General features: G+C 37.4%; 2 protein-coding genes and 3 non-coding genes across 10 annotated transcripts in view; 3 read left to right on the top strand and 2 right to left on the bottom strand.

Moving 5' to 3' along the window:
- LOC145981614 (pleckstrin homology domain-containing family G member 5-like) overlaps positions 1-5,871 on the top strand; it is an 838,947-nt gene extending 833,076 nt beyond the window's left edge. For all 5 annotated transcript variants that reach the window (XM_083114983.1, XM_083114985.1, XM_083114986.1 and 2 more), the window contains 2 exons: positions 1,597-1,775; positions 4,803-5,871. In XM_083114983.1, coding sequence (XP_082971109.1) covers positions 1,597-1,775; positions 4,803-4,812 — 189 coding nt within the window. In that variant the 3' untranslated portion in view covers positions 4,813-5,871. The remainder of the gene's footprint in view (positions 1-1,596; positions 1,776-4,802) is intronic.
- A 14,708-nt stretch (positions 5,872-20,579) lies between these two features.
- TRNAT-GGU (transfer RNA threonine (anticodon GGU)) lies at positions 20,580-20,650 on the top strand. The gene has a single exon. It is a non-coding gene; the product is annotated as a tRNA-Thr (tRNA).
- A 21,059-nt stretch (positions 20,651-41,709) lies between these two features.
- LOC145981546 (metabotropic glutamate receptor 3-like) lies at positions 41,710-131,654 on the bottom strand. Of its 2 annotated transcripts, none has more exons than XM_083114855.1 (15): positions 131,391-131,654; positions 105,230-105,405; positions 102,956-103,115; positions 101,325-101,461; positions 94,076-94,224; positions 91,150-91,340; positions 86,751-87,266; positions 77,426-77,548; positions 72,049-72,173; positions 69,670-69,865; positions 55,729-56,011; positions 53,345-53,728; positions 52,173-52,324; positions 46,200-46,310; positions 41,710-44,442 (listed from the first exon to the last, which is right to left on the bottom strand). In XM_083114855.1, exons 2-15 carry the CDS (start codon positions 105,395-105,397, stop codon positions 44,333-44,335), a joined length of 2,805 nt encoding a protein of 934 aa, XP_082970981.1. In that variant the 5' UTR covers positions 105,398-105,405; positions 131,391-131,654; the 3' UTR covers positions 41,710-44,332. The 2 variants fall into 2 exon arrangements, with proteins under 2 accessions (XP_082970981.1, XP_082970982.1); XM_083114856.1 differs by having other exon boundaries at positions 72,049-72,170.
- Positions 76,701-76,771, bottom strand: TRNAT-GGU (transfer RNA threonine (anticodon GGU)). Its single transcript has one exon. It is a non-coding gene; the product is annotated as a tRNA-Thr (tRNA).
- Positions 76,966-77,036, top strand: TRNAT-GGU (transfer RNA threonine (anticodon GGU)). The gene has a single exon. It is a non-coding gene; the product is annotated as a tRNA-Thr (tRNA).
- Positions 131,655-144,179: the final 12,525 nt, after the last annotated feature.

The raw sequence follows: 144,179 nt of genomic DNA, 5'->3' as shown, positions 1-144,179 counted from the left end.
GTAACCAAAAGTGACTGGCCCAACGTTGGGCCAACTGTACTGAAAATGGTTGGCTACGGTTGGCCCAACGTAAAAACATACCGTTTGGCAACGGTAATTTTGGCTGTGGTCCCAATGTTTTCTCAACACGTGATTTTTATGTTGGGCCAATATGGTTTTATGTTGGCCCAACATACTGAAAACTAAACAAATGTAAACAATAGTACAAATTATTTATGGACATAAAAAAATACACATCTGCACACATTGTTTAACTGCCTTCACAATAATACCTGTAAGAATGTTCTTGTTCTACTACAGCTAAAGAGACAAACAATAAGCAATTCCTAACACATCTTTCATCCATGGTGACTGTCAAAGGACTGGTGAGTGACTGGAAGTTAAAAATAACTTCTACTTTCATTAAAAATATATTATATTTCCAGTATATGCTTTGACGGAAATATTCGAAAAGAAACCCTGTTACATGTCACTTAGTTTACACTCTAGATTTATTTACAGCATACTCCTAAAAGTAGTTTTAGCATGAAAAAGTTGTTTTTAAAACTGATTTTGACTCACTTTTCCATGGTTGGGCAAACGTTTGCAACAAAACGTTGGCCCAATGTAAGACCAACGTCAATTTGCCAACCAACATAAAGCTAACCTTTCCCACGTCAAAACTATATTGGCCCAACGGTTGTGGTTACTTGGGATGTCTCTCTAAACAACATTATTGTTCACTATTTTTTTTATTACATGCAAAAAGTTTAGTGTCTCTGTGTTGTGAATGTGATTCGATAAATTTCAAAAGCCCACTGCTTCCATTAACTAAGGGTGCGGTGTCTGCATCCCAGAAACACTAAACTGTGCATATGCATCATGAGGTAACTTCTTTTTCCAACAGAATTGGAAGAAAACAGCCACTATTATGGGCTATATACGTAGTTTTCTGAATTAATTAATTAATCTCTGTTGACAAAACACACAATCTCACAGATTCAAATTCAAATTTTCTTTATTGAAGGGCGAGGTTCAGCCTGTGGTTGTTCTCCCACCTAACCCAATTTATACATTTAACTCATGTACATTGATTGATTGATTGATTTGGTGTTTAAAGTCCACTTTATGCACAGTAAGGCGATGACACCACTACTCCATCGGTGAGGCACTAACTCATGTACATAAACCAAATAAAAAAAGATTAAAATGGTTACAAAGAAAAGAACAAAGACAGTATTCTTGTTGGGAAACCTGATGGTAAGAGACCTGTGGGAAAGCCAAAGTGAAGATGTAGGAATAATGTTGAGATGGACATAAATGAAATATGTTAGGATGGAAAAGATTGGATTGATCTTGCCCAGGATAGGGACAGATGGAAGGCTTGTGTTGCTGCAATCATAAACCTGCAGGTTTAAGAACACTAGAGAGTTAGTTGGTATTTTTCTTGTAGTGACTAATTCTTTTTAATACTCAATATTTTGATGCATTTCACAGGTGTCTTTTTTTTTTCAAGACTTATGCAAAGATTGAAATGTAATGCACATTGCAGAAAATAATCAGTGCCTGTTGAAAAATTGTAAATATGTCTAAGTAATAAACAATTTATTCTTCCAGTTGGTTCAGTCCCAAGGGCACCCTACACAGCCAGCTGATGTTAAAATCGATGTAAGTGAGGTTCAAGATGGAATATCTTCAGCACAAATCACTGTTGCGGAAGGCCTGGGGAAGCCAAGCAAAGCAGATCTGTTAAGAATGAAGGATTTTATCCTTAGTGATGCATCAATGGAAGCTTCGTAAGTTACCAATTAAATTTCTTCTTTTTTATTTGTGGTGTTCATTTGTTTTCTGTCATTTTTCAGAATTTTTCACTATTGTTTTCACAGATTTCCATAGCATTATCGCACTTAAGTATTGAATATTTTTGTAATCATATTATAGGTAAATATAAATGCTGTATACACCAGCAGTTTCCAAACCTTTTTGATTCACAACCCTTTATAGTCTCAAAAAATTGCTACTGACCACCATGCATTTTCAGTATTCTCAATGGTTTACCTAAATGGAGACAAAAATCTTGGAATAACTAATCGAAAACTTGCATGAAAATTCTGGTGCAACCAGAAATGAAACTTGTGTCCGTGTCTCTGACCAACCTCCACAACATACATCCGTAGGCATCGCCAGAAATTTTTGTAGGGGGTGTCAGGCAATTGATTAAACTAGAATAGCAGAAATAATAATAATAATATAATATTCTTATTATATATTATTATTATCATACTTATGATTATTATTATAAAATAATAACTGTTATAAACTAATGAAAATAAATTGTGATCCAATTTTTTTATTGTTATCATATCCTTGGGAAGACTTTGCTACTTTATCCACAAGATAGTGAATATCCAGCATAACTGTTTTTTTATTGATTGATTGATTGATTGATTTGGTGTTTTAAGTCCACTTTATGCACAGTAAGGCTAATCGGGACTGGGCCTACAGTTTAAAGTGGGATCCGAAGCACTATGTGCCTCCACCGGGTATCAAACCCAGGACACCTTGAACTGTTTTTTATTATTATTTTACATTTCTTACAGTTAGTGTCCTGAGATGCATAGTTTTTCTGTTTTGTTATTAACTTTTACACACCTCATTGAAGAAAAACTTTAAAAGTTAACCATAGTGTTCATGATGTGTGACCTCTCATATAAAACTCTAATTCTTGGAATATTAAAAACTGTGAAACAATTTATTCACAGGTTTAAATTCCATTATAATAATAAAAATTACACGCTTTCTGATTTTTCTAACTTGAAATGAACAATCCGAGTTTCTGTGGGGGGATTTACGGACCTGCTGGATCTCCCCCCCCTCCCTCCTGGCACACATGCATAGTATTTCTCTGTGTAAGAATAATCCCATGATATGTGAAACCAAAATGTCAAAATCTCAAATGCATTTGTCAGTCACATTATACATTACTGGCCCAATGATGTACAACTGGCAGTATAATGTTTGTTCGAAACTATGTGATATGTATTTGTACTAATTATTTTTACTGCCATGATGTCAGCAGTGATGTTGCACCTGTAATTTTACATCAGCTGTTTCAGAAAATCCCAATGATCAGGAATACCAGGAAATTTTTGTGATGAGAAATTTTCAGGAAATTTTTAACTCTACACACTATTTCTCTCTGAAGTGATTGTATATATCTTTCTGAAAATAAATCTGCCAATAATAATAATAATAATAATAAAAAGTGGAGATTCCAACGCTTATTGTGCATGAAATCTCAAGAAATAAGGACTTTCAAAATTTTGTGACTGTTCGTGAAAATTTGGAAGTCATTTCTAAAATGGGGACCAGCACTGAGAATTTTTTTTTTCTCAATCCTGATAACAGTTATTCAAGATGTTGCACACTCTTAGCCTGTTAAGATGAACATTATGATGTTAGTGTACATAATTTAATTATAAAATTATTTTTGCTGCACAATTTGAGTGCAAGATTGATGAAAATTTACTACACAAAAGTGTCAGTCAAAATTTTGCATAACTTGCAGGATACCAGAAATGTATTAATTGGTTTTGCCCATACAGCAGACAAATATACAGGAGACGTCTAATGGATGTCCTCTGGATATTGATGCCACCAGGAATGTCTAAAAGACATCTATAGGAAATCCCCTGGATATCCAAATGTCCGTCCAGGGGACATCTATAAGATATCCAGGAATCATATGTTTATGACATTCTGTGGATCAGTTTGAACATGTACAAAACTTTTGGACATGGGTTCACGTGATCGGGACGTTATCTGCATGTTTTATTTCATTGTGGATAAGGATATATTCTGGAATAAAATTGTACCTAATCTGGACATTATGCTGATATTTTTCGCACATGCTTTGGATAAAAAAAAGAACATTCCTGGACTAGATTTACACATATATCTGATAGACATATGCTTAAAACAAGTACTTCACTCTCTCTACCTCTCACTCTCACCCATTCACTCACTCTCTCTCATGTAGATGCACTGACACACACAAATTTACATGCACACACGCGTGCATCTACACACCCGAAAAATTCTTTGTATTCACATGCGCATCAATCATAAGCAGAGTGTGCAGAGCTTGTTCTTCACAACCGTGGCTAAGGAAGGCAACGTCCTCAATGCAACTAATGTGTTCGAGACACACAGAAAGCCTCATGGCAAAGAAAGTTTTGCCTGGCCTGGAGTGCATGCGTGACTTCCTGAAAAGACAATGGACCCACAGACGACAAAATTCCTAAAGTCCTAACATAATTAACTTTACACTAGATACTATGAGTGAATCTTTACACGAATATCAAAACATTTATGTCAAATTTTTAATAACACGTCGACGTAATACAACATATCCCATAAATATCCAGGAAAGGATATCCCCTGGATATTCAAAATTGGAGGTTCTCTGGATATCCACAATATCCATGGATCTGATCTGGACATTGTGAATATTCTTTGGATGTCCCTTGGAGATTTATGCTGTATGGGTGGTAATACTTTCTGTGCTATCAGTATTGGTTTGGCTGTAAATTTTGTCATGTTGCTTATATTCTTTTAACCTGCCAACCTCCGTGGTGGAGAGGTTAGCACAGCATGCTACGACACCAAGGGGTCCTGGGTTCGAATCCCAGCTTAAGTATCAGTGTTCTTTGTGAATGTCTATTCATCAATTTCATTGTTTCATCACTCATCCTCATCATTGTGATTAGCCAAATGTGGCAGAAGAGCGAATCAATCTTTTTATTCGTACCTTGTCATTGCAGGGAAGTGTGAACCAGTTTCGGAATGGTTTTATTTTGGAGCTTTTCACATTGAGAATCCCTCTGCACTTGAGAGGGAACGTTCTTCCTGATAGGATGGTGAATGGTAGGTCATTCAACGTTTAGGCTGTGATGGTTGTTGGCGACTTCAGCGTACGAGGGGAGATAGAAAGATATGAGATCTCCACGCTCAACATATCAGAGCACGAAATTCAGGTAACGACAACACGGACTGGTAATTCTGGATGTTACCGGTCCTGCGGTAATTGGGATGGACTTTGCACTGCGAAATGTGATATTGGTGTTGCAAAATTGTTAAAAGGGTGATACTATGCACATCTGTGTGCAAAAGTATCAAGTGCCTATGATGATGGACATATTGCGACATGTTCTCTTTTTTTTTTTTAACAGTAGGGTGGATCATCTTCAGAGATGATATGGCTGGATAGTTATATGCTTTGTGTATAAATATTACCGTTGTGTACAGATTCCATTATTTTCTCAAACATGTAAAATACGGAATATACACCACTAAGAAAAACAAAAGGGGGAGTACGTCTTATATAAACCTTATTTATTTAAAAGTATTTACACGCACATACGTAAACACATGTGTGTATACGTATATAGGCATGCATGTATCTTTAGAGAGGCATGTTACTTTGTTGGAAGGTAAAAAGACATTTCCAAAGATTGCGCATACTTCTTTCTTCCAAGTGTGTGTGTACATGCGTGAGTATGTTTCTGATTATGTGTTTATGGACAAGAAATCAAAATGTTTCCTATACCGATAGAGAGCAGTACTTAATCCTTCAAATTTCTTCATAGATGCTAGCTTTAGTGAGCAAAGTGAAGAAATCTACTTTCTGTAATTTCTTTTGTAGCGACAGGTAACAATATTATATATGAATGTATCATTCCATTATATATTAATTTATGAAAAATGTTAATGTTACCTGATAAGAAATTTATATATATACACACATATTTTTGTTGTTGTCTTTTGTTTTGATTCTGGTAGTGTTTATTTTTGTTGAATCAGTTTAAGTAATAAAATTTTATTAAAATATTATTATTTCATTTTTCTTTTATTTCCACAGTACTAGTTTTTTTTAATTTTCTTTAACTTTAGTTTTGTAATTATTTTAATTTTCTTTAAAAATATACACATTTCTTTATTGGTATTATGTAAACTAACTAATGCAATATTGTGCTTAATTTCTGATTTGCAAAATGAACATTTGCTTTCATTTCAAATGCAAATTTTAAGTTGCTAACCATGACAGATAAACATCTCAGTTAGCTGACAAACAATATGTATCACAGCAGATACTAATATGTATGATTTGGTTTACAGTAGATTACTAAAATAAAAGTAGTATGCCATATAAGTTTGATTTCTCGTATGCACAATTTTAGTGGATTTTTCGTAATATATATAAATCACAGTAATACAGGCATAATGAAATTGACGGTGTTGGGGAAGTAGATTTTTATTTCCTGTTATTTTGATTACAGATTTCTGTACAGATGTTCACTGCAACTTATCTTGCTCTGTACACAAGTGTACAACTGAAAGTAACTTAATGCTTTTTTTGTCAAACGTATGGGATCACAATCAACATGGTTTTGAACCTAAACCTCAGATTAGCCTCTGATCCAAACATTTTGGGAAGAGGAAAACTTTAATAACTTTGACCAAAAACTAATTTTGCATCTATTAGTATTTTGTATGGTAAAAACTTAGTATTTAAACTTGGTAATGGTAAGTCTGTTTCTAAAATTACCACAAGGATATCAGTGCTATGGCAACCAATGGCTTTACATGAAAATGGGCTTGTACTATTCTCCAGTGGCGTATTCGGAAAATTTGACCTGGTTTATTACAGCCATTCTTATTTAATGTATACATTCATTATTAGGGTGCAGATTTATAGGCACTAAAAACCTCTCAAATAGGCAGACAAATAGGCAACAAAAATGATGAAAATAGGCACTTAAATGTCACCCTAAAGTAGAAAAGACATTAAAATGTACAATTAACATGAATTTATTGAAATTTTCTTCTTGCATTGCAGTTGTATTAGCACTTCAGTTTATACATAAAAGTATGCTAATGCTATTTTGATCGAAATGCATATTTGTAGGAAATCATCCGTAAAGTAATTCTCACAAAAAAATAACTTATGCTGTCCCTGCTGCACAAAAATCTTCGCAAGTGATGAAAAAACAATTTGCAGCATTTTAACCTAAAACAAAATATTTTAAACTATGTTCTAATAATAAAAAAAGGGGTGGGTTGGCATCCAAGTATGAGTCATGAACAGGTTGTCCAGTTTGCTTATCTTGATCAAGCGACAATTGGTAATTCCAAAGATCTGACATCCCTTGTACTTTCAAATCTGGCGAATACCAGATTTCAGTTATTTCTACGTCAACAAAGTCTTACTCTCTTCAGTGTAGGTAGAGCAAAAGTCACTTTAAAAAAATCTGAAGTTAGCAAAAATTGCAGAATAGACACAATGAAGCAAAATAGGCACTAACCTTCGAAATAGGCATGAAATGAACTTTGTTTCACTACAAAGGAATAAAAAAAGGCAAATAGGCAAAAATCTGCACCTTATTTATTATACCCTCTACTCGTAAGTAGTTGATTTACATAAAATAGGAATACAACACAAATGCATGCGTGAATTGAAACGTACATAGGTGTTTGACAACTTCAAATTTTCCATCAATTTTGATATTTTTCATAAAATTTACCTTTTCACTGAAAATTGAATCTGGATTTCCCTGACTCTGCCAAGTGAAACAGAAAAGAACAATGAACAAGCAGATTTCATCTGCCACCATTGTAGCAGGCTGTGTTTTTACCCACCTGCCCACTTTTTCTTCAGTTCCCCTCATCTTTCCTGCGTCAAATCATGGAGGAAATCCAGTCATTAGAAGGGTGCAATGGAGAACGATCAGTGGCGTACTTAAACAATCAAGTTCAAACGTAATTTACTGAAATCTGGATTTGAAAGCTTGTTTTAATTGTTTGCATAATATATAATGAGTAGAGCTCTCGGAAGTTGAGGAAAAATCCTTCTTTTTCCTAGTGTCCGAAGACGAGGCCCAACATAATATATGTTCATTTTGGGTCATTGTAGGCCAGAAAAAGGTGGGTTTTATTTGTCCTTTTTTGGCTTATTGGTCCTTTTTTTAGCTTTTTTTTTAGATCTTAACGGCTTTTTTTTGCAACTTCACCTTCTTTCGACTACATTTTTACTGCCCATTCTCAATTCAAATCATCATCAGTTCGTCACCTCTTAAACATCCTTTCTGTAGTAAAGAAATAAAGAAATAGCTATATTTGAACCATCCCTGAAACGAGATAAAAACATTTTTGGACGACTGAAATAGGATCCGATGTCCTATTTCTGTAACCCTAGTGTGGTTAGGCCAAATGTGATTCTTCAAATATGATTTTTCAAATTATGTTAATCTAAAAAATATATAATGTCTGAAAGAAGATGCATGTCATTCATATAGTTTTCTCGCCCTGTGTGTTCCATACCACCAGAATTTTTTTATGTTTTTATTCATTAAATATGTAATTAAAACTGAAGTTATTAATTAATTTGGATCACATTTATGAGTCCTTTTTCTGTTTTTAGGTCCTTTTTTTGATATTTTTAGGTCTTCAACTTCTGAGCCCTAGTTATGTATATTATTATTAGGGAAGGGATTTTAAGGTGCAGCATCTTTCCAAAAATATATATCTGTTTTCATACCGATCATTTGAGATATGTAGTTTAGGGCATGAAATCAAGTAAAATGAACACACTTTGTTGCACCATTTAGTGAGATTAGCACGTTCACCCCCTCTTTGATGCTTCAACACATTTTCCCTTCCCTTTCTTTCATATTTTATTAAAACATTGGACAGAAAAATTAATGATTTCCACTCTTCTTGAGCAGCTACATAAAATCCTATAGTCTCATTTTGTAGAGCAGAACGAGAGCTATAAAATGGAATAATATAATCATTGCAGCCCCAAAAGTTCCCAAGATAATGTAGCAAAACCCACGACAGAAAACACAACCTAACCTATTTGCCAGAACCACTGTTCTCTATGCGGTCTGTGCACATTATATACAGAAGAAGGTGCAGAAAAAGAGAGCATTGAATAAAGGCACTTTATCAGCACCTTTTTGAAAACATTTTCAAGAACCTTTTTCCCTTTCCAACCATAATTTTGCACCTTAAAATCCTTCCCCTAATTATTATGTAAGCTCCAAAGTAGTAACATGACACTAATTGTCGTGGTTTGATTGAACAGAATAATACAATAATAAACTAATCTCTGTGATGCAACATTAACTCTATTGGGTGATGCATAGCCAGTGCATTATGCCCAATTGCTGTTGTTTGGTTTCCTAATGTGGAATCAATACTATTTTTCTTGTAGTTCCCAAATTGTCCTCACAATGTTGGAGTACCCACTGGAAATCAAACAAATCAGAATTGACTGATTTTAAACTCCAATATTTCAGAGATGAAATGTCAGTATACAAAAGCATTAAAATTTAAGAGATTTGTTAAAGGATGGAAATGCATGAGATATAGACAAAAACCTTTGTCATTAGTCTAAATTTCCTCATTGCAGGACAGTAAAATATTCAGCCATGCTTATAGTTGAAATGTATTTTTGGGAATCCTATAGACAAAATATGCAGATTTTCGATCAAAAATCATACATCTCTTTTCAGCGGAAGAAGTAAATGTGTTAATTTGTATAGAGCTTCCCCAACATTATCAATTTTTTTCAGATATAATTGCTTCTGATATATAAAATAACACTTGAAATCCACCTATGAGTGTATAATATTTACATTATATGCACAGGCTTGCTCACGAAAAAGTAGCCCAGGTCAGCATCTTGTGCCACTGACTCGGGCTACTTTTTCTTGCATCACCCTGTATATATAAGAATTAATGCCATACTAGCAATCAATTGGAAATAATATATTGATTGAGAACCACAACGAAGATGAAATATTAAAATATATATTTGCTCTAATAGCTTATTATTTTTTGATGTACAATAACTTTTGTTTAATGAATGCAGTACATATACACACACACAGCATTTTTCAGCACAGACAGAAAAGAAAATATTTTTTAAGAAAATTTGCCCAGCAATCTTTTCGATGGATGTGGTCAATATGTGTACACATTTTGTTCATACTTAAGAAATGAAGCTTCTGTGCAGTGTTTAAGATTTGTATTTTAAATGACTTGCTTCGTAATAAGCATGCTTGAAAAAAATATACTTGAATCCCTTCAATTATGAGAATGCAAAATGTACTTGCCTCTATGAGTGCGAACTTTTTTATGCTTAAGAGAGTATTTTTTAACAAAAGGTGTTAACTGTATGTCTTTGTTTGTGGCCACATATCCTTGTACTTTATTGCATGTTATTCTATTTTCTCTACCTTTTCCGACCAAAGACTGTTTTGCAATGTCTTATCATCAATGTTATTTTGATACAGTAATATTCATGTGTAAATATTTTCATCTCATCTCCATTTTTTCACTTCACTCAAAAAAGAAATGAATTTGTAAGTATGAAATATCACATTAGGCCATGACACCTATCATAGGGAAATATACCAATTGTCTTAAAATTTTCTGCACAAAATTTTCGTTTTGTATGGTTTGTATACATGTTCAAGGTGCAAAAACTGCTTTGTATAGAATAAACTATAGTGGTCGCATTTCCAGCTGACCTTCATGGCTATTTCTGTCCCCCCAGTCATCTTCGGGGGTGTGTGGCTCGATGAGCATCAACAAACGTAGTTGCAAAGTAAAAGCTGGTAAAAGCAGGGGTAACATCAGGGTGCGAAATCATTTAAGACTGGTGGGGGGGAGAAAGATCTTCATCTACAAACCCCCCCACCCCACAAATATATATATATAAATTAGACATTATACATATTTATAATGTTATTAAAATTAAAAATTAATTACTAAATTAAAAATATATTAGTATTATTATTAATTACACATAAAGAAAATAATTTGTTACTTTGATATATTATAACATAGCAAACTAATTCCCTTACTAACTGTACTAGTGGTTTTATTATGTTCTTATTTAGTTTTTGCTTTATTCCAATATAAATCAATTAGATTTCATAGTTGTTATTGTTTTGCAGTCTTGTCTTACTTTTATTGTGCTTAATGATGTAGATTTGTTAATGATCTCTTGAGAGAGTAATGGCATTGAGCACTCACAACTACACTAATTTGTGTTTTTTCGATATTATTCTTAGTAAATTATACTTGAAATTAAAAGTAATTGCTTATCTTTTGTTTGTTGGAACAAAAACTTCCCCCACCCAGGAAATTTTTGTTGGGGGGATTTTTGAGGACAAGATTGTTGGTTGGTTGGGGGGAATCCCCCATCCGCCCAGGATTTCGCACCCTGGGTAACTCTCCCGAAGCAACGTTGCCAAGCATACATCTGTTTTTGCCAGTTGCATACAGACTGTAGCTGGTCGTTACAGAAAATTAATTGATTCTTCATTGAAACTTCCAGCAATGAAAATCCTGATTAAATAACAGTAAAAAAATTAATTTTAACTCTACTAAACTTCTACTTTAGTCAACTAAGTCCACTGGCCTCATATATATTTCCTAAGCAGTTAATCATGGCTAGCTTGGTGGTCGAACTCGCACTCTTGCTGCTAAAGGTTCAAGTCCCGTGCTAGGCACGTGTATCCTTCGTGTCTGCAGCAATATCATCATTCAACCTCATTACTACAATTCACTTAGACACAACAGAAATAGTAATACAAAACAGTGTACGAATATTGGCTCGGGCGGTGTAATTAAAAAAAAAAAATTGGTATATTTCCTTACAACTTGTGCTTCTACGATAGATTTGAATGAATTTATATTTTTTGCATCTTTGAGACACCACTAGTTTTGCTACAATCTTTACAAACCTGCTTCATGAACTTGTGAGCTCCACTTTGATCACGATGCTTCTAGTTCTTGTTCAACAAATGTGTGATTAGACAATTGATGTTGCTTCACTGGTGGATCACGAAATGAAAAATTATATTTGGAAGGAAACGTAACTGGATATTATGCTGATATCTCCAGTATTTTCTGTCATTACGGAACAAATTATTCTCCAGCGGTTTCTAACGAGGAACCAGGGGAGAAAAAATAAATTTGTACATTGTGCACAAGACAATATACGACTGAAAAAAGGGGTGTGAGATGCATCTACCCAACCTTGATTTGTTGACACTTATTTATTTAACATAATCTTCAAAAAATTGTGAGGTTAGAAACTTGAATTTAGCACAAATTTTGAGTAAATAACGACATTAATCAATCTGAATATTATTAATGTTTTTTAACTGCATTAGATTTAAATGTTTGTGAATGCACATAATTTGCATATTTCACCAACAAACATTATTAGCAGGTAATTAAGTCAAGTTTGCTAAACTTTTAAAGCATCATGCACGTGTAACACATTTTCGTGCATTCAGGTTGTCATCATTAGGGTGTGGATTTATAGGCACTTAAAACCTCTCAAATAGGCAGGCAAAAAGGTACAAAAATGATGAAAATAGGCACTTAAAAAGGTGCTATAAAATAAGAAAAGGTTATACTGTATTAGCACTCCAGTTTATACAGAAAAGTGAGTTAACGAATCACAAACTATTAACACTATTTTGATCGAAATTCACACTTGCGAGGAATCGTCAGTTAAAGTAATTCTCACATAAAGAGCTTGTGCTAACGATTGTGCCAATTAGGACAAATGCCCCAGTTTCATGCCCAATTGTTCACAAGTGATGAAAAAACAATTTTGAATTGAAATTTCTGTGAAGATAAAAACTTGTGCTAATTGCGCACAAATATTTCACAAACAATAAACAATAGTTTGAATGAACTGCTCATTTGCAGGAAGGGTAGGATAACCAATCTGGTTAATTTAAAGCTTTTGAATTTTTTGGACGAGTATGTGAGCTGTTAATCTGTGTATGGCATTAGATTTTAGAATAAATAGCATCATTTGACTTATAGTGTTGTGTACGAGGCACAGGTAAAAAAAAAAAGGGCCGATAATTTTTTATGCAGGGTTGGCAACACTGATGAAGTTGAGCATGCGCAGGAGCATGCCCTAGTATTCTGTGCTTGCAACAGAGATAGAATCGTCAGAGTGGGGTTTGCGTATGTGCGAGTAGCAGTAAGGTGAAATGACTGCCGTAATACAAAATCCCGCCAAATGTTAAGTGAGATCTGTCATACGATTTCTGAACGCCAAAGGACAGAATGCAGCAGACATCCATCGGGAATTGGGTGCCATTTATGGACCGACAGTGATGAGTGATGGGAAGGTCAGGCAATGGTGAAGAGAGTTTCGGGAAGGACGTTCAAATGCCCATGACGATGAGTGTATCGAATGGTCTATTGTTCAGACGGACGATGTGGTGGAACGCGTTAACGAGAAAGTGCGTTCCAATCGCCAGTTCACAATATCTGAACTCGCCAAAGAGTTTCCAGAAGTGTCTGCGAAAACAGTGCATCAAATTGTGACTGACAACCTGGGGTATCACAAACTGTGTGTGAGGTGGGTACCAAAAATGCTGACAGATGCTCACAATGAGCAAAGGACAGCTGTACGTGATTTTTGGTCCACTGGGGGTAGGATAGGGATGACCTCTTTTTGCACATAGTGACGGGGGATGAAACGTGGATATTGTATGCCACTGGGGAGTCGAAGCAGCAGTCAATGCAATGGCGGCACTCTGGTTCTCCTAAAGTGAAGAAATTCAAACAAACACCATCAGTTCACAAAATCATGGCAACCGTGTTTTGGGACCAAAAGGGTGTGACTTTCGTGGAATTCTTGGAACCAGGACGAACAATTACAGCAGAGGTGCATTGCGAAACACTGAATAATCTGAGGCCTGCCATCCAAAATCGGCGGAGAGGAATGCTACACTCTGGAATTTTTCTGATCCATGACAATGCCCGCTCACACACAGCTGCTCGTACTGTTGAGACAATTGAAAGATTTCGATGGGAACTATTCAATCATCACCCTTACAGCCCCGACCTTGCCCCCAGCAATTTCTTTCTTTTTCTCACCTGAAAAAGTGGCTTGCATCAAAGCATTTTAACGACAGTGACGTTCTCAAGACATCAGTTCTGGACTGGCTGCACTCTCAGGTGGCAGATTTTTATGCAGAGGGTATGCGGAAGCTTGTGCCACGCTACTAGAAATGTCTGGAGGTTAATGACTACAGTGAAAAATAGCCAAGGTGTGTACTTGTTTATCAATCACAATAAATTTCGTCTCCTATCATTCTCTTGTTTTTCAAAAAATATCGGCCCTTTTTTTTATATATATACGCCTCATTCTTTATGGAACACTAGGCCACTACACTAAGTTTTTTTACATAACTTAGAATTGTTCTATTCAGAACTGAGTTAATGTAAGATGACGGCTTGTCACAGTGTGCATTGTTCACTATTTGTCCTTGTTTCAAGAGGTAGGAAAACATATTCAAAGGAGCCGAAAATCACGTCAGCAGCTGAGTGTTTTGAACATGGCCATTATATAAAACTATATATGTACAGTCACAGACACTTCTGAGTTGTAACAAATCTACTCGCTTTAAATGAGACTTCTGGGTTGTAATTGTCTCATTTAAAGCCAATGGATTTGTTACAACTCAGAAGTGTCAGTGACTGTACATGTGGGATAAAATATTTATTTGTCAAGTAATTTAAAACAAGCTTGACCGAAAAGTATTTTTCTGTCAGTGAGGCTGACCTCCGTGGCAGAGTGGTTAGCAAGAACAGAATGGCTACGACGTCAGGGGTCCTTGACTCAAATCCTGCCCTATGCATTGATGTTCTTTCTGAGTGTTCCCTCATAAATTCCATTACTCATCCTAATCGTCATGATTAGCTAAAGTGTAAGAAAAGCGATGTTAAATAAAGAAAAGAAAATATCCTGTTGGTGGTAAAACAAGCTTCTGCAGGAATCCATTTTTTAATTAATATGCATCTGGCCATCTTGTGATTTGGCATTTTTAAACACACGAACAGGATATCTACTTCCTTTCAGACACACACAACAAAGCAAATGAATACTGATTGACTCCTACAAGTTTTCAGATGGAAGAAAAAAGAAAGGGTGGGTTGGCGTCATTTTGTCCAAGTATGAGTCACCAATAGGTTATCCACTTTGCTTACCCTGATTAAGAGACATTTGGTATTTCCATAGATTTGGCATCCCTTGAGATCTTCATATCTGGTGAATACCAGATTTCAGTCCCTTCAATGTAAACAATGGCTTACTTTCTTCAATGTAGGGAGAGCCAAAGACTCATAGAAAAGTAAGCAAAAATTGCAGAATAGGTATTTTTAGGCATGATTAAGCAAAATAGGCACTAACCCTCAAAATAGGCATTTATAAGCACTATAAAATTGCATTTTGGACTAGAAACGCCATGAAATGAACTAAAAACAACAAAGCCTATATTTTACTACAAAGGAATAAAAAAGGCAAATAGGCAAAAATCCACACTCAAAATCATACTAAAGTTGTTTTTTTTTCCAATTGTTAGCATACACTTCAAAGTGCTTTATAATTATCTAAATTCATTTCATTATGATTATAATGAGTGTGTGTATGTGCGTACGTACAAGTTGTAAATGAAAATGTAATATTTTTGATATTACCTTCTGTAATTGCAGACTTGTCTCTGTTGAAGGGAAATAAATAAATAAATAAATTTTAATCCAACCGCATGCCGAGAACCTTACATTTTATTTGTGAAATGTTACACATGTAATGCTGGAATGCTCCTGCTGGCTACAAAATAACATATATTGAATGATAAACAATGTCAATCAGATGTTATTCAGGAGGACACGAGAAAGAATAGCCTAAGTCTGTTGTACAGTACAAGTACAGAACAATACCCTGAAAATATAGAATACAAATATGTACAGAATATGAGGTGGGGGTGGCCCAGGCAGTAGAGTATCTGGTTGCAATGTAGGAGACGTGGCTTCAAATACATGAATGGATGACTTTACGTGTTTTTTTTTCCAGCTATGTCGCTGCATGAAGTGGCTCTGGGGTTCACTCAACTTCTAATAAATGAGGTTTCAGGGGAGGGGGTAAAGGTGGCCAGAGCATGATGTTGATCAAATAACCTCCACAAATGGTTGAGATATTGAGGTTAGGTGTGCGTGTTGAGGGAGAGAGAGATAGATTGCTTGATCCCAAACTTGATAGAATATTTTCATGTTGTATATGCATCTGGATATTCTGAATATTGTCATGGTATTCCTCTTAATTCTATACCCTGTTCTAACTGTAGAGCAGGGATGTGCATATTGGCAGAGGTGGAGGAGGAAAATCGAGTGGTGAAAACGCAATGTTGCCAACCATATGGTCCTGACCGTACCCGTACGCTAAATGCACAGCTTGTCAAAATTTGCTCTTGCAGTTTTATCCCTAATATTTCCCTAAGAAATTATTAAACCAATCGTACGGACCTGGAGCCAAAAATATGGTCCGTTTGCCATGTGCGTTCGGTATTATCCTTTTCAAAAGTTTGCAACGCTTACAGATTTCCTCGAGGAAATAGAGTAACTCTCGTCCCCCATTACACAGATCCTATTTCTCTCACTGTCCATTGGTGGAGCCGTCTCGCGTCACTACTTGCGCAGAGACTTGTTCTTGTTCACCTGGTCTACAGTTAGCTGGTACGGAGTTTAGAAAAGGTTGTCGGAAGAATGTTAAATTAACTCGAATAAATATTGGAATGAATAATATTTTTAATCAGATTGGGTTTATTGTTGTTCCAGTAAATAGGGGGGAATCAGTGAATTAGCCCTGCCATAATGGCGAATACTGCTCCTATAGAGGGTAATGGAAATGGGCTACAATGTAGCCAATTATCAAAAAATGTGCAATATGAGGCTAATCGTACAGGTGACTGCAATCATAAACAAACATCGATGACAGCTTATTGTTCAATAAATAAACATGCACTGAATGCCAGTAATTTTGAGACACCCATTCTTAACAGTAAAAAAGTGCACAATGCCAGCGGTTCGAAGTTCAAATCCCAGGCTGGGGATTTGTGTGTCCCTTCATCAATTTCATCATATCATCACTCATCCTCATCTTTGCGATTAGCCAAAAGTGGCAGAAATGCGAAGTAAGATAAACCAAATCCATCAATTAACAGTAAAAAAAAAGCATAAAATAAGTGTATGAATCATGGTGGATGGATGCATTACTTTACCCACAAAACAATCAGGACAATATTATGAAATTGAATTTTTGGAAGCAGTAATTTCTAGCTCTACTCACTCATAGAAAAATAGGACTTAGATGTATCTATTGGTCATAATCAGTGATATAATAGTTTCATTTCAATGTAAATGTTAAATATTTAGCTTGTTTGTAGAATTTAGTACCATCTTAGAGCCCGTTTGTGGTGTAAAACATTAGTCGATTGTAAGGTGAGAGAGTTATTTTCAGTTGGTATATTACAAAATAAATACAGGGTGACTCAAAAAAAATGTACCCATATTAAGTACTCGGTATTTTGGTTACATTTTGTGTACCACCCTGTACAATGAATACATGGATAATTTGCTGAGATTTTTAATAAAAGGGTGTTAATGCAGGTAAAACATGATGAATGAACTTCTCTTCTAAAACAGATTCACTTTAGCTAATTCGCTATATATTTTTTGAAAAATATGTAACTTTCTATAGTTACGGACAGAGAGCAGCAATAATGTAATATGGTTGTTCCGACTAAATGATTATATCCAATGAAAACGTCCAGGTTTTTTAATAATTTTTAATTATATTCAAAATTAAAAGTTAGTGTATTTCTGATCAAACAAGTCTAACATTTAATAATTATATAAAAACACATTAATGTATGTATTTTGAAACTACTTGAATCCCCCGGAAGTTTTCAGACTAATTGGCAAGTGATACCAGGTGACACAAAGCTAAAGCATGCTATTGAGAAAACACTCAGTCAGAGTGATTCACAGGAGATACACACCACATGCAGTTGTGTGTGTGACATCAGTACAAAAGGTTGCATTTATTTCTGTAGATTCATTCCAGTGGTAAGTGTCACTGTTGCTTGCCACTTAGGTAATATTCTCCGAATCAGGTGTGGCCTGGAAGCCTAGTACAATATTATTAGTCTGTGGGTCAAGTGGCCAAAATCAAGAATTTGGTATAATTTGGGGGTACTAATTTTCCTTTACGCCACAGTTATATGGGTGTGTAAGGAATATATTAAGCCATGATTGCCATCTCAAAGTGGTAGTTAATTGTAATGGTGGCCAATCCAAGATGGCGAATGTTGACATTTGCAAAAACTACTATCTCTGAAACCAATGGTTCGATTTCAACAATCTTTTTTTCAAGTAAAAGTAATACATGTTCTATATTTAATGCTAGCTTAGGTTTTTCTATAGAAGCAACCGTTAAGTAGTTATCACGGATTAGTAAAGAAATTTTGTATTTTTTTACTATACATTTTATGTTTGTCATTAATTTATTAATAATTTAGATATCTGAGAAGAAAATGTTCCCAACAAAAATTGTAACGTAAACGCTTAGCTTTAATTTGACATATTACAGTTGTTAGTTTTGGCTTCAGAATTTACATAAAACGAATTAATTATGTGAAGTGTGCAACAAGCGTAATATGTCGAATTAAAGGTTTATGCTACAACTTTTGTTTGTAACATTTTCTTCTCAGATGCCTAGATTATTATTAAATTAATGATAAACATAAAATTAATATTCAGATAAATATGATAAAGTGAGTACTAGTTTCTCTGCATTACCGCGTCTCTCATTTCCCAATTATGAAAAATTATTGAACAAAGAAAAAACAATTTCACGGATAAAGTGAGTACCAGTAATAGTAAAAGATATGAAATTGTTTTACTAATCAGTGATTAATTACTTAATGGTAGTTAATATAACATTAAATATAGAACATGCATTAAGCTGTCATTTGAAAAAGAGATCGTTGAAATCGGACCATTGGTTTCAGAGATAATCGTTTTTGCAAATGTCAACATTCGCCATCTTGGATTGGCCACCATTTCTATTAGCTACCACTCTGAGATGGCAATCATGTTTTTTTGATATCCTTCCACACCCATATAACTGTGGCATACAGGAAAATTAGAACCCCGAAATTATACCGAATTCTCGGCTGGCCCATAGACTACAGGAAAAGATGTTATTGTTTGATATAATGGACATTGTGATGGGGTCTCATGATAAAGTGGTACCCAAAACCCAGTAACACATCTGCAGGGTATTGATACCAGTGCTGCCTTTATAACCAAGAGGATTCTGGGTTTGATTCACAGTTGGGTCACATATTACTAGTTCAGATCCCACATGAAAATGAATACTGTATCTGTGCATTAGTCAGATTGAATATGGAAAGTAAAACACACTAGTAATTATTTGTTATATTCCCTGATTTCTCGATCAGTAGGAACCGCAATCTGATTATTATCATGGTTCTACAGCCTCATTCATCTTTATCATCTCTCACAATAATTCTATTATGGTTTTCAAGTTCTTCTCCAAATCTTGCATCCATCATTATCTATGTTCCATGTAACAATTTTAACCATTAACTCATGTCATAGATTTTGCAGTATGTGGAAGCCATCTTCTGTTTCTTTTTTTCTTTTAATGTTTTTCAGTTTTCATTGCATAACAATACTTCAAGTATTCCATTGATGACAAAAGTGATGGACAATATAGAAGCAGGAAAACTCTTTCCCTGAATGAGAACTAAATTAAAGATGTAGAGTGTGGGAAATTCCCTGACTTCACCCCTCCGCCTCCTTCAATTCAAGCAGTGGTTACCTTCATGCTAAGCCTTGAAGGTATTATTCTTAATCGACCTCATCATCTTCAACCTTTCAATCTTTCCGGAAATAGTGATCAAATCAGGAGTTCTATGTACCTCCAAGATTCATCTGTGCTCATAAGCTTCCTCACTCAGCTGTTGCTTTGGTCAAGATGAAGATAGCAAGGAGAGGTAAGCCATCACATCAGGTGCCAATTCATGGGGAGGGTGATAGGAACGATCCTCCCTTTCCCCCCAACTGCCAGGTATTTCGTTGGTAGGAATGGCCAAATCTCGATTGCAAATATGTGGATATCCAAAATACCTGTATGCATGCATTATCCAGACAGTTTTATCATTTATCCATTTTACTGGCTCTCCGCATATTCTTTCATTTGTCATGTCAGTATTTCCACTGTACGGATTCTCTACAAATCCTTCATCCAATATGTCTGTTTATCTGTTTTTATGGATTCTCCGCATAATTTTATTACCTAGAAGTTTCAGCGAAAAATGCAGGCTCAAACAGGACTCGATCCCGGGTCTCTGTCATGCCGTGCCATTGCTCTAAAACCGAGATGGCCTAGCCTCGCCTGACTTTTCACTATCGCTGTTTTACCTGGGTGGAATAGTCTCTGCCAGTGCTACCGCAACGGGATCTGTTGTCTTTGAAACACTGTAGATGTCGACGTTGCCTCGTTCCTCCCAGCGTAGGGATGGTAGTTCATTAAATTAGGCACACACAAGAGATATACTACGTAGAAGTATCATTGAAAAATGCAGGCTCGAATAGGACTCGAACCCACACCAGCGAAAAATCAGTCCGGCTCGGTAGCTCAGTGGTAGAGCAATGGCACGGTATGCCAGAGACCCGGGTTAGAGTCCTGGTCGAGCCAGCATTTTTTACTGAAACTTCTACGTAGTACATCTCCTGTCTGTGCCTAATTTAATGAAGCATAATTTTATGTTTACCTTTATTGCCTAAAACAGATCTCTGCATTACTAAGTTCAGTATAAATGCATGAAGTTTTCTGCTGTAACGAATAAAAACATAACAGAGATGCAGCTTAGAATATAACATTCTCAGTTTGGTGTCCCAATCCCTTATTTGGTAATTATTTCCTTAATTTCAGTCACCATTCTTACCAGAACTATCTGGATAATCTGCATATATCCAAATTATCAGTTGCATCTAAAATGATATTGGATAATTTGAAATCCGGAAATCCATTTTCCATATTAGTGGTCATCCCTAGTTTTTATATATATTTTTATGGCTTATGTTTTTCGAGACTCAATTGTTTCTCTTTTATTATGAAGTTTAACAGGGTCGAGAACTTTTCTTCAAAGTTTCATTTTCTTAAGCCCACTCATTACTCATGTTAGGCTAATCGGAATTGGGTCCAGAATTTAAATTTGGATTCAAACCACTCCGTAAGGGGATCGAACCTGATGCGACTCCAGCAGAGAATGGGCTTTGTTAATTCATTTTATTCTTTACATCTGATCGTCAGTTTACCATGACACTGGGAGGAATTATGTTAAGAACATTCAATAATAACCATTAAATTCCAGCACTGCACCCCTATTTTAGGAAAAAAACAACAACATACCACCTTGAACTGGCGCCTATATTTGAAAATTGTAATAATTAAAGTTTGTTGTAAATATTGATCAATGTTTGTGTATATATTCTTCTCCAATTATATCTAACCATTTACCAAAACATTCGCTCTAAAATATTCAAGAATTACATCAGGATATTAAAATAGATGTTAGGTAATTAAAAAAATAGTTTTTTGTGCAAAATTTGTTCAAATTAAAAAAAATTGAATTTTGCATAATTTCCAGGATAATTCAACTCCGCGAAAGTGTCGTGCGTCATTTTTGCAGACCCTGTAAAAGAGCAAAATGTTGGGGAAAGTATCGGCTGGTATCGGGAGATGAATTCTAACTGATACTTTCTGATACCGATACATCAGCATTGACTCAGCCAACAGAACTATAAAACACTGGAAGTGTAGGTTAGAATTGATTCTCGGTTAGTTAGGTAGCTCGACTGTAATTTACCCCTGCCAATTGTAATTTCCGGATCTCCCACCATTTCACATGTCTTCTCTGTGGAAAAACCTTGTAAGTGTTGCAAGGTGCAGTGTTTATTTTAGCTTCCAGTAATCGAAATGTAGATGTTACACACTCATGTAGCATCCCACATATAAACAGTTTACATTATTTATTTACTCATGTATTTATTCAGATACAATATTTAACTTTGATACTTCGTGATACTGAATTTATGCAATATATTGTACATATGTTTTTAAACATTATATACAGAAGGATGAAATTTAAATATTGGGACCAAAAGTAATTACAAGTTTAAAACAACCAAACAAAGAACAGTTATTAAACATACCAGTACAAGAAAAAGATATCAGCAAAATATTCCATGTACATTTGATGACAACAACGTGCATTTTTGTGTGTTGAGAGAGAAATTCTTTCACCAGTTACCAGTATATTATGTTTTGTTTTTACTCTCAAGAACCCTTCTGAAAAGAAGGGTCAATAGTTAAACCTCAGGAATGTGTGGTAAAAAATAGAGAACCAAAAGGATAAAAAAAATTGCTATGTTTTCCAGTTGCTATATGTATGGAAACGCAACAATCACCCATACTAGACTAGGAAAATATGTATCAGCTAATTGTAGAGAAACAGTAAAATGTTTTGAAGCACATTCTTGTAGGAGTAATATGTTACGTTTTGTGTTCTGTAGTGAGATAGGGTCTTTCGAAGCCTTGTTTATAGTGTGTAATTAACTGATGTTGAAAACTATAAGATCTAGTTCCAGGAAAAACAAGCTGATAAATTCTATTCTATGTAAGGATTTGTCAGCTGATTAGGCCTAATATTTCACACATTTGTAGCCATTCCTAAGGGGAAAAGCAGCATAAAGCGTTATTCTGAACTATGTAAGTATTTTTTATGTATATTGTTGTGTACATACATTGTATTTATTGTAATGTTTGTTGGTACAGTTGCCCTTTGTAGAATAATAAAGACAGAATATATATATTTAGAGTTCTCAAAATGTGGTGTTTATTTTGCTTTGCACTAAGAACTTTCTTCCCCTTTGAGCATGGCCGTATTTAGAGGGGGGGGTTTCTAGGGTTCAACCCCCCCCCCAAAACTTCCGACATGTTGGATTAATGGAAGTTCAGAAACCAAAATCTATAACAAATTTTCATTTTTTTTTCAAAGCATCACAAAAATACAAGGAGACAATGTTGAAACGATCGGGCTAGAATTGTCATACATTTGGAATTCTGAAAGTTGAGTGAAACAGGATTTATTCTCAGAATCGTAGCCCACCCGCGACCCCTCCATTTTCACTTCTGCTGTTATCTTTCCAGTGTTGTTCCTGCGTCACAAGGAATATAGACTCAAGATTCCCTTATGATTGTCCCAAAATTCCCTTTCCAGCTTTTAAATTTCCTGTCCGATAAAGTCGAAAATCCCCTTTGATAGGAGTTCAAACCTAGGATCTCCAGTTTCGTAGCGTATTACGTTCGCGATTGAGGTTACAATCCATGCACCAGGCTAAGTTTTTAAAAATAATAACTGCTTCCACACTTTTCAAAATACCAAAAATGTAATTTCAAAGTTAAACAACAAAAACTTTATGACTAAAATTTCCATCTAACTTTTAAAGCTTTTTATTGAAGGCATCTAAAGTTTAATGACGAAGTATAATTCAAGGATATAACAACAATATAATAATAATTAATATTAGTATTATTATGGAATAAAATTGTTTTATTATTATGAAAGTTTAATTATTATTGTACAATTATTGTTATTATTTCTATTATTCAAATTTCTGGCGACGCCCATGGGAACAATTATGAATGAACCCCCCCCCCCCCCCCCCCCGAAAATTTTTCCTGCCTACGGCCATGCCTTTGAGTAGTCTAATTTGGTTATTGTATGTTCGTGGGTTAATTGTTAGGCCCAAGTTCCTTTTGTTTTATTGCAATTTCATCATACTACGTATGCATTTTTTACATGGTTCGATTTCGATTTACGACTGTTAACACATAGGCCTACTGCAGAGTTATAGTAATTACTTAGATTTTGTTCAAGATATGCTTTCATAGTTAGGTTACGCAAATCAGGTTTAGTTCCCTTAGCATTAAAATAAGATCCCTGGATGCTTTGTATAATACTACTGAACATGGCCAAATAAATTGAATTTTATTTTATCCATAATTGGACTTTCTTGAAATGAAAACTGTGCTGATTATTCTCAGGAAGGTTTCAAATTACTTTTTTTCCACTATTCTACAATACTTACTATCGCTTCTATCAATGGGGAATGGGGAGCATGGATGCTTGTATAAGGTAATTTTTAAGTTTTTTTCCAACATAAATAACTTTATTCGAAATCTAAACAGTGCTCATTACTTTAAGGAAGGTTCAAATTTCAGGTGACAATGATTGCCAAAATTCTATGATAATTATTAATGATATTAACTATAATTAGTCTTTCAGCTAGGAGAATTTGGAAAAAATCATAAAACAATCAGAATCGTTACCACTTGTGACAAGGAGGAATGATGATTTGAATACATTATGTTAACCACTATGCTGTGAAGTCCAGCAATTTCTAAGGAATTACAATTAATTCTAAGGAGAGAAAATGTACAGAGCATTCCCTGACATTCGCTACGAGACTCGGCATCAGCGCTTGTCTTTCCCGGTGAACGGGGTCCGCAACAGTCGCACGCTACAGTCTGTTTTTTTCCTGTTGACGTTGCAGACTGACGTCAATATAATCCTCCCTTGGAAGTTGTGTTGTGTCGTGTCCGTGTGTTGAAGATTGTGGCTTAATATGGCACCACAAAAGTTTACATTACAACAATGGATTTATCTTGTCGAGTGTTACTTCGGAAAGAGGAATTGTGGAGAAGTGCGACGATGTTATGCAACAAAATTTCCTGGTGTGGCCATTCCACATAGGACCACTATATTAAACCTCATAAAAAAAGTTTAGAGTAACAGGGTCAGTTCTGAATAAAAGCAGAAAGAAAAATGGGGAAATCTAAAAAATAAAGTAAGTATACAAAGACAATTCGCACACCATCCATGAGTTAAAAGAGAGTATTGTATGAGAAATCGGGAGAATTACAGTAGACGAACTTGCACATGTAAATGACAATTTCCTTCGGAGATGCCAGGAATGTGTTGCAGCAGAGGGACATCATTTTCAACACCTTCTGTAGTCAAGGTTAGTACACAATATGAAAACTGTAATTTTAATAGCCGACTCTAGCGACTGTCGCGGACCCATTCACAAGGAAAGACAAGCGCTGATGCCGGGCCACTTCCCCCGAGTCTTGTAGCGAATGTCAGGAAATGCTCTGTATATGTACAATGCAACAATATACACATTGCTTGTTGCTAGCAAATTTTTCGCAGCATATAAATTGCTAATGGTTCTGAATGTTGAATGACTTTTTCAAAATTTAGTGAATATACCAAATATTAATTGGAGATACTTTCTTACCCTAACGTTACCGGAAATGGTTCATGGCAATATAAGTTAACTGTTTTGCCAATGAGCACATATTGTAACAAGATATAAGTTTTGTAGCACTGTGCAAGACGCCATTTTTCTAGAGGAACACTTGAACACCATTGCCAAACCTATCTCTAATCAAAGTCTGCATTCCACATGCTCTTCTACCTCGTCGTTCTCTATTAATGCTCTGCAAGTAACAAAGCAACAGTGTGGTAATGCTGTAGACAGCGCAACGAATGCTGAACATCACTTGTTCAAATCATCAAACATGGTTGTTATGCAGTGGTCGGAAGTAGCGGTGCTACTGTAGCTAGCTGCAAAATTTGTAGCTGTAGCTGTAGCGGCGCAACTTTTTGAGAATTGTAGCTGTAGCGGTGCTACATTTTGAGAATTGTAGCTGTAGCGAAGCTACAAAATTCCTGTAGTTGTAGCGAAATTTTCGCTACAGCTACATTTCTTCTCAGTATTTTGAGATAAATTTTGAATGTAGCAACAGCGTCAAAAAGAATTCGACAATAACGCTTACTTTTGTATGAGGTTCATAAAGACAAAGTCTATTGTGTACATGGAAATACGGATAGATTATAAAAAATCTTGATCATAGATTATAGATACTGGCATAATTTATTTCATTAGTATCTGAATAATTCTAATATCCAGAATACTATCTGATATATATGAATACATTCTGGCTAACAGCTACAATATTTGAGCTACATCACTATTTTGAGGAGAATTTCGCCTCTTTTGTGGCACCACTGGAAAAAAAAATGCCTCGTTTGTGCCACCACTGGGACGAATCCTGTTGATATCCCTAGTGTAAGACGCAGCAAAATGTCATTAATTTCTGTGATAAACACAACTTGCAGTGCAAACAGGAGCGATCCATTTTCCACTAGAATGACAGCAATAGTGCCAGCAATGAACGGCTCAGTATGTTAACAGAATTGACATTTGTCAGGATATAGGATCTCACCAGCAAGAAATTATTGTTACAAGAACGATACACATACACTTTCTGGAATTACAATTACTTTTGTCATAATATTTGTTCACAAATTTTCAAATTACAATATGTTTGGAACACTCGGATTTGCACATCAGTTTCCTCACTATGTTTCTGTTTCGCTTTTTGGTTACTTTCACTAACCATAACAATGAATATGAATGTTTTATTTAGTAATTCTCTTATCTAGAGTCACTTTCTGCCATTTTTGGCTATTTGTGAGAATGAGGAAGGAGGAAGAATGATGAATGACGATGAGCAGCATGGGGAATGGAGGAGCAGGTGTCTTCCCCAGTTTTTATTTTGAGTCCACTTTATGCACAGATATGCTAAGCAAGCCTGGTTCCGAACCACTATGTGACTCAACTCAATATTTATTCTCAAGGAAAATATGTTGATATATAAATGTAAATAAATCTACCAAGCTTTATTTGTGTATAGTTGTAATCATTAATTTTGTGTCATCGTAATTGCAATACTCATATATCAAATTTCAATTGATCTGCCGCTTACATAGGTATGTTATTCTCAAACACTTTATTAAAAATAAGTAACTGAAGTAACACTGCAATCAAAATTACTGAATGATGGGAATGTGGATAATAAATAACAGTTGAGACTGTCCTATTCTCAAACTGTCATGTTCAAAGTTAATATTATTTATGTTACTGATGTTGTTTTTAACTTATGCATGTTTGTTTTATAGATATTGTTATAATCATCTTATCACGCTGTATAAAATACAAGAAATGAAATTGATGTAACCATAGCAATGAGAAATAATAAGTACTAAAAATGGTGATGGAAGTTGTGAGATTTTCTGCGCCTGTATTGTATTTATTTTAAATATAACGGTTATCGTTAATTACGCAATTTTATTTGCATTGATAATCGTTCTGCAAGTTTAAGCGCAGCGATGGTTATCAAGAGTGGCGACCCAGAAGCCAGGATTGTTCAAAAAGTGTGAAATCTTCTGACAGTGGTAAGAATGTCTGTTGTAATGGAACAGAATTTTTGTCATATGCTGAAGTAAGACTTACGTCACAATCTTCAGTGTGCTTGTATAACATAACTTCTTAAGTGAATCGTCATATGTGTGAAGATCACAATGGCTGATAAGTTAAAGCAAAGTAAATCTAAATCATCGCGTAAAGAAACAAACATTCAGGCTAATACAATGACTACTTACTTTGATGCTGGTAATCCCGTAGTCGCTTCCAGTAATGCAAATACTACAGAACATGATGTTTGTTCTACAAAACCCGACAAATTATCTTGTTGTAATGATCCTGACAATGATTTGAGGTATGTTCAGTGTACACAGTGCTCGTCATGGCATCACATATCTTGTCTCAAACTTACAGTCACTCACTGGACAATTTATTCGACTACACTAGAAAATTATTATTGTAAAGGTTGCAAGCCAGATTATGATCCTTTTAGTTTTCCAGCTTATCTAGAAACTCTTAACCCGAATTTTGGCGATTTGGTAAGTACTGTTAAGAGTATTCAATTGCTTATGGTCGCTTCTAACGAAGACCTCAAGACGAAACTAGAACAGTCTAATGCTGAAATGAAATCGCAGTTAGAACAGTCTAATGCTGAAATGAAATCTCAGTTAGAAAATTCTATGAAATCACAGTTAGAACAGTCTAATGCTGAAATGAAATCACAGTTAGAACAGTCTAATGCTGAAATGAAATCTCAGTTAGAAAATTCTATGAAATCACAGTTAGAACAATCTAATGCTGAAATGAAATTCCAGTTAGAACAGTCTAATGAAGAACTAAAAACACGAATGGATCTTGCTAACCAAGATATGAAATTACAGTTACAGCAATCTAATCAAGAATTTGCAGAGTTTAGTGAGAATATTAAGTCTCAGTTTGAACAATTGGAATAGGATATTTATAGTAACCTAACTTCAAAATTTGAATTGGTTCATCAAGAAATTAATACTGTTAATCAAAGATTAGACAACTTGACTTCCGATGTTAAAACACAACTTGATTCAATAGCTTCTGAATGTGTCAAGAAAAATGAACATTTGGGAAGTATTTTAAATAGCAATATTTCTCAAATCCGAACAGAACAAGACGTTCAAGGACAACAAATTTTAATAAATAAAGATTTGATTAGTGAATACGATAAATCTATTACAGTATGTTCATCCAAAATAACTGATATTAATAATAGATTATCATCGTTGGAAGTTGCTGGTAAGGAAAATGTACATTTTGGAACATATCTTATTGATTGTAATAACAGGTTTCAATATATAGAATCTCGTATTGATGTTTTGCAAACTAATTATGCAAATTCTCAACGCAACACAAAAGGAAATTTGAAACCTCCCCTTGCACAAAATAGTTCTCAAACTAAGACATCACATGAAAGGGCTAGAAATGCAGTTGACTCGGGGGTGACTAATTCATCTACTTATTCATCTGATGAATCTTTAACAACCCATGTGAAAACAGCGTTCGATGAACCGCATGTTCGAAATCGTGTTCGCTGGAAGCGAAACAAAAGATTTATTCCAACCTGCAATGAGGAACATTATCGAAATAATATTTCACCTAATAGTGTACAGTTTAGGGATACAAGTAATTATGAGATTAACAATATGCAGACAACTTCTAGATTGAATTCTACCTTTACAAATATTGATAAACATTCCAATGTTCAACAATGTTGTTCTGCTGATGGTGAAAATAGTTACATAAATCAAATGTTTACATACTCGCAAGAACCTAACCTCCCTGTCGTTCATCATAGTAATGTCCCTGGTAAAACATGTGGGTTTCGTCATATTTCTTCCTTGCAGAATGAAGCTTGCAGACCATGGTTTCAAGGTGAAAGGCGTAATTCAAATTTAATGACTGGCACAAGTTGTCCAAATGCTGAAATTGGTGTTAATGAGTCAAATACAAATAACAATTACTGTGATAATCCACAAAGTCAGTTTGATCGTTGTATTTCTCCAACGTCTTTACCTGTAATTACTGTTGGGGATAGAGAAAACAGATATGTAAAGATAAATGAACTGTCTCATTTACCCAAATTTTCTGGGAAAATAGAAGACCAATCGGCTCGAGAATATCTAGAACATCTTAATTCTATGCTTGATCTTATGGGCATTCCAATTAACAAAAGGCTACAGAGTATTGAGCAGTGTTTCACCAACAGAGCTGCGTACTGGTATAGAACTCACAAACGTATGTTTTCTTCATATGATCATTTTCAAAGGGAATTCATGAAACAATTTGCAAGTCCGGAAATAATACAGTCTCAGTTATCAGTATTAAGGAACAGGAAGTATGATCCTACAGTACATGGTGATTTAGAAAGCTTTGCGTTGAAAACATATTCAAATTATTGGAATTTAGTTGAGAACCCAAACGAATTGGATGTTATTCAATTAGTTATTAGCCAGTTACCAAATAATATAGCTAATAACATAACTTGTCATGAGATACATTCTATGGACCAGTTAACAACTATGTTAAGGAAATTAGATGTTGTCCGAACTAGTAGAAGAGGACTTATTTTCCTACAGGAAGAAACCGATAATAGTAGTAAGGTTAAACTCAACAAGAATCCTGACAGTATGAAGTCAAAATTTAGTGTCAAGCAAATTAATGTTAAACACACCAAAAACACTTGCTCATCTTCTACTCAGACTTCGTCGATGGATGCTCAAGTACCTTTTACTAATGAATTTGGCAATGCTAATTCAAGATATGGACAGTTTAGAGGTAGCAATGGTAGTTTTAGAGGATGTAGAAATAATCGTGGCTATTCAGGATTTACATATAATAACAGAAATAATTTTAGATTCCAAAGAAATAATGCATACTCTGGTATTTCCGGTGACACTACAAATAGGAATTATAATCAGGATGCTATAACTTCTCAGTTACCTAACAGTAGTCAGAATGGAAGGATTTTCTACAATAGGCAAGCGCAGTATACAAGTGAGCCTGCTCTCGCTCCTACTTACAGTCAACCTGTTAATGTGACTTCATTACAACCGCAAGATGCATCTACAACTTCTGGAATATCAAATTCTCCTTCTGGAAATGTATCAAGGACCTTTACACGACAATCTGGTATTGGAACATCTTACCAATCAACAACAAATTTAAATTAAAGGAGCGGATGGAAGTGTCTCGTTCACTCTGCTTTCTTTCGGAGAGGCCAAATTTGAACAAACAAAATTCATTTCAAACACAGGAAATTTTGAATGTACGTGATGATAAAGACTTAATATCGGAACCACTACAAGTGAATTTTTTATTGGAATGGTTTGAAGAAGAACCTGAATGGACTGTTAGTGATTATGATATTCCGGATCCATTAACTGAAGTTCCAGTTATTCATGGAATTATTTGTCAAATACCTGTAGTTTGTATTATAGATTCTGGAAGTCAGGCAAATGTTCTAAATTTTGATGTTTGGTGTACACTATCGTCTTTGATTGGCAACATTAAACTGGATAACGTGGAAGATGTAAAACTCACCGGTTTCGCTGGATCCAAGAAGTGTAAAGTTGTTGGCAGTAAAATTATTAATCTGCAGATAAAGAACGAATACTTTTGTATGGATTTTTTTGTTCTTAAAGAGTTGAATGCCGATGTCATTTTAGGAGTTCCATTTTTGAGGAAATATAAAGCTGTAATTGATTTTAAAGAAGGGGATGTAAGTTTGCTAAATGATAAAGGAAAGGAAATTTCCTCTGTTTTAACTCGGCAATGTTCTTCTACAGAAGATTCGAAGTATTGTACAAAGTCTAACTTTTGTTCCAAAGATACATTAAATGATAATGAAAGTTATTCATGTAGATTGTTACGTGATGCGTCAACTTTGAATGATGATGTACAATATATGCCAGCTAAGAAGTCCATTTATGAGTCTGTTTTTAGAAATGATAATTTAGACAATTTGCAGAAAGCTGATTTATTCAAACTTCTGTCGTATTATCACGTACAATTTTCGGATAAACCTAGGAAAGCAATTGTTGAATCTTACAAGATTCAATTAGATACTGTAACACCTATTACAAGCACACCTTATCCCATACCAATATCAAGGAGACTACCTTTAGAAGAAGAGCTTTCCAAGTGGGAGAAATGGGGAATTATTTACCAGGATTCTTCACCATATCTTAACCCTCTACATATAGTGCCAAAGCAAGGAGGTCTTTGGAGACCTGTGATCGATTTTAGGAAACTAAATCAACATGTTATCTCTCCACAAGTGAGAGTAGAAGCAATCAACGAACTGTTACAGAGGTTCCTAGGATGTGTTTATTTTTCTTCAATTGATTTATCATGTGGTTATTGTCAAATACTGTTGACGAAGATTCATATCCTTACACAGCTTTTTCTTATAGAGCCAGACAATATCTTTTCCACTATCTTCCGTTTGGGATTCGATCAGCAGTCTCAGTGTTCCAGGACAGGATGAATAAAATATTCTCCACCGATTGCAGAAATTTTGTTGTTTGTTATTTGGATGATATTCTAATTTTCAGCAAAAATTGGTCTCAACATATGCAACATGTAGAACTAGTTTTACGAAAGATAAAGGGTGTCAATATGTCTATTAAATTTTCCAAATGTAAGTTTACAAAGAAATCTGCTTCCTTGGACACATAGTGTCCGGTGATAAAATTATGGTTGATCCTGCAAAGAATTCAGCAATTATTAATTTTCCAATTCCAACAAACAAACGCTCCTTGAGAAGGTTCTTAGGATTAGCTAATTGGAGGCGAAAGTTTATTGAAGGATTTGCTGAAATGGCACAGCCTTTGTATGATCTGTTGAAAAAGGAATCAAAATGGCAATGGAATGATGTTCATGCTTCAGTTTTTGAAAACCTCCGCAAGTCACTGATATCTCCAAAGGCTTTGTATCAACCAGATTTCACGAAGCCTTTCAATGTCAACACAGGCGGTTCGAAGAAAGGAATAGGAGCTGTTCTATGGCAAGACTCAACTGAAAATTCTGAAGAAGGACCACGTATAATTCAATACGTTAGCAGATCTCTTAAAGGCAATGAGTTATCATACAATACTCACGAGATTGAATGCTTAGCAATATTATTTGCTTTTGAAAAATTCTACATTTACATAGCTGGAACTAAGGTGAAATTGTTTACCGATAACCAATCTTTATCTTGGCTAGAATCTACTAAAACTTTGAATCCACGATTAAATCGTTGGAGTTTGAAATTACAAATGTTTGATTATAATGTATATCACGTGCCGGGAAAATCTAATGAAGCTGCAGATGCTTTAAGCAGATATCCTGATTTAAGTACAGGTTTTCCAACTCTATCGGAACTATATGTAAATAACATAAGTCTTGATTTTCTTGACGAAGATAGTGTAACATTTTGGCAAGAAAGTCAAAATTCGGATTCTTATTGCAGTGCCATTGTACAAAAGTTACAAAATGGGAATTTGTCGAAGAATATAAAAAGGCAATATTCGATTCAAGATAATATATTATTCCTGAAACATTTGAAACAGGACAAGTGGAAACTTGTAGTACCTATTGTTGTTGTACCCAAAATTCTTCATAAATTACATGACTTACAAGGTCATTTTGGATTCTATAAACTATTTAATAAGTGCAGAAGTTTATATTATTGGCCTAAAATGAAAGTTAGTATCAAGCAGTATTTGAACGACTGTCTAACATGCGCAAAAACTAAACAAGCTCACACAAAAATTAGTAAGGATGAATTGCATGTAGAGTGCATCACACATAAATTTGCCGTTGCGTAGATACCAATTTTCGTTTCGTCTCCCTCTCTCTTAGTATCACGTGTTCTACCCTACTCGAAAACCTTCGCTATTGTTGCCATATTGTCATTCCATTCCTGGACACACTCGCGCAAACATCATTGAAAACAATTGAATAGCGCTCCAGCTCGCGGTTCACACCGTTTGGCAGGGACGGTAATGTGGCAATATAGCACGGCGTAGTGGTTGCTTCTTTTATGCAGTGCATGTTCATTGGCTAGCTAGTAACTAGTGTTGCCAACTGTAATAATGAAGCACTATTTCTGTCACAGAAGGGGAAAGGCAGGTAAAATGACGGTGAGTTTTGTTGGATTGGAAGCACCATATTTTTATTTTATACTAAGTATTTTACCGGTTTGACGTTGTGTGCGTGTATTGCATGTGCGTTTGTTAATGAACGTTAAATTCCATAATGCCTCCAGTTCTGTCAAAGTTGAAATCAAAAACCTTGCATAGCCAAGCTCGGGAAATTCTAAGCAACGTGCACGAGTTCATGAAGGAGGAAGCCAGTGAAGGTGTTAGCATCCCAATACAGCATTTTAGCAAGAGAGCAGCGGCTACAACTGGAGTTCCTGAACGAACAATCAGGGCTATCATGAACGAAAGACAATCTCTTGAGATGTCAGAAGGGGAAAGGCAGGTAAAATGACTCCACCCCCGGGAAAGAATGACAGAGACCAGCGACCAAATCGTCAGTGGATGCTTTCGATGAAAACGTTATCCGTAGGCGCATATACGACTACGCTCTGCGTGAAAATGAAGTGCCGACATTGAAAAAATTGCATGTCAAATTACAGGCGGACATACATTTTGCGGGAAGTCAAGAGAGTTTGCGACGTTTGCTGCGAAAGATGGGATTTAGGTGGAGGAAGAGGAGGCTGTCATTTTTGCTGCTTAATGCAATGCATATTGTTTTCTGTGTTAAAATTGCCATGCTTTGATAGGTGACCAAGTTCATAGCAGGGCCGGCGGAAGGAGAGGGCGAAACGTGCCATTGCCCAGAGCGGCAAAATTTGAAGAGAAGAAAAAAATAAGCCTATTGAAAACTGTGATCGAGCGAGATATTCTTTTGCGCTGAATAGTATTGAAATAGCATAAGAAGTCTCTTTATTTATTTTATATTTTGATGTTTTAGTTAGGAATATATTGATTTTCAATTTTCCGTTGCTGCGTAATGACCGGGGGGGGGGGGGGGTCGAAATAGAGCGGCATCTGCCGCCACCTCCCAGGGAGGCAAAATGACTAGTGCCGGTCCTGGTTCATAGCAAAAGAAAAAGCCGCGCAGCTTATCGTCTAGTGGCAGTGTATGTACTTGTTATTGTTATATATAATATATATATATTTTTTATTTTGTTTGAAATCACTCAAATAAGGAATCGTATGAAGAAGTCTTCTTTGCAGCATTTTTGGTAATTTTACTTATGTGTTAGTTCATATTTTGCGAATTTTTAGTCCATATGTATGTAGCTACATACAAAGCCACTTGTTAGTACATATTAATCCTAGTCCTGGTATAATGCATGACGTTTAAAACTCAACGTTAGATAGACCTGAATTCTCTAATTTTATTGTTGTATGTAACAGCTGTGCATCGGCGCACTGCAGCGATTTTTCTATCTGCTCCATTAGCAACACTGCTTCTTTAGTTGTTTCGCGCATCGCACGGCAGAAATATCTGCGCTGGACTCTATATTCTACTACTCCACATGATATGTTATCAATAGATCTTGTTGGACCGTTACCCAAATCACAAGGATATAGTTACATATTAACAATAGTTGACACGATGTCCAAATTTTTAATGGCTTATCCGTTAAGGAAGGCAACGTCACGTGAAATAATTAACAAATTCAAGCTCCAGTATTTTTACCACTATCCAGCATGTAAGGTAATATTATCAGATAACGGTTCCCAATTTAAATCACAAGAGTGGAAGTTATATATGGATGACTGTAACATAAAACATATCGCCACGTCAGTTTATTCGCCTTTCGCAAATCCTGTGGAAAGGTACAACAAAGAGTTAATACGATTGTTACGATTATATACTTCGCAAAATCATCAGGACTGGGTAAAATATTTGAATCATGTAACAGGACTTCTTAATAATTTCGTTTCGGAAATAACAAGTTTCACACCTAGTGAACTTTTCCTTCATCACGAATTAAAGGATTCAATTATCAATCAAATTAACTGGCCAGATGATTTAAAGTTTGTGCCCTGGAAACACAAGTGTTTTATCACCAAAGCACGTATTAAGGAAAGATATAAGTCCAAACCTATTGAGTGTGATGCAAATAAATTGAAGATAGTCCCAGGTGATATTGTTTTAGTCAAAAATCATGAACATAGTAGTGCAATTAACAAGAAAATTCATAAGTTTATGGAATTATGGCTTGGACCCTATATAGTTGATGCTGTGAAAAACAATTATACAATTTTGATGTCTATGGACAGAAAGAAGATAACAACAAGGCAGAACTTGTCAAATATCAAGAAATTTAATTGTTCTGATGAAAAAAAAGAAGAATTGCTTAAACTAATGTAATTGTCATGAAGTGATGCATAAGTAGCTGTAAATTCGAACACTAAGATGACATTTTCAGAACTTTAGTGAAAAGAGTATCGTAAATTTGTGAATTGGATCATTATGTCAAGTGAACTTTCTCATTATCCTGACGAGTGTATATTAAAAGCAGGACTCAAATCTTATATATTATGTAAAAAAAAAAAAAAAAATGTTATGTTCATTTTTTTTTCCAGGAGAAGGGGAGAGATTGAGACTGTCCTATTCTCAAACTGTCATGTTCAAAGTTAATATTATTTATGTTACTGATGTTGTTTTTAACTTATGCATGTTTGTTTTATAGATATTGTTATAATCATCTTATCACGCTGTATAAAATACAAGAAATGAAATTGATGTAACCCAGTAGCGAAGCGTGGTCTTAAGAGGAAGGAAAGCAATGCAGTACTCCGAAAAATGGGGGGGGGGGGGGTATATAAATTATACAGTCCATTGCCCCAGTTTTTCTAGGAAAGAAAGGACATTTTAAATAATAATAATATATCCATGAACTCCTCTCTCAACGGCCATACTGCTAAGTTCAAAATTCTTGTCACGTTATTGATAATAAAATACTTGCTATTACTTACAGCTTCCCGTACGAAATTTGAAATATTCATGTTTGTTTCACAAAAGAGAACACTCACTTCAACCACTCGTTCTTCCCACATAAATGGAAAATATTCCGAAAAACTCAGAAGCTAACAGAAAAGTGATGTCAACCTCGTTGTAAAAATTAATGTTCACGGGGGAGTAATAGAACTGACTTGAAGCTTAAAATTAATTAAGCTTTCGAATAATAGGCCATTACAATAGGAAGAACATGCGCTGTTTCTTCTTTTTAATAATGTACTGTATTAATAAAAATAATATTTCGAGTTGGATAGCATTAATGACTTAACGTTTTTGCTATTTGCAGGTCTCAGAAGAGAGTTTCATTGCTTTTTTTTTTACATACGTTTTATCGAAAAAAAGCATCAGTTCATTGTTTGTATGAAAACTTACGATAAATATAGTGTAAATTATTTGGTAGTTGTCAACACTGGCGTGTGTTGTAATTTGAGACAAGAGAAGTGTGAAGCGGACAACAGCCAGCTGTTCTGCAGATTCCAGCGCTCCCCAGTGCCGGAACACCATGTTTGTCTTAATCCCTGAACGTCGACATTATTGACACGTTTTACAAATCTTGAAACTCAAAGTAATGCTTTAAAGTTTATCTACATGGAATTTGGAACAGTTATAATAATTTATTTCAATAATTCTGTGTTTATAATAAAGCAAATATACATCTTCGAGATCATGTTAACACTTATATGTTTTCTGATAGTAGTGTCTGCTTTCTGCTTGGCTCGGGTGTTTTCGAGAAGCCGAAAAGCTCCGAAAAGCAGAGCTTTTATTAGTGGTTTGAGGACCGTACCTTCACCAGCATCTACCCTTCGCCATATGATACTTGAGAAGCGTTGGTTTCCCGCACAGTGGCTGCAAGCAGAGAGGTTGCTGCTTGCCAACGCGCTGTGGAGAGAATTTGCGGCCGTAAAATTTCGCGAAATCGAGTGCGATAGAAAATAAATAATGCACTCAACGTTAAGTACATTAAATAATATTTTAATTGTGCAAGCAGTGCTTGCATTGCTTGTACTATATCTTCGCCACTGATGTAACCATAGCAACGAGAAATAATAAGTACTAAAAATGGTGATGGAAGTTGTGAGATTTTCTGCGCATGTATTGTATTTATTTTAAATATAACGGTTATCGTTAATTACGCAATTTTATTTGCATTGATAATCGTTCTGCAAGTTTAAGCGCAGCGACGGTTATCACAGTTTCTATTTTCCAGTAAGTACAACTGTCATACTAGGGTCTTCTTTGGAATATCCATGTGGTTGTTTTAATTTTTTATGCAAGAGTAGTGAAGTAGTGAGTAGCGAACAGGAGTAGCATAGCAAGATACTTTTTGGAAAATGTAGCTGTAGCTGTAGCGAAGCTACATTTGAAAGAGCAGCTGTAGCTGTAGCGAAGCTACTTTTAAAATGTAGCATTCTGATCACTGGTATTGTAGGTTACCAAATCGCCGTATGTATTGGAGTGATGCATTAGATATACACAATGAAATGATATCTGGTGCCATGAGACGGGATGTATTTGATCACATAATGTGCCACCTACATTATGCTCATAATATGAAAATGAGCCAATGATTATTACTATTAAGTAAGATGTACTCATCAAGCAGTTTGGAGTACCAAGAAGAGTTACCAGGTCACCATTTTTGAGAAAAGAGATACAGCATGCACTCTAATATGATAACGCAGGACATTGGATTGTGAAGAGGAATATACCTAATTCAAGATGTAAGATATGTTCAGGACGTACATCAAGGCTTGGGATGCATTATGCAGCAGATTTTAACTGCGATGCATAAGAGATTGATTGAAAATTCTGCTTCCTGTTGAACTATGTGCTAGAATATGTAAGTTTTTAGAAATTTATTTAGAGTACATTTTTGGAACTATTGTATGTTTCTGTGTTTGTATATATTCGATATAAATAGGTTATGCTATAGATACCAACGTATTAAACATTGTTGTTAAGTAACTAAATAAAAAACAAAATAATCACAAAGAAAGTTAAAAAGTAGTTGAAATTGTTATCTTAAATGCCTGGTGGCAGGAAAATCTGCCAGTCTGTAATGAAGGCAAATAAAATGAGTTTTAACAAAAAAAAATGTTTTTTTCACCTTATTTGGACCTCAACTATGACATTTCAAAAAAAGATTTTGAAAAAATACTTGAAATGCTGTTTCGGCATTAATGGGTTAAGCACATTTTTAGTTAATATGATTAGTATTAGTATTAGTTCCATTCTGAACTTCACCAGCCCCATGGCAGAGTGGTTAGCACATCACGCTACGATGTCAGGGGTTCTGGGTCCAAATCCCAGCCAGGGCATGGATGTTTGTGAGTGTCCATTCATCAATTTCATCAAATCATCACTCATCCCCTTCTTCGCAAATTACCCAAAAGTGGCACAAAAAGCGAAGTAAAATAAAGCAAATGATTCAAAACCATTCTAAACTTCAGTTTATGAAACAAATTATTTTGTGAATGCAGTGTTGTGCCTATGTTGGAATGAATTATGCTACAGCTACAAACACGTTTTTTTCTCATTTATTTCATATGTAAATAATTCAAAAATACTCTGTAACACAATGTTTTAAATCTGCTTAAATACAGTTTGTTCACAGTTTATCACAGTTGTGTTTACTGTTTTCCAATTTATTATTCTGGTTGTTTGAAGCAAAAATACCTCCTCCATGTATTAACCATGCCAAATAATAAGTTTGCCGTATTTAATTGTCTCGCTGATTTCTTCCAAATGGAATACCTTATACATCTTCCAAAATATCTGGCTGCTATGAGAATGGCAATTCCCATGGTCAAAACATTGGTGACCTCCAATTTGGTCCACAACGATTCACAAACGTGCACTATATTTCAAAACATTTATTGTCAAATTATAGCTTAAGCGAAGCCCTAAAATTCTAGTCTCTTTTCTTAATCTCCAAGAAATGTAGTTTAGGCAGAGATTTGAAAGTGTCATCAGAATTTGGAATCTACCTCAGCGTAAGAAAAATCAAATTTTTTATCTACATTCTTGAAATACTTTGAACAAATGCAAATGAAATACAAAATCATCCCGAGGTGTATCTAGATGTGATTAATTTCAACTAAAAACCTCTAAATTTGCTGCAGTTATTGTGGTCTCAAAATTGGCACCTTACCCCTCCCTAACGTTCCTAAAACACACGCTACATTACAGAGTTTTCACTAAAAACTTAAAACTCAAGTGATGCCGTAACATTGCAGAGACTTGTGTTTCTTAATTTACGAGAATATAACCAAGTCAAATATAAGCATAATTTAAAGTTCTCGCAAGACATGTTAAATAAGTCTGTCGTGTACTGTCTTTAAACTTGACGACCAATATTTCTCAAATACAATATGAGATCAATCCTTCAAGTTATCTTGCAACTCAAAAGCTTTTGCATTTATGGCGGTTATCAGAAATAGAATGTGCGTGATTTTACACTCCTCTCCTAAGCTATGAAATATTATTTTATAAGTTTTTCTGCAAAACTGCGGACCAATTATATCTCTAAAATTAAAAAAAAGGTAAAGTGTTCCCCTGTGCATAGCACCACGCCATGAAGGCATATAGGGGATGTGGGGGTAACGCCCCACACTTTCTTGATCCGGTCGTGAGTGGGGGTGATGTGATCAGCATCACGCCCTTGACCGCCTTTACCCCCCAGGGTTTCCCCCAGGTACCCATGTTATTCGACGCTGGGTAGGCGCCGGGGCCGCTTCCACCGTTAGAAAAGTTCCCGGATTTGAACCGGCCGGGGATCGAACCCGGGACCTTGAGCATGGTAGTCAGACGCGTTACCGACTGAGCCACCGCGGCCACATATATCTCTAAAATTACTCAGTTTAATTCCATATACTCTGAAAATGTATTCTAGACCATTTAAAAAAAAACATTGTAGAGCATAGCATAGTCTTCCTGCAACATGTGGAAAATAAGTTTTTCATACACCATCTTGAAACAAGTTGCTCAATTTTGTTCACATGTTTTTTTAGCGGCAGAAATAAGTTTACCTAAATGATTCTAAATTTACAGCAGTTATTATCATTAAATAGATGACTTATCTCCCTCTGCCCATCCACCCTAACTCATGCTCCTCCTAAATCATGTACTATATTTTGATAATTTTATTGTCAAATTATAGTGCAACTACATAATGCTGCTGTATGCTTTTTGCAGAAAGTTAACATTGTAGTAATTATGAAGATGCATGGCTACAGAGCTCCTAACCAGACATAAAATAACATTTTACTGCATAGGCAAGCAACCCATTAGGATGAGAAATGACAAAAATCATTTAAAGTGTGTTCCAATTTAATCATGTCACAATTAACGACATTTCAATAAAATGTACTCAATTCTCCCTTGTAATGTTTAAACATGCAAACATTTCTTGTATCAATTGATCATCACAGTTGAAACTATGATGTGCCACTATGGATTCCCCACATAAGGAACTGACTGATAACCAAAGTGCTCCCACATCAAAATGATAAGCTTTGTTCAAGTATGCTGCATCAATAAATGCAAACAATTTATCTAAAAATTTCTGATACTTTTTCTTTTTCGTTTCTTGGATATATGATCTTTTTATTTGAGTTTATTTGAGTTAAATGTTAATTTCTAGCATAATTTGAGAAAAACAACCTGATTATGACTTGTCTACATTTTTTAGTATTATAAGCTCTGATAAGCCTTTTCTTTACAAGTTTTCTCAATCTGTTTACTTTGTTAGTGTCCTTTGCAAAACAATCTATCTGGCGGACAGAAGATTATTATTGTAAGATAAGATATCTTGAAGTTGATTAGGTAAATTTGAGTTTGAAATTCTCATACATTTGATTTTTTTGGTAGATTTGTATATTCTGTAACATTTGTGACTTGTGTTTGTAGACGTTTTTCAAGTCGGAGTTTGTGAAATAGCAAAAGTAAACTCCAAACCTTAAATTTAATATTTTATATAGTACGTGATACACTGTTTAATTGAATTAAATTAGAATTTTTGGGTGCATTGGAATCACACAGACCCTTTATATTGTTAATATATTTGTGTGTGGCTGGTGAGAGGCGGTAATACGTGAGGTTGAAGTAGAGAAAACATCTACTGGTATCCTTGAATTTCTGGAAAGTTTGCCTTGAAAAGTGAGAATTATACTTGAACTTTATGATGTTCTTAGAGCAGCCACCCTGTTCTCAGATGTTAGAAAAACCCTTTCTGTCCTACATGAGAGTCACGTGCCCCACCTACTACACCATCATGGCTCTTAAAATATAATAACAGCAGTAATATAAAATAGTGAAAAAAAAGAACATGCATTTATGACTAGATTTATTTTTACTGCCATCATTTTGTATATACATATACATTACAAAGATATTCACAAAACATAATATTGACACCGTTTATGAACACAAACTTCAAAATATACATACATGTCTTTTAAATAATCCATATTTATGTTCAACAATAAAAAGTTTCCAAACTGGAACATATTTCCTGTTGGTTGTATACATAGGTACAACATTTATCACATAATTGTAACATTTCATACTCGCACAGACACACAACAACTTGCCACCTATGTTTTATCACATTTTTTTCTCAATATTGATATAGTTATGATCTGATGAGCATTTCTCAAGCCTTGTGAATAAAGAATTACAAGATCATGTCTAGAAAAACTGTGCAGATGTCCCTAGTTGAATCGTTTGGTTCACCAACCTTGTTACATGTCTGCAGGATGTCGTTTATTCAGGTCTGTAGTCAGTGCCTAGCATGAGGAGTGTTACTGTGAAATGTGAGTAGCAATGATCTGAAAACTGATCTGCATCACAATGGATTCTTCAGGAGAAAAACAGAATGTATTCTTCTTTTCTGCATCTCTAGACCAATCATAACAGGGAGATAACTGTTGGTGGCAAGATCATGTATTATCACTTAATGCTCTCGGCTACACTGCGCAACAATGTATGACCCAATATGGGCACTGAAACTGTGTAGACACTATGAAAAGTCATTCTGACAATGTTGTACACCCTCCCTACAGCTCGGACATCCTTTCAGTTTTTTTTTTTTTTTGTGGCAAGTTAACAGAACTGAAAATTGAAAGGGTCAGTAGTCATCTGTAGGTGTCATAGTGGATAATTCCAGAAATTTCAGCAATTTTTAGAATACAAAAATAACATTCTAGTTCATTTTTTTATAATAAGACATTAAACTTTCTTATAGTAATGATAGCATGTTAAATTACTCTTAACAAATATTTAATATTCTCGGTTTACCACATTACTTGGTCCCTTAGCAAATAATTATTAGGATGAGCAGATAGGTATATGGGCTTAATCTCTAAACCATATCAGTATAAGACCTGTAGTAAGCATAATTCTAAAATGTGGACAGATTTTTTTTCTGGTGCTCTTTCGTGTTTGTTGTCAAATCTAGTCCATGCCCAAAACTCAAACCAGATATATTTCAACATACTAGAAAATTGTTCTGGCTATTACAATTCATTTTATGGGTCTTTTATTTCTTCCTTTATTAGCTTGAAAATGTTATTTTATTATTTGTTGATCCAATATTGTTGCTATAAGATATTATTGGTTCAAATTTAATAACTAAGGCAAGCATTGTTTAGTTCAAGTACATTTTATTATTTGTTCTCGTCCTTACCTTTCCTTTGTAGTGGTCTGCTCCACACACCTTTCCCATTGAATCAGTATTTCTTTACTTGCAAGTGCTCAAGAATCTGTCCCAAATAGCAATACAATCTTGGGATTGCTTTATACACACTTAGTTTCATGTTTCTTGGCCTCATGAGCATCTGAAATGCATCTAATTTGTTTCCAGGCTCCCAGATAGTGGTTAAAGTTGTTGCTTTGTCATCAAAGGGTTCATTTCCTGGCGGAGACAGAAGTTGAAATGACCCAGTCCCAATTAACCTATCAGAATAAACTGGACTTTATTTCCAACTGCTATCCTCTATTAGACACCCCTTTAAAAATCATGAACTATCTAATCTTTGCAAGTAAATTGTATTTTAATATGTTAGTATCAAATTCACAATTCATTAATTATATTCTAAGATTCAGGATATAATTTTTAGTTTAGCAAAGTATCCAGGTAGTGGCAGAATATTGGATGGATCTTCATATATAATAATTCAAACAGATGTTAATACATTAACAAATAACCAATGAGGACAGTCATGTTTTGTTGTGTTTGAAATAGTTTCTGTACTATTCAATAAAACATGTGCACAACTAATTGTTAGCTGCTTTTGCAAGACTTTCTAAAGCTGTTAATGTACATAGGAAAGTGCATAATGTATACACCAAACCTTAGAATGTATATATATTTTTTTTAAGGAAACTAAATCATCTTCATTTTACTCATGGAATTTTTACAGACAACTACCAATTGAGGTGGCTCAGATGTTGAAAGTAACTGAAATATAATATGAGATTCAGATCTGGTAGACAAATATGAGAATATCACATTAATTGATTCTAAAAATAGGAATTTGGTTCCTATTTCCTAGATTCACTGATGCTGATTAAGTATGCAATACCTGTGGTTTGACTTTCTTCAGTCATCAATTGTTGATATGAGCTGTTTTTTGTACATGATTTCTTATGTACCTGTCACTGCACTATGTGAAGTTGTGTAAGGGTACACAAGTACAACGATACTGCACTTCCACTCTGATGAAAATATCATGATACACTTATGTAAATCTGAAGTTTCTACACTGAGAACTAGTCTTCGTTCTTACTTAAGTTTCATATCTCACTTGAGACCAGTTTGAATATACATCACTTGCACAAAAGCTACGATTTGGACGATGCAGCTTGACCTGAGGTAGTTTAAATGCATGGCATGTTCTTCTCCTACTAAATAGATTTTCCAGGATTTTACTATGGAACGTTAGGCATTGTTTCTTCACTCATTCCTCATATCTTTCACAGCTCACATTGTCCGTGCTTCAGGTTTTAATGTTGAACTGTCTTTGAGCACATCTTCTGAAGAAGCTTGCTTTTCAAGAATCTCTTTGACTTTTAGGCCATGTCCGGTCCTCCCTGCAAGAATAAAATAGAATGGTCTTAAAATGGTCTTTATTTAAGCAGGCATGTTTTGGCCTCGTGGGCCGTTCTTACAACCAACCCTTGTCAAAGATACAATAAATGAATAAAAACATAGAAAGAAAAACACATTGATCATGATAATACAATAAAGATAACATAAGGATTATACAATAATAAAATGATACATTGAATTGATAAGTATAAAAGATAATAAGTCTTCAGTAGTTCATTGTGTGTGTGGGGGGGGGGTGTTAGGTATGCATTGTGTGATGTGTAAGTGCAGGTGCAATTGTTTACATATGAAGGTTAATGTAGTTGTTGGGACAACATTTTAAGGTGTTAGCATCAAAGAGATTTAATCGTAGAGTATTTATTGGAAATTGTAGGAAAAATGCAGCAAAAAAAAAAAATTGGAACTAATTGTAAAAAAATAGGTTTCTTTAGTTGTGACTCAAACCAGGGGAGGTTGGGAATGGGTGAGCCATCCAATAGATACAAGAAAAATTGTTTTCCTTATGATTTAGCACACACAGGAGATGTACTACATAGAAATTTCAGCATAAAATGCAGGTTCAACAAGGAACCGAACCCGAGTCTCTGGTGTACCATGCCATAGCTCCACAGATTGAGCTACCGAGCCGGCCCTGGCTTCGTCTGATTTTTCGCTGTTGCTGTTTTGCCTGTGTGGGATTGTCTGTCAGTGTTACAACAACAGGATCTGTTGCCTTTGAAACACTGAAGATGTTGACAATGTATTACGAGGCTTCAAAGGCAACATATTCTATTGTGGGAGCACTGACAGAGACAGTTCCACACATGTAAAACAGTGGAAGCAAAAATCAGGCAAAATCAGGGCTGATTCAGTATGTGAGTTGTTAGAGCAATGACACTGAAGTTCACCAACCTATCTTCGTTTGAGTTTTGATCGAGCCTGCGTTTTCCCCTTAATTTTTTATGCAAACTTGGATTTGTTTACATTTAGTTTTGCATTACAACCATGGTGGCTGATCTAAGGTCGAAATTTTTCCATCCTTGTCCCCACATAAAGTGACTCTGGGGCTCACCCAGCCTCAAATCAGTGGGTACGTGAGGGGTAAAGGTGGCCAGAGCATGGTGCTGATCTTCAAAATGGTTGACATCGAGAATGTGTGGAGCCTTTACCCCACATCCCCTAAATGTGCCTTTATGGCACGGTGCTATACACATGGGGAACCTTGACCTTGGTTTTGCTTTCCTGTCCAATTTGACTAATTTTAACAATGAGGGATGGATGAAGTGACAATCGCAGACACACCGAGGATACAGAGATCAAAAACCCACAGGATTGTATTAGCTGTAGATACAAACACCAAAGCCTCATTGGTTTGCATAAATACAGTTGCAGAGAGAGGAAGGTCGACTTTTGTGTAACTTCCAATAGGTTTTCCCGAGGAAAATTTTGTCCCACTCTATTATTTTTACTTAGATTTTTCAGAATAAATGTGATAGTTGCTTCCCCCCCCCCAAAATAATCTCACCCTGCATGCATTTAATTTGATAAAGATGTGATAACTTGTTGCATTGATAAATAACAAAACAAATAGAACACCTAAAAATGTTTCTATGATTTTAAATTTATTTTATCTGTGCAATCTTTGGCCATATATTTACATATGTGATATGATTTATATAAAAATACAAATCGTCTACAATTTTTTTTCTTCAAAAATATTGTTAACTTTTAAGTACCAAGGCAACATAAAACTACTTACATGTCTTTGGCGATGGGTCATCCATCCCAGAGTTTTCATGGAACTTGGTGAAGTCCTGTGAGGAACCGTGTATCATACGCATGTTTTTCATGTACACGGAATCAGCACCTCCTGAAATAGAAATTTAAATCATATTGTGTCCGTAAAATGAAATAACCATAAGAGATGAGTTTGCTAAAATTATGTTTTCCACATCCATTTGCATTTTATCGGCTCAGGAGTAAACTTGATAACCCATACTCTGCTCAAAATTGAGTTAACCTTGAATTCAGTTGCTGCACAGTGTAAAGTTGCTGTTGGATAAGGAAAGCCCTAGTTGCTGCTGGACTGGCTACCTGGCTGGAAGTGATGGCTGCTAGACTGATTCTGATGACTAGACTGTGTTCTAATTTCAACTGGCTTTCTCTGCTAGATTCTGTGGAACAACCAATCAGAACGAAAGTTTTGTCATGTAAAGATAATCAGTGTTTGGCAAGGGAAAGTTTCTTGTCTCTGGTTTCCGAGTGTTGGTTGTTGTATTTGCTGCTCAATGAAAGAAGAAGTAAACAGAGATGATGGGCATTTGTGTTCATTAATGGAGCTGCAGACCTGGTACACAGACCTTCTACTGAGAGTGAAGAAAAAGTTGAAGGAAAACTGGAAGGAATGGTGCAAAGGTGAATTTCAAAATGCAGGCAGCTTTTATCAGAGGATAGCTAATTTCAATAGAATGAGACCTTGGTTTACAAAAGTTCAAGGTTCACGGAATGTGATAGTATTACTAAATCGTATTAGATCAGGACATACAACTACTAAAAGTCATTTACAAAAGATCCGGATTGTACAAAACCCAAAATTGTAAATGTGGCAGCAAGGAAGATATACACCATATCATATTTGAGTGTAATAGATACACACAAGAAAGAGAGACATTCTATAAAACTCTTTTAAACTGAGAAATTCCTTTTCCTCAGTGTTTGGAATCTTTGATTTGTGAACCTAACCTTCCAGTTGGATATATATTGTTATCTTTATTTATAAAATGTGGCTTAACTATTTAGTAGAAAAAAAAATATTGATAGTGTCTTTTAATAATAATGTACTAAAAAATGTAAGTTTATGTACAGTACATATATAGATATGGGCAAAACTGCTTAGCAGTAATCCCAAGTAAAATGTAAATAAGTAAATAAATGTGTTCATTAATATTTAGATTGATTGCTTTGTTTAGGAATTTATCCAAAGTGATGAGATTTGTACATGACAAATGTGATTCGTCAATGATGAAAATCCTTATTACTCCCTCTGTCCCATAATTATTGTCCGGTACACCTTTGGTTGTTGTCTCATAATAATTGCCCAATATTCAAACTGTGACATTGGTGTATACAGAAGAAGAACATAAAACAAGGGAATGAGTCATACAACTTTACTACTCAAGGATCAGTACAAATTGGGCTTTCCATCTGCCTTTTAGTCTGTCATTCCTGTACTACCATTTTGGCATACTGGACTATAATTATGGGACAGAAGGAGTATTACCATTTTGACCCATATTGAACAAAATATTTTTATGAATGAGTTCTGCCTATCTCATGTATTAATATACATACCTGAGTTTATTAGAAGCTTGTTGAGTACACCCAGTGTGGTATTTTAGAAATTTCCAGTGGGGGAAATTGTACTGACTGTCTAGAGACAGTATGAGATAATGGTTTGTTTATATATATATATATATATATATATATATATATATATATATATATATATATATATACGTATATATATATATATATATACGTATATATATTTTAAATGGTAAATGGGGTCACTCCACACTTCGTTTTATGTCACTCAACTTTACAAAAAAGCATTGAACAAAACATATTTTTAATAATTACTGAAAAATTTGCTGATTTAAATTTTTATCTTGACAGGAAAAAAAAAGCTAAAAACACAGCTAATCGGGACTGGACCTACAGTTTTAAAGTAAGATTTTGACACCCACTCCCAGAAATATAGTCTGGGACCTGACTTTTGAGGATCTAAATCGAACTTGGGTGTAACTTGATGGGGGGCAGAATCAAAAAGTTTTTACCCCATAAAAATAGCACCCAAGATTACTTTGCTAAATTGCTGCTACATTTGCCAAATCATAAAAATTAATCATTAACTTGCTTCTCAAGTCCCAGGATCTTCACACAAGTTCCGTTAGCTTTTAATTCTGAAAATTTGTTAGGCAGGCAAGTGTTACCATGTTACCCCTAATTAGTCCTGGGTTTCTTGAATATAAGACAGTAGTAGGGCCTCCCCGATGGCGCAGTGGTAGTGTTGTCACTTTGTAATCAAGGGGTCCCAGGTTCGATACCTGGTGGAGACACATGGCACAATGGTTCGGATCCCACTTTAAACTGTAGGTCCAGTCCCGATTAGCCTTACTGTGCATAAAGTGGACTTAAAACACCAACTCAAACCAAGCAAGACAATATTGATTTCTACTACTATATATCTAATGCTAGGCTTATCATATTTTTTTTTGGTCCAACCCAGGACATATTCGCGATCAACTCGTTACTGCTGAATTTCAGGTTTTTTTTACAAAAATAAATTGAAATGACTTAAAAGCCTTAACATTTTTTTGGAACATTAAATTATACATTGTACAAAAAAATATTAACATTATTTTCTAAAATCAATCAATCAATTTTCAAATGTTTAATTGAATAATACATTTTCTGATGTTTAGGAAGCCTCTCTGTTCTAGGTAGCATTATCTGTTAGTTGACTGAGTTGTACTTTTCACTAGACATGACTTTTTTCAGAAATGGCTTGTTTGTTTTAATAACATCATAAAATTAACAACATGAAAATTCTGAATTAATTTTAACTTTCAGCAGATGTTTAACAGTGGATACTAGAAGTCTACCACTTTCTGCTGACCAAATATTTCCCATAATTGAAAATACTCTCTCAACTGGAGCACATGTTTAGGCAAAGACATAGCAAACTCGACCATTTTAGAAATGTTGTTACGTGAAATATCAGTCTTTTGAAACAGCTTAAAAATTGCTTGCCACTTCTCTTCAATAGTATCTGGTACTTTTTCAGAACTTGAACCACAACCTACCTTTTGGTTTTGAATTACCTTGTTCATCAAATAGGTCATGAATATTTACGGCATCTTTTACAGTTGCATTAATAACTTGTGCACTCTCTTGTAAATCAGAAAAGGTATAATCGATCCTTGCCAGTCATAAATTTTGGTCTATACCTGTAGCTATTTTCATGTTCAGATTCTCAAAACCCCGGACATTTTGCAATCCTGGACATCGCCCCGGACAGCTCTAAAAAACCAGGACTGTCTGGGCTAATTCCGGATGTATGGTAAGCCTATCTAATGCCCATCATTGTATACGTAAATGTATGATCAATTGTTGTTACGGAATTGATCAAGAGAATGAATTCAATATCGATTCTTCTGTATTTTTAGACATGATATTTTACAAATGTGTTCAACTTGCTGCAAAACTATAAGACTACCAACTTGACAATACATGCTGAAACAGAAAAATATTTCCAACAAAGGATACCACCTTCCAACTTGCCCATGTGTTTTAATTCAGTGATATTGAAACATTATGTACTTACATGTAACTTCATTAATAGATACATCAAGCCATGGCCGTGTAATTTTCCATTGTTAATTTTTTCATGACGTAGGCAACCAACAATCATAAGGAAATCACCACCTTATTACTACTGCCTTCTTCTTGCAAATTCTCAGAACCGATCCTCTGATCAACAATCTTCACCACCACCAGCTTTATCACATTTTGTTAGTTCTGAACACAGATTCCCAATATTGCAGAGTCTGGAACTCATAATGCTCACTTTTTTCACTAACATTCTAGCTAGCTTCACAAATAAATCTAGCTCATTGTTCTAAAAGAGAAAGCACACTGTTCTCTAAAAATTACTTCGTAATGGGTAGGGACATTGAATTTTCGCAATGCGCAAAATCACGAAATGTGAAAAATAGATGCAATATTTAACATTCTGCACATAACTACACCCCCAAGGATGAAATATGCATGAGTTTTATTCGCGAAGTAATGCGAAATGTGTGCTTTTCCATTAAATGAACGCTTTTTCGCAAAATAACCATGAAATATCATCAAATTAAGTAGAAAACACGCAAAAACCGGCAATTGAGGTTGTGCGCGCAAACTGTCGATTTGTAACAAAATGTTTGCCTAAAGTTTCCTACCACTGAAGAACGTTTTATCACATCAGGAAGATGCTGCAAATTGGGATTTCCCATGCACATAATCTCAGTTAGAAAACTTCGCTCCCTGTCAAGCTGCATTCCTTTCTTACCCCGAATGTCTACTCAACTTCCAGTTTCATTGAACTTGCTAGCTGTAGCAGCGATAAGATTAGTCTGTTTGCGCACATCAAGGGAAACAATGGTGTCATTTGTGTTCAGTCATGAATGAATTTTGTTTATCATCATGTGATTTTCAACATGTGTTTGTGTATGTGCAGAAGTGATCATTTTATTTGTTGGACAGCAAGGATATCCTTTAAATACATACAATGAATAAATCACTTGAGATATGCAATTTAGAAATGAAATGTTTTTGTGTTGATGTTTTCTTTTTGGTTGGACAGCTAAGTACTTGTGTATGTGTACAGTATATAAAAATGAAATAGTGTATCAATTTATAGCTCTTTTGTATGTTGTTCCCTCTCATAATGAAAAAGTGTGTGCCAATTTTTTAACATTTTATTTACCGCTCTCCTCAGTTTTTATTTACCATAAATTTGTCTCCCTAGTAATGGGCTATTGCACTCGCGTCAAAAATTCCATGTAGGCTATCTTCGTGTACTATTGTTCCACTTGTACAAACACAGACTTTCTGTGGTGACAAGTTTGAGTCACGTGGCAACTCATTGGTAACTTTCACATTTGTTGGGGTAACATTTTCCTGCCATATTCTGTGGAAAAAGAAAAGGGAAGAGGGGAGGTGGTCTTCAATCCTGGCACTTGTTTGACAGTTCCAAGAATAGAGCACTGCTTTAGGCCACATATGCGTTTGCCAAATGTTGCTTCCAGTTGTGTGATAGAAAAGTATTGGAATTGAATGGCAAAGTGAGAAAAAGTAACTATAATTGCCAATAATTTGTTGTTTCCCCCAGGGATAAAATTTATCAAGCACAGAGGGGACGAAAGTATCCAGAGGGGGGGGGGGGGAATCCCCCTACACATACCACACTAAGTACACCATGATTACCATATTTTCATTCAGGACAATTTCTAGCCCAAACTTGTTTGGGAAATAAGCAGAAATACATACGCTTCACAACACCCATCTTGTGGTGATATTTGAATAGTAATATGTAGTAGAGTGGGATTAATAAGTATTACCAAGCAAATCGTCCATCACCATCACTTGTAATCAAAGGGTCCTGGGTTCGATACCTGGTGAAGGTACATGCACAGTGGTTCAGATTCCACTTTAAACTGTAGATCCAGTCCCGATTAGTCTATCTGTGCTTAAAGTGGACTTACAATAACAATTCAAACAAACTATGTTTATTCTCTTTGTCAAATTGAAACAAAACATCAAACATGCTGCTGACAATCTCTGTACCAGCACATGTAAAAATCCATTCCTTAAAAGATCATGGACAATTTGTTGAGCAATACTTGTGCATGTCGCTGTACCTATAAATGAATCAATCATTTGACTTGGAAAACAACAAGTTAGAGTTTGATCATGATTGTTTAACCTATAACATTCTACAGTGGCGGTGATTCGGGGGGGGGGGGGATGAGGTGCCCTCCACTTTTTGCCACTTTTGCCCCTCACTATGCTAAACCTTATCTACCAAGGGAAAGAAAACTGTCCTTGCCCCCCCCCCCCCCCCCCCCCCAAGTTTTGGAACCCAATCGCCGCCACTGACATTCTAAAATCCTCTTGCTGTACTTACCATTTACAACGACCACTGGAGTTGAATTTGATGGTGTAGCATATGATGAGCTGCGATGTTGTGACATAACAACTTCTTTGGTATTCTTTTCTGGTTTTAAAAGAACAATATAGATTTTGGGGTAGAAGAGGCAACCAAGTTGAACAAGGCCACTAAAAGAAAAAATAGTTAACACATGTTAGGCAGGCCATTTTTGAAAAATCTTTCATGGGTAATGTCCTATCTGAGATCATCCTTGGAATCAAACCTGAGTCCATTGCATGTCTGTCAAATGCTTACTTACTAGGCCACCACTGCTCACAACATGACATGTTGAAATATTCAAAGTAATTGGAAAGTGTTATGTGCCAAGAAAATATCTGAGGAGAAAATTGTAAAGACAATACATTGGAGTTAAAGCCTAATTTTTTAATTGCAAGAAGAAAAGAATGATTTTCTATGACTTACAAATACGATTTAGAAAAAAGACAATAGGACTTGAAAACATTGCTATTTCACTTATGAAAGGAAAATAACTCTAACACTGCCCGAAGAACATACTAGGAGAAGTTAGCAATAAGAGAGTTGTGCAGATCCATTGATATGCAGTGATTCGGAACCACTTTAAACTGTAGGTCCAGTCTTGATTAGCATATCTGTGCATAAAGTGGACTTAGAACCCCAAGGGGTCCTGGGTTCGATGCGCAGTGGATGTACAATGCACAGCAATTTGGAATACACTTTAAACTGTAGGCCCAGTCCTGATTAGCCTATCTGTGCACAAAGTGGAGTTAAAACAACAATCAATTCAAACAAACAAACATTCCTGTATACAGGCCACTCAAAAGGGTTCTGTACAGTATGTGCACTGGAGATGTATATCGAACTTATACAAATTCCAATCCTGCAGAATTTGAATCCTGAATCTGATATCCAAACCCTGAATTCGAAATCCAAATCTCAAATTCTGAATCAGATATCCAAAGTGTGAATTATATATGTGAATATTCATTATCTGATATCCGAATTTTCAAAGATTAGGATACATATGTCTACATAACCATATTTCATTAATAACATCCTTTACGTACACCTCCCTACACTTTAACAATTTAACTTTCTTAAAAAATACTGTACTCATACCCATCTTTAAACACCCAAATATATCACTAGTTGTTTAAGTGTAGACTTACCTAAGAGACAGAGATATGGCCAGAGTGACCACACGAATATTAATATGGCTGGTGCTGGCTAGGTACAGGGGGACAAATGCCAGCCAGATGATGAGAGTGGTGTAGTTGGTAAAGGCTATGTACCTCGTCTCATTGAATCCCCCCGGGCATTTGCGAGTCTTGATTGCGTAGATTGTGCAAAACCCGATCAGGATGAAGGGGTAGATGAGTCCTACCATGTAGGAGTAGTTATTGGCTCCTTCACAGATTCGCATTCGCTCGTCTCGGCTTGGGTTTATGTGCGTGACGGTCGGTGGTTCGTACAGGAGCCAGGAGATGTTTATGATGACTTCAACGCTCGTTAGGAGAGCTGTGATCACTAGCTGAGATTTTGGACTCGTATATCTGTTGAGGAGATTGATGAGTTATTTCATTATGTCACGGTGTAAAACAGAAAACTTCTTAAGGTTTGTTATGTTATCAACTGCCGCAGGTATCAGGCCCTGGCACAAATTTTACCGGGCCTGCAGAGGTTCTCCTGAATTTTCATATTTTGTTTGCACAGTAATTTTCATTAACAAATATTTATATTTGTCAACAAGCATGGCCATGTACTCTATGTGATCAGAAGTAACCGGACACCCACCTGAAAATAAAGTACGAGTTTGGGCAACCCTCCATCGGGAACACTAGCAGTCAATACAGTGTTGGTGCACTCTTAGCCTTGATGACAGCGTTCACTCTCACAGGCATACTTTCGATCAGGTGCCGGAAGGTTTCCTGAGGAATGGCAGCCCATTCCTCGCAGACCGCCAAAATGAGAAGAGGTATTGATGTGGCTCGGTGTGGTCTAGCACGAAGTCTGCATTCCAAAACATCCCAGAGATGTTCTATGGGATTCAAATCAGGACTCTGCACAGGCCAGTCCATTAGTGGGACGGTGTTGTTGTCAAACCACTCCCCCACAAGCCCTGCAGTATGGACGGGTGCTCGGTCGTGTTGAAAGACAGAATGGTCATCCCTGAACGAGTCCTCGACGGTAGGCAGCAAGAAAGCTGTTAAAATGTCAATGTAAGCTTGTGCTGTGACATTGCCATGTAAAGCAACAAGGGGGCCAAGCCCCCTCCAGGAGAAACATGACCACACTGTAACCCCGCCACCTCCGAATTTCACTGTCGGCACTATACAGGCTGGTAGATGTCATTCACCAGGCATTCGCCACACCCGCACCCTACCAGCGGATCGCCACATTGTGTACTGTGATTCATCACTCCACACAACGGTTTTCCACTGTTCTATGGTCCAGTTTCGACGCTCCTTGCACCACACGAGGCGGCGTTTGGCATTTGTCTGTGTGATGTTTGACTTATGGGCAGCTGCTCGGTCATGGAAACCAAGTTGCCGCACCTTGCGCCAAACAGTCATGGTGCTTGGAGTAGATCCTGATGCAGTTCGGAATTCCTGTGTGATGGTGGGGATGGATGATTGACGATAATGCTGTACGACCCTCTTCAACACTCGATGGTCTCTGGAGGTCAACATGGGAGGTTGGCTTGCACGCTTTTGGTTTGTACACATCCCTTCACTATAATATTGGAAACAGTGGACAGAGGGATGTTTAGTAGGGTGTAAATCTCACACACAGACTTCCTACACAAGTGGCACCCAACCAACTGACGATGTTGAAAGTCTGCGAGTTCCTCAGACCATCCCATACTGCTGTCTCACACTGTCTGCAGACTACTGAGTTCGCTGACTATGTGTTCCACGCGGTAGATGGCAGTACTCTATCGCCCTCTATGATAAACACACGTTTCGTGGTGTGTCCGGATACTTTTGATCACATAGAGTATATACAAAAGTAATGGATGGGTTTCAATTTACATTAGCCTAAGGATAGCACACATTTAATTATTATTTTTTATGGATTTATTGTTATTGATAATCACATTTAAATTATAAACAATAACACTTTTTCTAAACAATTTGGTTGTAAATATTGGCTTAATGTACGATAATTGTATTTACTTTAACAACATAATTTTTGGTACATTTAATTCATTTACAATAAGGTTCTATTTTTAAAATTTCAATCAATTTCATTGTTGTGTACACTCACGAGCAATAAAAATGGGACACCTACATTCTAAATTACTTGCTTCTTGTATGACATTTTGTGTTTTGCCTAACTGTACAGTGAAGGCTGAGTTTGCCATTGCAGATATACTATTGATGTTCGGTTATAACTGTAGAGTTAGGCAGCACACTTCATGCCATGCGGGGAAGATAGTACTTCAGGATCTAGGTGTCTCATTTTAATTGCTGCTGACTGTACATATGCTGTTACATTAGTTCTCTATGGTTATCAGTAAAAGAAAAAATGGTACATCTTTAATAGTAGTTACCTTGTCTTATGTGCAGTGCTGGGCTTCTGAGAAAATATTCTTGCTATTCTGTTTGTTTTAGTGACCATGGCTGCGTAGCACAGTGTGTAGCAGAATCCTAGGAAAAAACGTGTGAGGCCACAGGTGAAGTTTGTCGGGCGAGCGACAATTACAAAAGTAACACAGAAGGAGAGAAGCGTTCCCAGGAGCAAGAGGTAGCTCAGCTCTCGGCCGGATGCCTTGATCACTGGCGTCTCGCTGTACGTCCAGAAGATCAAGCTTACGAACACCGTCATGAAGATACCTGAAAAAGCAGAAAGGGTAGTTTGAAGATATGAAAAGTTTGATGCTTGTTGACTGAAGGTGAGTGCAATTATTTCGTTTGTTACATGTAGTGGGTAGCTCTGAAAGCATATTACCCAATCCCATTTGCTTCACAGTCTGAGGTTGCATCTAAGTGTTAAACACATCTGTAGTTAGTAAAAAAAGTTGCAGAAGAGGGGAACCACAGCAGTCATAGCATTTATAAAAATTTGGACATACTCTTTCATCATTGGGGGTATTCCACAAAAATATCCTACTCCATGTAAAGTAAAATTAAAGTAAAGTGCTCCCCTGTGCTTTTGCACCATGCCATTAAGACGTATAGGGGGTGTGGAGTTAGGGACCCACACTTTCTTGATCATGGCCAAAGGTGGGGGTAATGTGATCAGCACCATGCTCCTGGCCGCCTTTACCTCCTGGAGTTTTCTCCAGGTACCTGCTTCATGTAAATAACAAAATTAATTAATCTTATAATTATTAGTGTTTTTAATTCCATTAAGGTTTAAATATTTGTGAATGTACATAAGTTCCATATTTCACCAACAACACTTATTAGCATCAGTAACCTATATGCTTCACAGACAATTGGAGTCAAATCATGCTACTTTTTTAAAGATAGTCTTTTTTTTCCGCAAGACAGCTGATTGCATCAATAAGGTCAGTTTTTAAAATCTCAAGTCTTGTAGCATCTGTAACCTATATGCTTCACAGACAATTGGAGTCAAATCATGCTACTTTTTTAAAGATAGTCTTTTTTTTCTGCAAGACAGCTGATTGCATCAATAAGGTCAGTTTTTAAAATCTCAAGTCTTGTAGCATCTGTAACCTATATGCTTCACAGACAATTGGAGTCAAATCATGCTACTTTTTTAAAGATAGTCTTTTTTTTCTGCAAGACAGCTGATTGCATCAATAAGGTCAGTTTTTAAAATCTCAAGTCTTGTAGCATCTGTAACCTATATGCTTCACAGACAATTGGAGTCAAATCATGCTACTTTTTTAAAGATAGTCTTTTTTTTCTGCAAGACAGCTGATTGCATCAATAAGGTCAGTTTTTAAAATCTCAAGTCTTGTAGCATCTGTAACCTATATGCTTCACAGACAATTGGAGTCAAATCATGCTACTTTTTTAAAGATAGTCTTTTTTTTCTGCAAGACAGCTGATTGCATCAATAAGGTCAGTTTTTAAAATCTCAAGTCTTGTAGCATCTGTAACCTATATGCTTCACAGACAATTGGAGTCAAATCATGCTACTTTTTTAAAGATAGTCTTTTTTTTCTGCAAGACAGCTGATTGCATCAATAAGGTCAGTTTTTAAAATCTCAAGTCTTGTAGCATCTGTAACCTATATGCTTCACAGACAATTGGAGTCAAATCATGCTACTTTTTTAAAGATAGTCTTTTTTTCCGCAAGACAGCTGATTGCATCAATAAGGTCAGTTTTTAAAATCTCAAGTCTTGTAGCATCTGTAACCTATATGCTTCACAGACAATTGGAGTCAAATCATGCTACTTTTTTAAAGATAGTCTTTTTTTTCTGCAAGACAGCTGATTGCATCAATAAGGTCAGTTTTTAAAATCTCAAGTCTTGTAGCATCTGTAACCTATATGCTTCACAGACAATTGGAGTCAAATCATGCTACTTTTTTAAAGATAGTCTTTTTTTTCTGCAAGACAGCTGATTGCATCAATAAGGTCAGTTTTTAAAATCTCAAGTCTTGTAGCATCTGTAACCTATATGCTTCACAGACAATTGGAGTCAAATCATGCTACTTTTTTAAAGATAGTCTTTTTTTTCTGCAAGACAGCTGATTGCATCAATAAGGTCAGTTTTTAAAATCTCAAGTCTTGTAGCATCTGTAACCTATATGCTTCACAGACAATTGGAGTCAAATCATGCTACTTTTTTAAAGATAGTCCTTTTTTTTTGCAAGACAGCTGATTGCATCAATAATTATTTTACCCAAATAAAGAGTTCAAATGCAAGGTCTTAATTTTAGGCGATAGCCATAGTCGTGATATTGCATCAAAAATGTCAGAAAAATGCAATAAGTACGAAATAACTGGATACACTAAACCAGGGGCTCCACTGAATGAAGTAGTGAAATCAGCGGCTTCCATGTGCAAAAACTACGGAAGCAAAGACTGTGTAATCATAATGGGTGGATCAAACGATGTCGCCAAAAACGAGGCAAAAAATGTGATACCAGTACTAAAAAAGTGCCTCGAAAGTGTACAAAACACAAACGTCATTGTTACAGGAATCCCACATAGGTATGATCTCATTCCAACCTCTTGTGTAAACATGGAAATTGAAAGGGTTAACTCAAAAATCTCGAAAGTGTGCAAATTCTTCCCCACAGTAAAAATGTTGAGTGTCAACGACATTGGTAGAGATGGGCATACTACGCATGGTCAGCATCTGAACAGAAGAGGCAAAGACGTTCTGTGTAATAAACTCTGCTTACTGCTGAACAATTCATCTCCACAAAACAGCAATGTTACCATAGTCCTCCCTGCACCTCAATCTATTGGAAAGAAGAAGGAAACACTCCTAGTGCAAGTGCTGAATAGTGAAAATCATCTCAAGAAGATAACTGAAAAAGATGCAGTTGAAAGGGAAAAGGTAACAAACAACACTACAAAAAAGGTGAGTAAAGAATCTTTGTGTAATGTGCTCCACCGTGAAGATGAAGTGAGTGACAAACTACCGGAAAAAAATGAAACATCTGAAATTGTGAATACAAGTGACGGAGCTCTAAGACTGTCAAGAAGGGAAAAACGTGTACCACAAAAATTTCATGAAGATTTTTTATTGTAGAACCTAGTGACAAGAGTGATGATAAAAAAACAAAAGAAGGGAAAGGTACTCATGATAAAAAAGTAAATGCAAAAGAAAACACATTAAATATATTTCATCAAAACATACAAGGCCTTACCACAGCAAAAAAGCTTAATTTAGAAATATTTATGCAAAATGAATTATGTAACATTGATGTAATTTGTCTGACAGAACACTGGCTGCGAAAAGATGATCTTAACTACATAAACTTTCCAAATTTTACCCTAGCAACCAGTTTCTCCAGAGAAAATAAAATCAGGGGTGGGTCATGCATATTCATAAAAAATAACATTAAGGCAAAAGGGAGCAAACAATTCAACTACCTGAATGAGGAAAAAGAATTTGAAAGTTCCATAGTTGAATTTCCACCACTTAGGCTAGTAATAATTTGTGTATACAGAACACCCGACAGTAATATCAACAACTTTACTAGGAAACTAGATGTAATATTAGATGCTTATTCCAAAAGAAAAATCAAATCCATACTAATAGGAGATTTTAACATTGATTTCCTGAGTAAAAAAATAGAACATGAGGTAGAAATATTCATGAAAGCTCACAATCTGACAGCAGTTGTGAGAGTACCCACACGAATCACATCAACTTCAAAAACAGCAATTGATCAGGTTTTCTTAAACACCAACTTATTTGTATACAGTGTCAATACAATTAGTACTGGCTTTTCAGACCATGAGGCACAATGCATAAAACTTACTGCAGCACAAAACACAAACCAAACACACACACCTTATATACACATAAATACAACAAAAAGAGAATTTAATGAAGCTAATTTTAGTTACTTTAACTATTTAATAAGTAGAGAATCGTGGGATGGCCTATACTACCAAACTGATGTGAATGAAGCATACGAGACATTGCAGTCTGCCATTTCATACTCATTTAATTTAGCATTTCCCAAAATAACAAAAAAAAATATACATTAAAACAAAATCAAATTGGATAACACCCGACATCAAAGAAAACTGGAAAGATTTCATCATAATGAATAAATGCAGACACAAATTCAAAAGTGAAACATTCAATTCATATCTAAAGGAAAAAAGAAAGGAGTTTGAAAACTCAGTCAAGGAAGCAAAAAAAGACTATAATAGCAATATGATCCTAGACTCAAAAAACAAACAAAAAACCTTGTGGCATATTGCAAAAACCGAATTAGGTATGGTAGGGAAAGAAAAATACAAAGACAACATATCACTAAAACACGAAGGCAAAAGCGTGGTCAATCCCCAAGATGTAGCATCAACTTTCAATAAATACTTTACTGGGATAGTAGAAAAAATAACAAAAAACATCCAAAAACAAAATCATAAAACTAATAATATAACTAAAGTAGATTCTAGTATATACTTACTCCCAGCAGATGAGAAGGAAATATTTAGCTTAATAAGTCGCTTGAAAAACAATTATTCTGCCGGCATAGATGAGATACCTGACATTGTAATAAAAAAATGTGCCATACACCTATGTGACCCAATACGTCATGTAGTTAATCTAAGTCTCCTTACCGGTAAATATCCAGAACAGCTAAAGACTGCCATAATAAAACCTTTGCACAAGAAAGGGTCAAAAAATGAAATGAGTAATTACAGACCAATCTCTCTTCTCCCAGTCATCTCAAAAATACTTGAAAGGGTTATGTACAATAGATTAATAACATTTTTTAACAAATTTTCCATCATCTCTGAACAACAACATGGTTTTTGCAAAGGAAAATCTACACAATCTGCTATACACACATTCACAGAAGCAATTAGAGAAATTTTGGATAAAAAAGAACACTGTGTAGGGCTCTTTCTTGATTTAACAAAAGCATTTGACACTGTCAACCACAAACTCTTGGTAAAAAAAATGGACCAGTATGGGATCAGGGGAGTAGCAAAAGAATGGTTTAAATCATATTTAACAGACAGGAATCAGATAGTAGAAATAACTCACATCGATGAGGATAATAACAAGGAAAATTATCGATCAAAGAAACAACGTATTACATACGGTGTACCCCAAGGATCCATTTTAGGACCCTTACTTTTTTTAATTTACATCAATGACCTTCCACAAAACTGTAAAGATGCAAACACAACTCTATTTGCTGATGATACAACTGTTCTTATAGCAGGAACAAACACAGAACGGTTAAAACACAACGTAAAGAATACAATCACTCACATCTCAGAGTGGATAGAAAAAAATGGTCTTGTGGTAAACACTAAAAAAACAAATGCAAATAGATTTCAAATCAACAGCTGTAGCAGTGAAACTCCAGAAATTAACTTTCAAGATCAGGACATAGAATATGTATCTAACATAAAATTTCTTGGCGTACAACTGTCTGAAAATTTAAAGTGGGATCTACACATTGAAGCTACAGCAAACAAGGTTAGTGGGTTTTGTTATGCGATAAGAACAGTAAGAAATGTAGTAAATCTAGAAGCAGCAAAAACACTATACTATGGCATCATTCACTCTGTATTACGGTACGGCATCATTTTCTGGGGGAACATGAACAAAAGCATTACATTATTCAGACTACAAAAGAGAGCTGTTAGAATTCTGGCAAATGCTCCAACAGATGCACCATGCAAACCATTATTTCAAGAATTACAGATATTGCCAGTTCCATGCATATACCTATATGAAATCCTAACAAGCATGAAAATTTGTCAAAATACACACGCAGCAAATAAGGACTACCACACCTACAACACCAGGGGAAAGAATGACTTACATATGGAATTATACAATACCACATTCTACCAAAAAGGGGTAACATATAGTGGTATACGCTTATTTAACATGCTACCAAATGCATTCAAAAATATAAAGTCATTGCCAGTATACAAGTTACATCTAAAAAGATTCCTAAAGGAACATTGTTTTTACACAGTGCAAGAGTACATTGATACCGTAAGTGACAGGAATAGCAACAATAATATAACAAAGTAGGACTGCCCTATCATCATTATTTTTTTATTTTTCCTTTGCTGTTCAATTTAATTTATCTAGATGTAAGTATAGGTGACTATTTAATGCTCAATTTATGTTTGTGTGTATGTATATATATATACATGTGTGTACATAATGTCATAGCAAATTAAGCAAACATTGAATATAGAAAACATATTTTTAGGCAATATGTCTCAAGAAAATAACATTGAGCATGCATTTATTCTCTTTATACGATATCTTGTATCTCATGCTATCTATTGTATTTTATATTATATTATGCCTATAATTTTATAAATGTATTCGAAATGTACAATGTGACAATTCCAAACTTTTGTAAAGTTGAATGGATGCTAATAAATCAATCAATCAATCAATCAATTAAGGTCAGTTTTAAAAATCTCAAGTCTTGTAGCATCTGTAACCTATATGCTTCACAGACAATTGGAGTCAAATCATGCTACTTTTTTAAAGATAGTCTTTTTTTTCTGCAAGACAGCTGATTGCATCAATAAGGTCAGTTTTTAAAATCTCAAGTCTTGTAGCATCTGTAACCTATATGCTTCACAGACAATTGGAGTCAAATCATGCTACTTTTTTAAAGACAGTCTTTTTTTTCTGCAAGACAGCTGATTGCATCAATAAGGTCAGTTTTTAAAATCTCAAATCTTGTAGCATCTGTAACCTATATGCTTCACAGACAATTGGAGTCAAATCATGCTACTTTTTTAAAGATAGTCTTTTTTTTCTGCAAGACAGCTGATTGCATCAATAAGGTCAGTTTTTAAAATCTCAAGTCTTGTAGCATCTGTAACCTATATGCTTCACAGACAATTGGAGTCAAATCATGCTACTTTTTTAAAGATAGTCTTTTTTTTCCGCAAGACAGGTGATTGCATCAATAAGGTCAGCTTTTAAAATCTCAAGTCTTGTAGCATCTGTAACCTATATGCTTCACAGACAATTGGAGTCAAATCATGCTACTTTTTTTAAGATAGTCTTTTTTTTCCTCAAGACAGCTGATTGCATCGATAAGGTCAGTTTTTAAAATCTCAAGTCTTGTAGCATCTGTAACCTATATGCTTCACAGACAATTGGAGTCAAATCATGCTACTTTTTTAAAGATAGTCTTTTTTTTCCGCAAGACAGCTGATTGCATCAATAAGGTCAGTTTTTAAAATCTCAAGTCTTGTAGCATCTGTAACCTATATGCTTCACAGACAATTGGAGTCAAATCATGCTACTTTTTTAAAGATAGTCTTTTTTTTCTGCAAGACAGCTGATTGCATCAATAAGGTCAGTTTTTAAAATCTCAAGTCTTGTAGCATCTGTAACCTATATGCTTCACAGACAATTGGAGTCAAATCATGCTACTTTTTTAAAGATAGTCTTTTTTTTCCACAAGACAGCTGATTGCATCAATAAGGTCAGCTTTTAAAATCTCAAGTCTTGTAGCATCAGTAACCTATATGCTTCACAGACAATTGGAGTCAAATCATGCTACTTTTTTAAAGATAGTCTTTTTTTTCTGCAAGACAGCTGATTGCATCAATAAGGTCAGTTTTTAAAATCTCAAGTCTTGTAGCATCTGTAACCTATATGCTTCACAGACAATTGGAGTCAAATCATGCTACTTTTTTAAAGATAGTCTTTTTTTTCCGCAAGACAGCTGATTGCATCAATAAGGTCAGTTTTTAAAATCTCAAGTCTTGTAGCATCTGTAACCTATATGCTTCACAGACAATTGGAGTCAAATCATGCTACTTTTTTAAAGATAGTCTTTTTTTTCTGCAAGACAGCTGATTGCATCAATAAGGTCAGTTTTTAAAATCTCAAGTCTTGTAGCATCTGTAACCTATATGCTTCACAGACAATTGGAGTCAAATCATGCTACTTTTTTAAAGATAGTCTTTTTTTCCGCAAGACAGCTGATTGCATCAATAAGGTCAGTTTTTAAAATCTCAAGTCTTGTAGCATCTGTAACCTATATGCTTCACAGACAATTGGAGTCAAATCATGCTACTTTTTTAAAGATAGTCTTTTTTTTCTGCAAGACAGCTGATTGCATCAATAAGGTCAGTTTTTAAAATCTCAAGTCTTGTAGCATCTGTAACCTATATGCTTCACAGACAATTGGAGTCAAATCATGCTACTTTTTTAAAGATAGTCTTTTTTTTCCGCAAGACAGCTGATTGCATCAATAAGGTCAGCTTTTAAAATCTCAAGTCTTGTAGCATCTGTAACCTATATGCTTCACAGACAATTGGAGTCAAATCATGCTACTTTTTTTAAGATAGTCTTTTTTTTCCTCAAGACAGCTGATTGCATCGATAAGGTCAGTTTTTAAAATCTCAAGTCTTGTACCATCTGTAATAGGGTGCCAAGGAAATGCATGGTAAAAAATAAATATATATTTTTTGTGAGTCTTACCCCCTAAATGTTTTCCTTTTGACCTAAAAATAAGATAAATGCCTTTTTCTTCAAAATTTTTTAATATTTACAGGTCCCTCAAAAGCATTGAACTTTATAATTATTACCAGAAAAAGTGCTGTAAATGAAATTTGACGAAAAGAGGGAACTGCTTGTGATTTTTTAAATATAGTTCAAAAGTTTCTATATGATACAGTTCAATAATTAAAATATCCAATTTTATGTTTTTAATAAATTATCAAAGTTTCTCTTCTCTGAAATGGCAGCACAGTGCTTTCAAAATGGCTACCGTCCACAATCACGTTTTTGTTTTAGGTTTTATTTCCAATGATTTGATAATTTTAGAAGATAAAGCACCAAGACATTTTAGAAGATAAACATTTTAAAAGATAAAGAGTATGAAGACTTTTTTGAAGATGAGGACATTTTAGAAGATAAAGAGTATAAAGACTTTTTAGAAGATAAGGACATTTTAGAAGGTAAAGACAATAGAAATGAACAAATCTTACACAATTTTTTGTTTTATTTAAACAATATTTGTAAAGGATATTGATAAAGTTACCTTTGTTTTATGTTCGATCATAACTAATTAACTACGCAATATGTATATTTGGATAAGTTACTTTTGAAATGAATTATGAAAGAAAACTAACCCTAAAAAAATATCACTTATTTAGTGAATGAGAGAATATTTAAAATTTTTGAACACGTTTTGAATTTATAATCAGGATCTATATTTTTAACATATTTATACGCTGTTACAAATTATAAATGCAATAATTAGGTGCGTTTTTGCTTTCAGGTAGATAGCTGCCATGACTTCACAAATTGGAAAAGACCGTGGAATTTGGTTGATTGGTGGCACTATAGATTTAATTACAGGATGCAAATTGCCATCAAATAGACAAATTTTAGCAAGATTCTTTCATTCTCACACAAATGAAAAGCAGACCATTCAAGAAAGTGCTAGGAGGACAACGATGGAGCTTCTAGAATTGTGGGAAAAGGCGAGAATACCTACTCGTCAAGAATACAATATCATTGTGAAAATTAAAAATTTATATGGACAATGGCAAACATTACAGAAAAATGCCAGTCGAAAAAGTGATACACAGAAACATAAAGAAGAAGCATTTACAGAAGCTTTGGATGATTTGTTTGATGTTGCCCATGCTGATGCCATGAGTCTCATAAAGATCAAGGAAGACAAAATGTTCTTGGAAGCACAGCGAGAAAAAGGAAGGAGGGGAAGTATGGGGCCGGTTGACATAAAGTTAGCCAGACAGGAAGAACGGCGTCATAAGCAAGAATCTTTACAAGATTTAAGAAAGCGCAAAGAAGAGCAGAGAAAGAAGGAGTTGGTGACAACTGATGTTGAAGTGCTTAGTGGCAGCAGTGAGACTGAAAACGATAGTTCATCAGATGATATGGTACCAGTTTTTAGTGCTTCAGCTGAAGATGTCTCACATTCTAAAAAGCAACGCGTGACTAATTTCTTTACTCCAGAGCTGGGCGCTGCTCTGGATCGTACAAAGGTAAGCGACAGAAATGCTACCTATATTTTGGCTGCTGCTGCAAAATCTCTAGGTCACAATCCTGCTGAACTAACTTTAAATAAAGAATCCTGTAGACAGTTTCGAAGACGAAACAGAGAGAACATTGCTACTCAAATCAAAAAGACTTTCTCACCAGACACACTATTGACTGTTCACTGGGATACCAAGCTATTACCCTCTTTGGAAATTCCTCAGTGTGGGGGTTCTGCTAAATCTGTAGACAGAATTGCAGTGCTTGTCTCTGGATGTGGTTTAATGAAATTGCTAGCTGTCCCATCATTACAAAATGGTACTGGTGAAGCGCAGGCATTCGCAGTGTATAACGCACTAAGAGATTGGAACTTGACTGATTCTGTTTGTAGTATGTCATTCGATACTACTGCAAGTAATACAGGGAGCAAAAGTGGCGCATGTGTATTGCTTGAGCAGAAGATGAATAAAAAATTGTTATCTTTGGCATGCAGACATCATATTCATGAACTTATCATTGCAAGAGTATTTGAAACATTATTTGAGACCGGTGGAGGTCCGCAAATAAAACTGTTTCAGAGATTTTCATCGGTGTGGAACATTATCAATGTAGAGGCCTATGAAAGCAGTATTAGTGATATAGAGCTAACTGTAAAATTGAATCCGATTAAAGATGACATTTTGACTTTTTTGAAAAACCAGTTGCACATACATCAACCCAGAGACGATTACAAAGAATTGTTGAATTTAGCAATTCTTTTCCTAGGCGACCTATCTAGTGCTGCTAATATTAATGCACCAGGTGCCTACCATCGTGCAAGATGGATGGCAAAACTCATTTATTGTTTTAAGATCTACCTGTTTCGCTCACAATTTCACCTTACAACCCGTGAACTTTCCCAACTTCGGCAGTTTAATCTGTTCGTTGTGTCCATATATTTGAAGGTGTGGTTTACTTGTCCTTGTGCAGCTTCTGCTCCACAACAAGATCTGGAACTGTTGCAAAAATTAGTTGAATACCGGATTACAAATAAAGCTGTAGCTAATGCAGCACTGAAAAGTTTCCTGCATCAACTTTGGTATTTAAGCGAACACCTAGTAGGTTTGGCATTCTTTGATGATAATGTGTCAGTGGAGAACAAAATTCTGATGGTCAGTGCTCTTTCACGAGATGAAAAAAACGAACCTGCTAAGAGAATCAACCTTGACATTGACAATTGTGACATTTCTTCAAAGCGATTATCTGATTTCGTTACTGTGAACACAAGACATATTTTTGTTGCACTTGATATATCGCAGGACTTTCTTCGAGAGCATCCATCCAAGTGGACATCACTTAATAGCTATTTGGTTGCTCAAGTCAGAGTTAAATCACTTAAGGTGGTGAATGACGCTGCAGAGCGTGGAATTTCACTAATTCAGGAATTCAATCCTATACTAACAAATCAGGAGGAACAGAAACAATTTCTACTGCAGGTTGTGGAAAAGCACCGGCGTGAATTTCTCGAACCTAAGAAGTCGAAACTCGTAGAAAGTGTAACTGCAACAAGTTCCATTGAACATTGAGTTGATGGCTACAAAAAGTTTTGTAATTCACTTACTGACTCTTTACAGTACTTTTTGCTTCAGAAATACTACATTTATGGCTATTAATAACTAGTTTTCACACGTTTTTGTCATGTAAATAAATTTCCCTAAAATTAGTTAATGTAATAAATTTCAAATGCTTTGAGGAAGTGGTAAATATAATTTTTATGTCCTAATATTTTTGGTAGATAATTACTATGCCAAAAGGAACATTTTTGAGGGGTAAGACTTTAAAATTTTTAAACTTCGTTTTTCCTTGGCACCCTACTGTAACCTATATGCTTCACAGACAATTGGAGTCAAATCATGGTACTTTTTTAAAGATAGTCTTTTTTTTCCGCAAGACAGGTGATTGCATCCATAAGGTCAGTTTTTAAAATCTCAAGTCTTGTAGCATCTGTAACCTATATGCTTCACAGACAATTGGAGTCAAATCATGCTACTTTTTTAAAGATAGTCTTTTTTTTCCGCAAGATAGCTGATTGCATCAATAAGGTCAGTTTTTAAAATCTCAAGTCTTGTAGCATCTGTAACCTATATGCTTCACAGACAATTGGAGTCAAATCATGCTACTTTTTTAAAGATAGTCTTTTTTTTCTGCAAGGCAGCTGATTGCATCAATAAGGTCAGTTTTTAAAATCTCAAGTCTTGTAGCATCTGTAACCTATATGCTTCACAGACAATTGGAGTCAAATCATGCTACTTTTTTAAAGATAGTCTTTTTTTTCCGCAAGACAGCTGATTGCATCAATAAGGTCAGTTTTTAAAATCTCAAGTCTTGTAGCATCTGTAACCTATATGCTTCACAGACAATTGGAGTCAAATCATGCTACTTTTTTAAAGATAGTCTTTTTTTTCTGCAAGACAGCTGATTGCATCAATAAGGTCAGTTTTTAAAATCTCAAGTCTTGTAGCATCTGTAACCTATATGCTTCACAGACAATTGGAGTCAAATCATGCTACTTTTTTAAAGATAGTCTTTTTTTTCCGCAAGACAGCTGATTGCATCAATAAGGTCAGTTTTTAAAATCTCAAGTCTTGTAGCATCTGTAACCTATATGCTTCACAGACAATTGGAGTCAAATCATGCTACTTTTTTAAAGATAGTCTTTTTTTTCTGCAAGACAGCTGATTGCATCAATAAGGTCAGTTTTTAAAATCTCAAGTCTTGTAGCATCTGTAACCTATATGCTTCACAGACAATTGGAGTCAAATCATGCTACTTTTTTAAAGATAGTCTTTTTTTTCCGCAAGACAGGTGATTGCATCAATAAGGTCAGCTTTTAAAATCTCAAGTCTTGTAGCATCTGTAACCTATATGCTTCACAGACAATTGGAGTCAAATCATGCTACTTTTTTTAAGATAGTCTTTTTTTTTCCTCAAGACAGCTGATTGCATCGATAAGGTCAGTTTTTAAAATCTCAAGTCTTGTAGCATCTGTAACCTATATGCTTCACAGACAATTGGAGTCAAATCATGCTACTTTTTTAAAGATAGTCTTCTTTTTCCGCAAGACAGCTGATTGCATCAATAAGGTCAGTTTTTAAAATCTCAGGTCATTTAGCATTTGTAACCTATATACTTCACAGACAATTGGAGTCAAATCATGCTACTTTTTTAAAGATAGTCTTTTTTTTCCGCAAGACAGCTGATTGCATCAATAAGGTCAGTTTTTAAAATCTCAGGACTTTTAGCATTTGTAACCTATATACTTCACAGACAATTGGAGTCAAATCATGCTACTTTTTTAAAAATGGTCTTTTTTTCCGCAAGACAGCTGATTGCATCAATAAGGTCAGTTTTTAAAATCTCAGGTTTTTTAGCATTTGTAACCTGTATACTTCACAGACAATTGGAGTCAAATCATGCTACTTTTTTAAAGATAGTCTTTTTTTCCACAAGACAGCTGATTGCATCGATGATGTCACTTTTCTAGTTTTTAACAATTTTTTTTTTTTTTTTTTTTATGTGATATTTGGACACCCCTGAGGGAGGATCTGCCAATGGATCTGAAGCATCACAATTTGTAAAGGACTTGTAAACCACACATAAGTAGTGGCAAATACATACTTTTTGTTATTTAACATTGCTTTTCTGCCACTTTTGGCGAATCATGATGATGGGCATACAGGAACTTTGATGACAAAAGCAAAGTTAGACCACTGAGCTGGCACATACATACATTTGGAGCTATTAAACTATCCACTTGATTTAGGAATAAAAGGTAATTTCAAACACTACCCTGGCGTAAATTTGTGAACACTCACATTTGTATTGCACTTACCAAGGCTGGCTATGGCCATAGCACCTATAGCCCATGGGTTCTGGTAGTCTATGAATTTCTCTGGTACCTCAACACAAATGGAGAAGTTAGTTTTCGAAACAAGGTGACCTAGGGGGCAATCTTCACACTGGTAGTCTGTCGCTTTTCTCTGATAGTACTTGCACTCCTCACACTTCCAGCAGCAGCTGCTTCCAGGCTGAAGAAAAAAGAAATGGAACATTAGAAACATGATTACAAGTTATGGTTGATAAACATTCTTATATTCAGATTTTACTAGAATGTTGCTAGCTCAACTGAGTTAAGTGGTCAAATTTGATCTTGCCGACGAATGGTCTGGGGTGTAAGGGGTGACCCTTCTACATAGTACACCCAAATGTCAACCTCACTTCCATGTAGTACACCCAAATGTCATCCTCACTTGCATGTAGTACACCCAAATTTCATCCTCACTTCCACATAGTACACCCAAATATCAACCTCACTTCCAATTAGTACACCCAAATGTCAACCTCACTTCCATGTAGTACACCCAAATGTCATGCTCACTTGCATGTAGTACACCCAAATGTCAACCTCACTTCTTCATAGTACATCCATATGGCAACCTCACTTCCACATAGTACACCCAAATGAATGTCAACCTCACTTCCACATTACACCCAAATGTCAACATCACTTCCATGTAGTACACCCAAATGTCAACCTCACTTCTTCATAGTACATCCAAATGGCAACCTCACTTCCACATAGTACACCCAAATGAATGTCAACCTCACTTCCACATTACACCCAAATGTCAACCTCACTTCCATGTAGTACACCCAAATGTCATCCTTGCTTCCACATAGTATACCCAAATGCCAACCTCACTTCCACATTACACCCAAATATCAACATCACTTCCACATAGTACACCCAAATATCAACCTCACTTCCATGTAGTACACCCAAATATCAACCTCACTTCCATGTAGTACACCCAAATAACAACCTCACTTCCACATAGTACACTCTGGACTGCATTGTTGCAGAATAACAAGGCTCTGGCGACTGGACTCTCAGGACCTGTGTTGTGTTTTGTGTTTGTGTTTGTGTTTGTGGTTATCCTTAATTCAATCCTATCACAATTCACCTCCATCTTCACAATTAGCCAAAAGTAGCAGAAAAGCAAAGTCAAATGAACCAAAGCATCAACCAATGAATCCCAGCATTGGCATGAGTGTTCCTTGTGTATGTTCCTTCATCACTTTCATGTAATCATCATTCATCCTCCTCATTACGATAAGTTGAAAGTGGCAGAAAAACACCTACATTCTCCTATGATGCATAGGAGGGAATAGGCATGTAGTACACTCCACGTGCCATAGTGGAGGTTACATGATCAACACCATCCTCCAACCAGCTTTACCCTCCAAGATTAGCCCCCGGTATCCACTGACGAGAAGATTTTAAGTCCCAGAACCAGGGCTCAAAGTGAGGAGGTATGCTTCCTCCTTATGGTATCTTCCCAGCTAGCAAAATTTTCGCAAAGCATCACACCCAGCTGTCACGCATAATGCAATGTTAATACTGCATCAGGATCGAACCAGAGACCCTGAATTGTCCCCAGGGTGATGTATCTATTCATCAGACATCTCCTGAAAGTTATTACTCGCTTGGCCTAAATGTGAGATATGCGAGAGGTTACGTTCAAAGGAATGGCGATAGAATTGTCTTAAGCTAGATATGGGTTTTATACTCTCCATGACCGAATCGATATGAATACTGTTAGGTAAAGGTTCTTACTTGCCTCACATTTGGATGAAGGTTATTTCCACAGATTGTCCTCTCGATAATCTGAATTGTCACACGTCTGACCTCCCTGTCAGAATTCACTCTCCTCACGCTCTCACCATCCCCGATCTTTACACCATCTCATTCACTCGCCAACTGTCCCCCTAAAGTTTTCGTAATTTCTTATTAAGCATTCCTTTGTCTGCTTCCTGTTAGGTTAAGCATAACAGCAGACCTGTCACTTTTAACCAACGCCTTGGATAAGATATGCATGGGAGCATCTCCCCAGCTAACTCCAAGGCTTATCCAAACATCCCCACAGCTAACATTTTCCACTTCACACGCTGGCAGAATATAAACCCAGACACATTCACAATATCTCCGCCATTTGTGGTGGTTATGTGAGCAGCACCCCACCTTGATACTAATTTCTTAGAGCCCCAGAGCCTCTTTATTCCTCCATAAAGGTGCTTCAAAAATTCCCACTGGAATCGAACCAAGGTCGCAGTCAGATGCTCTACTTACTGGGCCACTGTGGGTACAAATGTTTGCTTTTTGAAATCCCAGTAGAAATCTCAAAGATCTGCCTGAATAAAATGTACTCACCAAATGCTGCTTGATGTGTGACGGAAGGCACGGCTGGGCACAGTTGGCTTCTGGTCTTGGTTGGCCTCTTCGGTACTGGATGGCGTCGAAGTCGATGTTCATCATCGGCTCATCATCCTCACCTACTAGACATCGGCGGTTTAAAAACAAGAAGTAACAAAAATGCCTGCGTTAGCATCATTTTGTACAGCTGTTGAAGCGAAAAGGTACAAAATTGCTTTGAAGCTACAGCAATTTTTGTAAATGCTTTGTAGACAGTGTAAATAAGTTGTAGATATAATTGAAGGGCTCGGAGGTAAAAACAATGTAAGTGACATTTTGGTTGTTATTGAGTTACAAAGTAAAAACAGCCAGTGTCCACTTTGGCGTGTAATGGTTACGTCATGCAATTTGCATTGGACTTATTGAACCTTTCTGAAATTGGTAAACACAACCCGTAAACAATTTATCTACATTTTTTCTTGTATATAATTGCTTGCATTGTAGAATTATTTCTCTTTTGTAGTTTACAGTTATTACAAGCATACAAACACAGTTTTTTTGTTGTGGCATTTCAGGAGAACACACGCTCCCTTCATCAGACATTTATATTTAGTTTGATTAAAGATACTGTTATAACCGTAGACTAGAAAACAGAAATAATTTATCTACAGTATATCTTTCTGCTCAATAAACTCAATAATAACCAAAATGTCACTTTCCATGTTTTACCCCTGTGTGTTTCAATTCTCAATCTTATTTTTTGGCATAGCTCAAATGTCAATCTCACTTTCACACCCTGGAGTGACTAACGAGACTCTGGCGCATGGAACCACAGACATTATAATTCTCTGTGTGGTTGTGTTCTGTTTTGTCCATGTGTGTTTGTGGCCCCCAATGGCATAGTGTAAACGTCATCACTCTCTAATCATGGGGTCACTGGTTGGATTCCCCTGTGGAGGCACTTTAAGCTGTAGGCCCAGTCCTAATTAGCCTACCTGTGCATAAAATTGACATAAAAAAGAAACTCAAATCCATGTGTACTTGTGATTCCCCATTCACAAATTTCATCTTTATTACTTAGCTATCATCCTGTCTTCGCGATTAGCCAAAAGTGGCAGAAAAGCAAGGTAAAATAAAGCAAATCAATCAATCTTATTTTAAAAGCATATTTTTAAATTCATAGCACAAACTATGCCACCAGGGATGCAAATCTACATGGTGCTACTTGCTGGGAATTCCTTGAATTTTGGGAATTCTGCATGAATTATTTGCTCTGGGAATTCTGCAACATATATTTATGAATGCTCTGAGGCAAGCTTTTCACAGCGTAGTTTTCATTTTCACCATGGAAGGGAAAAGAAAGCTTTGTGGAAAATAAAACAGAATTCTCTCAATCCATTTACTTTGTTAGTGTTCTTTGCGGAAGATTATTACAAGATTAGAAATCTTGAAGTTGATTAGGTAAATCTGAGTTTGAAATTCATATACAATTAACAATTTCTCATAGATTCGTATATCCCATAACATTTGTGACTTGTTCTTGTGGATGCATTTTGAGTCTGAGTATGTCAAATAGCAAATGTAAACTCTGTTCCGTAAATTAAATATTTCAAATATATATATACCGTTTAATTGAATTGAATTAGAATTTTTGGATACTTTGGAATCGCACAGATCATTTATATTTTTAATATATTTCTGTGTGGGTGGTGAGAGGTGATAATACTTAAGGTTGAAATAGAGAAACCATCTGCTTGTACCCTTGAATTTTTGGAAAGTTCGCTTTGAAAACCAGGAATTATGTTTGAATTTTATCATGGTCCTAGGGTGGCCACCCAAGTCAGGGTAGTACACTGTGAAATTGCAACCACTTTTTTTTTGTGTAATGGCTGAGAAAGACACAATTTAATGTGACTACCCAGCAGAAATTACACAAGAGAACACTGGATATGTTAAATGGAACCACATATCTAGTTGCATTATTGTTCTTTTCTTGTTTGTAGGCTATGATCCCAGAGATCCCTAGTTCGAAGGCTGGGCATGGATGTTTGTGAGTGTCCATTCATCAATTCCATCATATCATCACTCATCCCTATCGACACAAATTAGCCAAAAGTGGCAGAAAAAGTGAAGTAAAGTAAAGGAAATCAATCAATCAATCTTGTTTGTAGAGATGTGGTAACATCATCGCCTTGTAATCGGGTGCCAGGTTCGATACCTGGTGAAGGCACATAGTAATTCGGATATAACTTTGAACTGTAGGCACAGTCCCGATTAGCCTTTCTGTGCATAATAAAGTGGACTTTGAACCCAAACTTTTCGTGGTTTTCCACTTTTCCACAAAGGAAAGCTGAACTTTAGTGCGTATGAAGCAATGAGTGAGACATCGTTAAGAAAAGTAAATGTTATCTGGAAAAGTAACAATATTGGCAACTTACTTGATGTTTTGTCACACGTCCCATTGAAATAGATACCTACAATTTTGTAAATGAACAAAAAAATCGAATGAGATAATACTAGAAATAAAATGTGTCATTGTAAACAGACTAGGGTGACCATACATCCTATTTTGACTGGGACAGTCCCATTTCAGAGGTGTGTCCCGGTCATCCTGTCGATATTATGAAAACCCCAAAATTTGTCCCATTTTATTTGCTTCTAGGAGTTACCTGCTTGGAATACCTTGAAAGACGGAAACTTGAGATGGTAAAGCTTAGAAATTTCTGTGTGTGTTGCTGCAGAGTACATTGATTTGATTTGATTTGATTTGCTTTATTTTACTTCGCTTTTTGTGCCACTTTTGGCTAATTTGCAAAGATGGGGATGTGTGATGATGTGACGAAATTGATGAATGGACACTCACATGCCCAGGCCAGGATTCGAACCTGGGACCCCTGGCATCGTAGCGCGATGTGCTAACCACTCCACCACAGGGGGCCCGGCTGCTGCAGAGTACAGTATGCCTAGTTGGTCTGATATTCAAAATAGCATTTCCGCAATTCCTAATAAATTACTGAATGATAAATATTTTCTAGCAAGTCTTGAAGTTTTCCTGGCGACAAAAGATGAAAAGGTTCTCTCGTGCTATTGACCAGGTGAGTTGTGGAAAGGATTCCAAGCTTTCAAGAGCTAACATCACTCTCATTTTCAGGGTAGAAGTGATGATGAAAATGACGTTAGCTCCTGAAAGCTTGGAATCCTTTCCACAACTCACCTGGCTTATAGAGCGAGATAATGTTTTCATCAAATATTTTCTAGTTCGAAACAAAACTCTTCGATCAGTGACAAAATGCAAGAGAAATTGTAATGTACATTGTATTTCCAAAAAAGATTTGAAAGAAAAGAAGGTGTGCTTGTCAGATAAAGGGGCACAAGTTACAATCCATACTTAAATAAATACTAACAAGGTAATAATAATAATATTTTTACAATTAGGCTTAACCAATTTTTCAGGAACTGACCTTAGGATCTCCCATTTTTGGGTCAAAATATTATGGTCACCCTAAAACAAAGTCATGTTGCCACAATTGTAACTTTGGCAGATTTTTATAGATAACTTCCTATTTTCTATTTTACTTTGATGCAGAAACAATGGAGAAACAAGTATGCAACTTGAAAAATTATTGACTGTTTATATCATACTTCTTGCAAAGTAACAGATTCAGAATTGAAATCATACTGGAGAAGAAAATCACAAGTAGAGATAGAACAAGTGTTAATTTAGAAAATACATCCTCGGTGACGATAATTTTAGAGTTCCTTCTCCGTTAGGTTTCAAGTAATAATGATAATTTTAAATCAAGACTTTTAGTGTTGTGACGGCCCAGTACCAGCCTTACTTGTAAATTTCAGTGTCTAATTAATTCAAAGTACTGTGACAGAGGTGAGAACCTTGCTGGCCTAGTTGGTAAGGTGAGTGACTACCATGTGGAAGATCCAGGTTCGATTCCTGATGTGGGTGATTTCAAGTGAAATTGTGTGTGTGAAATCTTGTACAGTGGAACTCCAGTTTTACCTTCCCGGATTTTACATTTTCCTGCATTATACATTCATTCTTAATGGTCCTATCATAGCAAAATGGTATACAATTTTCCTCGATTTGACATTCACCTGAAAAACGTGATATCGAGGTTTCACTGTATTTATTTTTTGACAAGCATTTGTTTTTAAGAAGGCTGGTGCACCCTTTCCCCATTTGGTGTATTGATGCCCAGTCTGCAAGACTTGAATTTGAACTGATTTCATTTGTCTTTTATTATTATTATTATTATTATTATTATTATTATTATTATTATTATTATTATTATTATTATTATTATAATTATTATTATTATTTTACACTGCTTTTTTGCTTCTTTTGGTTGATCATACATCGAAGATGAATGGTGATTAGACAAACTGATGAAGGGACACATAACAAATATCCACGATTCAAACCTGGTATCATTAGTGGCGAAATCTGAGTCAAACACTAAATGCAATTGGCCACTGAAGTAGCTCTTATGTTTCAGGTAACTTGACAGTTAATGTACTGATAGTTTTTTCCTCTCAACGCAAATTTGCATTTACAATCTTAAACATGCTTTGTTTTATTCATCTTAAATGTGCACATATTGAAGATTAGGCACACACAGGAGATGTACTACGTAGAAATTTTCAGCGAAAAATGCAGGCTCGACCAGGACTCGAACCCGGGTCTCTGGCATACCGTGCCATTGCTCTACCACTGAGCTACCAAGCCGGCATGGTCTCGCCTGATTTTTCACTATCGCTGTTTTACCTGCATGGAATCATCTCTGCCAGTGCTACTGCAACGGGATCTGTTGCCTTTGAAACACAGTAAACGTCGACGTTGCCTGGCTCCTCCCGGCATAGAGATGTTAATTATTGATGCAGGTAAAACAGCGATAGCGACAAATCAGGCGAGACCAGTCCGGCTCGGTAGCTCAGTGGTAAAGCAATGGCACGGTATGCCAGAGACCCGGGTTCGAGTCCTGGTCGAGCCTGCATTTTTCGCTGAAAATTTCTATGTAATACAGATAATAGTTTGGTATGTTATAAGTGAAGTGCATGGTAATATGAAAGTCATTGTTATATACTAATTTAATTGTCCTCAGTCTAATGTCATCCAAGGGATCCTGGTTCAATACTCGTGGAGGCACATAATGGTTCAGATCCCACTTTAAACTGTAGGTCCAGTCCTGATTAACCTTTCTGTGCATAAAGTGGACTTAAACCAACAATTCAAATTTGTGACACTATTAACAATTCAAATTCGTGACACTATTAACAATTCAAGTGGCTTTTGACTGTAGCATTGAGTAGGCTGAAGCCTAAGCTGCTCGTACATTATGGGTGGAAGCATTCTAGGCCTCTAGAAATAATCTGTACTCACATGAAAAATTTCCTACAACAGCCCAGTGGTAATGGTTGTCATTGTATCGCTGGAAATTGAGAACAGAATATCTTGGTGGTCCGTCACCTCCATTTACGAAGCGAAAGTTCTTTCCTGATTCATCTGAAATGTGATAACAAAGTAAAATTCATTGTTCAGTGTTGAACACTAATGTGATCCCCAAATACATAAATTACAAACATGGCATTTTAGAATCAGAACTAAGCACCACACAACACAAAAATTACAATTCACAAGAAGCCGATGGCATTTTGAGGATATTCATTTTCACTAGGACTGATCGGAACATATTGTTTAGAATTTATTCACTGATTCCAGCCAATAATTTCCTGGATTTTGTGTATTTCACAGGATTTGCAAAAATGCAACACTACTTTGGGGAGTCTAATTATCATTTAAATTATGCAAAATTCAAAGTTTTACTTTATTTTTGCACCGTTATTGTGTGAATAAATGGATTTTGTGATTAACGGACAAGGTATTTTAATGTTCCTATGTAATTCTTGAATAATTTAAAGCAAACCTTTGGGAAATTGATGCATAAGTTAGTTTGTAGCGTTTGTGTTCGGTATGGCAATACTGTGGTGTTAGGAGTTTGTTTATAGTTTAACGTTCATCAATTGGAGTGCCATTGTTGTGCTTGTGAATATAAATTGAATTATGCAGATTTGAAGGAAGATATTGTCATTTTGTGGGCTAAAGAACAGTAAGTGTCAAGTGAGAAAAGAGAACACTTCCGACATATTCAACATTTGTGCTGGGGGAGAGTTGCAACAGGAAATGCAAAGAGGACAATTTTGATTTGAGTGATTCTCCACATTCAGGAAGACCATCGGGCTTTAATGAAGACGATTTAAACAATTTAATCCATGAAGATCAATGCCAGTCGACCCGAGAGGAAATGTGATGAACTGTGACCATTCAATGATGCTGCAACATTTGCATACCCATTTGCAATAAGTATGTTTTAGGTTAAGCACACTCTAACAGAAATCAGCAAGTATTCCAGGAATACTGGATCATGTACTGCTGCATCACAATATTGCACGCCTACACTCCACTAACATGACAAAAGCTGCTATCCAGGAGCTTGGTTGCAAGGTTAGTCCACACCCTCCTTACTTCCCTGATCTTGCACCTTCGGATATCCAGTTTTCCACCTCTCAAACCACGAATCTTCAAGGAAACTTGTTTGGTAACGAAAATGCTCTTTAAGCTTGGCTTGACAATGTCTTTAACCCCAAATCACCCCACAGGCGTGGAATCGGCAAACTGACCCAGTGTTGGTAGACAGTTATAGACAATGAAGGAAATATAATACTGATTAATTTCTGTCATTTGTTCATCTCAAGTGAGCATCAAATAAGAAACTTTTGCCACAGTGAAAAAAAAATGCTACAAACTTATGCATCAACCCAATAATTGCAGTGCATTACTTACATATTAGTTATTGTGAATAATTCTTAATTGTTGGAATTTTTAAGCAACGGTATTGGTTCAAAGAAGTTTCAGAACTCAGCCCTAATATTTACCTCTTCCTTTCTTTTATCCTGACAACTACGACGTGATAACCCATGGATACTTATTTTAATGCTTTTTTTCTCTATTCCATTGAGAACACGTGCATTTTTCTGCAAATTTTTCACATTTGAATCAAACAATCATGTACAAGAAATATGTCTCAGTGAATTGGAAAAAAAATCTCTGACGTTATCAACATTGATGCTTGACTGGATCTTTGGCAGTTGTCAGGCCAAATTTTTTTCTCTCCATTTGAGAAACCACTTTGATATTCCAAAATCTAAAATATTACATCAGCTTAGAATTCCTTCTAGAGCATTGACGTTAATTTTTGTGTAGTTTGCTTTCGCTGTTTTCTAGATATTATCAATAGTTTAAGAGACTTACGTAATCGCGAAACTATTGATAATATTTAGATAACAGGGAAAGCAAACTACACGAAAATTCACGTCAATGCTCTAGAAGAAATTCTAAGCTGATGTTATTTTTCAGATTTTGGAATATCACAGTGGTTCTTCAAATGGAGAGAAAAATTTGAAAAAATTCACCCTGACAGCTGCCAAAGGTCAAGTCGAACCTTAAGAGGCAACACATGAAAAAATTGGTGAGTAGGCAGTGGCATTGGGTGGAGGGGATGGGGGGAGAATACTATATGCTGAAAGACAATCCAAAAATTTATATTTGGGCTAAAGATAATTTATTTATCAAGTTTCTCTTCTTTGCTGGGAAGAGGGGTAACTTCCCCTGCCTCCCTCTGGCACTATCACTGCTCACCCCATCTGTTGACATATTCTGGGGCAGAATGTGAACAAAAGAAAGTTACTGGTCACTTTCATAGGTTTGTTAAGTCTTTAAATAGCTGATATTTGTTTGCATGAATGTAATTGTATATTTTTTGCTTTACTTGTGTATACAGGGTGTCTCATAAGCAGGGACTGCGAACCGAATTTGAACTCGAACTGAAACAAGCTTCAGTTCGACTTATAGTTCGCACTCGAACCTGAACTGAAATGTTTCGCTACATTCTGGTGCACCATAACCCTCCGTGTACTTTCAGTTTCAGTTCAGTTCCGGAATGAAACCTCATTGTGAACACTTTTGGTTCGCACCCGAACCTGAACTGAAATGTTTCGCTATATTCTGGTGCACCATAACCCTCCGTGTACTTTCAGTTTCAGTTCAGTTCCGGAATGAAACCTCATTGTGAACACTTTTGGTTCGCACCCGAACCTGAACTGAAATGTTTCGCTATATTCCGGTGCACCATAACCCTCCGTGTACTTTCAGTTTCAGTTCAGTTCCAGAATGAAACCTCATTGTGAACACTTTCGGTTCGCACCCGAACCTGAACTGAAATGTTTCGCTACATTCTGGTGCACCATAACCCTCCGTGTACTTTCAGTTTCAGTTCAGTTCCGGAATGAAACCTCATTGTGAACACTTTTGGTTCACACCCGAACCTGAACTGAAATGTTTCGCTATATTCCGGTGCACCATAACCCTCCGTGTACTTTCAGTTTCAGTTCAGTTCCGGAATGAAACCTCATTGTGAACACTTTTGATTCGCACCCGAACCTGAACTGAAATGTTTCGCTACATTCTGGTGCACCATAACCCTCCGTGTACTTTCAGTTTCAGTTCAGTTCCGGAATGAAACTTCATTGTGAACACTTTTGGTTCGCACCCGAACCTGAACTGAAATGTTTCGCTACATTCTGGTGCACCATAATCCTCCGTGTACTTTCAGCTTCAGTTCAGTTCCGAAATGAAACCTCGCTGTGAACATTTCCGGTGCGCACCCGAACCTGAACTGAAATGTTCCGCTACATTCTGGTGCACCATAACCCTCCGTGTACTTTCAGTTTAAGTTTTGCTTCGGAATAAAACTTCGTAGTGAACAACTTGGTATTTTGGGGGCTGCCAGATCCGAATATTTGGAAATAGAAAAGATCCGAAATGCCATTAAGGCAGTGTTTCTCAATTTTTTTGCCTGAGAGTCCTCCTTGACATAATTGAATATTTCTGTGTACCCCCTGAATTCTCAATATTTTATATACCTAAAAATTGTATGAAATAAGTGTGAAAAATGACACCAAACACGAACTCATTGCTTCCAATACGCTACATAATAATATGGATACGAGTTATTACTTCTGAGTGGCAATATGTTTGTAATTCGTATATCTTGGTCGTGTTTGGTGTCATTTTTCATATTTTATAGCCCAGATTTCAATTATAACAAAATAAATGTAATATTGTTACAACATAAAAAAATAACATTGTTGATTCAAATAGTCAGTAGGTGACTCACTAGTCACTACGTCCGTCCGGTCCAGTTTCTATTGCGTCACCACCTGTAGGAAGGGAACAGGAAGTATGTATTTTCCAACAGTGCCTTACATCGCATTGCATTCCCGTTCCCAACCAATCACGTGGCCTCCTACCCGACTGCCATGCCATCAAACTGTTTAAACCCAGGTACTATAAATAACCCTGTTCATACAAGAGATTATTGATTGATTGATTGATTTAGTTTATTTTACTTCGCGTTTTGTGCCTCTTGGCTAATTTGCGAAGATGGGGATGAGTGATGAATGATGAAATTGATGAATGGACATTCACAAACAACCAAGCCCGACCGGGATTCGAACCCGGGACCCTTGGCGTCGCAGCGCGATGTGCTAACCACTCGGCCACAGGGTCGGGCATATACAAGAGATTAATCAAATCCACATTGGAATCGTGTTTTTCACCACAGCTGCAGCGCAATTCAAGAAACAATTCTCATATTGGCATTGTCCAAGAGTGGTGGTCATTGGTTCTGCTGTCACGAAAGACGTTTGATCGACACACTGTCGGCTTAAACCACAATACATTTTCTTTCAATGGGTAACTGGGGAAGGCAAGTGCAAGGCGCATTTTTCCCACTTTTATTGCGAGAACGCACTTTTCCGAGCGCATTTTTCCCGACACCGGTGGTTTTGCCTGCACCAGCCACCCAGGTAAGCGTGGAGCAGTTGTTCTCAAGTGTGAAGTTTGTAATGTCAGATTTGAGGTACAACCTTTCCTCTCCAACACTTGATGATCTCATGGTCTTGCGGACGAATGCTTTATTCCAAAAGCGTTCTGATCAGCACTTGACAGCCTTAAACCAAGATGAAAATTCTTTCAGTTCCTCTATTAGCTCCAGTAGTGTTTACGAGTTCGTCGAGGAGGAAGGTGAATAGTCATTGTCTTTCATGCTCACATGTTTCCTGTCGTTTTTCATAATTCTCGTTTGGAAAGACATTTAAAAGATTAACATTGTAAGATTTATGTATGACCTAATTTCCTTTTTTATTCAAAATTTAAATAATAGCTGTTAAAGTGCAAATGTTACATACGAGGAGGAGAAACTCGTACTACAAAATTATGACATGTATCATTTACAATCAACCAAAGTTTGTGAAGCATATTTTTAAGTGCTTTTTCTTTAATCCATGGTTATTTGTAGGTGTGAAAATATCCATCGAGGATAGATGCTTATTGCGTTTTTCATAAATTAACAGTTCATACACTATTTTATTTTAATTTTCTATTTTCAGGAATTCAGAAACAAAATTATGTAATTACATACAAAAGAGTAAATGCCATTTTCCATGAATTGGAAAATTTGCTGCCATAGGAAAATCTAATGTGTATTAATCTTATTGATGTAGTTTTGCGCGAAAATGGACACACTTATGAAGCTAGCCACAGCTCACATAGAATTGTATCTGTTTTATTAACTACAATTTGGTTACTGTACTGTGATGTCATACGCTACTTTCAGAAATGTGTTTGATTAACTACAATTTGGTTACTGTACTGTGATGTCATACGCTACTTTCAGAAATGTGTTTGATTAACTACAGTTTGGTTACTGTAATGAAGATACGTAACTTTTTTCACAGTTAATTTTCATCCCATTGTTTGATGCCATTTTGAACTGAATCAACTGAGGTAAAAGTGACGTGGCGGATTCATATAAACTTTTCGTTTTCATTTCACAGATAATTACAAAAAAAATACAATCGTCAGTACAATGTGAGATACAGTTCTTAAATGAAGAAAATGTAAAGTATTTTTTTCTATCTCAAACATCGCAAAACGCTCCCAGATCCTTAACATTTGGGTCTGGAAATGGTTTAAGTTCGAGAACTGAAGGAAAAGTTCAGACCATCCAATTACAGTTCGGGTAGATATACTCCGGTTTCGTTCCAATTTTTGTTCGAGAACTAAAAATGAACAGAAGGGTTTCATTCCGGGCCGAACTAGAAGTACAACCTCAGATCATTCTAGTTACGGTTCGGATAGATATGCTCCGGTTTCATTCCAGTTTCAGTTCGAGAACTGAAAGTGAACCGAAAGGTTTCATTCCGGGCCGAACTGAAACTAAAACCCCAGATCATTCCAGTTGTGGTTCGGACATATATACTCCGGTTTCATTCCAGTTTCAGTTCAAGAACTGAAAGTGAACCGAAAGGTTTTATTCCGGGCCGAACTGAAACTATAACCTCAGATCATTCCAGTTACGGTTCGGATAGATATATTCTGGTTTCATTCCAGTTTCAGTTCAAGAACTGAAAGTGAACCGAAAGGTTTTATTCCGGGCCGAACTGAAACTATAACCTCAGATCATTCCAGTTACGGTTCGGACATATATATTCCGGTTCCATTCCAGTTTCAGTTCGAGAACTGAAAATGAACCGAATGGTTTCATTCCGTGCCGAACTGGACGTAAAACATCAGATCATTCCAGTTCTGGTTCGGACATATATACTCCGGTTTCATTCCAGTTTCAGTTCGAGAACTGAAAGTGAACCGAAAGGTTTCATTCCGGGCCGAACTGAAACTATAACCTCAGATCATTCCAGTTACGGTTCGGACATATATATTCCGGTTCCATTCCAGTTTCAGTTCGAGAACTGAAAATGAACCGAATGGTTTCATTCCGTGCCGAACTGGACGTAAAACATCAGATCATTCCAGTTCTGGTTCGGACATATATACTCCGGTTTCATTCCAGTTTCAGTTCAAGAACTGAAAGTGAACCGCAATGTTTCATTCCGAGCCGAACTGAAACTGAAACTGAAAGTAGGTTTCAAATGCAGTCATAAGTAACAGCGCAAACTGATACAGGTGAAAGTACACGATAATAGAAGCAAAAAAGTCTCAGTAAACATGGGTCTGCAAACGAGTCGTTTTCGAGATAATCGCGAATGTGTGATTACAAGCTGCCACTGACTTCATTGTTTGTAAACGTCATCCTAGTTGGTAAAATGCTAATATTGTCTGTGAATATGTGGTTAGAAGCCGTCACTGATTGCATTTTATAAACACAGAGTGCTTTACTCCTTTCTTACAAAACAGAACATTTACGAGAGGTAGCGTGAGAATCAAACAGAGTGGATAAAGCACTCGATGATTACAAAATGCAATCAGTGATGGCTTCTAACCACACACTGGCACACATTATTCGCATTTTACCAACTAGGACAACGTTTACAAACAATGAAATCGGTGGCAGCTTGTAACCCCACATTTGCAATTATCTCAAGAACGGCTTGTTTGCGGACCCATGTTTACTGAGATTTTTTTGCTTCTATTATTGTGTACTTTCACCTGTGTCAGTCTGCGCTATTACTTTTGAGATGCTCTGTATATCTGGGAGAGAGAAAAGATACCAGTTATATTTCCGAGGGCATTTGCAGGACTTCTCCTGAAAATTTGCTGGCTGTCAGTTTGTCAGGAAGTTCCAAGAATTGTGTGGGAAATATTAGCATCAGAAATTATACATGGATTCTGTGTAAATGTTGTTCACAAACATTAACAAGTAGCTATACGTAGACTTCGTTTTATGCACCTTCAATTCTTGGTGTTCGGGGAAAAGGCACTTAATGTCAAGAAATGCAATTTGACCACATTCTTTTAATGTTTATTCTTTTAATAGCAATCATTACCGACATGATATACATATTGGATCAGCACTATTTAGAATCTTAACACATGCCCAATATAAATATTTTTATTTATATTTAATTTAAGAGAATCTGAGACAACAACAGAAAACTGAAAATCACAGTTTGTGACTTATGTGCCTTTTCTCCGAACACCCTAGAAATATATATTCATATGTTCATCCCAGTTGTTTCATATTTGTATAAGTTTCACTGAACAAATATATGAATCGGTGAGACCAAGAAGGGAAAGATTCCACTCGACCTTACTTTCGAGAAATAAAAAAAAAAACCTCATAGCATCCAAAACTAAAAGCATAGTAACAATATTCCATAAGGGGTTTGTTTTTAAAACCTTTATTTTTAGCTTCAATATGTATTCAAAGTATTCATCCCATTTTGTTCAAAAAGTGGAATCTTTCCCTTCTTGGTTTCACCGGTTCATATATAATATGAATATAATATTAATATATAATAAAACTAACTACACTAATCTTCCCTATCTATTGTTAGAGCATGACAGAGAGGCAACAAACATAGAATTAAATCATATGTAACATTTTGATCTTTCTTATCAAACCTATGAACTAGCAAGACCTATTTCAACATATAGCTTACAAGTTGAGCTTCAAGATAGATCTAACTTCTGTTTTTTTTATATTTCAGAAACAAATATAACCCTGTGGTCACGTGAGAAAAAGAGTCATTTAAGAGACATGTCCAAACTGCGACCCATGTGATAAATTGCAAGTATTGATTACATTTATTAATTTTGCGTGTGTATTATGCTAGTGATTCTGTATATTTTGTTTTAATTTCAACTTTTAAGTTGAACTAATTGTGCTTAAAGTGAACATTAATCTCTCAAAAGTGGGCCAGTATTTCAGTGCACCATACAGTGTACATGCCAAATGTTGATGTAAATTTCATATTGAGGTGCCTACTGGCTTGAATCAATCATTTAATATATATTAATTTGCTCTTAATCAGCTATTTGAGATATTCTTTTGTATTTGTCCTCAAATACCATGGAAATTATCGTACCTGGAGGCAAAAAGCCCATCCAGATTTTTTCATACCCTGCATAATTTTACACCTTCTGTAAAGCTGGCATCGGGCTACAGCCTATTATCTGCTTCTAATAACCAAAGTGTTACTTGGATGACAAATTTTGTTTTAAAACTGTGGTAATTCCTTTCACTCTCCAGCCTAATGGTGTAGTGGTAACGTCGCCTTGTAATAAATGGCTCCCGGATTTGATGCTTGGTGAAAGTCCATAGTGGTTTGGATCCAAATTTAAACTGTAGGCCATCCCGATTAGCCTGTATGTGCATAAAAGGGGTTTAAAACACAAACTCCAAGACTTTCGCTTCCAAATTACAAGGTTTAGAAAGTTGAAATATAAGCTTAAATTAATTTCATTCAATAAGATATTTGCTCCAATGTTTGTAAACATACTCTCTAAATGAATGTTTAACCAGAATACAACAAAGGAATGAATACGTCTGTATTGAATCATTCACATGTTTTACTAAAGTGTATTCATATTTATTGTATTCATTTGAGTGGGTAGAGTAATTTTTGGGTGGGTGGGTTGCAGTAGTATTCCCAAGGGGGTTTAGTGTGTGTCATACCCACCCCCCTTTGCCCAAGTATCCCAAGGAGAGAAGAGAATGTTTAAGGCAGGAAAGAAGGTAAAATGAGGGCCGAGTACTAAAAAAGTATATGTAAACCCCCTCTCCTACTTTCGAAAATATTGGGCATGCCACTGGTGGATTGGCAGACCTTGTTCCATTCTAACTCACCCTTGAAAGTTACATTTCCAAGATACTCCTTCAAGTCCTCTCCTTCGATATGATCCAGTGCGGAACATTCCTCCGTCTCATCTCCACACCTCGCCAGTCTAAGATTGTTCAACGCATGCGCAAGTGCATGCACGGCATCACGAATGAAGTGCAGATACCTTTGCTGCTTGTATCCGTTTTGCTTGGATATCTTCAAAGCCCCGCTGCACGGCTTCATACCCAAGGTGCCGCTTAGACTGCAGTTGAAGTACGTCTCCCAGTATTCGTGAAACCAAGGGTTCCGGTTGTTGGTGTTTGGAGAAAGGGAGGTGAAGTAATCGTCAAAACCCTCCAGTTGCCTCACGAGGGGTTGGACGGCTAAAGCACCTTCCAGGGCCTCTTCGTTCTCGTCGGCCACAGACTCTCTGCTGCTCCATGCGTCAGAGCCGATCCATAAGTACTTGCTGCTGAGGCCTTGTCTCCTGGCTGCATGCAAAAGATGCCGCATTGCTTGCTTTTCGGCAAATACTACCACAACTGAAATGTAAATTGACGCTTTAACATGCATTGTGGAAAAATCCAAACACATTAAGACACAGGAAATTAGATTATTATGTTCCAAATTTATCCTGTGAATTTCCGCCAGCAAATAGCTAATGCAGGAGTTTCACTAGAAATGAAATGGTATTTCCATTGCACAAGTCCACAATCGGATATCCAAAACCCTTGAAAACTGAATGTGTTTTCATGGCCTAATTTCCACCAGCAAATATTTTCTTTTTTGCTTACAAGGGTTCTTTGGGACATTATCACAATAATGAGTAGATATAGTACCCTAGTGCAGCATTTGGAATTCTGTAGTTATCCAAAAACTGAAACATTGTATAAGCCTGAGGATTTTGGATATGGAATTGGAAACCTGTTCCTATTTCTCTCTAGCATGTGCCAATTTTAATTTCCTCAGACAGTTTTAGCCTTCCCAATGATTTATCATCCATGTTGAAGGACAAATGACAGTGTTTTAACAAATGTTTTTAGCTTTTTGAGAAGAGTGGGCCTTTTACACTGTTTCTGAGATGTTTTAAAACTATCCTTACGTTTTTTAACGAATAGTGTTTGTCCTGCACTTTTAACCTTTCTCAGGGTTTTTTAACTTTAAAATATGGGTTTTAGATAATGGGATATGTTCTCATATACTTAGAAGGGTGCAAATTGGCTATGCATGCTGAAGCACCCAAAACTTTTAAGTCCATCAATTATTCCTAGACTCAAAGGTTTGTCACCTCAACAACATATGTACTCTATCTGTCCCTATAATGGGCAAGATCAATCCACTTTTGACTGTTCTTACCAATTTCTTCCAGGTTAATATTAATATTGTCACTCCACCTTTGTCGTGACCTTCTTACTGGTCTCTTACCATTATGTTGCCCAACAAGGACCCTAGAAACTATTCTATTCTCACTAACGAAGAACTAAAATTAAACGTTGTGTGACTCAGTTGTTAGCATATGCAGATGATGTAGACTTATTGGGGGATGATGTAAATACAATTAAGAATAATGCTAAAATATTTTTCAAAGCAGCTAAAGAGTTATGTTTGGAAGTTAGCAAAGAGAAAACTAAATATATGCTTACAGGCCGAAACCAAGTGTTAGGTAATAATCAAAATCTAATTATTGATAACAACTCGTTTGAACCAGTTTCCAAATTCAAGTACTTAGGAGTAATACTAACAAATGAAAATGATATTAAAGAGGAAATAAAAAGCAAGCTTAATTCAGGAAATGCATGTTACTTTTCTCTTCATAAACTTTTGTCTTCTCATTTAATATCTAAGAAACTAAAAGTTAAAATATACAAAACAGTAATTTTGCCTGTAATATTATATGGATGCGAAACTTGTCCCTTACATTGAAAGGGGAACATAAATTAAGAGTATTTGAAAATAAGATCCTTAGCAAAATATTTGGGCCTAAAAGGGATGAGGAGACAGGTGAGTGGAGAAGGTTACATAGTTTAGAAGTACATAATTTGTATTCATGTCCAGATGAATGATTAAATCAAGAAGACTTAGGTTCCCAGCCATGTGCCATGAATGGGAGAGGAAAGAAGAGTTTGCAGGATTCTTGTTGGGAAACCTGATGGTAACAGACCAGTAGGAAGACCATGACGAAGATGGAGGGATAATGTTGAGATGGACCTAAAGGAAATTGGTAGGGATGGGAAGGAATATCTAGATCTTGCTCAGGATAGGGAAAGATGGAAGGCCTGTGTTGCTGCAGCCATGAACCTTCGGGTTCAAGAAGGCTAGTTAGTTAGTTACTATGCACGTTACATGGCCTGGGCATGAGGTCTTCTTTATTTAATTACATCAGGGGATAATATAGATCATGCAGTTTACTATTATGTAATAGTTTTTTCTTGTATGTACGCATTTCTTGCACTGTAGAATTATTTTCTTGTAGTTTACGGTTATTACAAGCATAAGAAAACCGTTTTTCGTTGTGATGTTTCTGATGAAGGGAGCGTGTGTTCTCCTGAAACATCACAATGAAAAACGGTTTTCTTATGCTTGTAATAACCGTAAACTACAAGAAAATAATACTATTATGTAACCTAATCCACTTGTTTCTTCACCTCCTAGACCTAATATTTCTTGAAGAATTTTATTTTCAAAAGTTCTAAGTTTATGTTCCTCTTTTAGCATAAGGGATAATGTTGCACATTCATATAATGCTACATACAGAATTAGTGTCTGTATATTTTAACTCTTAGATTCTTATGTATTAGGTAAAGGATGAAAGTTCATGAATTAAAAAGTAGCATCTATTACCTAAATTGTCTCTGGTTCTAATTTCCTGTTAAATATCATACTGTTGTCCTGTGTATGGTAGAACTGAAAGGTTTCTCATAATTCTGCATTCATATGGAACTTGTAATAAGCCATTTTACTTGGAAAATCTGTATAACGATCATACCAGTTATAATGTAGACGGTAGGGCAAGAGTGACGTATACAAGTTCCTTGCTATGTGTAATATACATGTGCTCCAACTTGGCAGGAAGCATTGCGTCAACTCGGTGTCATACACCTCCTGGTATAAAAGACCGAACCCTCTTATTGCTCTCATCTGATTGGTGATCATAAAGTGTGCCAGTGGATTGTATCGACCTGGAGTCGACATGACTGGACTTACAGCTGAGCAAGGTCAGTGAGTGGTAATTGCCTTACTGGTTACAATCGCTTCAAATATCCTGCCTACAACTAATTTGTGGAATGAGACAACAGACTTTTTATTAACTATTTACCAATCTCTCCTTGGTGTCTCTATTGCCCCGAGATAATAGGTGCGAGCGAAGCTGGGGGCTGGAAATGAACACGTTCTCTACGCCTCTAGCCAGTGACTATACCTTGGGGGGGATGCTTGAAAGTAATGTTTGCGTAGCCGGGAGTTAGTTTTACGGCTGTAAACCATTCTAAAGCTACCCCCCACCCCCCTAAGAGACAATGCAAACGCTGTCTTTCTTTTTGCTGCGTTCCAGTCATTGTACTCAGCAACATTTTCAAACATGAGCAGGAAAATTTTCACATCCTCTTTTCCCTTACTGGAGAATACCGGTGTTCTAAATGACGTGTAGTTGGCCATGCTGGGATTTTGGGTGTCCAGGAAGGGATTTATAATGGTGGGTTGAGTTGCACTGTCGGGATGCTGTTCTTCTATTCCAATCTGCGCTAATCTAGCCTGCCTAGGAGTAGTTATTCTATTCGCATCTATGGGGGTTGACGAAATAACAGTCTAGTTACTTCGTTCAATGTGTGATTGAGCTCTTCTTCTAGCAGGTTTATACTGTCCATCAGATACACATCATTATTAATTTAGAAAAAGTGTTTTTGTTAACATAATTTGCTGCAAAGCACGGAATCTATGGTATGTATGCCTTTGCGTGTGTGAGAATTTTGCGTAACGATTAATTCCGATTCATAATGTTCGAAATTTTTATTTTGGCAGCTCCACCATTTAATCTCTCATCCCCCGAGATATAGTCACTGGCTAGAGGCATAGAGAACGTGTTCATTTCCAGCCCCCAGCTTCGCTCGCACCTATTATCTCAGGGCGATAAAGACACCAAGGAGAGATTGGTAAATAGTTAATAAAAAGACCGTCATCTCGTTCGACACATTTAATTCTAGGCAGGATATGTGAAGGGATTGTAACCGGTAAGGCAATTACCACTCACTCACCTTGCGCAGTCGTAATTCCCGTCATGTCGACTCCAGGTCTACACTATGTTACAATTTCCATTTTGGCCCATAAGCACAATTTTAAAAGTAATGCATTCTGTTGATTGCTGTAGTAGGTATAAAATAACAATATTTTATAAAGAATTAGCACACAATGCTGGTACATTTTTCTTACCATTACTTTCTTCTGCAAGTTCAAGGAGAATTTTATCGTAATCACTGTCTGTGAACCTCTCCAGATCTATCTTGTGGGGCGTTGAGAAGCAAACACTGTAGTTGTTCTTCAAGGCATTGAGATTCTCAAATCCTTGTATTCCATAGTCATTGTCTGAGTACACTACAGAGGCATATGTCCAGTTGTTTTTCCTGTTAAAAATCAAAACAAAGCATTTTGTAGTTTTTCTTATCTATTATCTTTTTTCTGCATTTTGACTAATTGCAACAATGAGTATGGATGACAATTAGATGAAATCATAAAGGAACTTCCATGCCCATGCTGGACTTGAACCCAGAACCTTTGAGGGGTGAGACCGTAAGCTGATCACCAAATGAGCTCTGTCACCGAGTCACCTAAACATCACTGTATTCGATTCAAATCTAACATTGTATCATTAATGGTTTATATCTCATATGGCATCATGTACGAGGGCAAATCAAAAAGTACTTGCGCCTATTTTTTTCTAGCTTGTTATAAGTGTTATTACAAAAGCGAGATATACGAGCGATGCAGTAGGCTTTTCTTGGAATGGCCCTATTGTAACTTCCGATTTCTTCCACAGCACGGTGCTGTTATCAGTTGGCAAAGATGGCTGGAGTGCTCAGGAAGTCCACGCCATATGAGCAGCGAAGTATTATTTGTTTTTTATGGTGCAAGGGACAAACAGCCACAGATATCCACAGGAAAATGGAGCCAGTGTATGGGGACAAGAGTTTATCAGTGTGAAGTGTGCAGTGGTGGTGCAAGGAGTTTGAAAATGGACAGGAAAATGTGGAGGACAATAAGCAATCGGGCCGACCTCATTCCTCGCTGACACCGGACAACATTACCCGTGTTGATGAAATGGTGAAAGCTGATCGACGTGTTCATCTGAAGGACATTTCACTGAACTTGGCATTTTCTATGAGTGTTTACGACATTGTTCACGATTTGTTGGGATACCGCAAGGTGTCGTGTCGGCGGGTTCCTAAGCTTCTTGATGATGTCCACAAGTGCAGAACGTTGTTCGTCGTTGGTTCCGTGATCATCCGGCCACCTTCTATGCAACGGGCATTGCAAAACTTGTGGTACGGTGGGACAAGTGCCTCAACAGGTGTGGTGATTATGTGGAAAAATAGCAAAAAGTATGTAGAAGATTTTGTATATGTTGTTTTTCCTTTATGGTTTGTAATCTGGCAATAAATAGTTAGGCGCAAAGACTTTTTGATTTGCTGTCGTAAATGAAACCACGTTTAGTTACATATGTGCTTGTAATTTTGCAATTAGAATAATTTTCCCTCACAATTCAAGGTACTTACGGAGGCAGGTTTAATAGGTTCAACTCTTGGCTAAGGCATTGAAATATTCTGTCATTCAATTCATCAAATCATTGTTTAACCTCTCATTGCAATCAATATTAAACAGTAAGAAGGTGACCATGAAATAGCAATATTTTCCAGTTCTTTCAAACCCTTAAGAATAAAAGTTGTAAATATAGTGCCCATCATTTAGAACTCTATTCAAAATTTTAATAGGTTTGTATTCTATCTTAGTAATAGCAGGATTCCTACTGACATGGGAATCCTGAAAAATTTGGGAAAATTTTGTTTTCTGCTTACCAAGTTGAAAGATCTGAAAATGCATTTAAGTTTTTCCACCAAGCATATTTTTTGATTGTTTAATTCTTGGTGGAGGCACATAGTGGTTTGGATCCCACTTTAAACTGTAGGTTCCAATTAGCCTTTTTATGGATAAAATGGACTTAAAAACTGAACTGTGTTCTTGATTGGAGATATTTTGTTCTTATTATTGTTTGTTTATTATCAACATTGTTGACTGAGCCTTATTTACTTGAATTCCATGCAAAGTTGAAGACTTCAAACTTACTTATTACCAGTGCCGTAGCTAGAATTGATCTCCAGGGGGGGGGGGGCATGGGTTATCAAGGAGGGGCTTTGTAAACAAAGTCCATTCATTATTTTAAAAGTTTAACAGTATTAAATGAAGGTAAATTATGTGTGTGTAGGGGGGGGGGGGTAATTTACATAAAATTTAGAAATATCATACGAATATTATATTTTTTCTATATCTAACACATCCCTTGACTGATACTGAAATCATTCCGCCACTCAACTACTCATCTCCATACTACTTTTGATGATACAGATATTCATATCACACAAGAAAAGATGCACAATATTCAATTATAATGCCTACAGTACATTCCACCCTCAGCTGAAGCAATAAAACTCCCCTTCGTTCCAAAAACTTGGGAGCTGTTGAACTTTGATGCAGATGTGAAAGGAATGTGAATGAGAATCTTCTAAATACTTGCCGCTACTTAGACTTCTTATCAATAAGATGAACAAATGTAATAGCTGTTGTTCATGTTATTTGAATTTTACTTCACCAAATTGTGAGCAAAGTAATATCTGCTGTCTACATTTTCGCTCTTCGCTAGAAACAAATTATATAAACCAGTTTTACCTAAAGTCAAGGGGTTTGTTATTTTTGTTGCAAGTTTTATTTTTACATTTAAAATGTACTGATACAGCGTACTGTTACACATCACTAGAATAAAAGCATCTGAAAAAGTCAAGAAATTTGCTTAGCAAAATTAGTCAGAACCTTGTATGGCCTTTCATACATATCTTCATGCAAGAAAGAAACATATTCGTAATATGATACAATGGCACATATCATACTTCTTCAGCCTTCCTGATGGCATAGTGGTAACAAACATCATCACCTTGTAATCAAGGAGTCCTGGATTCAATATCCGGTGGAGGCACATAGTCGTTGGGATATCACTTGAAACTGTAGGTCCAGTTCAGTTAGCCTTTATGTGCATAAAGTGGTCTGAAAAGCAAACTGAAACAAACAATGTTTCCAACTCGTTTCGTACCTGAGTATCTCCAACATAGCCTGGGCCTGGTTGACGTCACTGGGGACTGTCCTGAAGAAGTACGGGAAGCGAGCTTTGTCGCTCAGCACGGCCGATGTAGACAGGTAGCTGACTTGGGAAACATTGAAAAGACGCAGCAGTGTTGCTACCTGCACAAGAAGAAACTTGTTAGTTTTCTATTCCAGAAATCTGGATTCAAAATAAGTACATTTGGAACCTTTTTGGGAATGAACACAGGATGAGACCAGAAACTTCCTAACAGAACAGGGGTGTCCAAGCTCTTTTTACATGCAGGGGTAGTACGTATTTAAGCAATCGTTCACATACCACATTGCATTACATGTGTACTTACACTAGAGACAATAAGGAATTTCCTAAGGAATAAGGTGGGTCACATGAAAAATCAGGGTGATTAGGATGTGGCCTGTAGTTTGGGCGACCCTGTTGTTATAAAAAATGAAGCAATATGCTACAAATTTGAAAGGTATCAAATCCCATGCAGTTAATCAAATGACACCGTTTTTTATATCCCTTTTTAAAGTGGTGCATGATCCATCAAAATTTTAGAAATATGGCGGCAGCAAGACGATGGATTTTACTCAAGTCTCCATGTTTTACCTATGAAAAAAACACTAACTTTTGTTCACTTACTGGAATAATATTCAGTTTCCCTTAGCTCAAAGTTAATTTTGTATTCCCCGAAATACGCGTTATTGATCGCCGTGTTGCTACATGTCTGGAAAACAGGGAAATTTTCCAAATCGTCTGGAATTTACGTACATTTTGGAGTCTGCAAGAGAAAAAGTTCAGGATTCGGTTCTTGTGATTCCACTCCCCAAAAGATTCAGTTTAAAAACTCGTTTCTTTCGTTCCTATGGTTCTCAGTCTTGTGCAAAATATTGATTCCTTCGAATTTCTGTAATAAATTTTCACTTTTATAATAGCTACTAAATACTAGAAGGAATATCAAAGTAAAACTTGCAGTCCAGATATCTGATTGATAACTAAAGTACATTGACAATATGATCTTAATTACCGAGAATGTTGGTGAGGATGGGGTATGTTGGCATTTCCTATATGCAACAAAAATTTCTGCAGATGCTACGTACTTCTAAATGTGAGCAAAAAAGCAGCATTTTCTACGACACTATAAATCCGCCAGAAAATGAAAAATTGTGTATGATTTATGAACTTTTTTCTGGTTTTATATTGTGGAGATCTGTTATGGTGAAATAATGTACCTTAGCCTGAAAGCTAGATGCACGTGATTGTAGCACCCAATACATTTGATGCCAATTGTAATTTTACATTTTACTCTTAGAATTTTCACGTGTTCTTGTGTGTGTAGAATGAAATTTCCTACAAAAAGTTGTGAAAGTGAATATTAATAATAATTAACGAATTATATATTTAATTGAAAAACATAAGGTTCAAAAGCAAAAACCATGATGATAAACATGTCTGGAAAAATTTCATTTTTGGACTGGAAAACCTGGAAATGTCAGGGAATTTCAGCATCAAAAAATCGTAGCAACCATGCTTTAATGTAACAAGTTACCAGGCTACAAAAACAGAAAAGATAATGCATATAATTAGTGCACTAGTCCGTGAAAACTCATAGGGAAAATGGAAGGTGTGAATATCTACTCCCTCAGTGTTCCTGTTGGCACATGGGCGTCGGGAAGCAGGGTCGAACTGGTCCATTGACCCTTCTTCCCTGAAAATTGACATTGTTTATTTTAAGTTACAAAACAGCAGAAAGCTTGTTACTTCTTATGTTAGTAACATAAATAAAGTTCAGTTAGTTATTATTTGGACAAAATCAAGCAAAGTAAAATCTGCTTAAATCGAGAAAAAATAATGTGTGTAAAATACTGGAACCAAATCATGTTATTTTCAAAAATATGTGAGATGTCTTTTTGGGTAAATTTTTTCGCCCCAAAAACTTTTAAAGCTTTTTCTTGAACAAGATGTGTAAAAGTTAATTTTTTAAAAAATGAATAATTATGCATTTCAGTACAAAAACTTTATGAAATGTATAAGGATAATGAAAAAAGTTGTGGATCAAATAATAATAAGAAGAAGAAGAAGAAGAAAATTTGGAATAGTTGTTATTGTATAATAATCATAACCATGATAATAATTTTATTGTTATTATTTCTGCTATTCACGTCGGCCCCGTGGCGGAGTGGTTATCACATTGCGCTACGACGCCGGTGGTCCCGGGTTCGAATCCAGGTCGGGGCATGGATGTTTGGCCATTCATCAATTTCACCATATCATCATTTATTGGCGCAAATTAACCAAAAATGGCAGAAAAAACGAAGTAAAATAAAGCAAAACAATCAATCAATTCTGCTATTCAACTTTTATAAATAGTCTGATCCCCCCTCCCCCCCCCCTTACGAACATTTCTACCGACGCCCATGCTCGCCAGGTTCGATACCCGGTGGAGGTACACGGTGGTTCGGATCACACGGTAAACTGTAGGTCTAGTCCCGATTAGCCTTTCTGTGCATAGAGTGAACTTATCCCTTCCCTAATACATGGATCACGCTTAAACAACCCGTGTGAACGTAGCATGGAGTGCATTTAATTCGCTGCACGTTCTAGGGTGTCGCTTAACAGGCGCGAGGCAATTAGCACGCACGAGTCATTTGCGCGTAGCGGTTGTTTACTCAGCCGTTTTAGCTACGTCACTCTGTCGAAGCTGCGACGAACAATGAAAACGCCCTGAAAACACTTCAGCACGGAGAGACCATTAGAATGCAGAATTGCGCTCAGAAAACAATTTTGCAGCGCGCGATGAATGGTTTGAGTGTGACTTGGCGTTTAATGCCACGTTAAATAGCCTACTAACTGCGTTGTTAAGTATCTGTTAAATATTTAGGTAAAGAAGAAAACAGAGTAAAAGTGGGATGAATTCACTGGTGTACCCAAGAGGTTGACCAACAAATTTGAATGAACTGATACGCAAGTATACTTCATGGCAGAGGCGTCTCCTGAACTACAGTGCCTTGAATAATGTAGTGTGGAAAACGGACGGTTTTGGCCCCTCTGGCAGGTTCCACTCAGAAAGGATACCGCTAGAGGCGCTGGTGTTGATCCCGGTGCTTGGTATTCGTCTGCTTATAATGGAAGTAAATGGAGTTTTTGCTGCAACGTCTCATTCTTTTACATGAAGCATTTCTATGAATGTGATAATTGCTATGATATTTGGTACAGTGGTCGCGAAGATATTAACGAACATTCTAGACAGTCGACCACGTCCTGTTATCGTCATACTTTCGTTAATGATACGGGAGAAAAAATACGCGTGGAATTTTCTTGGCAACTTGGCAATTTTGTGTATGAATTAGGTTCATTATTATTATCATCATCATTTCTTTTAAAGATATACACACTTAAGCATTTGCATTTTTGATATTTACTGTCTCTTTTCTTCCGCTTTAAACTAATCGCGGCGATGATGATAATGATGATTGCATGAAACGACAAGGGGACCCCACAAAACTTACTTAGTGCCATCGACATGAGTGTAAGGAAACTTTCAAACCAATGAGACAAGCGACACGGGATGTTCACACTGTCACACTAGTGACACACACTTCCAGACTGTAAAATAGCATTCATTGCACATGAGGGTCCAAACAGCAAACGACACGTTCATATGGCGTATTCGCGTGCTACTTGTTACTTCGGTCGGAAAGCTCCTTAAAGGAAGGGTGCTCAGACCGAAGCGACGCGCTACAGGGGGAGTTCCCAACTAAGTGACAAGCGACATGGTGCCTTCAGTCTATTAGCAATGTGAAATGTTGCTCTTGATTGGCTCCTTTCCAAGCAACATGTGTCACTTCGGTATGAAAGTTGCCTTGGACCGAATGACCCGTGTCGCTTTGGTGTGAAATCTCCTTGAGGAAACGGTGCAGTCAGAGCTTTTGTCCCTACGGTTCGAAAGGTTGCATTGATTTCCGACAGCTCGCTTTCAAGCGACATTTGTGGTTTGTCGCCTCGGTATGAAATATCTCTCAGGATACTATTGATAGATTCTAATAACATAGGAAAATAATACTCTAGTACACAATCCAACACCTGACGTCCGGAATCACTTTGCGATGTTTCTTCTTGTGTTACGCATGCTATTTATTTATTAATTTTATTTTACTTTTCTTTCCAAATTAATGACGTTTCGTGACTGCAAATCACTCCACAAATATAACTGTTTCCATCAATTCACGTACCGCATTTCAAGACAAACAAATCTAACAACGTATATTCCAAAAACTAACTACGCCACATTACTTTCATAAGAAAATTAGCATTCGTACTGATCGCACTGCCATCCGTCTGGGGAACTAGTTTCTTGGGTCGTTTTCCGCACTACGTTAAGCCCGCATCACACGGAACTGGATTTCCAGTAGATATGTCCTAGTTGGCGCTGGACTTGCTATCAATTTGCTAGTTTTCGCCTCACACGATACTTATCAGCGTACTTGTCGATAGACTTTTGTTCCCATACGAGGGAAGTTGTAATGGCGGCCGCATGAGAAGTAAACAATGTATCACTTCACATTTTAAAAACCCGATAACAATTCAACCGAGAGGAATAACGTTTCGTATAAAACGTTATTATGTACAAAACAATGGCGCTGCTTAAATACATACTTTACAACGTTTACTGTACACGCATGGAAGCATATTTTAGTTGTTTCAAATGTAAAAACCGTGTACTCGACACAGATGGTATAACTCAACGCGCCTTTCATGCTGTAGCTATACGTTATACATTGCTGGAGTAACACTCGGAAACCACAGACAAAAATGCTCCTTTGCACACTCACTGATTATGTTCACATGGTGAAACTTTGCTCTGATTGGCTGTTTTACAGAATCCAGTCGAGGAAAGCAAGTTGCAATTAGAACATGTCCTATTCCTCGAAACCAGTCAAGCAGTCGGCCATGATTGCTACCTAGAAAGTTAGTTCAGCGCCAACTAGGGCATTCCAACTAGAAATCCAGTTCCGTGTAATAGGGGCTTTATTCAAGGCGCTGTAATTGAACGCATGCGTCAATTGTGGGAAAAAGGACAGCTTGCTCTGCGACGACATTCATGAGCATTTCTGCATTCTAATTTATTCATATAGGAGAAGTATTTATTTTACACGAGAGCGCTCAACTAAGCTTATATTACATTTCTTGGATCTGAAGTGAAATAAAGTAATAATTATTTTCCCACAATTGACGCATGCGTCACTTCAGATCCATGAAATATAATATAATCTTAGTTGAGCGCTCTGGTGTAAAATAAATACTTCTCCTATATGAAGAAATTAGAATGTAGAATTGCTCATTAATGTCGTCACAGAGCAAGCTGTCCTTTTTCCCACAATTGACGCATGCGCAGCATGCAACGCATGCGTACAGGAGACGCCTCTGCTTCATGGTTAGCACAAGAGCTACGAGTCCCAGCTTGGAAGTGTGCGTTCTTTGTGAGTGTCCCGTCATCAATTTCATCATATCATCATTCCTCCTCATCTTCGTAGCCTCCCCGATGCCGTAGGGGTAACGTCTTCTTGAAATCAAAGGGTCCCTGGTTCGAACCCGATGGAGGCAAATAGTGTTTCGGTTTCCACTTTAAACTGTAGCTCCAGTTCCGGTTAGTCTATCATGAGAATAATATTCTCGATTCTGTTACACTTTGGTGATCAGGCAGAACATTTGAGTCTTCAAAAATATTAGGCATACATCGATAAAACTAGCCTTTTCTTGGATCCGCGCCTGCCCTGACAACCAAATCAGAGTTGCACTACTTTTGATTTGGTTTGTGGATGACGAAAGTGGTGGTCACCCTCAGAAAGGCACCCCTTGAAGAGAAACCTCGGTAACATTATAGTACAGGCGAGACGGATTTTTTCAAATTTCCAGGAGAAAGTACTTACGGAAATCATTTTCTTTATCGTTGTGGAAGTTCGTGAATGTAGTTTTGATCCATTTTAATGCGAATACATGTTGTTTTCTGCGAAAATCTCTGTCCGACACGCTGTTTCTGCTGCCGCCATTTGCTTTCTACACGAGAGCGCAATGTTCCGTGTGATAAGATGACGTAACCCCATAGTCAGTGTTTCAAACTCGCCGTGTTTTCACTAGAACATGATGTGTCGAGTATTTTTAATTTTTTTTTTTAACTATGCTTGCCTAACCTAACTTAACCTAACCTAACCTTACGGAAAATGGTTTTTGGGGTTAACGTCAATGGTTTTTGGGGCTAACGTGAATGGTTTGTGAGGCTAACGTCAATGGTTTGTGGGGCTAACGTCAATGGTTTGCGAGGTATTAGCATAATTTTAAATCCGCGCACAAAAGTAGGTATTTTCCGGCGAACGAGGTTGCAACACTGCAAAAATCGACAAAACACTCGCACAACGCGCCCTGAACCAGTACGCTAATGCCCGCCATAATGTGTTACTTGGGCCGTGTCCCAAAGGTGCAAGACCGTACTTGAAGCGAGCATCCTCCGAGTATGGTCTTGGAGTGCGGTCTTGGAGTGCGGTCTTGAAGTCGTGGACTGGAAGTGAAAGTCTTTCGAATTGCACTTCGACTGCAGCGCCAAATACGATCAGTAGATAAAGCTGAGTACTCGTTGTTTTCCCCACGTTATAAACACTTGTTTTTCACCATAGAAATCACGTTGCAATTTCAAATGTTCGTACACATACATTTCCACACATTAGAAGCACTTTAAGCAACTTGCTGACCCATAACGTATATTTAACCTGTGTTGCTGGAGGTAGACCTCCGCGATTATAAAACAAACGAACAACGAGTGTGGAAATCACGTGACCGAGTCAGCTTCCATCTGCACTGCGAGATATGCACTTGCGCACTCCTGTACTTGGCGCATTCGAACTGTACTAGGTGACGGCACTTCCGCCAAAACCATGCTTCAAGTACGTACTTCGTACCTTTCGGACAGAGCCAGAATCGAAATAACAAGTAACAGTAAGTACTCGTAAATGTAAGAAATAGACATTATCTTAGTTAGAAATGCATTGTTTCACCTTGGGAAATGTTCCGCATTCCAAAATAGTACGTTAGCAATGTAAAAAAGTGCGAAATATATGATTTACAGGTGTCTCCCCCATACTATAATAGTACCGAAACCTCACCCCGAGAAATTGTGAGGGTGACCTTGCTAGAGAAGATACCGGCTGAAATTAAGCAGCGGCACAATTAAGTTTTCTCATCTTACCTGGATGGAGATGGAGCTTGACTGTCCGCCGACGACCCCAATCACTTGGTCGAAACCTCCGCCCCTGAACTTTGGAGTGCTGCCGTCCCCGCACTGGAACTCTTGCTCGTGATGCTCATTGAACCTAGCGATGAAACCTGGAAGGAGAACACGCACAGTTGCTGCATTAGAAAGATTTTGGAGCTTCAAAGCTATTCATAAATGATACAGGCTGTCGCCATAACATACAGACAAAAACTTTCACTGTAGTAGACATTTTGGTCGTTGATGCCTCCTTCCGATTCTACCAGCCCTGGAAATCCTGGACGAGAATAGTTACTAATTCTTAAGACTGTTTTTATTGTTAAGTCCTTAGCATTGGAAGAGAAACAATAAGCACGAAACCCATCATGAACGGCCAGCGCGGCACAGGACCAGCCAGAAGTTGCAATGGCTGCTGTTGTGAGGAGGAGGCGGAGGGCGGAATAATTATATGAAAAGTTATTCACTTTTCCTGCATATTTTCTCACGCGACGCTGCACCATCGTTGTCTAGGTGTTTCGGGACGAAGGCCCATAATGTTTGGTTTTAATTCTCGTGTAGGCATTCAAGCCGTTAAGCTCATCAGTTACTTCCGTTTGATGTCCGCTCAAGTTAGTTTGCCAGTGTGCGCCTTTCGTAATTGGTTTCCTACTTTAAGCTGCTAACCCGTCATGAACGGCCAGCATAACAACGCACCTGCGGTGGAGAGCTCATGATTGCAAGGGGCGCGAACAATAGAAACAGAAAGATCGCCGATTTGAAACATGGATAGTAGCCTGTTCTAGGTGTTTTAATTCTCGGATAAACATTCCAGCCTTTCCACTGGTAGTCAATTTACCAATACTCAGTTGTGCTGTGCCACGCCGACCGTTCATGATGGTTTTCTTGTCTTGGGAATCAATTCCTATGATTTTATACGCGTCCACTTGTATGTACTCATACGGTAACGTCCCTATTATAAACTATTGAGATTGTATTCTTGTCTTTCTGGCTATAACGCGAATAGTCTTTCAGCAGAAGAACAACCCGAAGCATACGAGGGTAGTTCGAAAAGTAAGGTAAAAGAAGCAGAGATGGCAGCACCATAATCGAATTCGTTGCACAGTCGATAAGTTTGATCCTTGAAGCGAGCCCTTGCAGAGTTTCAGCGCAGTGCGTTGTGAGGTTGTTTGATTGCGCGAAAAAGGTGAACGTGAAAGCGTTTTCAAAAATGATTGACAAAACCACCAGAATAATGCACCTGTTCACACACCAATGGTTTCTATGGCTAAAATCCATGAACTTAAGTTCGAATTGTTGCCTTCTGACTGCCATTTGTTCCCTAACCTTAAAGATATCTCGGAGGACAACGATTTTCCGATAACGATGAAGTGATTCATGCTGTGAACGGCTATTTTGCAGACCAGGAGAAATCATTTTGTAACCAATAACCTCACAACGCACTGGGCTGAAACTCTGCAAGGGTTCGTTTGAAGGATCAAACTTATCGAACGTGCATCGATTTCGATTATGGTGCTGCCATCTCTACTTCGTTTACCTTACTTTTCAAACTACCCTGTCTTACAAGGGAATTTTGGCGGCCCAATTAGATTCTGCTTGAGTTTTCTTACCTTTCACGAAATCCAGCGACTGCTCAAGAGAGTAGGCAACATTGTCGCAGGAATCGAAGGCTAGGAGCCCAAGTTTGATTCCAGGAAGAATGCTGTCATCGTTGTTGATTTTGTCCAAGGTGTACAGCATCGCTTCCAGAGGCTGGATTCCATCTTCCAGCTGAAACAGGAGAAAAATTTCAGTCACTTAACTTGCTCAGCAAAGCTTTTCGATCATGTTTTCATCTTTTTTTTATCAGTACTTCAAAAACTCATTGGACCAAGGCCTAATTTTCAATGGTGACTTATCTCATACGTAACCAGCAAGCAGTGTTGCCAACAGCACGAGAGAAAAACGGGCTAAATCGCACCCAAAATGGAGCTAAAATTCACATCCAAGGGGCTAGATTTACAAAGGTGTGGCTGCGCACTGAAAAAAAATCTGGTTCTTAATTCTTGGGTGTTTTGGTGCAAAATTTCTGAAACTCAAGAACCACAACTAATCAACTGTCAAGATGAGGGGCATACGCTCAACTAAATTAAATTTTCTTAACTTAAATAATTTATTTCCCCCGTAAATTGTGGTGCAATAGATTACACAAAAGCATTACACATTTTCGGCATGTTCCTCCTTCATATATATGCACACGTAGACTCACACACACACACACACACACACACACACATGGCCGCACGCACGAACTAGTCTCTGGGAGAGCCTCACTGTTACGAACGATTCGTCGATTCCGCACCGCACTTCTGTGAACTTTCAAGGACCAGATGCAATGCAACTGAACAAAGATTCGCATTTTCTGGAATCGACGTTATCCGTAATTCACCTCGGGCTACACAGCATACCCCAAAACCAGAAACAAGGGGATAAAGTGACAATGTGCACTTGCTACCTGCTCCCCAGGATGGGTCGCAAGACGAGCTTGCAGGTGCAGAGGAGGGTCGGTTAAGTGAATTCTTCTTTGCAGTTTACTGAAATACCAAAAAACATTTCATTACTGAAAGGGCTAGATTTGTAGCAAGATTTCTCTCTGTAGGGCTAAAAAGCCCCAATTTTGGAGCTGAGTACGTACTCAAAAGGGCCAGTTCTGGCCCCAAAAGGGCCAACTTGGCAACACTGCCAGCATGGGCGTCGGGGGGAGCGAACCGGTCCGTTGACCCCTCTGCAAATTTGTTTAGTTCATTAAAAGTTACAAAAAGAACAGAAGAGTTTTTACGGAACAGAAGTAAACTTCAGTTAGTTGGTTTTCGAAAATAACGAAGTAATAATGCGTTAAATTTAAAAAGTGTAAAAAACAGGAATGAGATTATCATATTGTACAGTTTACACCAAAAAATGAAGTTTTCAAATTGGAAGAAATAGTGTTTTGCCATGTGTGCGAGTAACGGACACCATAATAGATAAACCAAGAGCACCTTCACACACACAAAATGAAATAAATAATAAACAAAATTAAGACTCCTCTTGATTTCTTACAAAATAATGTGTTATATATAAATAGAACACAATAAATTCGTCTTAATAAAGTTACTAATAAATGCCTACGTTGAGAAATAAAGCACAAAAATCTAATAAATAAAATAATTAATATAAATAATACTACTACTATAAGTTTTTATAGTTTAAAAAAAACAGTGGTCTTGTAAATCACCAACGAATTAATAATATTAAAAAACCATCACGGTGGATATAATAACATCACCAATAACAACTCCCAATGCTAATATTCTAATTAAACTACCCCAATTGATATTAACATTCAATTAATACTAATTACTATTATATTACTAATATCACTCATGATATTACAATTAAAGCACCCATTATCTATAGGAATTATACTAAAATTTCTCCCTAATGTTTAAAGCTTTTTCTTGAAAGAGATGTGTAAAATTTTATAACAAAATTGAAGGCTAGATGCACGTGATTGTAGTACCCAATACATGTGATGCAGATTGTAATTTTACATTTTACTTTTCGAATTTGTGTGTAAAATGAAATTTGCTGAAAAAAAGTTGTGAAAATGAATATTCATAATAATTAACGGATTATATATTTAATTGGAAAACAGAAGGTTCAAAAGTAAAAATCATGATGATGGAAGAATTAAGTTTTTGGGCTGGAAAACCTGGAAATGTCAGGGAATTTCATAATAAATAAATCGTAGGAACCCTGAAGAAGGTTCTGTTTGTAAGTTGTAAGTAAGTTTGTAAGTTGGGTATTACACCATGCTTCTATTTATTGACTGACCCTCGTATATGTTTTGCGTCTCAAAAGTTTACCTGTATGTTCCCGCAGTCCCCTTCGCGCCCCTTGCTGTGTATGGGGAACAGCGCCCCCAACATGAAGCGCCCCGTGTAGTTGACGAAGGGTCTGTAGGCGACGACAGCTCGGAGGGAGGCGGCAACCAATAAGATGCTCAGGAAACGATCTCCAGCGGTGAGCGTCATTCTCTCTTCTGCAAAAGAAGGAAACAAGTGACAAACTTTAGAAGGGCGCTTGCTGCTTCAAGGCATTTGTTTCAGGAATAGATCGAACCCAGTGGCGTGCCGATTGGGGGTTAGTTGGTGTTATGCTCCCCTTTGGCCCAGAGTCCCTAAATAAAAAAAGAAACTTCAATTGCAGGCGCCGCAACCGAATTACGCACACTTTAAATCCAGAATTGCACACAAGTCTCGCTGACCTGTTTTGCGCACAGATTTTGATAGAAAGTTGCCACTTTGATAGCTTTAAAGTTTGTGCGCAAAACTGTTTATTTCTTTAGACAAGAAGAGAGAGAGAAATTAGAAATAAAATAGTAAATCTCTTAAGGAATAAATAAAAAATATTATTTGACCAGTAAATGTAGCAAGTCAAGATACAATTTTCATACCAATTTACATAATACAGTAAGTCACTATTGATGTTTTCAAGATACAATTTTCTAATGCTACCCTTCCAGCAAAAACACGTGCAAGTCCACACACAAACAAACACAACAGAAGTGAGAACGGCTTGAGAACATTTTACATCTGACAACATCGCCTCATATTTTTGGGCGCAATCCTGTACATTGTGAGAGCTTGTCAACGGCTTATCAGATGCCACTGATAAAACCGGAAAAGTGTGCGCAATCCGGCTGTAGCCATTGCAGGAAATGGCCAAATTAGAGCTGACTACAAAAGAAGTATACGTAAACCCCCCCCCCCCCCTTTCGAAAATCCTGAGCACGCCACTGCTCGAACCGGTCCGTCGATCCCACCTAGAAATTGGCATCATTCATTTCAAGTTATGTAAAAGAAGAAAGCTTGTTATATTTATTGTTAATGAGAGATATACTGTTTGGTTAGTATTCGAACAGAATAGCAAGATCTGAGTTTTCGTTGAAGTCCACTTCACTTTATGCACAGATAGGCTAATCAGTACTGGACCTACAGTTTAAAGTGAGATCCCAACCACTATGTACGTCCTCTGGGTATTGAACTGAAACCCCTTTATTACAAGGCGACGACGTTACCATTACGCCATCATCGTCAAGGGCGTCGGCAGGAGGGGTCGAACCCCCTGGAAATTTTCATCTACTTTTTTCAATATATGGTAATTTATAAACGAAGCACTTTATTTCACCTCATTTTGCGTCACTGTTTAAAAATGGTCTTCAGATATCGAATTTGGTACGAATCTTGCATAATTTGCAACACTGAAACTCTGTTAATTTGTAACTTTCACATGTTTTGAAGCTTCTTATACTACTGCGTTTGCTGCTGCTACTGCTACTAATGTTAGAAGTAACTATTATGTAATCTTGGTTGCAACAAGTACTATATTATCCTTATAATAACAAGTACTATATTATTCGTATAATAAACTTATTGGATGCTAAAATAAACTAAACTAAAACTGCTACTGCTACTACAGTTGACGAGCTGTATCTTTGCGGGTGAACCCTACCCAAGCCCGGCTGCGCAGTAGCAAGGGGGAGGAGCTACCGGCTGCGCGTCATTATCCTTGCGTTCTGTCCTCTGTCGACTACCCAAAGGACGAGTAGGTGGCAACTACATAAACGAATCTCTCTCACACTCTGCGCGGAGTAGCCCAGGCCACCCGCAAAGATACAGCTCGTCAACTCTACTAGTAGTAGTAGTAGTAGTAGTAGTAGTAGTAGTAGAAATAATAATAATAATAATAACATCATTTAAAATACTGATAATGCAATAATTTTAAAAATTAACCCCTCTTTAACAAACTTCTGCATATGCCACTGGTCTGTATCACAATATTTTTGAGGGAAGGGGGTATCCTCGACATCTTCGATTAGACCCCCCCCCCCAGGAAAATTTCTGGCGACGCCCATGATCATCGTATAACGTCGTAGCCTTGTAATCAAGGTGTATTCGGTGAAGGCACATAGGGACTCTGATCCCACTTGATGCTGTAGGTCCAGTCCCGATTGATATGGTTTATTTTACTTCTTTTTTATCTGCCACTTTTGGCTAATCGCGATGGTGAGGATGAGTGATGATATGATGAAGCAACACTCACAAAGTCTCGGCTCGATGAGTTGTTCATTTACAGAATTGTATCCTTCTTTAATCCAGAAGGCTGCATGCTTTTCGATAGGGTAATCCCTGAAGATTGAACCTTTAATGGACAGGGATGGTTTTGCAGCGGTTTCGATTGAATTGCTTTATTTCACTTCGCTTTTTTGCCACTTTTGGCTAATTTGCGAAGATGGGGATGAGTGATGATGTGATGAAATTGATGAATGCGTACTCACTAACAACCATGCACAGCCCGGGATTCGAACCCGGGACCCCTGGCGTCGTAGCGCGACGGGGGCCGCCGTTTTTTTGTGTTTCTTGTTACATAGGTAATAAATGGTATACTATATACAGGGTGATTATAAAGTCCCATGACATTTTCGGGAAATCGGCGACTAATATCAAAATAAATGGTACTACAGTACAGAAGAGACACCAAGACACAAAATTAACTCTTTTACACATTACATGTGAACCGTCATAATTGTCGAATATGGGGCAATGAGCCGCCCAATGATACCATCGAATGGCAAAGGATCACTCCGAAAGTGAATGTCTGGCTCGGCATGACCAAACAAAAAGTCTATGAGCTATTCATGTTTGTGGAACAAACAATCCACGGTGGCACTTACCTCGACATGTTCCTAGAGCCGCAGTTGTTGGATGATGGTATCCTTGGTACAGTGGTCTTCCAACAAGACGGTGCACCGCCCCACTTCGCAACCACTGTTCGAGAGTACCTCAACACCACCTTTCCCAACTGAAGAGGATCTCTTCGTATGTGGGCATCCCGTTCACCTGATCTTACCCCACTGGATTTCTTTGCTTGGGAGTTTTATCAAAGAGAAGGTCTACAAAACTAAGATTGCCAATCTCACAGTGCTGAAAGAACACATACGAAATGCATGCGAGATGATCACTCCGGCTATGTTGGAGAAAGTGTTTAATGCTGCCTTGTCCCGTTGGGACACTTGTTTTGAAATTGATGGAGGTCATGTGGAAAAACGTTAATTTTGTGTTTTGGTGTCTCTTCTGTACTGTAGCACCATTTATTTTGTAATTGGTCGCCGATTTCCCAAAAATGTCATGGACTTTATAATCACCCTGTACATATATTATATCCGTTCAGTTTCATTTTCTTTAAGGAGGAATGAAAATATTTCTGGCAGGGACAAAAGTATTTTTCTTTTGCCGCGGATATTTTTTATAAACTCCCACGCTGGTTGTTTATTGTGAGAACCGAAGCCAAAATTGCGACACTGAAAGCCCATTACGGCCAGTGTAGGAAGGGCGGGAGGTAACGCCGCACCTTGAGATAAAAATAATTTTGTTTTGTTGGGAGTGCGTTGCTAGGCGACCGCCTCCGACAGGCGACGCCGCGTCGGCCTGCTTTCCCGCCTCTTTTTCGGGGGCAGCAAGGACGCAGGTGGTGCTCTGTCGCCTGTAAAAGGAAATACTCCGATGCTGCCATAAGGTGATTTATTTTTAAAAAATAAGTAAGCGGATTGTACGTACAAACTTCACCCCCTCCATGTGGATTCCTTTCCGGGGCGTGTATTTACAAACCCTAGGGTGCTGCAGAACCAGAGGTACAGTCATGGAAAAAAGTTCTTCCCCATAAGGCTTTAATAGGAGCAAGTAATGCAGGAGGGTAGGCAACACATATTGCACCCTTCGATGATCGGGTGATTTTGCCTGTCTTAACACCGAGAAATGTGTTCCACGCGAAGGTCAACATGGCAGGAAAGCAAAGAGGGTCACGTGACTATTGGTTACGTGGAGTGTTGTGCTTCTCCACGTCCCCAGTTCTTGATCCACATTGCAGAAAAAGTAGAGCTGCATGCAATATATGAAAATAGGTTGATTATGATTTTCCCAATTGTAAATCTATCAGACGTGTCTCCCGATTTAGTCGGGACAGTCTTTTACTTTGAATTCCTGTATGTCATAGGCGTAACTTGACGGGAGCAGAAAGGGCATTTGTAACCCCCCCCCAAAAAAAATCAGGTTTCTTAAAGCTGCTAAAACAGGAATTAAATACTATGATTTGACGCGTCCAAAAAAAGTATTATATTGAAAGATTTTTCCCAAATACGTAGATAGCAATTTAATACTTTGAAAGTGTCTCAGATTTGTTTATTGTCACAACTTAGTGTGGCACAGGTCTACTACAAAAGTGGAATTTCGTAACAGAAATATGAACCCACTCCTTTTATTTCGTAGCCGATTTCATCTTGGAAACTGAAATTAAGAATATTAGTTAACAATGTCATTGTTAAACAATAAAAAAAATGTGTTAGACCCAATTCTTTAATACCTTATCATAATCTTTATCGCAAGTTGAAATTTTGTTGTAAGTCCACTTTATGCAAAAAAAAAAAAAAAAAGGTAAAGTTCTCACCTGTGCTTGGCGCTACGCCATGAAGGCGTATAGGGGGTGTGGGGGTAACGCCGCACACTTTCTTGATTCGTTCGTGAGTGGGGGTGATGTGATCAGCATCACGCCCCTGACCGCCTTTACCCCCAGGGTTTCCCCCAGGTACCCATGTCATTCGACGCTGGGTGGGCGCTGGGGCCGCTTCGAACGTTAGAAAAGTTCCCAGGCTTGAACCGGCCGGGAATCGAACCCGGGGCCTATAGCATGGTAGTCAGACGCGTTACCAACTGAGTCACCGGCACAGATAGACTAATCTGAAGTGCATACAGTTTAAAGTGGGATCCGAACCACTATGTGCGATCACCTGGTATCGTACCCCAGACCCCTTGATTACAAGGCCTTAGCACTACGCCATCAGTGAGGCGCACACAATCTTTGTATTTCGACATTTTTAAACCTATATGTATCATATAAGAGGTTGTTTAACGTTGCTATGCCTCTATGGATTATATTTAGCCAGTATTCGAGCACATAGCGTCAGGTTTCATAGAATATAAGCTTCTCTTCCATGTTTATGGTTTCCTGTCTGCAGTAGAAAAACTGGCAGGTTCCCATAGCTTTTCTTTCAATAGTCTTCCAATGGTTGCATATCATATCACTCAAATTTGATTCATTCGTTTCGAACACAATCCCCGATGGCGCAGTGGGATCGTGGGCGCCTTGTAATTAAGGGATCCCGGGTTCGATACTCGGTGGAATAACATAGTGGTTCGGATCCCCCTTTAAACTGTAGGTCCATTCACGATTAGCCTAACAGGACATAAAGTGGACTTAAGACACCAAATCAAGCAACTAACACAATCCCGTTATTGTCCAGATTATCGAATCCAGAACCTTCGTCGCGAATAACATAAGCAGGAAGACAACGTGAAATAACCGAACAGAAACAGAACCTAAAACCTACATCGGATAGATTGGATTAAGTCGACGATACAGCACGGGTTCTGAAATGAAAAAGAATACGAAAGTTGAAGGACCTCTATACGCACCCACTTTTCCTCCACTCAATGGGGAAGATATCCTTCTAGCTGAGAAGCCTCTACGTAGGAGTGCCCTGAGGGAACTTCAAGGCCACGACGATAAAGTGTTCTACGTGCAATGACGGGACCAAAACATACGGCAGATAGCTGTGTTCCTCCTTATTTCGTACGCCATTGATAACTGGAACACGTGACCTCTTCTTTGGTAGAGCAGAAGCCTGCTTGCTTGCCACCACCCTTTAGTTCAGTGACCTTCGCCCGTAGTCAGCAAGAGTGAATGACTCACCATATACTTGTTGTCTGTGAGGCTACACGAGAATAGATATTTCGTTAGTGGCTGTAAGTATTGTTTCATCTGCAGTTATATCAGTTAACATTTCAATAGTTTCCTTCCTAATGGTTACGTTAGTGATAAACATGTAAATTAGTTCTCGAGAGTGAACGTTTTATCTATTTGAACGGGAGATTTTTATACAGCCTGCATGTATTATTTTTTCCTGAAACAAGAAGAAATTCGAAGACGCAAAAAGAGTTGTATAAGAGTAGTTAACAAAAGGAAAAAAGAAGAAGAAATCGAAAATGTAAATGCTGAAATAAATTATGGTAGAGATCGAGTGAATAACATTTTGTCATGGGGCCTCCTCGATGGCGTAGTGATAACGTCGTCGCCTTGTAATCAGTGGATCCCGGGTTTGATACACGGTGGATGCACATAGTGGTTAGTATCCCACTTTAAACTGAAGGTCGAGTCCAGATTAGCATATCTGTGCACCAAACCAAAACTAAGAAAGAAATTGTCACAGTGTAAGAAAATTTCATGTTCAACCACATACGAAACACAAGGGAATAATATATTGCAGTTTGGAGTTCACATCTGTAGCATCTAACCAGCACAATTATGAATCGCAACATATCGTATCAGATCCATTTTTATTATACATGTATGATAATATAAGAGAAGTAGAGGAAAGAGAAAACCAAGCGAAACACGGACGCCTTCTCCAGAATTTCAAATCTCGTTACATAAGGTTCTGGGTTGGAGTCCCGAACAGGCATGACTTTCTTGTTCTTGCCCTTTTATCTGCTTCATTTCATCATAATTCATCGTTATGGTTTACCTGCAGGGGAAGAATAATGACAATAATTGCCAATACAAAGCCAATGACAAACAGAACAACTCGATTACGGAGGTGCCAAGAAGAAACGAGACTTGACAGTTTCTCCGTCTCTCGGTTTGTCGAATTGAAAATTGCTCTCCCGTTCTCGGTCTCGATTAGTTAAATATAGAAATCGAAAATGTATGTGAATGAATATACATGTATTTTATATATTCCGGTTTTGTAGGAGATTTCGTGAGAGATGAAATAAGTACTCTTCCATCGTATTTATTTTTATAATTTTTATTCCCTGTTCGATGATCGCGACGATAAGGACGAGTGACCATTACATGAAATTGATGACGAAATAGTCAAACACCCCCGACAAGGACGGTACTCAAACCCGGGAACTTTGGCGACGATATCGAATGTCAATCACTTAATGAGCTTGACCACCGAGCCTGCTTAATGTTTTTTCTGTCAGGTAATTCGTAATAATATCCCACATTCACTATCATTTGCTTCATAATTTATCTTATTGTTGTGATTAACCTGAATTCAAAGAATTAGTTGAAAGGCAAAAATGCAAGATTGAATGTCTCTGATGTTACTTCGTGCCGAATAATATGACGTGGTATTATGATATGAATTTATTAATCATATAATATGCCTATTCATTCCATTGATTGATCCCAATTGAGCACACAAAATATGCTATAATGTCCACTCCATGGAGGAGTGGTTAGCACAGCGCGCTACGATGCCATGGGTCCCTGGTTAGAATCTCGACTTGGGCGTGGGTGTCCTTGGTAAGTGTCCCTTCATCAATTTCATCATAGCATCACTCATCTTCATCGTCGCTATTTGCCAAAAGTGAAAAAATAGCAAATCTAAATAACAAACATCCAATCAAATCGAACATCTCTACCGATTTAATTCTATACGGTACCGAATTCCCACTTTATTACTGCATCTTAAGTCATTTTACAGCATCTCAATTGTTTTCCGATTCGAAAACATTTGGAATGTTGTTTTGTGCAGTTGATTGTGCATTGTTTCGTTGTTTGGATTGTTTAATTAACGTCGCATTAATTAGTTTTAGACCAATCGTGACGGGGGAAGCAAGAGCACAAAGAAAGCGAAAAAGACAAGGAAGAGACCACGGCTTTCTTTAAGGATAGCATCCCGTGAATACAACTCAAGTGACTGCAGAATATTATGAATAAAATTTATTTCGCTTTTTCCTTTTATTTCTGTTTCAGTTATTTTACTTCGCTTTTCTTCTACCACTCGCGTTACTCGTGTCGGTGAGGAAGAATTATAAACTCGTGAAATGGACGATGGTACAAAAAAATATATGCCTCTCCCACGGTTCGAAACTGTCAGTACAAAATATTGTCTTATTTTTAAAATTTACGGGCAAATATGGTTTGTCACGTAGCAATTTTCGCTTATCTCTTTCTCAAGGGGTTCCATTGCCTCTCTGATGTCGTAGTGGTAACGTCTTCGCCATGTAATGAAAGGCTTCCGAATTCAATACCAAATAGAGAGGCATTTGGTTCGGATCCCATTTTAATCTGTAGGTCCAGTGCATGAACTGGACTTAAACAATTAACGTGTGGCATGTGGTCTGTGATGAGAACCATCATTTCAGCGAACCTCTTGACAATGACTCTAATATCACTTGAAAGAATAGTATTTCCTTACGAGTAGCTCTTGTCAAGAAACCAGTTCCTGAAATTTTCTTCTGGAGGCATCGTAGCACCCAGCTGTTTGTTGTGGCTGGGACACGAGTCATGTGACTCATGCTATCAAAGCTCAATCCTTCCCGAGAACTCAGAATCACCAGTCAAACTTAAGCGAATATTTTGTTATTTGGGTTGCATAAACAACAGGCTTTAAGACGTTACGAAATTCTACGTCCCGTGGCCCAGGTAGTTTTTTCTAAGACTGTACTTAACGCTGTCTTATTGGCTGTGCGCACCGGAAGAGTTTATGTTCCTTGTCCGTCGTTCCTTGTTTGTCTGTTTACAGGATAAGTATGGAAAGATCAGACTCGCGATTATTTAGAAATAAAATTTGTAATCAAATTGTCGAAATTATATTAAGAAATATACATTTGTATGAAAAAAATGTTAAAAATGTTTTTGAATCGTTTTCAGGTGATAAAAATCAATATGAAGCCATCATGAATAATAATGTTGATATCTCTGAAAGTGCTTGTAGCTTCTACGAAGTGATTACTGCATTAAAGGAGAAATTTCATATCTTGGAATCTTCATATATACTAAATAAATATATTTCTGTATAAACTAACCATGGACGTGACATAGAAAATATATGCATAAGTAGTTACAATGTTTGCAATGATGTGACTTTAAATAAGAAAACCATTAACTTCTAGAAGAGTTCTGAATTTCTGTCTTTCAAAACCTTAATTTATAAAAAATGTGCTCAAAATTGATCTCAGTTTGAAGGGCTTTCTTATCTTGTTGAGATGGATCTCTTAAATCAACGTTGTTAATTTTGACCCTGCCATCTAGCGTTAGTTTGAGGGAACACTGGATTAACTTCCGGAATGAGAGCCAATCAGAAGCCACATATCGCTGGAGGTTCTGCAGCACTATAGGGTTTATAATTACGCTTCCGGGGCAAGGTGTCATGTGGCATTCACCCTGATGTTCATCACTGTTCCATCCCCCGTGAGCGTCGTCAGAATTTTTTGTGGGGAAGGGGGGGGTCAGGCTGTTGATAAGTCTTGGCTATTTGTTATTATCATGCATAAACTGTTATAAAATAATAAGAACAGTAATGAATTCCAACATTTATGACTAGTATACGCCAATTATTATCATGCTCATCATCATTATTATATCCTTAGCCGGCCCCAGTGGCGGAGTGGTTAGCACATCGCGCTACGACGCCAGGGGTCCCGGGTTCGAATCCCGGCCTGGGCATGGATGTTTGTGAGTATCCATTCATCAATTTCATCATATCATCACTCATCCCCATCTTCGCAAATTAGCCACAAGTGGCACAAAAAGCGAAGTAAAATAGCTCAGACCAATCAATCAATTATTATATCCTTAGGGTAATTTCTACTAGACCCACCAAACAATTTTTATTATTGTTTTCCATTTTATACAGTTGTGTACAGAAATGCATGTAGTATATATAGAGTAATTATAAATGATTCATCGGGTATGAAAGGGCTGCATTAAAAAATATATAACACATACAATAAAGAATGATACATGAAAATAAACAGAAACTTTCCAAGTTTCAGACATCCTTTCACAAATGTTCAATGTGGCTTCCTTTCGTCATACGACACACATCTATGTGATATTCTAGTTCGCCTCACACGGGATCTAGCATATCCCTACTAATGGTCGTAAATGCAGCTGTTATGCGATCCTTCAGCTGCACCAAAGTTGTTGGTAGTGGAGGCACATACACTGTGTCTTTCACATGCTCCCAAAGGAAATAATCACAAACCGTTAGGTCGAGAGATCTAGGAGGCCATGGGAGAAGCGCTAAGTCATCCAGCACATCGCCCAATCCAGGCATTTACACAGGCAACCAGTTTCCTTAAACTGTCGACGCCACGGCAGAATGCTTTGGTGACCTGGCGATGCAGTTGCAAACTGTCTCCGGAATGCACTCTGCACGGTAACAACGGTAAACACTTCTCATATTCCAAAACACAGAATGCTTTCTGCTGCATATACGCCATTTTGGAAACTAGGTTTGTCTGTCGGCAGGCGCCAAGGTTACAAATATGAGAAATTAAACTTTCAGATGTGTTCTTTCGTTTCATGATCAGTACACACATGTTATATTAATAGTTTTGGAAATATTTCACTTTAAAAGCCGATGAATCATTTATAATGGGCCTGGTCAAAGCAAACTATTATAGGTGGCAGCACCCCTGTTGTGCCCCACGCTTTTTATGGGCAATTGTTCTCCCATTCAAATACATGGGGAATTTGATTCTGAACGTGCTGCTATTACATTAAATTGCAAGTTTACATGATAGATAAATAATGAGTGCTGTGAAACTAAGAATTTTAATAAGACGATCGTCAATAACTGAAAAGATATCGGAACTCAAAAAAGCCTTAAAATTTGCACAGCATTTGTTTACGTCACTAGCAATTTTCACAATTTAAGTGTTTTCTTTTGTGAATCTGGTAAAGAATAATACATAATAATTCCACGCGACTGTACTTTTATTTTTATAGTTGTTATTAATAACTGACTTCTTTTTTTTACGTGATATCATACTTTTCCTCATGCCTAGTAAATATGGTTCTCTATCTTATACGTACACATTTATCGAGAAAAATAGTTATTAGAAAAAATATTTTATATTCTGTTTCATATCTCGCAACCTCTAGGCCTTTCTTATTTACAGGAATTATAATTTTAAAATTGCAACAACCCAAAACAAGAAAGGACGAAAATACGGGGGGAAATGTCTGCTTAATACAAAGAAAACATATGTTAATATAAAGTTATCGGATAGGGCATAGTGTATAATAATAAATATCGTGCGCTTACTCACTTAATACATATTTTTCTTTGTAATATTGTAAATTTTTCCGATTCCTACTCCGCCGTTGAATTACACATACTCGCAAGTCGCAATAAGAGGAAACATAAAAGCGTAGTGTAAAGATCTAAATTTTTGTATTATAGACCCATGGCAGCTAAAAAGGACCAAAATAGCGTCAAGTTTAGTGCTCTTTGTGCATAAACATACTATATTTAACCCTTCTGAGCTGCCCTGCCGTTGCGCTTTAATATATTAATTCTTAGGATCAGGAGAATGTAATTTTCGGAAACGTATGACTTGCTACATAATCTTAAAGGTTTGCTAAACACATTTTTGTTATCGATTTATACGGCAAATTCTTAACTTCGTTGAAAATAACGTTTGAATAGCCATCCTATCGCGCTCCAATGTAAAGCTTAGGGCAACCAGACGACGAACGAAATGCTTTAGGGACACAACAGGGGTGGCGCCTCTAGCGGAAAAGTTTGGCAATGAACAGCCCCATTACCCTGTATATATACGAGGGGAAGTCAGAAAGTTATGTTCCTAATTAGTAATTAATATACAGGGTGTCATTTTAATGGCGCCCACGGACCATAGATTCGTATAGAGGACATCAAAACAAACAACTTTTCTCGGTAACATTTTTCTAGTTGGTGCGTCGATTCGACGCTACAGCCGTTCAAAAAAGAGCGTTTTGCCGCCTGGATGCTGGCAACCACCCACAACATTTGATTGCATTTGTGACGTCATATCCCGTCGTGAAGCGATGCGTTCCAGGGTTGCCAGCGCTGCCATCTACCAATCAAAATCTAAATTTCTCCACAGTCAAGAAGCAGATCGAACCTTACTTTCTGACTTTCCCTCGTGTATGGGTGCATGTATACAGTTTTTTTCTTCTGGTGGTACGCAACGGTACGCCGTAACGGCCTCTTTTCTAGGCGGGAATAAAACTAATGATATTTTATTGTAACGAAAAAAGGTGTGTGTGTGTGTGTGTGTGTAACCATTAGTACAATATTTGAATAATTCTTGCAATGAACGGACTAACAATAATAAACTAAATTGAAGAGTGCCTGCTTTTGTGAAGCACCCACACACATTTAGGGGGGAAGAAAGGCTTCAGAGAAATCGTTAATGAAGTCTTGAACCTTGTGGGCTTGTTGTGTGAAAGCAATTAGTCGTAACGAGCATTGTTGACGCGTACGTGCGTAAATGCTTTCGACGGCGCCGTGGATTGTTGACGTCACGCACGTCAGGACGCTCCTTACCTGTCAGACCTAACCTCGAAGGCTCATTGTCCTAGGGCCGGCCCTCTTGCTTCCAGTTTCCAAAGGGCTGACGGACAGCGGGAAGATTGTGTAACGAGCGACTAACTCGGTTGACCTGGAAACCACAAGTGTTAAAGGCTTCCTGTCAGTTTGCCGGCGATGAAATGACGCAGATACTCATTTGGGATCAATAATTCCTTAACTTCAGTCGTAGGTGTTGTCTGTAAGGGCCCCATCTGTCTAGATGGTTCTTTGTTTTCCCATTGGCCACTTGATTCTTTGCATTTGTTCTTAGGCACGCCGGATCCGACACGACGAGTCATTCTTGTCCCAAACCGTCTCAGGGAAGATTTTACCATAGTCCCTTATGAGAGGCCACACACACACTGGGCGTGTCCGAAAGGTGCAAGACCGTACTTGAAGCGAGCATCCTCCGAGTATGGTCTTGGAGTGCGGTGGACTGAAAGCGAAAGTCTTTGGAATTGCACTTCGACTGCAGCGCCAAATACGATCAGTAGATAAAACAGAGTACACGTGTTTTCCACGCGTTTTAAACTCTTGTTTTTCACCATAGAAATTACATAGCATTTTCAAATGTTCGTACACATACATTTCCACACATTAGAAGAACTTTAATCAACAACTTGCTGGCCCATAACGTATATTTAACCTGTGTTCCTGGCTTTCTACCTCCGTGATTTTAAACAAATTAACAACGAGTGCGGAAATCACGTGACCTAGTCAGCAACCATCTGTACTGCGAGCTGTGCACTTGCGTACTTCTGTTCTTGGCGCTTTCGAACTGCACTAGGTGACGTCACTTCCGGCAAGACCATACTTCAAGTCTGTACTTTGGACCTTTCGGACAGAGCCTAAGACTCGAGTCATCTTGTGACAGGTTGGGACGGTTTGCGACAAAACAACGAAGGCCCGTGGAATTCGGTCTTGCGTGGAGCAGCTTGCGACAAAACTATCTGCGCATGCGCCAGTCCATTCACTTCAGGAACAGACTTCCAATCCCAGACCGGAGACGAAGGCAACTTGAAGCCAGCAATTAAACGTAGTACATTAAATGGTTTCGCATTTTCTAACCAATTATTTGCTAGAATTCAATTCACAACATATTAATTGATACATTAATTCTACATTCACATTGATTCTGATGTAAACTATTATGCTTATGCATACCCCCTTCCCAAATTATAAAAGACAGACCTAGACCTACACGTACATGGACGAAATCTACTATCAGCCAAATTATAAAAGACAGACCTAGTCCTACGCGTACATGGACGAAATCTACTATCAGCCAAATTATAAAAGACAGACCTAGACCTACGCGTACATGGACGAAATCTACTATCAGCCAAATTATAAAAGACAGACCTAGACCTACGCGTACATGGACGAAATCTACTATCAGCCAAATTATAAAAGACAGACCTAGACCTACGCGTACATGGACGAAATCTACTATCAGCCAAATTATAAAAGACAGACCTAGACCTACGCGTACATGGACGAAATCTACTATCAGCCAAATTATAAAAGACAGACCTAGACCTACGCGTACATGGACGAAATCTACTATCAGCCAAATTATAAAAGACAGACCTAGACCTACGCGTACATGGACGAAATCTACTATCAGCCAAATTATAAAAGACAGACCTAGACCTACGCGTACATGGACGAAATCTACTATCAGCCAAATTATAAAAGACAGACCTAGACCTACGCGTACATGGACGAAATCTACTATCAGCCAAATTATAAAAGACAGACCTAGACCTACGCGTACATGGACGAAATCTACTATCAGCCAAATTATAAAAGACAGACCTAGACCTACGCGTACATGGACGAAATCTACTATCAGATTTTAGCCAACAAATTGACTCGTCTTGCCGTGTCGTGTCACGTTGTGTCGAATCCGGTGTGAGACTGGCCTTACTGGATTCCCACTTATCTGAAGACTCGGAAATTGGCCTGTGAGCATGGAAGTTAAGGAGAAGACAGGAAATATTAAATATGATTGATGTACATGCGACGGATATAGATCTTTAATACATTTGCAATATCTAATTAATACTTAACCCATTTAGCTCCACTGTTTCCATTTTGGAACATTTAAAAAACAATCTTTTAAAAATTATAATTCAAGACGATAATTTGGACCAAATTTATCTCGAGTTCGTATATAGTCACATTAAAAAATTATAGATACTCGAGTTTGTACTCCAATTAAAAATTATCCATCACACCTACATAAAATCGAGTTACATCAAAATTTAGCTTATTCAATTCTGCGTTATTCTATGGTAACAGTTGCATGCATGGAAGGGTACACATATTACATCTCACTTAATGTCACATTAACTTTCGTAGCCCTGCAGTCAAGTTTGAGGTTCAGTGTGAAAAGCATTGATGGCGATACGATTGTCAATTGTTATCACATGGTGCTTCCCCGATGGCGCAGTGGTAGTGTCGTCGCCTTGTAATCAAGGGGTCCAGGGTTCGATACCCGGTGGAGGCATATAGTGGTTCGGATCTCACTTTAAACTGTAGGTCCACTCCCGATTAGCCTTATTGTGCATACAGTAGACTTAAAACACTAAATCAATCAATGAATTGCTATCACCCGTTCCTCCCTTCTACTCAACTCTGCATCCAGAAAATGCTATGAAACACGTTCAACATAGAAATCTCGTTTTGTTGAATCAAGGGTTAGAGATCGGTTAGTTCGTATGAACTCTCCAGCCTAACTATTGCCTATTTGAAGGGGGGGGCAGGAAAAGATTTATTAAGGTCTTGCCTTGAATCATTCTCACCCAACAGGTCGGCTTGCCCCGAGTTAGAAATATTATTAAACCTCGCTTTGCTCCAACGTTAAACGTTCCTGGATGCGCCCTTTGAGTATCAATTTCCTTGCTTTTTTCCAGCAATGAAATGAACAATGACAATTCCCAGAAGGATGGTGTCAACTCCCCTCTACCGCCCACGACGAAATAACTCCACTTTTTAGCATTAATTGCGTTAAGTCTTTGTGGGAGGACAACAGTTGTTGGGTGTTAAAATGAACAATTACCTCTGCATCCCGCTAAACGGGAAATATCGCTCGAGCGAGCAGTTGTAGATAAGTGCGGAATCGCATCGCACCGCTCGCTGCATATTAATCACCGTGGCGATGACGTCATCGCGTTCAGGATTGACCAAAAGTGGCTGACCCAGAGTTGGAGTTCCTAGGAATTTCTGCGATTGGGGACTCTCGACATCAAACTCGACATTCATTTCGCCGCAGTCGTCGTCCGTTCCGAGTGACGCGTGGGCATTCGCTAGCGAGGAACGTGACTTGTTCCCAGTTGGGAATGGTTCCCGGATATCTTGGAATCGCGTTGGACATGGGCGTCGGCAGGGGGGGGGGGGTCGACCCCGCCTGGAAACCTCATTTTGCATCATTGTTTAAAAATGGTCTTGAGATATCGAATTTGGTCGTACCAAATTTCATTATATGCAACACTGAAACTCTGTTAATTTGTAACTTTCACACGTTCTGAAGCACAGACTAGAAATGAAGCTTATACTACTGCGTTTGCTGCTGTTGGTAGTAATAATAAAAATATAATAATAATAATAACAATTTAAAATACCGATAATGCAATGATTGTAAAAACGAACCCCCTTTGACAAACTTCTGCATATGCCACTGGTCTGTATCACAATATTTTTGAGGGAAGGGGGTGTCCTCGACATCTTCGATTCGAACCCCCCCCCCACCCTAGGAAAATTTCTGGCGACGCCCATGGCGTTGGGCCTTTTACATTGTTTTGTCCGAATTGCATAGTCATCGCACTGAGAAGACGAAGATTTGGTTTATTTCATTCTGCATTTCTGCCACTTTTTAATAATCGCGAAGATGGGGATGAGTGATGATATGAAATTGATGAGGGACACTGAGGAAGAACACTCATGAACAGACCGGGACATCTGGCGTCGTAGCGCCAGTTCCAAGGGGAACAAGGGAACCTCCCCCTCCCCTCCCCAAAGGAAAATTGATGTTAACCTAGAATTATACCTTTCACATGTAGATACAGCGTGTCCCGCTTATACGTATAATAAAAGAAAAATTCATAACTTCTAAACAAACTGTCAGAATGATGTGATTGTTGTTTCATTTTAAAGAATGACTCAGAATTTCTTTTTAGCAACACATTCAGTGGTAGTTGCGCATGCGCAGTATCCAGAATGTCTTGAAAACTGATATTATCAGTTCCTCAGTAGCCATTCGTCATGTGGTCACCACAAGAAAAGGTGCTTTGTGTTTTAACATTGTCTGAAGTGAAGTCTGTGACACTTGTGCAGAGACGATTTCGTGCACGTTATGGTTTGGGTGCTAAAGAAGTAGTTCCATCGTACATTTTAATAAAGAAATGGGAAAAACAGTTACGCGAAACCGGTTCATTTCTCAAATCTCGTTAGAGACTTCCTGGACGAGCATTTCAATGGATAATGGATAGGAAGAGGTTCGAATTTTATTGAATGGCCCCCACGGTCACCAGACCTCACTGTGCGTGATTTTTTGTTGTGGGGGTGTGTTAAGGACAAAGTTTACTGTACACCGGTTAGAGATTTGCAAGACTTGCGTGAAAGAATTGTGGTTGCAGTAAGCAACATTACCCCGCACATGCTTCAAAACGTGTGGCTTGAGGATGACAACCGGTTTGACATTTGCCATGCAACTAACGGTTCACATGTGGAAGTGCGCTGGTTTTCTTGATTTTGTAAAAACAATTTCTGAGTTGTTCCATGTTTGTACAAAGTTTGGACAAAAAATATTGGTAAATAAAAAAGTTGTGATTTTTTTCTTTTATTATTCGTAGGCTATAAGCGGGACACGCTGTAAATTTCATTTCAGTCACAGTAATTTATGTTAATGATTAGTAGGGACATTGAATTTTCGCGATGCGCTAAATCGCAAAATGTGAAAAAAAAACATGCAATTTGGAACATTCTGCACGTAACTACACCCCCAATGATGAAACATGCATGAGTTTTATTCGCGAAGTAATGCGAAATGTGTGCTTTTCCACGAAATGAACGCTTTTTCGCGAAATAACCGTGAAATATCATCAAATTAAGTAGAAAACACGCAAAAACAGGCAATCGAGGTTGTGTGCGCAAACTGTCGAATTGTAACGAAACGTTTGCCTAAAGTTTCCTACCACTTGCAGCTGAAGAACGTTTTATCTTCGATCACATCAGGATAATTGGGATTTCCCATGCACATAATCTCAGTTCGAAAATTTCGCTCCCTGTCAAGCTGCATTCCTTTCTTCCCCCGAATGTCTACTCAACTTCCTTTCATTGAACTTGCTAGCTGTAGCAGCGATAAGATTAGTCTGTTCCCGCACGTCAAGGGAAACAATGGTGTCATTTGTGTTCAGTCATGAATGAATTTTGTTTATCATCATGTGATTTTCAACATGTGTTTGTGTATGTGTAGTAGTGATTATTTTATTTGTTGGACAGCAAGGGAATCCTTTAATACATACAATGAATAAATCACTTGAGATATGGAATTTAGAAATGAAGTGATTTTGTGTTGATGTTTTCTTTTTGGTTGGACAGCTAAGTACTTGTGTATGTGTACAGTATATAAAAATGAAGTAGTTTATCAATTTATAGCTCTCTTGTATGTTGTTTCCTCTCATAATGAAAAAGTGTGTACCAATTTTTTTTCCACCGCTGGTATATACCGCTGATCTAACATTTTATTTACCACTCTCCTCAGTTTTTATTTACCATAAATTTGTCTCCCTAATGATTAGAAGGACGTTGAGGGAACCTGATAACTTCAAACTAAAGAATTGCTTTGAGGGGCAACACTATTATGAGAGAAAATGGACAACGTTCACCCTCTTCCTGGAAACAAAATCCTGTGGACGTCCATAAAATAGATAGTCGCTTCAGAACATTGAAAAAAGAATGACACCTACTGGAAAACAATGTTGCCGACTCAAACTTCCACTTGAGATTTTTGAGCCCCTCCATGTCCGCACCAGTGCTGCGTCTCGTTCCGTTGGAATAGCGGGCTGTACACGCGTATAAAGCAAACGCATTCCTTTCTGATTGCATGTTCATTTTACAAGTAAAGCACTCGAGTCGAGGGGTCTGAAGAAACGTGCCTTCAGGTGTCCAATCAGTGCAAGTCATCATTTTGGGTTAAAAGAACATACAATTACAGTACATTGCGTTACCTGTTACAGTCTATGATTCACGCAGTCTAAGATCAAAGTCAAGCCCCCAAGATTGTTTTTCACGGGGCAGGGTCATATACATTTTTATTAATATTATTGTTATTATTATTACTATTACAACTACTAATGTTTTTTTCCAATGAAAATAGAACATTCAAATGCTGACCAAGGCACAATTTATTGTAGAAAAAAATATACCCTCTAACAGGGTCTTCTTCAGACAAAGATTCACAATAATTTTGTGAAATAAATTTGTAAAATTATTGTGAATCTTCGTCTGAAGAAGACCCTGTTAGAGGGTGGAAACGTTACGTTTTAGTGTATATTTTTTTCTGAATAAAAAATATCAGTTGCTGATGCGTGTGGAGAACTTCATACTCTTTCTTTCAAATTTGAACAATTTCGCACCTAGGAAGAAACCTAATATAGGAAATATTCTAGTGTTTTATGGGAAAAAGGCCACTCTTGCCTCACGACTGCCATCTGTTGTTGTTTTTTGCATACTATTTATCTTCTTCCATAGTTGATGATAGAAGAGAAGAGAAATTTTGTTGTAAATATTATTCTTTTCATTTCGTTAGGAACCAATATAGTTGAAAATGTCACTTTCCTTTCATGAAAAACCCTTGAAAATTAATTTTAATGCACTTTAGATTGTCTACGTAGTCTATGTAAATACAACCCAATGTAATCTACGCGTAGATTACGTGTAGACAACGCATGTAGACGTAAACTTATAGTCTACGGCACATCACTGCTCGTGGGCCACGTTTAAAAGACCTGTTTTTTTTTCAAGTGTTTAAAACATTTTTATAATTGAATACTATGTGGATGAATGAGTTTTGTTTCACACTGTTAATGTCAATATTTAGTTGCATTCACGATAGAATGTATTTTTTTTTAAAAAAAAAGAAAAGAAAACATTAGCTACCACGTGGACTCAGTAGGGCCTGGCAACTGTGAATTAGTTGAAGCTTCTCGAACAGTCTACAAGCGTGATTTAAGACTAACAAAAATATGTATTTTAAGAAGTTAGTTAAGCGTTTACTTGAACTAGGAACTAGGAACATAGTCCTTCCTTGGATGATTAACAGATTCCTTATTAATCATTATTCTTAGAAAATAAATATTCTTGGCATTGTGTTTTAAACGTTTTATATGTTTAAAACAGGGGTTTTTTCGGTTCTTGTTTAACACACTGTTTAAAACATATAATACATGTTTTAAACAAAAAAATTGAAAAAAATCGTTACAATTCTCAAGCGTCGAAAGTGGTATCGGTAGTCATCACAAGACCTCGGAATTTTTGGTTCTAAAACGTGTACTTTTAGGTTCCTAAAATAGGCTCTAAAATCCTAAAATAGGTTGTAAAAATCCTAAAATAGGTTCTAAAAATCCTAAAATAGGCTCTAAAAATCCTAAAATAGGTTCTAAAAATCCTAAAATAGGCTCTAAAATCCTAAAATAGGTTCTAAAAATCCTAAAATAGGTTCTAAAAATCCTAAAATAGGTTCTAAAAATCCTAAAATATGTTCTAAAAATCCTAAAATAGGTTCTAAAAATCCTAAAATAGGCTCTAAAAATCCTAAAATAGGTTCTAAAAATCCTAAAATAGGCTCTAAAAATCCTAAAATAGGTTCTAAAAATCCTAAAATAGGCTCTAAAAATCCTAAAATAGGTTCTAAAAATCCTAAAATAGGTTCTAAAAATCCTAAAATATGTTCTAAAAATCCTACAATAAGTTCTAAAAATCCTAAAATAGGTCCTAAAAATCTTACGTTATGCTCGAAAAATCGTGAAGTAGGTTCAAAAAAGCTTAAAATAGTTCAAAATTCCTGAAAAATGCCAAATAGGTATAGTCACCGGCAATGAAAATGGGACACCTATATCCTGAAATATACACTATCTTGCATGACGTTATGTGCGTTGCCTAACCCTACGGCAATGGCAGAACTTACCATTGGAAATTTGCTATTAACTCCACTCCTCGTCGTATAGTTAGGCAACAATCTTGTTTCATGTTATCCACAGTCAAACTCCGCGATTTTGTCTTCGAGGATCATCTTATATGCTGAGAATAATATTTCAACAAAAACATAGTCAGTGGTGCAAACTTCAATGCTGAAATGTTAGTTTGCAAGGCGTGAATGCCACAAAGCACCGAAGTGACGCGAAAGTGAGCAAGACCACACAGATCAGACCACTTTGGATTGTACTGGTAACAGTGGCACCAGATACTTTGCTTTGTTTAGAGCTTTGAAAAATCACCATGGACTTGGAGGAAGGGAAATCGACAGAGAGTATGTTTCAAACAAGTTCGTCATTGAATTTGTTTGTGATAAAACAAAACAAATGCCTCTGTGTGACATAAAAATCCTGTAAAACATTTAAAAATATATTTAAAAACCTTTAAAAAGGCTTCATTTAGGCACATATACCAAAAATAGGTTCTAACAAGCAAAATAGGTTTTTTAGGTACTATAAAATAACGAAAACGCTTACATACCTGGAAACGAAAAAATAGGTTAAAAACCTAAAATTCGAGGTCTAGTAATCACCATTGCACCTAATTTCATCTACCAATACCATCCGATACTTTTCCCGGCATATTGGTGTTTCACGGGATCCGCAAAAATGCTGGGCGTTACTTTCGCTGAGTATATTTACGAGGGTCACTATTTATATTTTGAGCCTAACAATGAAAAAACAGGAATTTGGCATTGAAAACTGCTTTATTGTTTTTCGAAGTATTCTCCTTTATGGTCAATACACTTTTGCATTCGTTCGAACCATTTGTCAAAGCAGTTTTTCCAATCTTCTTGAGATACCTCCATAATTTGGTTTTTGAACGCATCAACGGCGTCTTCCGCCGACGAAAATCGTTGTCCACGCAATTTATTCTTGACATTCGGGAACAAGAAGAAGTCATTGGGTGCCAAATCAGGACTGTATGGCGGATGACCCATCAATTCGATTTTTTGACTGTTCATAAAGTCGGTTGTTAGACGAGATGTGTGACAGCTGGCATTGTCTTGATGAAGAATGATCCGACGGCGTTTGTTTGTTTGTTTGTTTTCCGTATTTGACCGAAGACCTCTGGCAAACAAATTGTTGTGTACCATTCAGAGTTGACCGTTCTACGTTCCTCTAAAGGCACAGTTGCCACATGACCAGTTTTCCCGAAAAAACAGGCGACCATTTGTTTCGATGTGCTTCGAGCGCGAACAACTTTTGTTGGATTGGGTTCATCTTGAAACACCCATACAGTCGACTGCTGTTTACGTTCCGGCTCATATGCATATGTCCATGATTCGTCACCTGTTACAATCTTATATACGTCTTTTGAAGCACCACGATTGTATTTATTGAGCATTTGTTTGCACCAATTGACGCGAGCGTCTTTTTGAGTTTTTGTCAAATTGTGTGGGATCCAACGAGAACATACCTTTCTCACAGCTAAATGATCATGTAATATTTTATATATGCTGGTGGAACTAATGCCTATGGTTGCCTCAATCTCATAGTATGTCACATGACGATCTTGCAGTATTAGGTTTTGCTCAGCATCAATGTTTTCTTGAACAACAACTGATTTTGGACGACCTTCGCGAATCTCGTCGGTGAGCGAATGACGGCCACGATTAAATTCGTTATACCAGCGTTTCACTGTGGCAAAGGATGGGGCTTCATCGCCAAATGTGGAAGTAAGTTGATCGATGCACTCTTGTCTTGATAATCCACGTCGAAAATCGTAAAAAATCATCGCACGAAAATGTTCACGAGTTAATTCCATTTTATTGTTGTCGCGCAATCTCCAAGGCAACATAAACAACACAAATGAAGCTATTGACAAAACATTTGAAGTACGTTATGGTCAATAATGCCAGACGATTCCGTGCAAACGTCAAATCGCGCCTAACTTCAATCAGTGTTGCCAAGGCTCAAAATATAAATAGTGACCCTCGTATCCTGAAAATTATTCAAAATCCAAACTTTTTTTATTTTGCACCAATTTTTCACCAAAAACCATATTTTGTGATTACATAATAACTATTTTAATATTCTGATGTAATTTTTGAATATTCTAAAGCTAATTTCTTCGTAAATTGACGCATATGATTGATGCACAAATTTTAATTATTGCAATTTTCAAGTATCTGTTTAAAGTGGTATAGGCTCAGCCCTATTTATTGTCGATTTTCTGCCACTTTTGGCTAATTGCGACGATGAGGATAAATGATGACATGATGCAACTGATGAAGGAACACTTGCAAAGAACACCCATACCCGTCGGGATTCGAACCCGTGATCCCTGGCGTCATAGCACGCTGTGCTAGTCGTTGCTGTGTACAGTGGGATCCATGAGTACTACCGTGCAAATTGTCCATCACCATGTTTATGCATTTTATTTCACCCAATGAGCTTCAAGAAATAAAAGAAAACTCAAAACATGCTTTTGACAACTTCTGCACCAGCATACATAAAAATCCATCGCTTAAAAACACGTAGGATGTAAGATAAAAATTAATGAAAATAGTCATGGACAATTTGCACGGTAATACTCATGGATCCCATGGATCCCACTGTGCATACACTACCTTGGAATTTTGTTTAAATTACCGATGTTCTAAACTTCAATGTATGAGGTGTGTAAAGAGTGAATCAGCTAATTTGACTAATGCTGCTTGAAGAAACAAGGACGTGTACTGACTCATATCTCTCCTTTATTTTGTTTGCAACTTCTGAAACAGTCATAAGTTTTGTTCTCCCCACATGGGCTTTTTCACTCAGTAGCGACGACAGAACAAAAGAATTAGAAGGAGGAGGGGCAAGTGGGTCTAGATTGGGAGATGGGAGTATACAAAACCCATCAGAAATTCGAAACTTTATAATAATAATACTGCAATTATACTCGTATATTAAGTCATGTGTTTGCAGAAAACTCTGAACGGTGAAGTAGCTTTTGGTGGGGCGGTGGCCCCTGGCCTTATTTTAGCGACGCCACTGCTCTCACTGTACTCTTCGTAGGCCATACAGAGGACATCACCACATAGCCTGTAAGCTGTACTCACTCGTTTTCCGTTCCCACATCCCTCCATGTTTATTTAGCTTTTTCGACCATTGTTTCTCTACTTGTGTCTAGGGTTGCCCTTTGTGAAGACATCGAAATATCAGTCTCCCTACCACGTAGTATAGGTGGGTTTCATGTGACGTCAGAATTCGCACCGCCGCCATGTTTGCGGCCGAGTGGTTTGTCATCTGCAAGGAAACACTCACCACGCAGTGTTCGTTACACCTGCGCCAACTGTACGTTTGTTGTAAGTACTGTGTAAAATTTCGGTAACATTGCATGCAATTAATGACAATGTTGTGCTATCTGGATATGGCGGTTATTTTTCGTGTTCAAGCTCTTTATGGAGTTGATAGAAAAAGATCTGGAGAAAAGGTGAAGTTTTGCTGTGTAGATCCATATGAACTGGACGATAACGAAATGAAAAGGGGCCTAAACCTTTGGCCAACTCTAGTTCACGTGTGTTACTTGACCCAGCTACCTGGAATCAATTAGTTTTTGTATTTATTAGTGGTTCGGATTCTGCTTGAAAAATTTACATCCAATACAGATTAACTAAGATTTCCAAGGCTCAGCCATTATCGTCTCTGTTTCCCTTTAAGGTTCAAGCGTCGTAATTTAAAACGTTGAGTTGCTCCAAAACAGTAATTTCACTCCTTGCTTTAACAATTTTGGATATGTCGGCCTCCGTGGCGGTGTGGTTAACACAGCGCGCTACGATGCCAGGGGTCCCGGGTTCAAATCCCGGTCTGGGCATGAGTGTTCTTTGTGAGTGTCCCTTAATCACTTCCATCATATACTCAGCCTCGTCTTCACGATTAGCCAAAACTGGCAGAAAAGCGAAGTAAAATAAACCAAATCAATCAATCAATTTGGGATACTTTGATGCATCATGTTCCTGCTACCGGCACCTTTTCTCATGGATCGGTTAAAAATTAATAACAGTTTGTGTCAACGAACGACATATAAATAATCAAGTACAAAAAAAATTATCAAGATGAATTTAATTTTGAATGTTATCAATTTTATCGTCAAATTTATCGGAAGTATCAGCATATTTCTACCAAACAAAAACAAAGAAACACTATTTGCAAGTATGATTAAACACACCAGCTCGATCCATTTGTACTAAAAGTCACAGAGAAAGATGATATATGAACTTACCTGAGAGGAAATGTTCACTCCACAGTCTGTAACGTTTGCTTTGTTCCTTAATGTTGGCACGATTTTTTCTCGCCAATATTCTGATCAACAATTATCGAGTTCCGTAACGTGAAACGCACCTTCTGTTCTTTCTCGGAAAATTGGAGGATAAACGTGAGTTCTTGTTAAACAACCGAATGAATACTGCACAATGTACTACAATCGTAAACAAGGGTCAAATCTCCCGACCGCCCGCTTGAATTCCGTATGCTTACAAGAACCGGCCTCAATCATGGCTGCTCCATCCCACAATGCAACAGTTTGTGACGTAGGTGAAACACACCTATAACATGGACTGCATTTTGAAGACTAACGAGGCTCTGGCGTATAATTCTTTGTATGGCTCGTTATGCTTGTGATTGTCCCTTCATCCATCTCATGTTATCACCATCCATCTTCATCTTCGCGCTTAGCCAAAAGTGGCAGAAAAGCGAAGTAAAATAACATAAATAAATCAATCCTTTTTTCTGCCTCTTCAATTTTTCTCTTCACCTTTCCAAAAACCAAGGTAAATATATAAGGTTACAAAAGCTACCTGCATCGTGATATTTGTACATTTTTCGAAACGACTAATACAAATTTAATTAACAGCAAAGAACACCAAAGTTTTTGCTATTATCTCGACTTTTCAAAAGCTTCGGAATTTTAAAGTTCAGTCTCTTCTGGAAAGGGATGGCCTAGAGTTTTTCGCATCATATCTCGCCATTATATTCACTCAATAATTTACTCTTTAGTTTTAGACATGTCCAGTTGCCTCCTGCCCCCCCCCCCCCTAATCCGTTAAGTTAATTCCCAGGATCCAGCGTTTAGATATGTTCTGAAGTTTCTCACTTTGTCAACCATTGCCCGCGCTCTACCATTGATTGACCAACCTTTATGCACTCCTCTTGATCATCTGTAGAGCATCAAATTGTACATGACCGTGTTCATTTGCGTTGTCGCAGGTTCAGTCAGTGTCAACGAAACTGTCAGCATAAATACACACTCTAAAGATAATCGATTAGAAGTTTTGTAATGAAGCAAAATATATGGAACTTTTTGAGTCTTACCTTTTGTTTCACCTACTTTCAGGCCAGTCCTTTTTCTTGCCTTGAAAATATTTTAATTAGCTGGTATTGCTTTTCCGTTGATCACCTCCTGCCACACTCAGATAACACAAAACCACACATTTGTCGTCCTAATTTCAATCGGCACACGCAAGGACATTTCTCCGGCGCGGGAATTGATAAATCTTTGCTCTTCCAACACTTTTCTGGAGTTTCAGGCCGAAAGTGAGGCGCCACTAGCGGAACCAGTGACATCCCATCACTACACTCTCGATCGACGTTATAATCTTTTCACTGCGTCCTCGGTGTATGAATCACCCGCTAACAACAAGAAAACGGTGGGGAAAACAAATGACGATCTGTGGGAGGCGAGAAACCGCAATCGAAAGGCAAACAGCTCGCAGTGTTCCTGTGCTCAAATAATTTCCCATGAGCTCGCAAAAATCCCGTTTCATATGGATTTTTTCCCCGTCACTGTAAGATCACTGCGCTATAGTTGCGCAAAAATGTGGATTCTGTCTAAGGAACCTGCAAATTATGTAGAAATGGAGGGGTATTTTGAGGGGGCAGTTACATTAAATATGCCCATAATTACGTAAAAATGCGTCTTTGATGTAAAATTTCACTTATTTTTAATCTTCTTTTCCCTCTCTTCGGGGACGGTCTGGTCGAGTAGAGGGGTTTCCTACCCAATCCTCTTTGTAGTGTCACCATTGCTTCGTGGCCTATGGTTTTGGGGGCACTTTTTACCCCCAAAATTCCTCAGGAGAACACGGGGTGTAAGGTGACCCCTCTGAAAACACCCAAATGTCAATCTAACTTCCACGTAATACAACCTGGACTGCATTCTTGCATACTAACGAGTCTCTGGCGTGTAGGCGTACAGAGTGAAATTCTCTGTGGGGTCAGTGGCGTACCTAGGATTTTCGAAAGGGGTTGTTACGTATATATTTTTTTAGTAGTCAGCCCTCATCCATTAGCGCCAACTTATTTCGGCCAGTGGAGCCCGAGCCCCCACCCTTTTGTCGTATTGTTATCCTGATTCGTGATGAATTGCTCATTGAAATCAGTAAATACGACGAGCAGATTTTTTATTTTTAAAAAAGTAAGGATGCATTGTTAGGGATTATTTATTTGATTATTTTTCTGGCGAACTTAAAACTCAATGTTTGAGCCCATCTGTTTTTTTTTTTAATTCCGCCCCTTTAATCACCCTTCAGACTCATCGTCGCGAATAACTTGTGAAAAAAAACCTTGTGAAAATACCCTTGACACACCATGTCTTCATACCGAGGGAAATTTTTCAACAGAATTTCCCTCCTGGGAAATTCCTGATTGGTTGGCGACACTGACTATCAAGCCTTCGTGATCCACGAGGACATGCTTTATAACATGCGAGACTCGGAAACAAAAGAAGATCTGGTTGCGGCGATTGTGTCATGTTTCTCGCGAGGGGAAAAACAAGCCACTGCATCTGAGTCCTTCCATCCCGTAACTGGAATTCGTGACGCATTCTACCTGACGCACTGCTTACGTAGCAAGTGGGGCAGGGTTGGGCATTCCGATGCGATTAGCATGTTCGCTCGGATAATATGAGGAGCGTGCAAATTTCTTCTACCTGCTGAACGGGAAAGTGTGGAGATTTTTTTCTTGTTTACAAATTTTCTCACGATAAATATTCAATCTTTCGGGGCAACCTGGATTCGCAAGAGTGACAGACCAAATTGGACGAGCTTTGAGCTGTCAACTCCCATTTCTTGCAGCTGAATTGAACGTGGAAGTTTCAGTCAGGGCCGGCCGACCCTAGATGGGTGCGGAACTGGGACTTACAATATACGCGGGGCCTATAACCAAGGTGAAAAATCTTGGGGGACAGGAGAATTCCCCCACCACCATCAACAACAACAATCTTGGTTTCAAAAATCCCTCGACCAAAATCTTCCGGAGGGGGAGGGGAGAGTGTATTGTTACGACAACAAAAGATGAGGAATTAGTTTTGACTTCAAATAAAAGCAATACGAGTGCAAGACAAATATAAATATTTATATTAATATAAAGCAAAATCTAAAAAAAAACAACTATATCAGATATTATTACTAAATTGACACTAATTGACATCTTTAACCAGTTAGTAAAGGAATTAGTTTGCTACTTTATAAATATATGATATATATAAAAGAAACAAATTAATTCCTTTATGTGTATTTAATAACAATGTATTTTTAAATATTTGGTGATTTATTTTAGATTTAATATTATATATATATATATAGACATACACACACATATTTGCGTGCACGTGTGTATGGATTAGGATTTTTCTCTACCCCCCCCCCCCTCCCCACGTCGTCTATGATTTCTTACCCTGCCTGTAACAAAAAAAATCAGAGATTTTTGTTCCTTAGCCTGAAGTACATGTCGTTCCTTAGCCTGAAGTTGTATTTATTTATTTATTTATTTATTTAAAGACATGACACTACAGGCAAATGCCCACTTACAGTGTCTTGTATTATAACACTGTTTGGTACACAAAATATGCAATCAGCAGAATTCATAAGGTACAATAGTATGATAATATGTGTTACAGTAATATAAAAATGAATATAAGATTAGATATGAAAAAGAAGTATAAAGTATTAACCTGACAGTTTGGGTTAGAACCAGTGATGTACCGTAGACTGTAAGTTTACGTCTACATGCTTTGTCTACGCGTAGATTACATTGGATTGTAGTTTACATAGACTACGTAGACAATCTAAAGTGCATTAAAATTAATTTTCAAGGGTTTCATGAAAAGAAAGTGACATTTTCAACTATATTGGTTCCTAACAAACTGAAAAGAATCCTATTTACAACAAAATTTCTCTTCTCTTCTATTACCAACTATGGAAGAAGATAAATTGTATGCAAAAAACAACAACAGATGGCAGTCGTGAGGCAAAATTAGTCTTTCTCCCATAAAACATTAGAATATTTCCTATCTTAGGTTTTTTCCTACGTGAGAAATTGTTCGAATTTGGAGGAAAGAGTATGAAAAGTTCTCTTCACACATCAGCAACTGATATGTAGTATAATTTTGTTTTACTTCCACGGCGCCCTTTGCTAAGTTATCACCTTTCGCCATGTTGTTTACGTAGATTACGTCATCTACGGGTATAAAATTGTCTACGTGTAGAATGTAGACTATTGTTGTTTACGCGTAGACGCACATCACTGGTTAGAACTTACACATGATAACCAAGAAAATAACCAAGGAAAAAGGTATGAGCTTCACCTTATATATAAACGATGATATATATATATATATATATATATATATATGTAATGATAGTAATTATTAATTAGTAATTAGTAAATAACACAAAAAGAAAAAAAGAAAAAAAATAGGATGGACTCTTTCACCTGTACATAAAGAGACTGAACTAGTAAACAAAGTTAAGTCTGGTGTTTGAAGAATCCCAAAACTAGATGTGTTCAATATCAAACTATTATTTTACCTAACGAAGTGACAATTTTTAACTATATTCAGTAACATTCTCTATCATAATTCTCTCGTTTACTTTTCATTGTATTTTGACGCTGTTTCATATTAATTCATATTTTGCACTTGATGATTTCATTCCATAATTTAACGAATAGCGCATATGAACTATTTTTGAAAAATATTTGAACACATTTTTCGTGTAGCCGACCTTCTGGCGTAGTGGTTAGCACACGGCAGAGGCCCCGGGCTCGAATCTCGGGCTAGGTATGGGTGTTATTTGTAATCTACGACAATTAGGACCTAACCTAACTAACCAATGGCGCTACAGAACTAATAATGCTGTAGAAGGTTGGAATAAATAGGTAGCTTGGAAGACCGCATCCAAAACTTCATGAAGTTCTGGCCTGCCTCAAGAGCCAAGCAGAAGACACCAACATCCAGTACATGCGGATGGAACTTAATCTAGAAGGTCAGGAAACGAAGAAGCGTGACATTATAATCGAAGAGAGTTGTGGGAAGTGTATTCGCACATTATGAGGAAACGGGCCACTTCAAAAGGTGATCTGTTTGCTTTAGCCCATGATCAAAAACTTGATTGAACCAAATTCCCAGTCGAAAATATGAATATTTCATATAATTCTCTTGTAAGAGGTATTGTATGGGGTGTTAAGTCACCCTTCAATTTGATAGAAGATTTAAAATGTCATCACAATTGTCCACCCGCCCTTTCACTTCTAACTGCGTTCATCGCAATTGTCTGACTACCTTTATTTGGGCGTGTTCCTTCATCAATTTCATCCCTCATCCTCATCTTCGCAATTAGCCAAAAGTGGCAGAAAGTCGAAGATATATAAACCATATTATATCCAATGAAACGTTTTTTATGTAAGGAAAGGACCCGAATATCGTCCCTTTTTTTAAAACACAAAAATTTCAGTTGAAATAGCTAAGTGCAAAAATGGAAAACAACACGATTCAGTAGAATATTATATATATTTCTTATATATGTGGGCTGTATATAAATAATATGCAAAATACCTGCGAAAAAAAGTTTCTTAAAAGTGCTCAAATGCACGAAAGTAAGGAATGGGTTGCCCAATATCGTCCCCTGCGACCATAATGAGAAAAACTTAAGCTGATGGACGTTGGACTGAAAAAAAAGCAAACGTTTATCTAGGCACTTAAGCAAACTGAACAGGTGAAGTGAATAGGTGGCTTCTGTCCTCCAGCACAGTCTTCGTGGCACCACTTTTTACAAGTTGAGCATTGCACCCATTTTTCATCATTCCTGTCGGCAGAAAATAAACCATCACGATACAAGCACACTGCATCATCTTTCCTGTCTTCATAATCCTCTTCTCCGTCTGGATAATCGTCATCGCTGTCGTCATCATCTGTGCTAACAAGTTCAGGTTCTTCCTCATCTTCCGATCACGAACTTGGATATTTGATGTTCTTCTTTCTGTTCTTTCTTCAGACCATATCTTTCTTGCGAACTTCTTCCACGGCTCGAACCATATCTTTTTTACCCCACTGTTTTCTTCGTTTTGTAGGACCAGGAGGCATCTGAAACGATGAAAGCTCAATGTAACTGGGAGCCTAATATCGTCCCGGGGACGGTATTTAGCCCACATAAGGGGACGATATTCGGATCTATCCTATAAGCACTATGGCGTCGTGATTGAGCCTGAAGTGGTAAGAGAAACGACCAATCAAATACATTTAACTATACTTTACAACCTTTATTTTGATGTATTAGATTAAGGTAAAGTGAAATACCTACCTTTCTGTGGTGCGGTGGTAATGAATACAGCACTCCTAAACTTTTGGAAACAGCAAAACACTTATTTTCCACAACATAATCGCTAGCGTGCACACAGCAACCTTTGCTCTCTCACTGCATACTAAACAGGCCACGTTCAAATAGTTCTGCCTGTTTTCTGTAGTTGGCAGCACGTTACAACGCCAATACCATGGGAGACGGTATTGGGAGAGGGGACGATAATCGGGTCTTTTCCCTTAATGCTTTGTTTAGAGTAGGAATTAACTTGAATTTGAGTAACGTCAAAACAATCCATGAAGTCAGGAAATATCCTAGTTTGAAGCACCAGCGTCTCATCAATGCAGTTTCCCGTAAACAAATATTTCTTTAAATAGGCGACAAACAAATGATTGTGAAATATTTTTTTTAGTAATCGTGCGCATTGGTGACGACAGAACAAAAAGGAGATGAGGCACGTAAAAATTCCAGCGAGAAATCTGGCTTGATCAGGACTGGAACCCGAGACCTGGAATTTGCTGGAATTTCTACGTTAGCCAAACGTGTTTTGTCGATTCAGACAAATCCGGTTTTTTTTCTCGTAACGACGGATGTTTCCCCACCAGCTCCCCCTTGGCCACATCCCTGATTAATTTCAATTTCTTCGCTTTATCTTGGCTTCCGTTTTGATAGCTCTGACAGGACGTGATCTTAACAAGCTTTCTTCGAAGCCTATGACGTATTGCGAATGTGACGACACTTTCACTTGAAGAGATAAGGGACCAAATGTTTTCTTGTTTGCTTAAACGCGGTGCCGAGGGGGTTAGCGGGGTGTTGCCAGTTGCGAGAACGTATTGTAGGCTTAAGCCGAGTTTGCACTGGGGTTGCTAACACATGTTACCAACATGATAACATTTGGAGAAACGCTTGTGAATTTGTTATCAACATCTCATGTTTGCAACAGATTTCCCGTGTTGGCAACAGAAATGTTGTTGTCTACAAGAAGTCGGTATTTACCCCGGTTCCCCTCGCCAGTGACAGCCAGCCAGCGAGTGTGTTTGATATTGTAATTTATTTATCATGGAAAAACTTTTGAGTGAGATGGAATGGTCACAGGATGAAGTGCTGAACTTAATTGAATTGTTCCGCGAGAAGCCTGTCCTTTGGGACCAAATTTATCCACAATTTAAAAGACAAAAACCAACAGGTCATTTCCGCTATAATTAGCTCTTGCCTGCAGTGAAGGTCTCACTCAGAATCTTCTTGGTCTTCTCTTTTGCGCCAAAATGACACATGCTGCTGCAGCGAGTAGAATTTCCTCCACATTCGACATCTGGAGCCAAAATGTTAATAAAAGTTATTAACAAAAATAAAGTTCTGGTTACCAACATTTGTTGACAACATATGTTGTTAACCGTGTTGGTAACAAAAGTTAATAACATTTGTTGGTAACATTCGGTGTAAACGCGGCTTTAGGAACTTTTATATTGAAATTTATCGCCTATGGTTAAAGTTGCCATATTTTATCCAGCAACATACGGGACACTCAAGGTCAATAGTCTATTTTGCAATGGGATCAAATCTCTGATGCACCGAAACAAATTAAATAGGTCCGATTTAAACGGATGCATTTTATTTAACATTTCTTGCTAGCATACATGGTATGTAAATGCTTCCAAAAATCTTGTAGCAGATAGTAAATTACTTTACATGTAACATTTCGGTTAGCGATTACAAATGTAGGCACGTCCAGTTACACCATCTGTAGTGAGCTTTTTTCCTTAATGACAACACGTTTGATCTACGGTGAGGTGTTCGCTAGAGAACGCTACGCAACGAAATGACTCAGGCAAGGTTCCTCCCACCTTTTAGTCTGGGGTTGGAGTTAGTGAGTAATTCCTTCACAGAGAATAGCTCGCACCTGGCACTGTCAACCGCCCCCCATTCATTGTGCATCATACTTTCAAGGTTGCCAGTTGCACGTAAATTAATCACTAGAATCATTGTGCTACACTTCGACGTGATTTTGCGATTAAATGGGTAGAACATACAATGTTTAATTCGTACATTTTCTGTACTTTTTCGTAAATTAATCTCCTAATCTGAGGAAACTGGATGATGTAGTCGGGCCATGACTCCACGTAGTTCCATTTATTAGGAATGAAACTGGCAACATCGTTTACAGATCTAGCCGAGAACAAACCCTTCCAGGCTTGTCGAGACGATGCCGAGAAACGGGTTCGAGTCGCGGCCTGGCGCATCAGTATTATCACTCATCGCCGTGATCAGTGGCGGAAAAGCGACGCAAAAATAACAAGAATCCGCGAACTATACCCTGTCCCAACTAACTGTGGAGCCGTCTCGCGTCACTACTTGCGCAGAGACTTGTTTTCGTTCGCCAGCTCCACAGTTAGCTGGGACAGAGTCATAGGCGGAGTTCTGGAGGGGCCAGGGAGGGCCTGGCCCCCCAACTTAAAGAAGACTAAAGAAATAACACATGATTATGTTCAGTTACTACACTTTTGTTATTAAGCCATACAGCAAATCTTGACGTTTGGTATTATGGCATGTGCGGTAATTGCGCTGCAATAGCGGGTCTTAGACGATTTGAATGATGTGTACAGTTTGAAGAAAGAAAAACGTAAAATGACTTTGTGTTGAGTCAACAGTTAATGCTGAGGCATCAAAAGAACTTTTCTATTTAATTTTTCTAAAATTTCTGAAGCTTACTATTGTACGAGGGTCACTATTTATATTTTGAGCCTAACAATGAAAAAACAGGAATTTGGCATTGAAAACTGCTTTATTGTTTTTCGAAGTATTCTCCTTTATGGTCAATACACTTTTGCATTCGTTCGAACCATTTGTCAAAGCAGTTTTTCCAATCTTCTTGAGACACCTCCATAATATGGTTTTTGAACGCATCGACGGCGTCTTCCGCCGACGAAAATCGTTGTCCACGCAATTTATTCTTGACATTCGGGAACAAGAAGAAGTCATTGGGTGCCAAATCAGGACTGTACGGCGGATGACCCATCAATTCGATTTTTTTACTGTTCATAAAGTCGGTTGTTAGACGAGATGTGTGACAGCTGGCATTGCCTTGATGAAGAATAATCCGACGGCGTTTGTTTGTTTTCCGTATTTGACCGAAGACCTCTGGCAAACAAATTGTTGTGTACCATTCAGAGTTGACCGTTCTACGTTCCTCTAAAGGCACAGTTGCCACATGACCAGTTTTCCCGAAAAAAACAGGCGACCATTTGTTTCGATGTGCTTCGAGCGCGAACAACTTTTGTTGGATTGGGTTCATCTTGAAACACCCATGCAGTCGACTGCTGTTTACGTTCCGGCTCATATGCATATATCCAAGATTCGTCACCTGTTACAATCTTATATACGTCTTTTGAAGCACCACGATTGTATTTATTGAGCATTTGTTTGCACCAATTGACGCGAGCGTATTTTTGAGTTTTTGTCAAATTGTGTGGGATCCAACGAGAACATACCTTTCTCACAGCTAAATGATCATGTAATATTTTATATATGCTGGTGGAACTAATGCCTATGGTTTACTCAATCTCACAGTATGTCACATGACGATCTTGCAGTATTAAGTTTTGCACAGCATCAATGTTTTCTTGAACAACAACTGATTTTGGACGACCGTCGCGAATCTCGTTGGTGAGCGAATGGCAGCCACGATTAAATTCGTTATACCAGCGTTTCACAGTGGCAAACAGGGGCGTGCCGTGACCTTTCGTGATAGGCAAGCGATGGGTGAATTTTTCGTTTCGGTTAATTATAACAATTTCAAATATAATATAGGCCTACACACATCCCCATTTACAATAATGTGCATAATGGTGACGTATCGGGCTTGAGTGTGTGATGTGCATAGGCCTACATACCGTAAAATCAAATCTTCACTGCACGGTTTTTAAAGAAGGAAAACAGCCTTTCGATAGCCTATAACTTTTAAATTCCAACCATGAAGAAAATTATGATTTACCTGACATTTGAGGGCAACTGTAAATTAAATTACGTTCTTCTTTAATCCTGAAAATAAGAAACATCCTATTAGCATAAAGTTTTGATATTAAATAAACGGACGGGTTTCGGTTTCTTACTTGGCTAGAATTATGAATCATGACTTGTCTTCAGTTGGATGCAAACGCAGATGTGATTCTGCGAACGTTCATGTCTTTGCACTTCATTATAAAAATTGCTCAAGTCACTCACCGTAGCCTGTATAGTTCCATCAGTGGCGTGCTCAGGATTTTCGAAAGGAAGGGGTTATGTATACTTTTTCGTGGTAGACAGCCCTCATTTTGTCATATTTTCCTACTTTTGACGTTCTTTTTTAGGAATACTTGGCGAAAGGGGGGTTATAACCCACATCAACCCCCCCCCCCCTTTTGGGCACGCCACTGAGTTCCATGGTCCTACATTTGTATTGAATAAAACGCATGGCCAACAAAATAATTTATTAAGATCATTGCTGCCACATAACCAGATAATATTGTTATACTGAGATGTTTTAAACTGCCTAATGAAAACTTTCCCATCTTTCTTAGTTGGTTTGGTTATGAACAATTCAGGACACGGTCCCTCTTGGTTCACAAGCTCCAACCTTTCCACCTTATGTTCTCGAACTGAATGGTTCTGAAAGAAGGCCCCTAATAATCAAGTCCTTACGTGCAACACTGCAAATCGATGGCTCGTCTGGTATGTCAACCATAGTGGGAAATTTTCAATGTAGAATCATACTTTTACATCAGGTACAAAAACACTACGCAAAGAACAGAAAAACACAGCACAATATCACAGTAAAAAAAACACGCTCCTCAGCACCCACGCTTCTTCCCTTTCACCCAACCTGCAGTGTTACACACCCTACATATTTCCGAGTAACTGACTACATGACGGATATGTTCAAGTACCGGCTGTGATTTTATTTCTTATAAATAGCGCACGACTGGTGATCACTAGCTAACTTTATAATGTAATTTGTTGATTACTATAGAGTTTCAAACATGAAAATCGTACCGCGTGAGGTGGTGCTAAGGACGCACAGAAAATTCTGGAAGTTAGCAACCTTGTGGCTAGTGTGGACGAATTCTTTCCAACACCCTTGCCAAAGACAGATGCGGGCTTGGTGTCGCTTGCCCTCGGTCCTTTTTCTTCGTAAACGGGGATGGACAGTGACCATGCAAGAACTGCTTAAGTCACTCGAAAAGCGGGGAGAAAGGCTAGCAGTCCTCTTCTTCTAACGCGGTCAGTCGTGCCGCATCGCCCAGCGTCGTCAGGGGTTTAGCCGGTTTATGTTTCAAGCCAAAAGAACAGAAAATAGGGGAAATGAAAATTCTGTAATGTAAATATGTTATAGTAAATAAATTCCATTTTAAGGTATATAAAGGCATTGAAAAACACGGACTTAAGATATCAAAAGTGTTTTAAAAAACAACGCAAGCGGCGCTTGTCCCGCCTTTCCTTACCGCACGCTTCTGGTGGCAAAGGATGGGGCTTCATCGCCAAATGTGGAAGTAAGTTGATCGATGCACTCTTGTTTTGATAATCCACGTCGAAAATCGTAAAACATCATCGCACGAAAATGTTCACGAGTTAATTTCATTTTATTGTTGTCGCGCAATCTCCAAGGCAACATAAACAACACAAATGAAGCTATTGACAAAACATTTGAAGTACGTTACGGTCAATAATGCCAGACGATTCCGTGCAAACGTCAAATCGCGCCTAACTTCAATCAGTGTTGCCAAGGCTCAAAATATAAATAGTGACCCTCGTACCGTAACTTTTTCAAAGTAATACGAGTATTGTATCAATAAAAAATTAATGAAATGCAAAATGCAATAATCGTACTGTTTTGCTTCTTAAAGCTGACAACCAATATACCAATTAATATGTGTTTACTTAAGCGAGGAAATTTAACATTTTCAAATCTAAAAGGCCTAAAACTCAGTGTTTTTAAGTTGTTGTTCTTGTTTTGTTTTTTTTGTTTTTGTTTTTTTTCCGGGGGAAGGCCTCCGCATCCCTTATAAACTAGGGATATTGAATAACCCTCAGGTACATCATATGCTTTTCCCAGGGTCTGGCCCCCCAAAGCAAAAGCTCAAACTCCGCCCATGGACAGAGTATAGACAGATGTCTGAAAAATCTGACCGAGACCTTAGAACAAAGCGACGCATGTCAATAGGAAACGAATTGTCAGAAATAAATGCAACCTTCCGTACCAAAGTGGCAAGTATCACGTGACTCTTGTAGGGAAGTAGAGGGTGAACCTTTCGTAGAGCATCTAAATGTCAACCTCTGTTCCATGAAAATAATTTAAAAAAAGAAATTATTTCTTTCTCTCTCTCTCTACTATGTAGTAGGAGCCTTCCCGATGACGCAGTGGTAGCGTTGCCGCCTTGTGATCAAGGGGTCCCGGATTCGATATCCGGTAGAAGCACATAGTGGTTCGGATCCCACTTTAAACTGTAGGTCCAGTCCCGATTAGCCTGTCTGTGCATAAAGTGAACTTAAGACACCAACTTAACCAACCAAACTTCGGATGGCGTAGAAAAACGTACGAACGGAAAGAGGACAGGTTGAAGATTTTGTTTGTGGTGGTGGTGAAAAGTGGAAGCTCTGACGCCTGGATCTACCTAGCCAGGATAATTCACTGTATGAATTGTGTTGCGTCGTCCATATGTGTTCGTTGATTGATTTGGTTTATTATACTTATATTTTTCTGCCACTGTTGGTTCGCGACGATGAGTGATGAAATTCATGAAAGGGCACTCACAAATAATAACACCCATGCCGGGATTCGAACCCGAGACCTTCTTTTTTATTTTACTGAAGATACCCTCCTTCACCTGCATACATTCAGTGGTATGCGCTCATTGCCCTAGGCTCTATTATGATATGCACGTCAGTTTGCATTTTGTTATCTCTTGCTTTCTTGTTTTATTTCTTTAGGGTACAAATTTGAAATATTAATAAAGAATACAACATAAAATCACATACATGAAATGTAAGAAAATAAACAAAGAGCATATTAGCATTCCAGCAAGCTTAAGGGTTGCTGGCTCTGCAGTGCAGTTCCAAATGGGACCTGCTCTCGCAGCAGGCCCGTAGCTAGAATTGATCTCCAGGGGGGGGGGGGCTCACAGGTTATATGGGGGGGCTTTCTAAACCAAGTCCATTTTTCAAAATTTTAACAGTATTAAATTAAGGTAAATTATGTGTGTCGGGGGTCATTAAATTAATGTAAAATATAATTTAGAAATATCATGCAAATATTATTTTTTTCTATATCTTCTAAAACATCTATTGAAGTGTTAATTGACTGCTCCTGACACCATCCCTTAATACACACTCCATAATATTTTTGATGATACAGATGATACTTGTACTTGTAGCTACAAGCTACAAGTAGTGCCTACCGTACCCCGGCCGAAGCAATAAAACTCCTCTTCGTTCCCAAAACTTTGGATCTGTTGACATTTGACGCAGGTGTGGAAGGAATGTGGATGATGACTTA

The sequence above is a fragment of the Lepisma saccharinum genome, chromosome 29 (assembly GCF_977018435.1).
Source record: "Lepisma saccharinum chromosome 29, izLepSacc3.1, whole genome shotgun sequence".
NCBI lineage: Eukaryota > Metazoa > Arthropoda > Insecta > Zygentoma > Lepismatidae > Lepisma > Lepisma saccharinum.
This window is presented reverse-complemented; position numbering and strand designations above follow the sequence as displayed.

Coding starts and splice junctions, on each gene's coding strand:
- LOC145981546 (XM_083114855.1), bottom strand. CDS start 105,397: ATGACGCTCACCGCTGGAGATCGTTTCCTGAGCATCTTATTGGTTGCC. Junction 69,866..72,048: donor CACACATCAAGCAGCATTTG/GTGAGTACATTT, acceptor TTTTTTCTTCAG/CCTGGAAGCAGCTGCTGCTG. Junction 46,311..52,172: donor TCCAGTGGTCGTTGTAAATG/GTAAGTACAGCA, acceptor TTTCTATTTCAG/GAGGTGCTGATTCCGTGTAC.